At 38.5% G+C, this 144,179-nt stretch overlaps 11 protein-coding genes across 22 annotated transcripts in view; 1 reads left to right on the forward strand and 10 right to left on the reverse strand.

Annotated features, from left to right (window-relative positions):
• Positions 1 to 3,115, reverse strand: part of LOC133663627 (gastrula zinc finger protein XlCGF57.1-like) — a 27,607-nt gene extending 24,492 nt beyond the window's left edge. For 2 of the 3 annotated variants that reach the window (XM_062068238.1, XM_062068241.1), the window contains exon 1: positions 2,655 to 3,104. The gene's annotated coding sequence lies outside the window, so the exon portion shown is untranslated. Of the gene's footprint in view, positions 1 to 2,654 lie in introns of all 3 variants that reach the window. The other variant, XM_062068239.1, reaches the window with a different exon arrangement.
• Positions 3,116 to 8,832: 5,717 nt separating this feature from the next.
• Positions 8,833 to 14,337, reverse strand: LOC133663628 (oocyte zinc finger protein XlCOF6.1-like). 2 transcript variants are annotated; one of them, XM_062068242.1, is made up of 2 exons: positions 14,217 to 14,337; positions 8,833 to 10,897 (listed from the first exon to the last, which is right to left on the reverse strand). In XM_062068242.1, exon 2 carries the CDS (start codon positions 10,845 to 10,847, stop codon positions 9,564 to 9,566), a length of 1,284 nt encoding a protein of 427 aa, XP_061924226.1. In that variant the 5' UTR covers positions 10,848 to 10,897; positions 14,217 to 14,337; the 3' UTR covers positions 8,833 to 9,563. The 2 variants fall into 2 exon arrangements, with proteins under 2 accessions (XP_061924226.1, XP_061924227.1); XM_062068243.1 differs by having other exon boundaries at positions 14,221 to 14,293.
• Positions 14,338 to 14,770: 433 nt separating this feature from the next.
• Positions 14,771 to 21,875, reverse strand: LOC133663629 (oocyte zinc finger protein XlCOF6.1-like). Of its 2 annotated transcripts, none has more exons than XM_062068245.1 (2): positions 21,803 to 21,875; positions 14,771 to 16,818 (listed from the first exon to the last, which is right to left on the reverse strand). In XM_062068245.1, exon 2 carries the CDS (start codon positions 16,766 to 16,768, stop codon positions 15,569 to 15,571), a length of 1,200 nt encoding a protein of 399 aa, XP_061924229.1. In that variant the 5' UTR covers positions 16,769 to 16,818; positions 21,803 to 21,875; the 3' UTR covers positions 14,771 to 15,568. The 2 variants fall into 2 exon arrangements, with proteins under 2 accessions (XP_061924229.1, XP_061924228.1); XM_062068244.1 differs by having other exon boundaries at positions 14,773 to 16,818; positions 21,799 to 21,875.
• Positions 21,876 to 22,303: 428 nt separating this feature from the next.
• On the reverse strand, positions 22,304 to 37,009 carry LOC133663631 (gastrula zinc finger protein xLCGF3.1-like). Of its 3 annotated transcripts, none has more exons than XM_062068248.1 (2): positions 36,991 to 37,009; positions 22,304 to 24,295 (listed from the first exon to the last, which is right to left on the reverse strand). In XM_062068248.1, the coding sequence occupies exon 2, from the start codon at positions 24,243 to 24,245 to the stop codon at positions 23,133 to 23,135; it is 1,113 nt and encodes a 370-aa protein (XP_061924232.1). In that variant the 5' UTR covers positions 24,246 to 24,295; positions 36,991 to 37,009; the 3' UTR covers positions 22,304 to 23,132. The 3 variants fall into 3 exon arrangements, with proteins under 3 accessions (XP_061924232.1, XP_061924231.1, XP_061924230.1); XM_062068247.1 differs by lacking the exon at positions 36,991 to 37,009 and adding an exon at positions 36,422 to 36,536; XM_062068246.1 differs by lacking the exon at positions 36,991 to 37,009 and adding an exon at positions 27,586 to 27,691.
• Positions 29,216 to 37,144, reverse strand: LOC133663632 (gastrula zinc finger protein xLCGF3.1-like). 2 transcript variants are annotated; one of them, XM_062068251.1, is made up of 2 exons: positions 37,021 to 37,144; positions 29,216 to 30,589 (listed from the first exon to the last, which is right to left on the reverse strand). In XM_062068251.1, exon 2 carries the CDS (start codon positions 30,537 to 30,539, stop codon positions 29,508 to 29,510), a length of 1,032 nt encoding a protein of 343 aa, XP_061924235.1. In that variant the 5' UTR covers positions 30,540 to 30,589; positions 37,021 to 37,144; the 3' UTR covers positions 29,216 to 29,507. The 2 variants fall into 2 exon arrangements, with proteins under 2 accessions (XP_061924235.1, XP_061924234.1); XM_062068250.1 differs by having other exon boundaries at positions 37,025 to 37,113.
• Positions 37,145 to 37,391: 247 nt separating this feature from the next.
• LOC133663640 (uncharacterized) lies at positions 37,392 to 58,871 on the reverse strand. Of its 2 annotated transcripts, none has more exons than XM_062068266.1 (8): positions 58,787 to 58,871; positions 48,801 to 49,349; positions 48,014 to 48,118; positions 47,598 to 47,818; positions 47,211 to 47,370; positions 44,118 to 44,257; positions 41,990 to 42,108; positions 37,392 to 39,587 (listed from the first exon to the last, which is right to left on the reverse strand). In XM_062068266.1, exons 2-8 carry the CDS (start codon positions 49,297 to 49,299, stop codon positions 39,578 to 39,580), a joined length of 1,254 nt encoding a protein of 417 aa, XP_061924250.1. In that variant the 5' UTR covers positions 49,300 to 49,349; positions 58,787 to 58,871; the 3' UTR covers positions 37,392 to 39,577. The 2 variants fall into 2 exon arrangements, with proteins under 2 accessions (XP_061924250.1, XP_061924249.1); XM_062068265.1 differs by having other exon boundaries at positions 41,986 to 42,108.
• Positions 58,872 to 62,304: 3,433 nt separating this feature from the next.
• On the reverse strand, positions 62,305 to 67,188 carry LOC133663642 (gastrula zinc finger protein XlCGF8.2DB-like). Of its 2 annotated transcripts, none has more exons than XM_062068269.1 (2): positions 66,933 to 67,188; positions 62,305 to 64,561 (listed from the first exon to the last, which is right to left on the reverse strand). In XM_062068269.1, the coding sequence occupies exon 2, from the start codon at positions 64,509 to 64,511 to the stop codon at positions 63,396 to 63,398; it is 1,116 nt and encodes a 371-aa protein (XP_061924253.1). In that variant the 5' UTR covers positions 64,512 to 64,561; positions 66,933 to 67,188; the 3' UTR covers positions 62,305 to 63,395. The 2 variants fall into 2 exon arrangements, with proteins under 2 accessions (XP_061924253.1, XP_061924254.1); XM_062068270.1 differs by lacking the exon at positions 66,933 to 67,188 and adding an exon at positions 66,410 to 66,807.
• Positions 67,189 to 70,557: 3,369 nt separating this feature from the next.
• On the reverse strand, positions 70,558 to 74,948 carry LOC133663643 (gastrula zinc finger protein XlCGF8.2DB-like). Its single transcript, XM_062068271.1, has 2 exons — positions 74,902 to 74,948; positions 70,558 to 71,802 (listed from the first exon to the last, which is right to left on the reverse strand). Exon 2 carries the CDS (start codon positions 71,753 to 71,755, stop codon positions 70,670 to 70,672), a length of 1,086 nt encoding a protein of 361 aa, XP_061924255.1. The 5' UTR covers positions 71,756 to 71,802; positions 74,902 to 74,948; the 3' UTR covers positions 70,558 to 70,669.
• A 3,057-nt stretch (positions 74,949 to 78,005) lies between these two features.
• LOC133663639 (gastrula zinc finger protein XlCGF57.1-like) lies at positions 78,006 to 85,899 on the reverse strand. 2 transcript variants are annotated; one of them, XM_062068263.1, is made up of 3 exons: positions 85,617 to 85,899; positions 85,288 to 85,421; positions 78,006 to 80,060 (listed from the first exon to the last, which is right to left on the reverse strand). In XM_062068263.1, exons 2-3 carry the CDS (start codon positions 85,406 to 85,408, stop codon positions 78,616 to 78,618), a joined length of 1,566 nt encoding a protein of 521 aa, XP_061924247.1. In that variant the 5' UTR covers positions 85,409 to 85,421; positions 85,617 to 85,899; the 3' UTR covers positions 78,006 to 78,615. The 2 variants fall into 2 exon arrangements, with proteins under 2 accessions (XP_061924247.1, XP_061924248.1); XM_062068264.1 differs by lacking the exon at positions 85,288 to 85,421 and having other exon boundaries at positions 78,007 to 80,060.
• Positions 85,900 to 88,603: 2,704 nt separating this feature from the next.
• On the reverse strand, positions 88,604 to 92,142 carry LOC133663641 (gastrula zinc finger protein XlCGF8.2DB-like). Of its 2 annotated transcripts, XM_062068268.1 has the most exons (3): positions 91,646 to 92,142; positions 91,176 to 91,219; positions 88,604 to 90,097 (listed from the first exon to the last, which is right to left on the reverse strand). In XM_062068268.1, the coding sequence occupies exon 3, from the start codon at positions 90,045 to 90,047 to the stop codon at positions 88,899 to 88,901; it is 1,149 nt and encodes a 382-aa protein (XP_061924252.1). In that variant the 5' UTR covers positions 90,048 to 90,097; positions 91,176 to 91,219; positions 91,646 to 92,142; the 3' UTR covers positions 88,604 to 88,898. The 2 variants fall into 2 exon arrangements, with proteins under 2 accessions (XP_061924252.1, XP_061924251.1); XM_062068267.1 differs by lacking the exon at positions 91,176 to 91,219.
• A 15,455-nt stretch (positions 92,143 to 107,597) lies between these two features.
• Positions 107,598 to 143,727, forward strand: LOC133663646 (protein yippee-like 2). The gene is made up of 5 exons (XM_062068277.1): positions 107,598 to 107,839; positions 132,586 to 132,817; positions 133,172 to 133,215; positions 133,544 to 133,652; positions 140,227 to 143,727. The coding sequence occupies exons 2-5, from the start codon at positions 132,701 to 132,703 to the stop codon at positions 140,314 to 140,316; spliced, it is 360 nt and encodes a 119-aa protein (XP_061924261.1). The 5' UTR covers positions 107,598 to 107,839; positions 132,586 to 132,700; the 3' UTR covers positions 140,317 to 143,727.
• Positions 143,728 to 144,179: the final 452 nt, after the last annotated feature.

Here is a 144,179-nt window from a genome sequence, read left to right on the forward strand (position 1 = left end):
AGTAATAATATTTTTGACTGACAAAAATTGCCAATAGGGCAGCACGGTGGAAGAGGGGTTAGTGCGTCTGCCTCACAATACTAAGGTCCTGAGTAGTCGTGAGTTCAATCCCGGCCTCGGGATCTTTCTGTGTGGAGTTTGCATGTCCTCCCCGTGACTGCGTGGGTTCCCTCCGGGTACTCCGGCTTCCTCCCACCTCCAAAGACATGCACCTGGGGATAGGTTGATTGACAACACTAAATTGGCCCTAGTGTGTGAATGTGAGTGTGAATGTTGTCTGTCTATCTGTGTTGGCCCTGCGATGAGGTGGCGACTTGTCCAGGGTGTACCCCGCCTTCCGCCCGATTGTAGCTGAGATAGGCTCCAGCGCCCCCCGCGACCCCAAAGGGATTAAGCGGTAGAAAATGGATGGAAAAATTGCCAATAAGAAATTAATGGTATCGGTATCGGTATCAGTATCGATGAAAATGCAAGGAAAGGGTATCGGTATCGTATCGAATCCTAAAAGTGTGGTATCGCCCATCCCTACTTCTCATCTGTCACCAACACGCATACCACTAAACCACTGGTGCGTTTATGGCCACACAAAATGTCGGACAACTCAAACACCACACAAAGTTACACTATGACTCCTCAGTCATACGTGTGCTTATTTTACTGTCATTTATTATTAATGTTAATTTATTTATATTAGTCATGGAATGCTGTTACACACACTATGTTGAAGTATTACTATTATTATTAATTATTATTATTATTTATCTTACGGTATATATCAAAAATAATATTGAGCAAAATTTAATTGAAATATCGTCGATGTGGCCCTCCAGCAGTGCTCGGGTTGCTCATGCGGCCCCCGGTAAAAATTAATTGCCCACCCCTGCATTAGAAATGGGCTGAGTCAATTAAACATTGTGAATAGATAGTATTTTAAACCTTGTTAGATGTTTAAAATGGGTACAATAGATATAAAGTAATGTATAAAGTGTCAGGCAGATAAAATAACTCTAATTTACTGTGGGAATGTCAGAGATTAAGAGTTGTGGTCTGTGGTCTTTGTTGTCTATCCTAGGCCACCGTAGGTCACGTGAGGTGCCTGTGTCACCAGCCAAGTTAGCTCATGTGTGTTGAACCGGAGAAGACTGAAATAAAGGAGTCGTGTATGACACAAGCTCAGCTTCCTCAGTAACATGACATGGTGCCAGAGATAAGGACTACACGCCAACACTCACCAAAGAATGGCAAAGCCGTTTGATTATGCCATCCAACAGAGAGGCCGCTAGGAGGCAGCGCTTTTCACGCTTTCAGCCCTTATTAGACCTCTTGTACCAAGTTTGAAAGCCAGAGACGAGGAAAAGAAACACACAGACAAACGTAGCAATTTATCGAATACTGCAACGTTAAGTTATTTTTTAAATGTATATATCGTTTGATTGATTGACATACTGTATTGACTAATGGGGGAGTCCTACCGTTGAATTTTTTTTAATGCCCCTGGACATCGTATCTAATGCATTTCAATTACATTTAAGGCCTTCATTTTCACAAATTCAATTTAATGACATGGAATGCTTTTTAATGCGCTGCGAAAACGCTGGTATATTCAAGATCAAAAATATGATGTTCTGGATAATCATTTATCCCAAAAGTAGTCTTTGTTGGCTGTCATAAAGTCCTTCATGATTAGTGGTAGCTGGTATTGATGGAAATAACGAAAGCTGTTATGTCAAAGACATACATAAACCGTTGCCTCTGTCGGGTCCTAGGAGTCTACTGGCCAGACACCATCATCAATGCCAACCTGTGGGAACTCACCAAACAAGAACCAGTGGAACTGCAAATCAGAAGGAAGTGGAGCTGGATAGGCCACACACTCAGAAAACCCAATAAATCCATTACCAAACAGGCACTAACGTGGAACCCACAGGGAAAAAGAAACAGAGGGAGACCAAGAACAACCTGGAGAGGAAGCATGGAACAGGAGATGAGGGCTGAGGGGCTGTCATGGGAACAACTCGACCGAAGGGCACAAGACCGGAATGGATGGAAGGCTTTCGTCTGCGGCCTAGGGTTCCTCAGGGAATACTAAGGCCTAAGTAAGTAAGTAAGTTATGTCAAAGCACCACCAAAAAAGTTCAAGCAACGCTTAAAATGACCAACATACTTGAATATTAAATGTTAATATGAATGTGCCTTTTACGGTGCTACATTAAATACATACAGCATGTATATAAAACACTTTGGAAGTTTTTAGAGCGCTTTGTATGCAGAATACATCAAATCCCCATTACCTCTACTATTAGCTGCCTCTTGCTAGAGTTTTTTCCCTCCCAACTTAGAATGTACAAAAAGAGAATGATGAGTGTGCTTGTCGCACATAGGGCTTGTGAAAGATAGGTAAAATAAATTATAAAAAGTCCTGTTCCCCTTAACCATTGCGCTGCTGTCATGAAAATATTGCAGTTCAGTGGGAGACAATACATTTGTATTTATTATATGGTTTATTTTATTTTTGTCTGCATTTCCATAACCAACTATAATACCCTACTTTCACTACAATGCTCCTCCACTCAGTAAAGTTATTCCAAGTGTTCTTTCATGTCAATGATGAAACATAAAGTTAGTAGAGATGTGAGAGTAAGAAGTAAACAAACCTGTTCTGTGCAACACAACTCGATGCTTCTAGAAAACAGCGTCCAGTAGTTGACGTTGTCGCTCCTTCTCCTCTTTTGTTGGAGAAAGTTCCCCCTTGTACTCTGCTATCTTTCTTTATAACATTACAAATATTTCTTCCACAGCCGCAGTTAGTCGCTAATTAACCAACACTCTCAGCATTTTGCTTAGCGATGTGTTGATAACTTGTATTTTGTTAGCAGCTAACAAGCTAAGCTAAGTAGCAGGCGAAGACTATAAGTCCGCCTAAGAAGCTTCAAAGTTCCTTGAGTAGAGTTCATCCTGACACAAAGAATGAATAAAGTTTAGTTTGTCACACGAATAGGTACACACGTAAAAATGAAGGAATTAAGGCACATTTAAAAACCACAATGTTCCGCTGCCTTTTACGAGACGATCCGTGACAGAATGCATCAGTCCGCGCATGTGCAGTTGATAGCTTTCGTCACTTCCTGTTGACTTGTGTCCTTCTTTTTACAGAACTGTAAACACGACAAAAAAAATCAACGAACGACTCGTCCAGGCTGTACCCAGCCTTTAGCCAGAATGCAGCTAGGATAGGCTCCAGCCACCCCCGCGACCCCGATGGACAAGCAGTAAAAAAAAAAAATGGATGGTTACATTTTGATATCATACAATTGATGCCAGAAAGAGACAATGCTTTTTTTTGTGGGGGGGGGATCCCTAATATCAGGTATTACATCACTTAGAAATAAAGTTGTTAAAGGGATGCGCAAATCCAGGGCAAAGTTCTTCATAGATGTAATCAATAGTGGTAAAGGAAATGGCAAATTGCTATGGAAACGTCGAAATTGCCTATTTAAACGTAACAAAATATTGTAATTCCAGAGATATGCAGCTACACACAAATGGAACTCTAACTGACAATTTAGATGATATAGTGAACAGTTTTAATAATTATTTTATCAGCTCAATAAAGTGCCATACATCCATTTTGCTACAGCTTGTCCCTCTCGGGGCTTGGGGGGGTTAATATTGGTTAATATTACATACACAGATGTTAAAGTAAAAATGATTGTCTCACACACACACTAGGTGTGGTGAAATTTGTCCTCTGCATTTGACCCATCCCCATGTTCCCTTGTGAGGGGAGCAGTGAGCAGCAGCGGTGGCCACGCCCGGGAATCATTTTTGGTGATTTAACCCCCAATTTCAACCCTCGATGCTGAGTGTCAAGCAGGGAGGTGATGGGTCTTTGGTATGACTCTGCCGGGGTTTGAAATCACGACCTACCAATCTCAGAGCGGACTCAAGGCCACTGAGTAGGTGAAACTAGTAGGTGAAACTGAGCAGTGAAACTACAACAGCTAAAAAGACCAGCTTTGGAAAAGAAAGAGAAAAAACATGCCAATAAGCACAAGGTAAAAATATATGCGCAAGTATAGAAATATCTCAGGAAAAAAATGTTGTTCTTCTGTAGCCAGGTGGGAAAAAAAGGAATTTTACATTGTAGTTCAGAGAGGCCACTAGAGGTCAGTGTGGCATCTGTGGTGTGTTTGCAACGTTGCAAATGGGTAAAACTGCAAAGAAGCCAGAGTTGGATGAGAGCCAAGAAAATTGATTTTGCGTGTTTGAGTGAACTGTCTATCTGTGTTGGCCCTGCGATGAGGTGGCGACTTGTCCAGGGTGTACCCCGCCTTCCGCCCGATTGTAGATGAGATAGGCTCCAGCGCCCCCCGCGACCCCGAAGGGAATAAGCGGTAGAAAATGGATGGATGGATGGAGTGAACTCATAGCTTTGGGAGAAACTTCAAGGGTCATTCAGGAGATATTGGACAATTAAGGGAAAAAAAGCCACTGCAGTTATTTCATTTATCTATTTTCTCTAAATTACTGCCACTATTTGACTTCTTTACCATGAATTGATTAACGTGGACCCCGACTTAAACAAGTTGAAAAACTTATTCAGGTGTTATCATTTAGTGGTCAATTGTACGGAATATGTACTGTACTGTGCAATCTACTAATAAAAGTCTCAATCAATCAATTTAAGATCAACCAAATTACCAAATAAGCAGAACCCCACTCCTGGTACCAAAATGTGTTGCCCGGCAAAATCGCACAGGACGCAGAACTACTTGTGGGGTTCTTTATTCTGAAAGGTAAATATTGGTAGTTGAACCCTAAATAAATAAAATAATAAAGGTTTGGGTCAGGGTATTCTCACAAGTTAAAAATGAGGTGTTTCCTTTAAACAAAACACCTTATGTTCTGAAACTAGCAGAAGTAAATTCTATTTAACTTTGTATGACACAATCAAATCAAATAACTGCAGTGGCTTTTTTTCCCTTACTCGTCCAAAATCTCCTGAATGACCTTTGAAGTAGCAACAAAAGTACACACTCGTTTCTCCCAAAGCTACCATGAATTGATTAACGTGGACCCCGACTTAAACTAGTTGAAAAACTTATTCGGGTGTTACCATTTAGTGGTCAATTGTACGAATATGTACTGAACAATGTGCAATCTACTAATAAAAGTTTCAATCAATCAATCAAAAAAGCTACGAGTTCTCTCAAACACGCAACTTCAATTTTCTTGGATCTCATTGTTAAATTCCTTTCTTTCCACCTGGCTACACTCCTTTCAAACATAATCAATTGCAGAGCGAGCAAAAATAAGATTTTTATCGAAGCTGCCGCCAAACCATAACCCTAAATATTGGGTGAAATACCTGTGTGAAGTTGACCCCCCACCTTGTCAAAATCTCCCCGACTTGTCCCAATCATTTGTGCTGCAAAAATGTTTTTTTTTGTTATAGTTTTTTTATGTTAACATTTAATGGAGCTGGTTATTAATCATACAACGTTAATAACATAAACACTGTAACAGATAGACAACTTTTGCAGCACAAACAATTGGGATAAGTTGGGGAGATTTTGACAATGTTGGGGTAGGCAACTTTACACAGGTCACATGTACAGCTAACACAGCAGCCATTGTTTTATCAAACACCAGTCAAATTAATAAACTGTCACTTTTCACTTTATTAGTCTGAAGCAGTGGCGGATGCTGGTCTCTCAAGGAGGGGAAGCTCAATTTCGGCCTACATCATAAAATGTGTTGGTTTATTTTTACGTAAATTCTACCCTCCGTTCCTTTTTAAGAAAGTGATCTGTGACCCTGTCGTACCAAGAAAGCGTCTTTTCCAGGGATTTGACAAGTGTCCTCTCAATGGCCAGCAGAGCTAGGCTGCTTAAACGGCCTTGGCCCATGGTGTTGCGGGTGTAGGACTTGAGCCGCTTTAAACAGGAGAAGCTCCTCTATACAACTGCAGATGTAGCTCCGATCGTTGCCACTAATGACAATAGTTTGTACACCTGAGGCATTGAACTGTCCAACTCCATGCCTTTCAGAAATAGCAAGAAGTCACATAGCTTTCCCCTGTTGCCCTGCAAATCCTGGTTTGAATATAGGACTTGAAGTTCAGACCTCGGTCTCCCTGAATCGAGGAACTGGCCAAAACTTTTCAGGACACTCTGAAATGCCTCCTCCGGAAACACTTGTCTCATCTCATCAAATTTCCCTGGATTGACTAATTCCAAGAAGCGCAGATTTTCCAGATTTGAAAAACGCCGAGGTATCTGCTCTGTGAGATTGTCTAGGATGGCCATGTACAGATTTCTGTAGCGCTCCTTGGGATCCTGTAGTTGTGACAGACGGCGTTTTCTCATTGGCTCAGTTTGTGGGTCTGACGTGAGATCTGCTGCTTTGGCATAAACAGCTTGGAAAGCCCCCCTCGGACCTCTTCTCTTTGACAAAAGCAAGAAGAGACTCAATTATTTTCTTGCAGTACATAGCATCCATAGCTCTATACTGGACAATGGCAAACACCACATCAGTCTCAGAGAAGATTTGTTCATATGTGTACAACATGAACACAAACTCAAAATCCTCCAGTTTCATCAGAGAGCCTTTGGCACAGTCTAATGTGTCATCATCCATGGACTTATCTGCAAGGATTATCTCAAAAGTTGCTCACTACCGTGACGTGAAATTCCATCTAGTAGGATCATTTCTGGGCAACCTTGAGCAGCCTGCAGACTCAAGAAAACACATCCTCTTTGTGGATTTTGAGAAAAAGGTGGCAAACCCAGAGAGTGATACAAAAAATATTCTGCACTCAGATAAGCTTTTAGCCCCCTGAGACAGAACCAGGTTCAGTCTGTGTGCATAGAAATGCACAAACATTGCACTGGGGGCTATTGCTTTAACTTTGGCCTGCAAACCTTTGAGAGCTGAAGGCATGACAGCAGCCCCATCCTAGGTTTGCGCCACAAGTTTCTCCCTGAAATTGTATCCCTGCATGTTCTCATTCAAGACTTCAAAAACAGACTGAGCATCTCTTCCCACAGAAACATAAAACAAATCCAATAAAGCACTCCTGAATTTTACCAGCCCTATCCACATAGCGAACACTGACAAGAGAGTTGAGCATGGCAAGCTATATCAGTTGATTCATCCACCTGCCATGCAAAAAAGGGAGCAGCCTGAATTTCATCCTTGATCTAATCAGAAACAGCGGCTGAAAGAGCAGAGTTTAAGTCATTTTGTATTGCATGGGACATACCAGAAAACACAGCTGATGACTGGAATTGTGTGGCCAGAACAGTCATATTTAGCGAATTTCTCTGTAAACTCCGTGTAATTCCCCTTGTTGGATGATTCAACATTCTCATCATGCCCCCTAAATGACAGCTCCTGACAGCCAAGCAAGGAAGTCACATCAATAAGGCGGTTTAGGAAAGATCTGTTTTGTTTGACCGTTTCATTATGTTTTGCCACTTGAACGCGAGCACCTTCATTGATTGCATGCTCAACCCTGACTCTGCCCAGGCAACTTAACCTTGTACATGCACTCACATGTTCATAACTTTTTTCATGCCTTTTGTATGCCCTGTCAAAGTTAGAAAGATCACCAAAATCCCACTTTTGACAAGACAACACATCCCTGATGGGTTTCATCAAGAGGCATGGCCAACAGTACATTTGTTACACTTCCAGTCAGCCAGCTCACTTTGTCATACCAGGTCAGCTGAAAAGACCTGTTACTTTTCCCTACCTTTTGCACCAAATTAATCTGAGGAGTTGATCTGCCCTCCTGTTTAATTCTAAGTTTTTCTTCGTAAGGAAGACCATCAAATGGCTTCGCCAAAATCCAGTCCACAACTTTCAAATGATCTGCCATTATGTGCAGCTTGCTAGCTCACTAGCTGGGACTGGCACGAGGCTAGTGCAAAGTGAGTCCGCCTGTGAATGCTTTGAGACGGTGGAGGGGCTCAGCAGCACCCGCTGCTCGGTAGGGACAGAAACTACAGAGTGAAAAAAGTCAGTCTCCAGACACAAAAAACACCAGAAATAGAATCTCTATTTGTCACTAGTCGTTTATAACAAAGAAAATGTCGCTAAGAGGATCAGGAAAGTCTTTGCTTCAACTCAGAACAACAGAATGAATATTGAAAAATGCTCCCACGGGCGTTTTCAACACAAGATCGCTGATTCGCTCATTTTGCTGTCAATGAAAAAGGGAATCAGACAGATCTTCCAATCATCATGCAGAAGTTGAGCGTCCGGGCCAGCCCACTGCCCCATAGACCCCTAGAGACGCTGAGCGTCCGATGAGCGGGACAAAGCCCAGCATTTATCCAATGACTCGTCTCGTTTCACTGCAGTGTATATGCTTCTCCACTGAACACTGTGGACGGCCAGTGTCTATACTGTTTAAAGCACCGTGAAGCTGCGGGAATGAGAGAGGAAAGGCGCGTTGTTACCAGTGATAAGAAGCTGATTCTGAACAAAAGAGCGCGTTGTAGCGCATATTTAGTCAAGTACACATGTACATGTACACACAACACTATATATTTAATCACTTATTTTTTGGCATTTTAGGGCTGAGCTTCCCTTGCAGTCTCAGAGCAATCGCCTCTGGTCCGAAGTATTTTAACGATTATTATTTTCTCACAGTTTCTCTTTTTTCCACTTCATCCATTGACATTTCTAGAGATACATTTTAAATTACTCCTCTTAATGCTGCTGCTCTGAACATGTGTTTTAGAATGACCTCCATCAAGATAGCTCAGCTTCACATTGTAACATTGTATGAATATTAAATAGTACAAAACACATACTCCACAAATATTTACCACATATAATGTGCCCAACTTTACTTAAAGCATACATTGCTTGTTGCATAGAGGCCTGGGGACAAACATCTAAAACAATCACAAACCCAATAGTCATAATACATAAGAGAGTAATAAGGATAATTCATAAAATTGATGATCAAGACTCGACAAATGATTCATAAAAGTCACACATGGAATAGTACTTTGTCATTGCACTTAAAAAGTGCAACTAAATTACATTTTCAGTACAAACCTGCTCAAAATCAGACATACATCATACAGAGTAGACAGAACAGGAACATGCATGGGTCACAACAAGGGCTGCGCCCCGTAAAGGTGCACTGGGAAAAGGGTCAAACAACTAATCTTGTAGAATACAAGACTGCTCAAATTATGTATAAAGTAAATAATAAAATGCTTCCAGACGTGATCCAGAAGATGTTTCAGATATGAACCAATAGATATGAACTAAGAGGGATTTATGTGCACTCAAAAGCAAAAGTATGAAACAATGTGAAACAAATATGTATATCATATAAAGGACATCATCAATGAAATTATTTTTGAATTAGAAATGAAAATATGCAACACTTGAATTAAAAAACGATACAAATAAGTCCGTAAAATATATTTGATTTGTTCTGAAACATCTAATCTACCAATGGTAGAAACCCACTAACAAGATTGTGTTACATTTCTTACACTGGAATTTTTATGAGAATCTTTCATCACACACACTGCAACTCACACTTCCTCACCTTTGTGTGTTCTCATGTGTCTTTTCAAAGTATATTTTTGTACAAAACCTTTAGCACAGATTGAGCAGGAAAAAGGTTTTTCACCAGTGTGTGTTCTCATGTGTCCTGTCAAATGATGATTATGTGTAAAACATTTACCACAAATTGAACAAGTAAAAGGTTTTTTACCATCATGTGTTCTCATGTGTCTTGTCAAATGATGATTATGTGTAAAACATTTACCACAAATTGAACAAGTAAAAGGTTTTTTACCAGCATGTGTTCTCATGTGTGCCTTCAAATTATGATTTTGTGTAAAACTTTTACCACATAATGAACAAGTAAAAGGTTTTTCACCAGTGTGTTTTCTCATGTGTGTTTTCAAATGGTTCACTTGTGTAAAACCTTTACCACAAAATGAACAAGAAAAAGGTTTTTCACCAGTATGTACTCTCATGTGTGCCTTCAAACTATGACTTTGTGTAAAACCTTTGCCACATAATGAACAAGAAAAAGGGTCTTCACCAGTGTGTGTTGTCATGTGTGTTTTCAAACTAATATGGTGTGTAAAACCTTTAGCACAGATTGAACAGGAAAAATGTTTTTCACCAGTGTGTGTTCTCATGTGTCCTGTCAAATGATGATTATGTGTAAAACCTTTACCACATAATGAACAAGAAAAAGGTTTTTCACCAGTGTGTATTCTCATGTGTGTTTTCAAATTATGATTTTGCGTAAAACTTTTACCACATCTTACACAGGAAAAAGGTTTTTCACCAGTGTGTGTTCTCATGTGTGTTTTCAGATTACAAGAGTAATTAAAAGTTTTGCCACATTGAGAACATTCAAAGTGTGTGTTGTCAGTGTGACATGTTGTATCAGCTTCAGAGTCTTCATCATCAGTGTCAGAAGAGCGTGACGTCATGTCATCACTATCTGATAGTGGAGCTAAGAGCTTGTCTGCTTGTGATCTTCCACAGTGGTCTCCATCAGCTTCTGTTGTCAAGTGTTGAGTTGAGCTGCTGCTTGGAAACTCCACCACACTTTTCTCCTCACTTTCACTTTTGACCTCATGATCTTCAATCTTCACAATGACAACATTCAATGGAATCTTGGAGATATCAACCTCCATTCCTTCAAGATGCTCTCCATTCTGACTGATACTGTATTCCTCTTCTTCCTCCTTTATGTGTGGGCGATGTAGCTCCTCAACTTCTTCTTTAATGTGGGTAAGATGTGGCTCCTCTTCTTCTTTTTTAATATGGGGGGGCTGTGGTTTCTCCTGCTTCATCCTGGAGGTTTACACCTGCTGCTCAGGGAAAAGATGTTCTTCACAGACGTCTGCAGGATACAAGAAGACAAACACATGCTTTAGAAGAGTCCAGCATTGCTCAGTCATATGAGACATTGTCCTGTACCATTGTCCCGATAAGGTTGTTTACCTTAATTAACAACAGAACATGAAGTTATTTACTAACAAGTAGAGATGTCCGATAATATCGGACTGCCGATATTATCAGCCGATAAATGCGACATCGGAAATTATCGGCATCGGTTTCAAAAAGTAAAATGTATTACTTTTTAAAACGCCGCTGTACGGAGTGGTACACGTACGTAGGGAGAAGTACAGAGCGGCAATAAACCTTAAAGGCACTGCCTTTGCGTGACGGCCCAATCACATAATATCTACGGCTTTTCACACACACAAGTGAATGCCACGCATACTTGGTCAACAGCCATACAGGTCACACTGAGGGTTGCCGTATAAACAACTTTAACACTGTTACAAACATGCGCCACACTGTAAACCCACACCAAACAAGAATGACAAGCACATTTCGGGAGAACATCCGCACCGTAACACAACATAAACACAACAGAACAAATACCCAGAACCCCTTGCAGCACTAACTCATCCGGGATGCTACAATATACACCCCCTGCTACCCCTACCCCCCGCCCCCAACCCCGCCCACCTCAACCTCCTCATGCTCTCTCAGGGAGAGCATGTCCCAAATTCCAAGCTGCTGTTTTGAGGCATGTTAAAAAAAATAATGCACTTTGTGACTTCAATAATAAATATGGCAGTGCCATGTTGGCATTTTTTATTTTGATTTATTTTGGAAAACCTTGTTACATTGTTTAATGCATCCAGAGTGGCATCACAACAAAATTAGGCACAATAATGTGTTAATTCCACGACTGTATATATCGGTATCGGTTGATATCGGAATCGGTAATTAAGAGTTGGACAATATCGGAATATCGGCAAAAAAGCCATTATCGGACATCTCTACTAACAAGTGTTGCTTTCATTTTATCGTCATACACCTTCAACAAGTCGCCACTTCATGGCAGGGCCAACATAGACAGACAAGCATCCAGCAAAAAAGGACAAGACAAAGAGGGAAGTCAAACTACAGTAAATGTTGGAGGTTCTTTTGAGCAGTGGAGAGATGTTAAGAAGGAACTTGTTTGCACTTTATTATCGCACTCTGCAATGGCATATTTATTTTTAGTTAGCTCTTTGTCTTTTGTATATTTTATAACTTGGGAATTATTTTCTGTTTGTTTGATTTTGAAAGGAAAGCCCAGTGCACATACTCTTTGTTTAAAAAAGACAGGACATAAAAATGTTTTACATAACATAGTAATTAATCATGATTTTAATATTGATAAAAATAATTGTGATTATTATTTTGGCTATAATCGTGCAGCCCTACTTAATTGTCTTTCATAGTATCCATTAAGCGATATCCAATTGTATTTACAATCCGCAAAGTATGTAAAAACACAGTTGAAACATCACAAAATACCACAAATTCAGTTAGTCTTTGTAAATATTCTTGCAAAGTTATTCGGGTTATTCAAGTCATGCAACCACGTGCTACTTGGATAGCTTGCACTTGCACTATAGTCTTTGTAGAATGTTAGAGTTCCAAGTCCTTGTTCACAGTGGTAGCTCTTGTGTGCCAAATTCCTGTGAGCCATATTGGTTCTGAATATGAAGTTGCACATTTCAAATGCAGTTTTAAAGGCACTACCTAATCCACTTTTTAAGTTTGATATAATGAAAACTGTTCTTGTTTTATTTTTAATAATAAGAATATATTTTTATATTAACTTTCTCAACGAATATTAATTTTGAACTAATTTTATATATATATATATATATATATATATATATATATATATATATATAAATATAAATATATATATATATATATATATATATATATATATATATATATATATACACACACAGTATATATATACAGTATATATATATATATGTGTGTTTTCATCTCCAACATGTTATGATGGCAAAATGAACATTGATTACTATTTTGCATGTAAAACTGTTGTCATTATTAAGTGGTTTGTCTTTTTATATTGTTTATGTATTGTTGGCAGGTTGAAAACAGCTCAGCAGATTTGCGTGGAGAAACCAACGTTTAAACGGCACCGTATAATATAATCATCAAAAACGCACGAGAGACAAGAACTTCGTTTAGGCGGTCATATCACACAGCACATAGGGCTGTGAGCGCAACTGTTTTTATTAGCACACACAAATTGGCACAATCAGCCAGTGACGCATTTTAGCTGTGCATGTCAGCCTTCAATAATGAAAACAGGCATGTAGGAAATAAAAGACAATTAGGCCAAATGCAAAAATTGAGGGCACATCTTAACATGTATAATTAAACCTTAATTAAGAAAAAATATGATTTATTGGATCACTCGATTAATCGATCGTGATATTCGATAGAATACTCGATTACTAAAATATTCGATGGCTGCAGCTTTAATCTGCTTAAAACTCAGCACTGCCCTGCTGCCATGAATAGATTGCAGTTGTGTGGGAACCAATGTAGTTATTTTATAGTTTATTTTTATTGTTTGTGCCCAGAAATCGTTCATATTTTCATAAACAACTATACTATCCTATTTTCAATTCTTCACAATGCTCCTCCGTCCAGTAAAGTTATTCCAGGTATAAGGTTAGTAAAGATGTAAGTGAAATAATGAAACGGAACTGTTTTGTGTAACAAAAATTGATCCATCCATCATCCTTTTTCTACCGCTTGTCCCTTATGGGGTCGCGGGGGGTGCTGGAGCCTATCGATGCTGCACATGGGCGGAAGGCGGGGTACACCCTGGACAAGTCGCCACCTCATTGCAGGGCCAACACAGATAGACATACAATGTTCACACTCACATTCACACACTAGGGCCAATTTTAGTGTTGCCAATCGTGATGCTTCTTAAAAAACAGCGTCCAGTAGTCGACGTTGTCGCTAGTTCTCCTCGTTTGTTGGAGAACGTTCCTTTTCGTACTCTGTTATTTTTCTAACACTACAAATATTTCTCCCAAAACCAGAGTTAGTCACGTATTCACCAACACTCTTAGCATTTGTATTTTACATATTTTCACAACACTTTAAAGTCACACTGGTGGCTTAGCGATGTGTTCGGGTCTATTTGTTAGCAGCTAGCAAGCTAAGCTAACAAGCATGCTAAGTTAGCTTTAGGTTTAGAAGCTTCACAGTTCACGGAGTCTACTTCATCCTGACACGAAGAATAGATAAAGTTTAATTATCCACACCTTTGAAGAATAGGTACTCGCGTTAAAATGAAGGAATTAACGCATACTTACAGACCGCACTGCTCTGTTGTCTTCTCCGAGACGATTGGTGCCAAAACACACGATCAGTCTGCGCATGTGCAAGTGGTGGAAGACGTCACTTCCCGTGGACTTTCTCCTTTTTTAACGGAACTGTATTTGCAGGCAAAGGCGAAATTACAGTTTACAATAAACCAGAGGCGATAACAGTATATGAGAATAAACAATGGGAAAGAAAAGTAAAAAAAAAAAATGTTTAAGCATTTCCACCAAACAGAGAGGAAAGCAGCGTCGTTACCAGTGATAAGAAGCTAATTCCGAACAAAAGAGCGCGTTCTAGCGCATATTTAGTCAATAACATGTAAACACAACACTAAATATTTAATCACTTGTTTTTTGACATTTTAGGGGAAGCTGAGCTTCCCTTGCAGTCTCAGAGCAATCGCCTCTGGTCCGAAGTATTTTAACGACTATTATTTTCTCACAGTTTCTCTTTTTTCCACTTCATCCATTGACATTTCAAGACATACATTTTAAATGACTCCTCTTAATGCTGCTGCTCTGAACATGTGTTTTAGAATGGCCTCCATCAAGATAGCTCAGCTTCATATTGTATGAATATTAAATAGAACAAAACACATACTCCACAAATATTTACCACATATAACGTGCCCAACTTTACTTAAAGCATACATTCTTTGTTGCATCGAGGCCTGGGGACATACATCTAAAACAATCACAAACCCAATAGTCATAACACATAAGAGAGTAATAAGGATAATTCATAGAATTGATTATCAAGACTCGACAAATGATTCATAAAAGTCACACATGGAATAGTACTTTGTCATTGCACTTAAAAAGTGCAACTAAATTACATTTTCAGTACAAATTTGCTCAAAATCAGACATACATCATACAGAGTAGACAGAACAGGAACATGCATGGGTCGTAACAAGGGCTGCACCCCGTAAAGGTGCACTGGGAAAAGGGTCAAACAACTAATCTTGTAGAATACAAGACTGCTCAAATTATGTATAAAGTAAATAATAAAATGCTTCCAAACGTGATCCAGAAGATGTTTCAGATATGAACCAATAGATATGAACTAAGAGGGATTTATGTGCACTCAAAAGCAAAAGTATGAAACAATGTGAAACAAATATGTATATTATATAAAGGACATCATCAATGAAATTATTTTAGAATTAGAAATGAAAATATGCAACACATCAATTAAAAAAACGATATAAATAAGTCCGTAAAATATATTTGATTTGTTCTGAAACATCTAATCTACCAATGGTAGAAACCCACTAACAAGATTGTGTTACATTTGTTACACTAGAATTTTTATGATAATCTTTCATCACACACACTGCAACTCACACTTCCTTACCAGTGTGTGTTCTCATGTGTCTTTTCAAAGTATATTTTTGTACAAAACCTTTAGCACAGATTGAGCAGGAAAAAGGTTTTTCACCAGTGTGTGTTCTCATGTGTCCTGTCAAATGATGATTATGTGTAAAACATTTACCACAAATTGAACAAGTAAAAGGTTTTTTACCAGCATGTGTTCTCATGTGTGCCTTCAAATTATGATTTTGTCTAAAACTTCTACCACATAATGAACAAGAAAAAGGTTTTTCACCATTGTGTATTCTCATGTGTGTTTTCAAATGGTTCACTTGTGTAAAACCTTTAGCACATAATGAACAAGAAAAAGGTTTTTCACCAGCATGTACTCTCATGTGTGCCTTCAAACTATGACTTTGTGTAAAACCTTTGCCACATAATGAACAAGAAAAAGGGTCTTCACCAGTGTGTGTTGTCATGTGTGTTTTCAAACTAATATGGTGTGTAAAACCTTTAGCACAGATTGAACAGGAAAAATGTTTTTCACCAGTGTGTGTTCTCATGTGTCCTGTCAAATGATGATTATGTGAAAAACCTTTACCACATAATGAACAAGAAAAAGGTTTTTCACCAGTGTGTATTCTCATGTGTGTTTTCAAACTATGATTTTGCGTAAAACTTTTACCACATCTTACACAAGAAAAAGGTTTTTCACCAGTGTGTGTTCTCATGTGTGTTTTCAGATTACAACAGTAATTAAAAGTTTTGCCACAGTGAGAACATTCGAAGAGTGTGTTGTCAGTGTGACATGTTGTATCAGCTTCAGAGTCTTCATCATCAGTGTCAGAAGAGTGTGACGTCATGTCATCACTATCTGATAGTGGAGCTAAGAGCTTGTCTGCTTGTGATCCTCCACAGTGGTCTCCATCAGCTTCTGTTGTCATGTGTTGAGTTGAGCTGCTGCTTGGAAACTCCACCACACTCTTCTCCTCACTTTCACTTTTGACCTCATGATCTTCAATCTTCACAATGACACCATTCAATGGAATCTTGGAGATATCAACCTCCATTCCTTCAAGATGCTCTCCATTCTGACTGATACTGTATTCCTCTTCTTCCTCCTTTATGTGTGGGCGATGTAGCTCCTCAACTTCCTCTTTAATGTGGGTAAGATGTGGCTCCTCCTCTTCTTTTTTAATATGGGGGGGCTGTGGTTTCTCCTGCTTCATCCTGGAGGTTTACACCTGCTGCTCAGGGAAAAGATGTTCTTCACAGACGTCTGCAGGATACAAGAAGACAAACACATGCTTTAGAAGAGTCCAGCATTGCTCAGTCATATGAGACATTGTCCTGTACCATTGTCCCGATAAGGTTGTTTACCTTAATTAACAACAGAACATGAAGTTATTTACTAACAAGTAGAGATGTCCGATAATATCGGACTGCCGATATTATCGGCCGATAAATGAGACATCGGAAATTATCGGTATCGGTTTCAAAAAGTAAAATGTATTACTTTTTAAAACGCCGCTGTACGGAGTGGTACACGTACGTAGGGAGAAGTACAGAGCGCCAATAAACCTTAAAGGCACTGCCTTTGCGTGACGGCCCAATCACATAATATCTACGGCTTTCCACACACACAAGTGAATGCCAAGCATACTTGGTCAACAGCCATACAGGTCACACTGAGGGTGACCGTATAAACAACTTTAAAACTGTTACAAATATGCGCCACTGTCATGTCTGTTCATGTTTTTGTTTTGGTCATGCGTCATGTCTGTTCATGTTTTTGTTTTGGCCATGTGTTTGTTTTTTGGACTCTTTTTAGTTCCTGGTTGCACTTCCTTGTTTGGTTTGGTTTCCATGGTCACCCATTAGTTTTCACCTGTCATGTCACGCACCTGTTCACCTGTCTTGTCACGCACCTGTTTTCACTGATCACGTCACTATTTAAATCTGTCTGTTTCTGTTGTTCGTCCTGGCGTCCTCACACTATTTCATCACTCTGCTTCATGTCGTGTCACAGGTCTTTGCCAAGTAAGTTTTGTTCATTTATGCCACAGTTAGTGTTTTTGTTTATTGTTCATAGTTTTTGTGCCCACGTGCATGTCTTTTGTTTCATAGTCAAGTTTGTATTTCCGCCTTTGTGCGCGCCTTTTGTTTGCTTCCCTTTTTTTTGTAGTTTTTTTATTTGTTAAAATTAAATCATGTATTTAAATTCATGTCTTGCACGCGCCAATTTTCCTTTGCCTTCCGGAGAAGCAAAACCCAAGAACCCAGTCATGACAGTAGGACGCCAACAGAAGAGTTTCTCCGCAAAAAAATTGGACGGTTTTGACGAGGCAGCGAGGGAGGTCCTCCGCGCCATGGAGGAGGAATCGCTGCGCTACTCCTCTATGGAGTGCAGAGACTCCATTTGGTCCGAGGACTGCGCTGCGTCACCGCAATCCCGGAAGCGCCGCTCCCGACGAAGGACGTCAGGGAGGGCTACCCCTCCCACCTCAACCTCCTCATGCTCTCTCAGGGAGAGCATGTCCCAAATTCCAAGCTGCTGTTTTGAGGCATGTTAAAAAAAAATAATGCACTTTGTGACTTCAATAATAAATATGGCAGTGCCATGTTGGCATTTTTTATTTTGATTTATTTTGGAAAACCTTGTTACATTGTTTAATGCATCCAGAGTGGCATCACAACAAAATTAGGCACAATAATGTGTTAATTCCACGACTGTATATATCGGTATCGGTTGATATCGGAATCGGTAATTAAGAGTTGGACAATATCGGCAAAAAAGCCATTATCGGACACCTCTACTAACAAGTGTTGCTTTCATTTTATCGTCATACACCTTCAACAAGTCGCCACTTCATGGCAGGGCCAACATAGACAGACAAGCATCCAGCAAAAAAGGACAAGACAAAGAGGGAAGTCAAACTACAGTAAATGTTGGAGGTTCTTTTGAGCAGTGGAGAGATGTTAAGAAGGAACTTGTTTGCACTTTATGATCGCACTCTGCAATGGCATATTTATTTTTAGTTAGCTCTTTGTCTTTTGTATATTTTATAACTTGGAAATTATTTTCTGTTTGTTTGATTTTGAAAGGAAAGCCCAGTTCACATACTATTTGTTTAAAAAAGACAGGACATAAAAATGTTTCACATAACATAGTAATTAATCGTGATTATTAATCGTGATTTTAATATTGATAAAAATAATTGTGATTATTATTTTGGCTATAATCGTGCAGCCCTACTTAATTGTCTTTCATAGTATCCATTAAGCGATATCCAATCGTATTTACAATCCGCAAAGTATGTAAAAACACGGTTGAAATATCACAAAATGCCACAAATTCAGTTAGTCTTTGTAAATATTCTTGCAAAGTTATTCGGGTTATTCAAGTCATGCAACCACGTGCTACTTGGATAGCTTGCACTTGCACTATAGTCTTTGTAGAATGTTAGAGTTCCAAGTCCTTGTTCACAGTGGTAGCTCTTGTGTGCCAAATTCCTGTGAGCCATATTGGTTCTGAATATGAAGTTGCACATTTCAAATGCAGTTTTAAAGGCACTCCCTAATCCACTTTTTAAGTTTGATATAATGAAAACGGTTCTTGTTTTATTTTTAATAATAACAATATATTTTTATATTAACTTTCTCAACGAATATTAATTTTGAACTAATTTTATATATATATATATATATATATATATATATATATATATATATATATATATATATATATATATATATATATATATATATATGTGTTTTCATCTCCAACATGTTATGATGGCAAAATGAACATTGATTACTATTTTGCATGCAATGAATGCAGTGAACGGTATTGCATTCTTAAGGTGTGAATGAATGATGGTTTCTACATGTAAAGCGACTTTGGGTACTTAGAAAAGCGCTATATAAATCCCAGGTATTATTATTATTATTATTAAAATGTAAATCTGTTGTCATTATTAAGTGGTTTGTCTTTTTATATTGTTTATGTATTGTTGGCAGGTTGAAAACAGCTCAGCAGATTTACGTGGAGAAACCAACGTTTAAACGGCACCGTATAATATAATAATCAAAAACGCACGAGAGACAAGAACTTCGTTTAGGCGGTCATATCACACAGCACATAGGGCTGTGAGCGCAACTGTTTTTATTAGCACACACAAATTGGCACAATCAGCCAGTGACGCATTTTAGCTGTGCATGTCAGCCTTCAATAATGAAAACAGGCATTTAGGAAATAAAAGACAATTAGGCCAAACGCAAAAATTGAGGGCACATCTTAACATGTATAATTAAACCTTAATTAAGCAAAAATATGATTTATTGGATCACTCAATTAATCGATCGTGATATTCGATAGAATACTCGATTACTAAAATATTCGATAGCTGCAGCTTTAATCTGCTTAAAACACAGCACTGCCCTGCTGCCATGAATAGATTGCAGTTGTGTGGGAACCAATGTAGTTATTTTATAGTTTATTTTAATTGTTTGTGCCCGGAAACCGTTCATATTTTCATAAACAACTATACTATCCTATTTTCAATTCTTCACAATGCTCCTCCGTCCAGTAAAGTTATTCCAGGTATAAGGTTAGTAAAGATGTAAGTGAAATAATGAAACGGAACTGTTTTGTGTAACAAAACTTGATCCATCCATCATCCATTTTCTACCGCTTGTCCCTTATGGGGTCGCGGGGGGTGCTGGAGCCTATCGATGCTGCACATGGGCGGAAGACGGGGTACACCCTGGACAAGCCGCCACCTCATAGCAGGGCCAACACAGATAGACAGACAATGTTCACACTCACATTCACACACTAGGGCCAATTTTAGTGTTGCCAATCATGATGCTTCTTAAAAAACAGCGTCCAGTAGTTGACGTTGTCGCTAGTTTTCCTCGTTTGTTGGAGAACGTTCCTTTTCGTACTCTGTTATTTTTCTAATACTACAAATATTTCTCCCAAAACCAGAGTTAGTCACTTATTCACCAACACTCTTAGCATTTGTATTTTAGATATTTTCACAACACTTTAAAGTCACACTGGTGGCTTAGCGATGTGTTCGGGTCTATTTGTTAGCAGCTAGTAGTGATGGGTCCGGCAACACCGATGCATCGGCGCATGCGTCGAGCTCATAGAGCGATACCCTGTGTCGGTGCGCGTATCGCTTTTAGAAAGTCACGTGCCCGGTCATGAGCTGTTCTGGTCACGTGACCGCTCATGAACTGTATCGCACTGACGCCTGCGCGCCAAACTGTGTTTATTAGGAAGCGGCGCAATGCGTGTTGTTGACGAACACCGTTAGGGCCGCTTGTTGTCACTGTCACTCAAAGTTGCATTTCAAAATTACACAGAATAAATGTGTTTATTTTGTTTAGAATTCAGATGGGTTTGATTTGGTGCGCGGCATATATTGGCTGTGCGGCGCACGGTGTGCGCGGAGGACGCTTGAGCACTGCGCAATTGCGCAGGCGCGCATCTAGAGGGAACGTTGCTCACAGGGCACAGAGGATGCGTCAGTGCGATACAGTTCGCGTATCGGTCACGTGACCAAAGCAGCTCACGATCGGTCACGTGACTTTCTAAAAGGGGTACGTGCACCGACACAGGGTTTCGCTCTATGAGCTCGACGCATGCGCCGATGCATCTGTGTTGCCGGACCCATCACTACTGTTACTAGAGAAGGTACAGGAATGACGGCGTGGCGAAGTTGGTAGAGTGGCCGTGCCAGCAATCGGAGGGTTGCTGGTTACTGGGGTTCAATCCCCACCTTCTACCATCCTAGTCACGATACATGTTCACATTATTTGACTGTATCTAAAAAAGATAAAAATATATTTTTATTTAAATGAAGATATGAAATAATCCTAAATGAAATACAATGACTTGGTTTATATTATTGTATATACTAGGTCATAAAATCAGTGTCAGTTGAGTCGGTCCTTAGGTTGCCTGTAGGGATTTTTAATGTCCAGCAGATGTCAGTATTTAGTGACACAGTATCGACACAGTATCAATACAGTTTTGCAATGTGTCGAAACGCTTCATGAGGCCTCATCAACCCATCACTAGCAGCTAGCAAGCTAAGCTAACAAGCATGCTAATTTAGCTTTAGGTTTACAAGCTTCACAGTTCACGGAGTCGCGTTCATCCTGACACGAAGAATGTATACATTTTAATTAACCACACCTTTGAAGAATAGGTACACACGTTAAAATGAAGGAATTAACGCATACTTACAGACCGCACTGCTCTGTTGTCTTCTCCGAGACGATTGGTGCCAAAACACACGATCAGTCTGCGCATGTGCAAGTGGTGGAAGACGTCACTTCCCGTGGACTTTCCTTTTTAACGGAACTCTATTTGCAGGCAAAGGCGAAATTACAGTTTACAATGAATCAGAGGCGATAACAGTATATGAGAATAAACAATGGGAAAGAAAAGTAAAACAAAAGTTTAAGCATTTCCACCAAACAGAGAGGAAAACAGCGTCGTTACCAGTGATAAGAAGCTAATTCCGAACAAAAGAGCGCGTTCTAGCGCATATGTAGTCAATAACATGTACACACAACACTAACTATTTAATCACTTGTTTCTTGACATTTTAGGGGAAGCTGAGCTTCCCCTGCAGTCTCAGAGCAATCGCCTCTGGTCCGAAGTATTTTAACGATTATTATTTTCTCACAGTTTCTCTTTTTTCCACTTCACCCATTGACATTTCTAGAGATACATTTTAAATGACTCCTCTTAAAGCTGCTGCTCTGAACATGTGTTTTAGAATGGCCTCCATCAAGATAGCTCAGCTTCATATTGTATGAATATTAAATAGAACAAAACACATACTCCACAAATATTTACCACATATAACATGCCCAACTTTACTTAAAGCATACATTGCTTGTTGCATCAAAGCCTGGGGACATACATCTAAAACAATTACAAACCCAATAGTCATAACACATAGAATAATAAGGATAATTCATAGAATTGATTATCAAGACTCGACAAATGATTCATAAGTCACACATGGAATAGTACTTTGTCATTGCACTTAAAAAGTGCAACTAAATTACATTTTCAGTACAAACCTGTTCAAAATCAGACATACATCATACAGAGTAGACAGAACAGGAACATGCATGGGTCGCAACAAGGGCTGCACCCCGTAAAGGTGCACTGGGAAAAGGGTCAAACATGGAGTGAGGATACAAGACTGCTCAAATTATGTATAAAGTAAATAATAAAATGCTTCCAGACGTGTTCCAGAAGATGTTTCAGATATGAACCAATAGATATGAACTAAGAGGGATTTATGTGCACTCAAAAGCAAAAGTATGAAACAATGTGAAACAAATATGTATATCATATAAAGGACATCATCAATGAAATTATTTTGAATTAGAAATGAAAATATGCAATACTTCAATTAAAAAACGATATAAATAAGTGCGTAAAATATATTTGATTTGTTCTGTAACATCTAATCTACCAATGGTAGAAACCCACTAACAAGATTGTGTTACATTTCTTACACTGGTACTTTTATGAGAATCTTTCATCACACACACTGCAACTCACACTTCCTCACTAGTGTGTGATCTCATGTGTCTTTTCAAGGTATCTTTTCGTACAAAACCTTTAGCACAGATTGAGCAGGAAAAAGGTTTTTCACCAGTGTGTATTGTCATGTGTGCTTGCAAATGATGATTTTGTGTAAAACCTTTAGCACAGATTGAACAGCTAAAAAGTTTTTCACCGGTGTGTTTTCTCATGTGTGTTTCCAAATGGCTATTTTGTGTAAAACCTTTAGCACAGATTGAACAGGACAAAGGTTGTACACCAGTGTGTGTTGTCATGTGTGATTCCAAATCAATATTATGTGTAAAACCTTTAGCACAGATTGAACAGGAAAAAAGGTTTTCACCAGCGTGTGTTCTCATGTGTCCTGTCAAATGATGATTATGTGTAAAACCTTTACCACAAAATGAACAAGTAAAAGGTTTTTTACCAGCATGTATTCTCATGTGTGCCTTCAAATTATGATTTTGTGTAAAACCTTTACCACATAATGAACAAGAAAAAGGTTTTTCACCAGTGTGTATTCTCATGTGTGTTTTCAAATGATGATTTTGTGTAAAACTTTTACCACAGCTTACACAGGAAAAAGGTTTCTCACCAGTGTGTGTTCTCATGTGTGTTTTCAGATTACAACAGTAATTAAAAGTTTTGCCACAGTGAGAACATTCAAAGTATGTGTTGTCAGTGTGACATGTTGTATCAGCTTCAGAGTCGTCATCATCAGTGTCAGAAGAGTGTGACGTCATGTCATCACTATCTGATAGTGGAGCTAAGAGCTTGTCCGGTTGTGATCCTCCACAGTGGTCTCCATCAGCTTCTGTTGTCATGTGTTGAGTTGAGCTGCTGCTTGGAGGCTCCACCTCTCTCTCCTCACTTTCACTTTTGACCTCATCCTCTTCAATCTTCACAATGACAACATTCAATGGAATGTTGGAGATATCAACCTCCATTCCTTCAAGATGCTCTACATTCTGACTGATACTGTATTCCTCTTCTTCCTCCTTTATGTGTGGGCGATGTAGCTCCTCAACTTCCTCTTTAATGTGGGTATGATGTGGCTCCTCCTCTTCTTTCTTAATATGGTTGGGCTGTGGTTTCTCCTGCTTCATCCTGGAGGTTTACACCTGCTGCTCAGGGAAAAGATGTTCTTCACAGACGTCTGCAGGATACAAAAAGACAAACACATGCTTTAGAAGAGTCCAGCTTTGCTCAGTCACATGAGACATTGTCCTGTACCATTGTCCGGATAAGGCTGTTTACCTTAACAACAGAACATGAAGTTATTTACTAACAAGTGTTGCTTTAATTTTGTCGTCATACACCTTCAACAAGTCGCCACTTCATGGCAGGGCCAACATAGACAGACAAGCATCCAGCAAAAAAGGATGAGACAAAGAGGGAAGTCAAACTACACTAAATGTTGGAGGTTCTTTTGAGCAGTGGAGAGATGTTAAGAAGGAACTTGTTTGCACTTTATGATCACACTCTACAATGGCATATTTATTTTTAGTTAGCTCTTTGTCTTTTGTTATTTTTATAAATTAGGAATTATTTAATTATTATTATTATTATTATTATCATAAAATGCCACAAATTCAGTTAGTCTTTGTGAATATTCTTCAGAGTTATTCTGGTTATTCAAGTCATGCAACCACATGCCACTTGGAGAGCTTGCACTTGCACCCACTATAGTCTTTGTAGACTGTTAGAGTTCCAAGTCTTTGTTCACAGTGGTAGCACTTGTGTGCCAAATTCCTGTGAGCCATATTGGTTCTGAATATGAAGTTGCACATTTCAAATGCAGTATTAAAGGCACTACCTAATCTACTTTTTAAATTTGACATAATCAAATCTGTTCTTGTTCTATTTTTAATACTAAGAATATATTTTTATATTAACTTTCTCAATGAATATTAATTTTGAACTATTTTTATATTTATATGTGTTTTCATCTCAAACATGTTATGATGGCAAAATGAACATTGATTACTATTTTGCATGCAATGAATGCAGTGAACTGTATTGCATTCTTAAAATGTAAAACTGTCGAGATTATTAAGTGGTTTGTCTTTTTAAATTGTTTATGTATTGTTGGCAGGTTGAAAACAGCTCAGCAGATTTGCGTGGAGAAACCAACGTTTAAATGGCACCGTATAATAATCATCAAAAACGCACAAGAGACAAGAACTTTGTTTATGCGGTCACACCACTCAGCACATAGGGCTGTGAACGCAGCTGTTTTTATTAGCACACACAAATTGGCACAATCAGCCACAAACGCATTTTAGCTGTGCGTGTCAGCCTTCAATAATGAAAACAGGCGTTTAGGAAATAAAATACAATTTGGCCAAACGCAAAAATTGAGGGCACATCTTAACTACTCAGTGGCCTTGTGGTTAGAGTGTCCGCTAGTGATGGGTCCGGCAACACCGATGCATCGGCGCATGCGTCGAGCTCATAGAGCGATACCCTGTGTCGGTGCGCGTATCGCTTTTAGAAAGTCACGTGACCGAACACGAGCTGTTTTGGTCACGTGACCGCTCATGAACTGTATCGCACTGACGCCTGCGCGCCAAACTGTGTTTATTAGGAAGCGGCGCAATGCGTGTTGTTGACGAACACCATTAGGGCCGCTTGTTGTCACTGTCACTCAAAGTTGCATTTCAAAATTACACAGAATAAATGTGTTTATTTTGTTTAGAATTCAGATGGGTTTGATTTGGTGCGCGGCATATATTGGCTGTGCGGCGCACGGTGTGCGCGGAGGACGCTTGAGCACTGCGCAATTGCGCAGGCGCGCACCGTAGAGGGAAGGTTGCTCACAGGGCACAGAGGAGGCGTCAGTGCGATACAGTTCGCGTATCGGTCACGTGACCAAAGCAGCTCATGATCGGTCACGTGACTTTCTAAAAGCGGTATGCGCACCGACACAGGGTTTCGCTCTATGAGCTCGACGCATGCGCCGATGCATCTGTGTGGACCCATCACTACTGTTACTAGAGAAGGTACAGGAATGACGGCGTGGCGAAGTTGGTAGCGTGGCTGTGCCAGCAATTGGTTACTGGGGTTCAATCCCCACCTTCTACCATCCTAGTCATGATACATGTTCACATTATTTGACTGTATCTAAAAAATATATTTTTATTTAAATGAAGGTATGAAATAATCCTAAATGAAATACAATGACTTGGTTTATATTATTGTATATACTAGGTCATAATATCAGTGTCAGTTGAGTCGGTCCATAAGTTGCCTGTAGGGATTTTTAATGTCCAGCAGATGTCAGTATTTAGTGACACAGTATCGACACAGTATCAATACAGTTTTGCAATGTGTCGAAACGCTTCATGAGGCCTCATCAACCCATCACTAGTGTCCGCTCTGAGATCGGTAGGTTGTGAGCTCAAACCCCGACCGAGTCATACCAAAGACTATAAAAATGGGACCCATTACCTCCCTGCTTGGCACTCAGCATCAAGGGTTGGAATTGGGGGTTAAATCCCCAAAAAATGATTTCCGGGCACGGCACCACTGCTGCCCACTGCTCCCCTCCCCTCCCAGGGGCTGACCAAGGGTATGGGTCAAATGCAGAGGACAAATTTCACCACACCTAGTGTAAAAACATGACTTTTTGAATTACTCGATCAGATACTAAAATATTCGATAGTGGCAGCTCTAATCTGCTTAAAACTCAGCACTGCCCTGCTGCCATGAATAGATTGCAGTTGATTGGGAACCAATGTAGTTATTTTATAGTTTATTTCAATTGTTTGTGCCCGGAAATCTTTCATATTTTCAACTCTTCACAATGCTCCTAAGTCCAGTAAAGTTATTCCAAGTATAAGGTTAGTAAAGATGTGAGTGAAATAATGAAACGGACCTGTTTTGGGGGGGACAAGCGGTAGAGCCTATCTATGCTGCACATGGGCGGAAGGGGGGTGGGTACACCCTGGACACGTCGCCAACACAACCACATCACAGATATACAGACAATGTTCACACTCACATTCACACACTAGGACCAATTTTAGTGTTGCCAATCGTGATGCTTCTTAAAAACAGCGTCCAGTAGTTGACGTTGTCGCTAGTTCTCCTCGTTTGTTGGAGAACGTTCCTTTTCGTACTCTGTTATCTTTCTAACACTACAATTATTTCTTCCAAAACTACAGTTAGTCACGTATTCACCAACACTCTTAACATTTGTATTTTACATATTTTCACAACACTTTACAGTCACACTGGTGTCTGCTTAGCGATGTGTACAAAACTTCCGAGTCTATTTGTTAGCAGCTAGCAAGCTAAGCTAACAAGCAGGCTAAGTTAGCTTTAGAAGCTTCAGAGTTCACTGAGTCGAGTTCATCCTGACACGAAGAATAGATACATTTTAATTAATCACACATTTGAAGAATAGGTACACACGTTAAAATGAGGGAATTAACGCATACTTACAGACCGCACTGCTCTGTCGTTCGGTACTGTCACGCCAAATTTCTGCGCATGTGCAAGTGGTAGATGACGTCACTTCCCGTGGACTTTGTCCTTTTTTAACGGAACTCTATTTGCAGGCAAATAGTACAATTTACAATAAATCAGAGGCGATTACAGTACATGACAATAAACAATGGGAAAGAAAAGTAAAAAAAAGTTTAAGAATTTTCACCAAACAGATTCACAAAGCTTAATGAAAGACACCACTCACACGAACACTTTCAACCCCTCCCCTCAGGCAAGCGGCTGGGAGCTTCTTCCCTGAAGGTGATGAACGTTAGCTGGGCTCCAAAGTCTCCTCCTGCTCTTCTTTCTGCCCCCCTGCACTATTTCCTATTTATTTATCTATCTCATTCCACACTGCGTTCTAAATCAGCTAATCTCGGTCATTTTTCTTGTTAAGGGCCTTGTATGTTATTTTCTATCTATTTTATTACTGTTCTCCTTTATTGCATATATATTACTGTTAGAGTATGACAAATAAAGCTAATTTAATCCTAAAGGAATTTCAATTCAATTTAAAAAATATTTTTAAATTATTTTTGCTAAAGTTTTTAGGTATTAACATTTATTGACAAGTAATTTTGCAAGACACGTTACATATACATACACTAAAATTGGAATGATACTGTCATAGACCCACTGGCTGCTTCAAGCTAGCTTTCCAATCAGTTAAGCAGACTAAAAAAAACTTTGATGACGTTGTCATGAAATTACTGAGGAGTTTGTGCAATAAAGTTGCTTGGAGAAACCATTGAAGAAGCCATGTGAGAAGAAAAGCTATCAAAGTCAAGGGACGGCGTGGCTCGGCTGGTAGAGCCGTCCCAACAACTTTGACGGTTCCAGGTTCGATTTTAGCTTCCGCCATCCTAGTCATGTCTGTTGTGTCCTGAGTCAAGACACCTGACCCTTGCTCCGTATGAGTAGTGGTTAATGCTCCCACCATCTGTGTGTGAATGTGTGAATCTTCAATGTTTATCAATCAATGTTTATTTATATAGCCCTAAATCACAAGTGTCTCAAAGGGCTGCACAAGCCACAACGACATCCCCGGTTCAGATCCCACACAAGGGCAAGAAAAACCTCACAAGTGGGATGTCAATGAGAATGACTATGAGAAACCTTGGAGAGGACCGCCTCCCTCTAGGGGAGACCGGATGCAATGGACGTCGAGTGGGTCTAGCATAATATTGTGAAAGTCCAGTCCATGGTGGATCTAACATAATAGTGAGAGTCCAGTCCATAGTGGGGCCAGCAGGAAACCATCCAGAGCGGAGACGGGTCAGCAGCGCAGAGATGTCCCCAACCGATGCACAGGTGATTGGTCCACCCCGGGTCCCGACTCTGGACAGCCAGCGCCTTATCCATGGCCACCGGACCTGTCCCCCACCTTCCACATGGGAGAGGGGGGCAGAGCAGAAAAGAAAAGGCAGATCAACTGGTCTAAAAAGGGGGTCTATTTAAAGGCTAGAGTATACAAATGAGTTTTAAGATGGGACTTAAATGCTTCTACTGAGGTAGCATCTCTAGAATCTTCACATTGTATGAATATTAAATAGAACAAAGCACATACTCAATAAATATTTACCACATTTATTGTACTCAACTGTATTTGAAGCATACAATGCTTGTTGCATAAAGGCCCAGGGACATACATATAAAACAGTCACAATAAGCTGATGCTTCAGTCACCTTTTTCAATCAATTAACATTTGATTTTTAAAATGAATGTACACAAAGTTATAAACTAATGCATTCTTCTAACATATATAAAACCAATCTTAAAAATGTAATCTATCAATGGTAGAAACCCACTGACAAGACTGTGTTACATTTCTTACACTGGTACTTTTATGAGACTCTTTCATCACACCCACTGCAACTCACACTGCCTCACCAGTGTGTGTTCTCATGTGTCTTTTCAAGGTATATTTTCGTACAAAACCTTTAGCGCAGATTGAGCAGGAAAAATGTTTTTCACCGGTGTGTGTTGTCATGTGTGCTTTCAAATGGTTCACTTGTGTAAAACCTTTACCACAAAATGAACAAGAAAAAGGTTTTTCACCAGCGTGTACTCTCATGTGTGCCTTCAAACTATGACTTTGTGTAAAACCTTTGCCACATAATGAACAAGAAAAAGGGTCTTCACCAGTGTGTGTTGTCATGTGGGTTTTCAAACTAATATTGTGTGTAAAACCTTTAGCACAGATTGAACAGGAAAAATGTTTTTCACCAGTGTGTGTTCTCATGTGTCCTGTCAAATGATGATTATGTGTAAAACCTTTACCACATAATGAACAAGAAAAAGGTTTTTCACCAGTGTGTATTCTCATGTGTGTTTTCAAATGATGATTTTGCGTAAAACTTTTACCACAGCTTACACAGGAAAAAGGTTTCTCACCAGCGTGTATTCTCATGTGTGTTTTCAGATTACAACGGTAATTAAAAGTTTTGCCACAGTGAGAACATTCAAAGTGTGTGTTGTCAGTGTGACATGTTGTATCAGCTTCAGAGTCTTCATCATCAGTTTCAGGAGAGTGTGACGTCATGTCATCACTATCTGATAGTGGAGCTAAGAGCTTGTCTGCTTGTGATCCTCCACAGTGGTCTCCATTATCTTCTGTTGTCATGTGTTGAGTTGAGCTGCTGCTTGGAGGCTCCACCTCTCTCTTCTCCCCACTTTCACTTTTGACCTCATGATCTTCAATCTTCACAATGACAACATTCAATGGAATCTTGGAGACATCAACCTCCATTCCTTCTAAATGCTCTCCATTCTGACTGATACTGTATTCCTCTTCTTCCTCCTTTATGTGTGGGCAATGTAGCTCCTCAACTTCTTCTTTAATGTGGGTAAGATGTGGCTCCTCCTCTTCTTTTTTAATATGGGGGGGCTGTGGATTCTCCTGCTTCATCCTGGAGGTTTACACCTACTGCTCAGGGAAAATATGTTCTTCACAGACGTCTGCAGGGTACAAGAAAACAAACACATGCTTGAGAAGAGTCCAGCTTTGCTCAGTCACATGAGACATTGTCCTGTACCATTGTCCCGATAAGGTTGTTTACCTCATTTAACAACAGAACATTAAGTTATTTACTAGGTGGCGACTTATCCAGGGTGCAGCTGAGATAGGCTCCAGCAACCCCAGAGTGTCCGCCCTGAGCTTGGTAGGTTGTGAGTTCAAACCCCGGCCGAGTCATACCAAAGACTATAAAAATGGGACCCATTACCTCCCTGCTTGGCACTCTGTATCAAGGGTTGGAATTGGGGGTTAAATCACCAAAAATGATTCCCGGGCGCGGCACCGCTGCTGCCCACTGCTCCCCTCACCTCTCAGGGGGTGAACAAGGGGATGGGTCAAATGCAGAGGACAAATTTCACCACACCCAGTGTGTGTGTGCCAATCATTGGTACTTTAACTTAACTTTCATTTTGTCATCATACACCTTGGACAAGTCGCCACTTCATGGCAGGGCCAACATAGAGAGACAAGCATCCAGCAAAAAAAGGACAAGACAAAGAGGAAAGTCAAACTACAGTAAATGTTGGAGGTTCTTTTGAGCAGTGGAGAGATGTTAAGAAGGAACTTGTTCGTGCTTTATGATCGCACTCTGCAATGGCATATCTATTTTTAGTTAGCTCTTTGTCTTATGTATATTTTTATAACTGAGGAATTATTTTTTGTTTTTTTGACTTTGAAACAAAAGCCCAGTTCACACACTCTTTGTTTAAAAAAGACAGGGCATAAAAATATTTTACATAACGTACTAAATAATCGTGATTAATAATTGTGAAACAATCATGCCAAATTTAATTTCGTTCGGGTATTAAAACTACGACTTGGTCAACAAAAAACGAATTACCGTATGCAAATCACGCAGTTCGAATATTACAGACGGAGACGCAACAACTTCCAACTTCGTTCGACATTTGAAGTTGCACAAAGAAGGGTAAGTTTTGAATGTAAGATAACGTTTATTGGCTAAGTAACGTAACTTTTATTTGCTGTGTAGTTAAATCAGTGAGGCTGTAAACTCACTGCTAACGTTATAACCATAGACATCTTCTAAGGGTACGCAGCATCAAGCGCTACTGCCTACAGGTGCAGACGAGACGCGGGGCCGCCATCTTGGAGTGGTGATCCGCTCCACTCGGTGGCATTCATTTGGCAGGAGCAATAAACTGTCAGCGCATTTAATTCATTTTACCTCATTGAATACCACTCATTTTCACGCGTTTTTTTGTTATATATGTAGCTATGATAAAGGACACATGTTTTGGCGTGTTTTATTATTCATAGTTTGCTTAACAGTAATATAATATTCTTATACGCTATAAGTGACCAGACGTCCCAGATCAAAACTGGGAATATATTCCCAGAGAAAGGGGAAAAAAACGGTCAGCTATTTTTAAATTGAAGAAACAATATGATTAGGTTATATATACATGCATATATCCTACATAAACAATGTATGAATACATTAGATATCTATATATCTTACAGACTGTATCTCTGTTGCTGCAGCAGCAGAGAGTTTATTCTGTCTTGACACTTTGTATTGATATTTTGTATTACATTCTTCCCTTAAATGATCATGTTTACAGTGATTGTTTTATATGTATTTTTGATGTATGTCGCTTTGGATAAAAGCGTCTGCCAAAAACTTAATCATAAACATATATAAACACCTGAAAATCTTTATATCAGCTAAAACCACCAATTTGTTTCACTAGATTCAGAATAAAACCAAATTCTGTCTTATCCAACAATGTTAGTATTTGAATATTGTTACTTGAAGATTTATTCCTGGTTACAATTATACTGTTAAGAAAGTATTGTCTTATATTTTGCCTAAAATGAGAATGCATCATAATCAGTGGCGGCTGGTGAATTGTGTTTTAGGTGGGGCTAAAAGTTTGTAAACCAAACCCTTGTAGGGGGGTCATCCTCCCCCAGAAGATTTCTTTGTGATTTTCACATAAATATATTGAAGATCTTTGCTCCTTCTCAACTCTGTGATAATATTATTTTCATAAATTACAACCAATAGTACATTAAAGGCCTACTGAAATGAATTTTTTTTATTTAAACGGGGATAGCAGATCTATTCTATGTGTCATACTTGATCATTTCGCGATATTGCCATATTTTTGCTGAAAGGATTTAGTATAGAACAACGACGATAAAGATTGCAACTTTTGGTATCTGATAAAAAAAAGGCTTGCCCCTACCGGAAGTAGCGTGACGTAGTCAGTTGAACATATACGCAAAGTTCCCTATTGTTTACAATGATGGCCGCATGAAGTGAGAGAGATTCGGATCGAGAAAGCGACAATTTCCCCATTAATTTGAGCGAGGATGAAAGATTTGTGGATGAGTAAAGTGCAAGTGAAGGACTAGTGGGGAGTTGAAGCTATTCAGATAGGGAAGATGCTGTGAGAGCCGGGGGTGACCTGATATTCAGCTGGGAATGACTACAACAGTAAATAAACACAAGACATATATATACTCTATTAGCCACAACACAACCAGGCTTATATTTAATATGCCACAAATTAATCCTGCATAAAAACACCTGCGTGTTTGTTATGCTAGCTCCTAGCTCCTCTGCTAGCTCCTAGCTCCATAGAACACGCCAATACAATTCAAACACCTGATCAACACACACAATCACTCAGCCCAAAAGACCGTTTACCTAACCCAAGGTTCATAAAGCTTATATATTTTTAAAAAGTTACGTACGTGACGCGCACATACGGTCAAGTTATCGAATGTTTAGCAGCCAAGGCTGCATACTCACGGTAGCTGATATTCAGCTGGGAATGACTACAACAGTAAATAAACACAAGACATATATATACTCTATTAGCCACAACACAACCAGGCTTATATTTAATATGCCACAAATTAATCCTGCATAATAACACCTGCGTGTTTGTTATGCTAGCTCCTCTGCTAGCTCCTAGCTCCATAGAACACGCCAATACAATTCAAACACCTGATCAACACACACAATCACTCAGCCCAAAAGACCGTTCACCTAACCCAAGGTTCATAAAGCTTATATATTTTTAAAAAGTTACGTACGTGACGCGCACGTACGGTACGGTACGTGTTATGCTAGCTCCTAGCTCCTCTGCTAGCTCCTAGCTCCATAGAACAGGCCAATACAATTCAAACACATGATCAACACACACAATCACTCAGCCCAAAAGACCATTCACCTAACCCAAGGTTCATAAAGCTTATATATTTAAAAAAAGTTACGTACATTGGCATGTGTTATAATGTTAAGATTTCATCATTGATATATAAACTATCAGACTGCGTGGTCGGTAGTAGTGGGTTTCAGTAGGCCTTTAATGTTAAATCTTACTTGTGAAAAGTAATCCCCCGATTCCTATTTTCAACAGTCCGCTCATTTGAGTAGGAAAACGCTGAACACCATCTTTGTTTTCTACCTGTCAACTGTCAGTTTAGGCTGCTCGCCGGCTCCTCATCACCACTTCAAGATGGCGGCCAAATTGCTCGCGTCACAGCAACCAATGCTGCGTCTACTTATAAGATGTCTGTGGTTATAACATAATTTCAAACACAGCAATCTGTTGCGTCCACTGCAGTTCGCTACCTTATTCATACTTTTTGTCAAGTGATTTTTTTTTAAGCAGGGTTGCATGAGGTACCTATACTAAACGTTACGTTAGTCAATGTATCACACACAGTAACGTAACATTAGACGGCAGTCAGCAGCACCGCATATTTTAGCCACCTACACAAAGACAAACATAGTCAAATAAAGGTCAGTTAAAATGTATACTATATTAACAATATGTGTACATATTGCATAGGGCCCTGACATCTAAAAAGTACAACTCTGTTCATTGTTTTGTTCATATTTTTGTTATGTTTTTCATGTGTATGCACACATAAACACACATACAGTATGAGATGAGATCAATGAGATAAGGTAAGAACAGGATAGAAACTGCTGTGGAACTAGTTACAATGCAATATGCCATAGAAATACAATGTTAACACGTCTGTGCAAATAAGTACAGTTGCACTTGTTTTTTCAAATGTGTTTATTCTGTAAAGGAATGAGTTAAATGTTTAAAATGACTGGTTAATAGTGCTATTATGAAGTGCAATGTCAGCACTATTTTTTTCCCGCAATTTCAAATGCACTTGTTTTAATAAATAAATACAGCGTTTTAAAAGCATACACAATCTGTGTAAATATATTAGTCTGTGGTTAAAAGGACTTGAAATGACTCGAAATTCAAAATGCAGGACTTGGGACTTGACTTGAGACTTTCCAGTCTTGACTTTGGACTTGACTCGGGACTTGCCTGTCTTGACTCGGGACTTGACTCGAGACTTGAGGGCAAAGACTTGAGACTTACTTGTGACTTGCAAAGCAATGACTTGGTCCCACCTCTGACAATCTCTATATAAGACATGAACATGTTTTCCTTTTTTTTCTCAATGCATTCTAAGTCGTAAATAAATAAATACATAAAAAGTCAGCTCTCTATTTCGCCCACTAAACCCTCTAAATAACCATCCAAAACCTGCCAACAATACTCTTTATACATATCCTGACCTGAATATTTACCAAATATCAGTCACGTTGCTTTTATAAGCGCAAAACAAAGCAACTAATTCTTATCGGCGCAATGATACAGACGACAAAGGAGTCCTCTGCTGCCTTTTACTGTGAGCCGGCAGCGATGTTCTGCTGCTCCCGCATCATGGTGTCTCGGCTCATCAATTATGTAGCACTTAGCAAAACTGCTACATAATGCTTGTGTTTCCTTAAAGCCAGATCTGCTTATCACTCAGCACTGCTGCCATGAATAGATTGCAGTTGTTGGAAACAATGTAGTTATTTTATAGTTTATTTTAATTGTTTGTGCCCAAAAATAGTTTAAATTTTTATAAACAACTATACTATCCTATGTTCAATTCTTTACAAGGCTCTTCCGTCCAGAAATTTTATTCCAAGTATAAGGTTAGTAAAGATGTGAGTGAAAGAATGAAACAGACCTGTTTTGTGTAACAAAACTTGATCCATCCATTTTTCTACCGCTTGTCCCTTATGGGGTCGCGTGGGGTGCTGGAGCCTATCTCAGTTGCACATGGCATACTTGCCAAGCCTCCCGATTTTCCCGGGAGACTCACGAATTTCAGTGCCCCTCCCGAAAATCTTCCAGGGCAACCTTTCTCCCGATTTCCACCCGGACAACAATATTGGGGGCGTGCCTTAAAGGCACTGCCTTTAGTGTCCTCTCTCACCTGAAAAGGAGATTATTACATATGTCTCCATTATCCATAGGTTTATCTATAACCCATAAATATGGCAGGCACGGAGCTATTTCTCAGCATGTGTTTATTCCAGCCGGCGCGTTAATACACTGACACACAACATCCGGATTCCCATCATGCATTGCTTCAAAACTACGGCAAGTAGTAATGTCCAAAAACATAACAGAGACGAAGCAGAAGAACGAAGAAGAGACATGGCGACGACGAGTAAGAAGAAGTACGCTTGCAAGTTCCAAAATGATAGGAAAAAAGGATTTCAGTTCATCCAGGACAGCTCGAAGGGGAATGCTGCCTGCACATTTTGTAGATCAGACTTCTCCATCGAACGGATATACTCATTCATGAACAGATTTATATATATATATATATATATATATATATATATATATATATATATATATATATATATATATATATATATATATATATATATATATATATATATGTATATATATATAAGAAATACTTACTAAAATATATGCACCCCCGCTACCCCCCCATCTCCCAAATTCGGAGGTCTCAAGGTTGGCAAGTATGGCACATGGGTGGAAGGCGGTGTACACCCTGGACAAGTCGCCACCACGTCGCAGGGCCAACACTGATAGACAGACAACATTCACACTCACATTCACACACTAGGACCAATTTTAGTGTTGCCAATCATGATGCTTCTTAAAAACAGCGTCCAGTAGTTGACGTTGTCGCTAGTATTCCTCGTTTGTTGGAGAACGTTCCTTTTCGTACTCTGTTATCTTTCTAACACTGCAAATATTTCTTCCAAAACCACAGTTAGTCACTTATTCACCAACGCTCTTAGCATTTGTATTTTACATATTGTCACAACACTTTACAGTCACACTGGTGTCTGCTGAGCGAGGTGTTCAAAACTTCCGGCTCTATTTGTTAGCAGCTAACAAGCTAAGCTAACAAACAGGCTAAGTTAGCTTTAGAAGCTTCACAGTTCACTGAGTCGAGTTCATCCTGACACGAAGAATATATAAAGTTTAATTAATCACACATTTGAAGAATAGGTACACACGTTAAAATGAAGGAATTAACGCATTCTTACAGACCGCACTGCTCTGTTGCCTTCTCCGAGACGATTGGTGCCAAAATACACGATCAGTCTGCGCATGTGCAAGTGGTAGACGACGTCACTTCCCGTTGACTTTCTCCCTTTTTTAACGGAACTCTATTTGCAGGCAAAGGCAAAATTACAGTTTACAATAAATCAGAGGCGATAACAGTATACGAGAATAAACAATGGGGGGAAAAAAAGTTTAAGCATTTTATCCAAACACGTTCACAAAGCATCATGAAAGACCCCACTCACCCTGAACACTTTCAACCCCTCCACTCAGGCAAGCGGCTGTGAGATTTGTCGACGCAATCTTTTAATCTGGAGCTAGGAGATACAGTATTTAAAGAGGACACGATGTGTAAACTTAAAATCAGAACTTTACTTGAAGCATACATTGCTTGTTGCATAGAGGCCTGGGGACATACATATAAAACAAACACAAACCCAATAGTCATATCACATAAGAGAATAATAAGGATAATTCATAGAATTGATTATCAAGACTGGACAAATGATTTATAAAAGTCACATCATGGAATAGTACTTTGTCATTGAACTTAAAAAGTGCAACACAATTACATTTTCAGTCCAAACCCGTTCAAAATCAGACATACATCATACGGAGTAGACAGAACAGGAACATGCATGGGTCGCAACAAGGGCTGCACCCCGTAAAGGTGCACTGGGAAAAGGGTCAAACATGGAGTGAGGAGGACATGTTAAAAGTAATTGATCTTGTAGAATACAAGACTGCTCAAATAATGTATAAAGTAAATAATAAAATGCTTCCAGACGTGATCCATAAGACGTTTCAGATGTGAACCAATACATATGAACTAAGAGGGATTTATGTGCATTCAAAAGCAAAAGTATGAAACAATGTGAAACAAATATGTATATCATATAAAGGACACCATCAATGGAATTATTTAGAATTAGAAATGAAAATATGCAACACTTTAATTAAAAACCTAAATGAATAAGTGCGTAAAATATATTTCATTTATTCTGTACACACAATCCATGTTTTTTAATGCAACATAAATTTTGTTCTGTTTATAGTTTTAAAGGGAATGTTAAAAAACGTTAATATGGTTAGTCAAAATAAGCTGATGCTTCAGTCCCCTTTTCAATCAATGAAAATGTGTTATTTAAAATGAATGTACACAATGTTGTAAACTAATGCATTCTTCTAACATACATAAAACCAATCTTAAAAATCGAATCTATCAATGGTAGAAACCCACTAACAAGAGTGTTACACTTCTTACACTGGTACTTTTGAGACTCTTTCATCACACACACTGCAACTCACACTTCCCCACCAGTGTGTGTTGTCATGTGTCTTTTCAAGGTATCTTTTCGTACAAAACCTTTAGCACAGATTGAGCAGGAAAAAGGTATTTCACCAGTGTGTATTGTCATGTGTGCTTTCAAATGATGATTTTGCGTAAAACCTTTAGCACAGATTGAGCATGAAAAAGGTTTTTTACCAGTGTGTATTGTCATGTGTGTTTTCAAATAATTTTTGTGTGTAAAACTTTTAGCACAGATTGAACAGCTAAAAAGTTTTTCACCAGCGTGTACTCTCATGTGTGCCTTCAAACTATGACTTTGTGTAAAACCTTTTGCACAGATTGAACAGGAAAAATGTTTTTCACCAGTGTGTGTTGTCATGTGTGATTTCAAATGAATTTTGTGTGCAAAATCTTCAGCACAGATTGAACAGGAAAAAGGTTTTACACCAGCGTGTGTTCTCATATGTCCTGTCAAATGATGATTATGTGTAAAACCTTTACCACAAAATGAACAAGTAAAAGGTTTTTTACCAGCATGTATTCTCATGTGTGCCTTCAAATTATGATTTTGTGTAAAACCTTTACCACATAACGAACAAAAAAAAGGTTTTTCACCAGTGTGTATTCTCATGTGTGTTTTCAAATGATGATTTTGCGTAAAACTTTTACCACAGCTTACACAGGAAAAAGGTTTCTCACCAGTGTGTGTTCTCATGTGCGTTTTCAGATTACAAGAGTAATTAAAAGTTTTGCCACATTGAGAACATTCAAAGTGTGTGTTGTCAGTGTGACATGTATCAGCTTCAGAGTCTTCATCATCAGTTTCAGGAGAGTGTGACGTCATGTCATCACTATCTGATAGTGGAGCTAAGAGCTTGTCGGCTTGTGATCCTCCACAGTGGTCTCCATCAGCTTCTGTTGTCATGTGTTGAGTTGAGCTGCTGCTTGGAGACACCGCCTCTCTCTCCTCACTTTCACTTTTGACGTCATCATCTTCAATCTTCACAATGACAACATTTAATGGAATGTTGGAGATATCAACCTCCATTCCTTCAAGATGCTCTCCATTCTGACTGATACTGTATTCCTCTTCTTCCTCCTTTATGTGTGGGCGATGTAGCTCCTCAACTTCCTCTTTAATGTGGGTAAGATGTGGCTCCTCCTCTTCTTTTTTAATATGGGGGGGCTGTGGTTTCTCCTGCTTCATCCTGGAGGTTTACACCTGCTGCTCAGGGAAAAGATGTTCTTCACAGACGTCTGCAGGATACAAGAAGACAAACACATGCTTTAGAAGAGTCCAGCTTTGCTCAGTCACATGAGACATTGTCCTGTACCATTGTCCCGATAAGGTTGTTTACCTTAATTAACAACAGAACATGAAGTTTTTTTTACTAACAAGTGTTGCTTTCTTTTTGTCGTCATACACCTTGGACAAGTCGCCACTTCATCGCAGGGCCAACATAGACAGACAAGCATCCAGCAAAAAAGGACGAGACAAAGAGGGAAGTCAAACTACAGTCAATGTTGGAGGTTCTTTTGAGCAGTGGAGAGATGTTAAGAACGAACTTGTTTGCACTTTATGATCGCACTCTGCAATGGCATATTTATTTTTAGTTAGCTCTTTGTCTTTTGTATATTTTAAAACTGAGGAATTATTTTTTGTTTGTTTGATTTTGAAGTTCACATACTCTTTGTTTAAAAAAGACAGGGCATAAAAATGTGTTACATAACATAGTAATTAATCGTGATGAATAATCGTGATTTTAATATTGATAAAAATAATCGTGATTATTATTTTGGCTATAATCGTGCAGCTCTACTTAATTGTCTGTCATAGTATCCATTAAGCGATATCCAATCGTATTTACAATCTGCAAAGTATGTAAAAGCACAGTTGAAACATCACAAAATGCCACAAATTCAGTTAGTCTTTGTGAATATCTTGCAGTTATTCGGGTTATTCAAGTCATGCAACCACGTGCTACTTGGAGAGCTTGCACTTGCACCCACTATAGTCTTTGTAGAATGTTAGAGTTCCAAGTCCTTGTTCACAGTGGTAGCTCTTGTGTGCCAAATTCCTGTGAGCCATATTGGTTCTGAATATGAAGTTGCACATTTCAAATGCAGTTTTAAAGGCACTCTCTAATCCACTTTTTAAGTTTGATATAATGAAAACTGTTCTTGTTTTATTTTTAATACCAAGAATATATTTTTATTTTAACTCTCTCAACGAATATTCATATTGAACTAATTTTATATATATGTGTTTTCATCTCAAACATGTTATGGTGGCAAAATGAACATTGATTACTATTTTGCATGCAATGAATGCAGTGAACTGTATTGCATTCTTAAAATTTAAAACTGTGGTTTGTCTTTTTATATTGTTTATGTATTGTTGGCAGGTTGAAAACAGCTCAGCAGATTTGCGTGGAGAAAGCAACATTTAAACTGCCCCGTATAATAATCATCAAAAACGCACGAGAGACAAGAACTTTGTTTAGGCGGTCATATCACACAGCACATAAGGCTGTGAACGCACCTGTTTTTATTAGCACACACAAATTGGCACAATCAGCCTTGGACGCATTTTAGCTCTGCGTGTCAGCCTTCAATAATGAAAACAGGCGTTTAGGAAATAAGACAATTAGGCCAAACACAAAAATTGAGGGCACATCTTAACATGTATAATTAAACCTTAATTAAGCAAAAATATGATTTATTGGATTACTCGATTAATCGATCGTGATATTCAATAGAATACTCGATCACTAAAATATTCGACAGCTGCAGCTCTAATCTGCTTATAACTCAGCACTGCCCTGCTGCCATAAATAAATTGCAGTTGTGTGGGAACCAATGTAGTTATTTTATAGTTTATTTTTATTGTTTGTGCCCGGAAATCTTTCATATTTCCATAAATAACTATACTATCCTATTTTCAATTCTTCACAATGCTCCTCCATCCAGTAAAGTTATTCCAAGTATAAGGTTAGTAAAGATGTGAGTGAAATAATGAAACAGATCTGTTTTGTGTAACAGAACTTGATCCATCCATCATCCATTTTCTATCGATTGTCCCTTATGAGGTCGCGGGGGGGGGGGGGGGGGGGGGGGGGGGGCTATCTATGCTGCACATGGGCGGAAGGGGGGTACACCCTGGACAAGTCGCCACCTCATAGCAGGGCCAACACAGATATACAGACAATGTTCACATTCACACACTAGGGCCAATTTTAGTGTTGCCAATCATGATACTTCTTAAAAACAGCGTCCAGTAGTCGACGTTGTCGCTAGTTCTCGTTTGTTGGAGAACGTTCCTTTTCGTAGTCTGTTATCTTTCTAACACTACAAATATTTCTTCCAAAACCACAGTTAGTCACGTATTCACCAACACTATAAGCATTTGTATTTTACATATTTTCACAACACTTTACAGTCACACTGGTGTCTGCTTAGCGATGCGTTCAAAACTTCCGGGTCTATTTGTTAGCAGCTGGCAAGCTAAGCTAACAAGCATGCTAAGTTAGCTTTAGAAGCTTCAGAGTTCACTGAGTCGAGTTCACCCTGACACGAAGAATAGATAAAGTTTAATTAATCACACCTTTGAAGAATAGGTACACAAGTAAAAATGAAAGAATTAACGCATACTTACAGACCGCACTGCTCTGTTGCCTTCTCCGAGACGATTGGTACCAAAACGCACGATCAGTCTGCGCATGTGCAAGTGGTAGACGACGTCACTTCCCGTGGACTTTCTCCCTTTTTTAACGGAACTCTGTGAGAAGAAAAGCTATCAAAGTCAAGGGACGGCGTGGCTCAGCTGGTAGAGCCATCCCAACAACTTGATGGTTCCAGGTTCGATCCCAGCTTCCGCCATCCTAGTCATGTCTGTTGTGTCCTGAGGCATAAGACACTTGGACCCTTGCTTCTGATGTAGTGGTTAATGCTCCCGCCATCAGTGTGTGAATGTGTGTATGAATGGGTGAAACTTCACATTGTATGAATATTAAATAGAACAAGGCACACACTCAATAAATATTTACCACATTTATTGTGCCCAACTTTACAAATTCCAATCCGGCTTCAGAACTAACCACTCCACTGACACATGCCTTCTCTATCTGACCGACCACATCAAACATGAGGTGGACGCGGGCAAATACTGCGGCATGGTCATGCTGGACCTTCAGAAGGCCTTTGACACCGTTAACCACGCTATACTGTTGGATAAGCTCAGAGCAATCGGATTTAACAAAACCTCATGGAGCTGGATGCAATCTTACTTGGAGGGGAGGGAGCAGGTGGTAGAGGTGAACAGCACCGTGCCCCCCCCCTCTGGGTGAGCTGTGGAGTCCCCCAAGGCAGTGTATTGGGACCTTTACTGTTCCTAATATACATAAACGACTTGTCATCGGCATGCGACTGTGAATTGTTTTTGTTTGCGGATGACTCTGCCCTGCTGGTATCCGACAAGGACAAGTCACAGGTGGAAAAAATCCTCAGTGCTGAGCTCTGTAGAACTTGCACCTGGCTCGCTGACAACAAGCTATCCATACACTTGGGTTAAAACGGAATCCATCCTGTTTGGGTCCCACATTAACCTTAAGAAAGTCAATGACTTCACTGTAAAAGTGGGTGACATTGTTATCACCAGGAAAGATGAGGTCTCCTACCTAGGTTCCATTCTAGAGATTTCTCTACAGAATCTCCTCTCTGGTCAACAAAAGCACCATGAGTATTCTGGCGGGAACTCTCGTTCAACCCTTTTTCGATTACCCATGCACCTCCTGGTACCCTAGCACCTCCAAAACCCTCAAATCTAGACTCCAAACATCCCAGAACAAGCTAGTCAGGTTACTTCTAGACCTCCACCCCAGATCCCACCTCACTCCTACCCACTTCTCCAAAGTGGGCTGGCTCAAGGTGGAGGACAGGGTTAAACAACTTGCACTGAGCCTAGTCTATAAAATCCACTACACCTCCCTGATACCGAAGTACATGTCAAACTACTTCCTTAACGTAAATGACCGCCATAACCACAACACCAGGGGGAGCTCCACTAACCACGTTAAACCCAGATTCCGAACTAACAAAAGGTCTTTACTAATTTTCTTTCTATGCCACATCAATGTGGAATGCGCTCCCAACAGTTATAAAAGAAAGGGCATCTCTATCCTCCTTCAAAACCGCAATAAAAGTTCACCTCCAGGCAGCTACAACCCTAAACTAACACCCTCCCCGGATTGCTAATAATCAAATGTAAACAATCAAATGCAGATACTTTTTCTTATGCTTTCTGATATCTCTCTCTCTCTCTCTCTCTCTCTGTCCACTACTTGCTGTCCATATCCTACCCCTCCTCCCCCTCCACACCCCTGATTGTAAATAATGTAAATAATTCAATGTGATTATCTTGTGTGATGACTGTGTGATGACTGTATTATGATGATAGTATATATGATAGTATATATCTGTATCATGAATCAATTTAAGTGGACCCCGACTTAAACAAGTTGAAAAACTTATTCTGGTGTTACCATTTAGTGGTCAATCGTACGGAATATGTACTTCACTGTGCAACCTACTAATAAAAGTCTCAATCAATCCGTATTGGACCCGTTTATCTTATAAATACATATATCAATAGTAAATATAAATATTTAATCTATTAGGCTACAACTTCAACGAAATGCAGCTCCATGCACAGCTAACATATCAGAAAATGAATAACTGGTGAATGACAAGAAGTTCAACAAAAGGTTGTTTATTGATAAATTTCTATACCTCCTGATCTGTCTGTGGAGGTGGAGGCGGGACTCGTCTCCTCGCCGCCCGATCCGCCGCAAGGTTGAACCACCTGATCGCGTGTTTGGTGACCTCAGCATCCGTGGCTGACCCTGTCAGCACATTTTTTCTCACAGCACCTGTAATCAAACAAGATTACAAGACAGATACGTTTATGTTTATGGTATGTAGCATCCAAAGCCAAGTATGCTTACACAATACAAAATATGAGATAGGTATTAAGGAGATTACATTTGAAAAAGAAACATGACTTAAAGTTACAGGAGGTGGTTAAAATAAGAGGTGCGTAAACTATGAATTTGTGATCAGGGTATAGGTGTGCAAGACATCCAAAATGTTCAAACAATATCGTTATTTGGTTCCTTGATCAGAGTACTGTATGTGATTATTTGTTTGGCTCTGTTGGATGACGGCGGCGGCGGCGGGATGGGGGTAGGGGGGGGGGGGGGGGGGGGCTGTACCTCACATCATATAAATAGCCGAGTGCGGACCTGAACAAACGTCACTGAACTTATAACCAATAGGAACCATTCCGCTGTGAAGGGGCGTTGGCGAGCCGGTTGCAGTCGCAGACCGCGCTGTCTTGCACTACAAGGAAGCATAGACAAGGAACGCCTCCTGAAAACTTGCTCCCGCGATGTTATGGGTCACGTGATATGGTCGCGACACTGTGACGTCGGCTTAGAAGTCAGACATGATATTTCAACTCCGAACGTATCACGTTAAGTAGCCAGCGGCAGCGCACAAGGCAACGTGAACAAGTCCAATTAACTACTCAATTAGAGGCGGAGAGAATCGCAGCCATTGTCAACGCCGTTTACAGTGCCAGCGACAAAAGGAATCAAAAGGAGGGAGTCTCACAGCAAAGTGCATGTTGTCAGAAAGGTAGGATTTTTGTTATTATTATTATTCAGATAGTTAACAGGAATGTTTTCACTAACCTATTGTCCCTACTTGTGACCGTGTCAGGTTTTCACTGTTAGCTATTGCATTGTGTTAAACATAACATCACACATACCTGATTGAACATTTACGTAGGCAAAGAAGCCATCAGCTGCTCAGGGAGTCTTGGTCATATTATGTTTGATTTTAGGTTAAAAAAAAAAATCAAACTTAAAAGTATGTTGTAGTAGGCAAGTCTAGTATAGTAGCCTGCAGTCTAAAAAAGGCTACACGGTCATATTGGTATTGTAGCTGTCGCTGAAGACATGCATGCACATTTTTCTTTCTTTTCTTTAATTTCACTTAAGATTGATGAAGAAAAGTGGCAGTCATACTGACCCCTACCGGCTCAACTGTTGCGTTGCATTTAATTTAAGATTGTCATGTGATCAGCCTAATTAGCGTTAAAGGCCTACTGAAACCCACTACTACGACCACGCAGTCTGATAGTTTATATATCAATGATGAAATCTTAACATTGCAACACATACCAATACGGCCGGGTTAACTTATAAAGTGCAATTTTAAATGTCCCGCTAAACTTCCGGTTGAAAACGTCTATGTATGATGACGTATGCGCGTGACGTCAATAGTTAAACGGAAGTATTCGGACACCATTGAATCCAATACAAAAAAGCTCTGTTTTCATCTCAAAATTCCACAATATTCTGGACATCTGTGTTGGTCAATCTTTTGCAATTTGTTTAATGAACAATGAAGACTGCAAAGAAGAAAGTTGTAGGTGGGATCGGTGTATTAGCGGCTGGCTGTAGCAACACAACCAGGAGGACTTTGACTTGGATATCAGACGCGCTATCCGACACTAGCCGCCGACCGCACGGATGATCGGGTGAAGTCCTTCGTCCTTCCGTCGATCGCTGGAACACAGGTGAGCACGGGTGTTGATGAGCAGATGAGTGCTGGCTGGCGTAGGTGGAGCGCTAATGTTTTTATCATAGCTCTGTGAGGTCCCGTTGCTAAGTTAGCTTCAATGGCGTCGTTAGCAACAGCATTGTTAAGCTTCGCCAAGCTGGAAAGCATTAACCGTATATTTACAGGTCCATGGTTTAATAGTATTGTTAATTTTCTGTCTATCCTTCCAGTCAGGGGTTTATTTATTTTGTTTCTATCTGCATTTAAGCACGATGCTATCACGTTAGCTCCGTAGCTAAAGAGCTTCGCCGATGTATTGTCGTGGAGATAAAAGTCACTGTGAATGTCCATTTCGCGTTCTCGACTCTCATTTTCAAGAGGATATAGCCGTGATCCACAATAGAAAAAGGAGAAAGTGTGGAATCCAATGAACCCGTGTACCTAAGTTACGGTCAGAGCGAAAAAAGATACATCCTGCACTGCACTTTAGTCCTTCACTGTCACATTCCTCATCCACAAATCTTTCATCCTGGCTCAAATTAATGGGGTAATCGTCGCTTTCTCGGTCCGAATCGCTCTCGCTGCTGGTGTAAACAATGGGGAAATGTGAGGAGCCTTTCAACCTGCAACGTCACGCTACTTCCGGTACAGGCAAGGCTTTTTTTATCAGCGACCAAAAGTTGCGAACTTTATCGTCGATGTTCTCTACTAAATCCTTTCAGCAAAAATATGGCAATATCGCGAAATGATCAAGTATGACACATAGAATGGATCTGCTATCCCCGTTCAAATAAAAAAAAAATCATTTCAGTAGGCCTTTAAGTTTGTCATGTGATCAGCCTAATTAGCGTTAAAGGTGGTCATACAAGCCTCTGGGGCTAAGCTGCAGGTGTGCTAGAGCAGCGAATAGGTAGCGAAATGTAACAGCAACTCCTAAATTCCTGGTTGGAAGGCTCACACGGTATGTTTGGTTGTAATGATTTGTTTCATGTTTGTCATATAATGGCAGATGCTCATGTGATTTTGTATTACTTTATTTCAGTTTTTTATGGTGTTTGACGGTGTTTGATGGTGTTGAACATGCGAAGAAACGCAATAGGAAGTCGACAAAAATCAGTTGAAGCGTTACGTTAATCTGACCAAGAGAATAAGTTTGGGAGCAGCTACAGGTATGATGGTTGCTACGATTTTTAAGGCTGCCCCCACTATTGACTTTGAACGTACTGTATGTAATATTACTTTGAATTATATACTTACTGAAAAGCAAGGTCTTTGTTGCCATCCTGCTAAAGGCCTTTTTGTTGTTGACACCCTTCCAATTTATCTGATGTGCAACCTTATCTGTGAAGATCCTGCCCAGGATGTTCCAGGTCACCCGCTTCACATCCTGGCCTCCAATGGTGGCCAAAGAAGAAATCTAAAAGGCAAAGACATCTCTTTAGACAAACAGGTAAACATTTTTAAGCTTAAGTTGCATTTAAAATGTTTTTGTTCCTGTTGAAAGCGTCCAGAAATGTAGAAAAACAGAATCTGTTCTCTTGGCTCATGGACCTATACTACCTTTACACACAAATAGAATATTTGCATAATCATGGACAATCAATAAACCTAATGGCATAATTCATATTAAGTAAGAAACCTCACCACTCTTTGCCGAGCTGGGCCATTTGATGGTTCCTTCAAAAATGCCTCAAATGCCTCCACTTCCTCCAACTGTTCCAGTGGAAACTGGATATTGGCCAGCATTTCAACTTCTGGCCCCGGGGTACTGGTCAACCTGCTGGTTAAGAAGTTGACCTTCGCCACCAGCTGGTCTTGGGTGTGTTTAATCGTTTCCAGCAGGGTAAGGATCTGGACCTGAGCCGCTGTTGACAAACAGCAGTATAAAATATATCATGTTTCAGTGTTTATCTTCATTACTCAATCCTGACATTAGCTATTGACCTTAGTTAATGACAAAAGTTATTGACAAAGAAAATATGTGATTGGTTGTGAATTTGAATTTTTTCCAAAATCTGTGGCACAGAATGACCATCCGTTATTTGTCAGTTATTGCTCACCAGAGCAGGAAATGTCGGCCATTCTTCCCCCTTGCCATGTTGGCCTGTAGGCCAGGCTGGATCCAGGCTCCTCTGTCTGCCACATATTGCTTGTTGCATAAAGGCCTGGGGACACACATATAAAACAGTCGCAATAAGCTGAAGCTTCAGCCACCTTTTCAATCATTTAAAATTTCATCCATCCATCCATTTTCTACCGCTTGTCCCTTTTTGGGGTCACGGGGGGTGCTGGAGCCTATCTCAGCTGCATTCGGGCGGAAGGCGGGGTACATCCTGGACAAGTCGCCACCTCACAAAGTTGTAAACTAATGCATTCTTCTAACATACATAAAACCAATCTTAAAAATTGAATCTATCAAATGTAGAAACCCACTAAGAAGAGTGTGTTACACTTCTTACACTGGTACTTTTATGAGAATCTTTCATCACACACACTGCAACTCACACTTCCTCACCAGTGTGTGTTCTCATGTGCCTTTTCAAGGTATATTTTCGTACAAAACTTTAGCACAGATTGAGCAGGAAAAATGTTTTTCACCAGTGTGTGTTGTCATGTGTGCTTTTAAATGATTAATTTGTGCAAAACCTTTGCCACATTATGAACAAGAAAAAGGGTCTTCACCAGTGTGTTGTCATGTGTGTTTTCAAACTAATATTGTGTGTAAAAACTTTAGCACAGATTGAACAGGAAAAATGTTTTTCACCAGTGTGTATTCTCATGTGTGTTTTCAAATGATGATTTTGCGTAAAACTTTTACCACAGCTTACACAGGAAAACGGTTCTCACCAGTGTGTGTTTTCAGATTACAACGGTAATTAAAAGTTTTGCCAAAGTGAGGACATTCAAAGTGTGTGTTGTCAGTGTGACATGTTGTATCAGCTTCAGAGTCTTTATCATCAGTTTCAGGAGAGTGTGACGTCATGTCATCACTATCTGATAGTGGAGCTAAGAGCTTGTCTGCTTGTGATCCTCCACAGTGGTCTCCATCATCTTCTGTTGTCATGTGTTGAGTTGAGCTGCTGCTTGGAGGCTCCACCTCTCTCTTCTCACTTTCACTTTTGACCTCATCATCTTCAATCTTCACAATGACACCATTCAATGGAATCTTGGAGATATCAACCTCCATTCCTTCAAGATGCTCTCCATTCTGACTGTTACTGTATTCCTTTTCTTCCTCCTTTATGTGTGGGCGATGTAGCTCCTCAACTTCCTCTTTAATGTGGGTAAGATGTGGCTCCTCCTCTTTTTTATTAATATGGGGGGGCTGTGGTTTCTCCTGCTTCATCCTGGAGGTTTACACCTGCTGCTCAGGGAAAAGATGTTCTTCACAGACGTCTGCAGGATACAAGAAGACAAACACGTGCTTTAGAAGAGTCCAGCTTTGCTCAGTCACATGAGACATTGTCCTGATAAGGTTGTTTACCTCATTTAACAACAGAACATTAAGTTATTTACTAGGTGGCGACTTGTCCAAGGTATATCCTGCCTTCCGCCCGTGTGCAGCTGAGATAGGCTCCAGCAACCCCCGCGACCCCGAAAGGGACAAGCGGCAGAAAATGGATGGATAGACTAACAAGTGTTGCTTTAATTTTGTCGTCATACATCTTGGACAAGTCGCCACTTCATCGCAGGGCCAACATAGACAGAGGAGCATCCAGCAAAAAAGGACGAGACAAAGAGGGAAGTCAAACTACAGTAAATGTTGGAGGTTCTTTTGAGCAGTGGAGAGATGTTAAGAAGGAACTTGTTTGCACTTTATGATCGCGCTGTGCAATGGCATATTTATTTTTAGTTAGCTCTTTGTCTTTTGTATATTTTATAACTGAGGAACTACTTTTTGTTTGACTTTGAAACAAAAGCCCAGTTCACATACTCTTTGTTTAAAAAGACAGGGCATAAAAATGTTTTACATAACATAGTAAATAATCGTAATTAATAATCGGGATTTCAATATTGATAAAAAATAATTGTGATTGTTATTTTGGCCATAATTGTGCAGCCCTACTTAATTGTGTATCATAGTATCCATTAAGTGAAGTGAAGTGAAGTGAATTATATTTATATAGCGCTTTTCTCTAGTGACTCAAAGCGCTTTACATAGTGAAATTAAGCGATATCCAATCGTATTTACAATCCGCAATGTATGTAAAAACACAGTTGAAACATCACAAAATGCCACAAATTCAGTTAGTCTTTGTGAATATTCTGCTCCACATATCTTCAGCTATTTATGGAGATTGACGCTTCTGCACTCTGACCATAGTATCAGACCAGTCATACTGGAAATACGCAAACATTAGACAGATGTGTGCTATATACCATTCACAATCTCTATATAAGACATGAACATGTTTTCCTTTTTTTCTAATGCATCCTAAGTCGTAAATAAATAAATACCGGTACATAAAAAGTCAGCTCTCTATTTCGCCCACAAAACACTCTAAATAACCATCCAAAACCTGCCAACAATACTCTTTATACATACCCTGACCTGAATATTGACAAAATATCAGTTATGTTGTTATTATAAGCGCAAAACAAACCAACTATTTCTTAGCGGCGCAATGATACAGACGACAAAGGAGTCCTCTGCTGCCTTTTACTGTGAGCCGCAGCGATGTTCTGCTGCTCTCGCATCATGGCGTCTCGGCTCATCAATTATTCTATATTATGAATCATGCTACTTAACTGGATAATAGGAGGATTTAGCCTTGAATCTACAAGTTGTTCATCAGTGACATTCAATGTATACACAGAGATGGAGACAAACACACACAACCGAAGACAGTGTCTGAAGGGAGACTTCCTTCTTAACCCTTTGTGTGCATCATGAGTAATTGTTCATCTAAACGGGAAGATATGGACATCCTATCAGTCGTCATCAAAGTAAAAGAAGACATTGTAGGGTAAGCTATTATTGTATTAGGTTTGGTTTCTTGTTTAGCACTTCAATAGTGCTACTGTGTTTCAATAAAGCTGGATTTTTAGCAGAGCTTCTAAAACTTGAAGCTCATCCTCCTTATATTTAGGATCAACAATATAAGGTTCTGCATCATAATTTTGCCCAAAGTAATCGTTGTTGGCTCTCACAAATTCTGCATGATTTGCATTGCTTTTGGTGGGGAAGGGATCTGCAGTCCATACCTCTGCTTCCTCATTGTCTCTCAAAATGGTTCGGGAATATCCGTTTGATTGAAAATTCGCAAACTTTGGAAGTCTTTAGGTGTCATAAATCAGATATATATGTAATAATTCAATAGAAAGGCAACTTTGTGCGCTACATTCGTCAACCGTGTTACAGAAAAGATCAATTAGACTGATACATAATGTTGGATATAGAGAACATACAAACCTTTATTTATTGAGTCAAAATATTAAAGTTCGATGATTTGGTAAAATTGCAAACAGCTAAAATGATGTACAAAGCAAACTATAACCTGCTACCAAATAATGTACAACAATTCTTCTCAACTAAAGGAGGAATAGTATAACCTTAAAGGAAAATCTAATTTAAAACATTTGTATGCACGTACAACACTTAGAACCTTTAGCATATCAGTATGTGGAATTAAATTATGAAATGGATTAGGTAAAGAAGTTAAACATTGTACTGATATGATCCAGTTTAAGAGGTTGTTCAAATTAATAGTGCTTACAAAGTACAAAGAAAAGAACTATGAGAAATACTTTCAACCTTATTAAAAATAAGATATTCTTCATCTCAGTATGTTTATAATGACTGACTTAACTAATTACATATTACAAACTGTTGTATTACTCATTCACGGATGTCATTTACTATAAAAAGGTCAGTAAATTAATGTATATATATTGTAAACGCTCTGAAGTGGGAAAGGGGTAGGATTAAATAAGCTTTGCTTCTTCCTACTGCTTTTCGGACATGATGTAAACAGAAATGATATGAAATTGAGTGATGTATTATGCTGTAAGTGTGTTCATGTTCGAATAAACTAAAAGAACGAAAGAAAAATAACTTGTTTTTCCACTCTACGGGTACCTTAAATTTTACCTATCCAATTTTTGTATGATATAAAAGATAAAAGAGCTAGTCATACAGTAGGTTGCTAACAATGAAGCTAATGGAAATAATTTATTTGGCCAATAACAACATCCAAAAAATGCCAACAATACTCCATTTACATGTGGTACCCTGCACATTAACTAAGTATTAGCAACATTGTTATTGTAAGAGTTAACACATAGGAAGTACTTGACATACTGAGCTGCTGCATCGCCTGTGAGTTGGTTCAAGTTTGTGCTAGATGTATAGTAGAAGGTTGTGGCCATAAACCAATAAGTTGGTCAACTTTGAAATTCAACTTGGAAAAAAAAAAAGGAAAACTTGACGTTTGCGCCCAGCAATTTTTTTAACGTGAGGATTATGAGGAATTCATCATTAAATAGGGAACACAAGTCTTATGATGAAAGATATAAGCACACCATCAGTCTGCATCCCAGTGAAATATGACATTGTACAGTAAGTTATTATGTTAGTAGTTGACATTTCTTGTTTAGCACTTACAAAACTGCTACATAATGCCTGTGTTTCCTTAAAGCTAGATCTGTTTATCACTCAGCACAAACATGCCGTTCCCTTGACTATTGCACTGCTGCATGAATAGATTGCAGTTGTGTGGGAACCAATGTTATTTTATAGTTTATTATGATTGTTTGTGCCCAAAAATCGTTTCATTTTTTATAACCAACTATACAATCCTATTTTAAATTATTCACAACGCTCCCCCGTCCAGTAAAGTTATTCCAAGTATAACGTTAGTAAAAATGTGAGTAAAAGAATGAACAAAAACTGTTTTGTGTAACAGAACTTAACGCTTCTTAAAAACAGCGTCCAGTAGTTGACGTTGTCGCTACCCACACAGCAGAAGACTCTTATACGGATCCGCCTTCAAGTCGCCCAAACCCGCGTTACTGTCACGTTCGTTTTGGCTCGCCTAGAGGATACAGCTCCGCCTCTGAAAATTGTACGGTCAGACAGCTGATCCTGAGCGGACCCGTGTCTGATTCGCATACAGACGCGACAACTAAACCGGCGCACGCCGCCTAGAGTTATAGGCTCCGCCTACGCGCGCTGAGCCGACCAATGTCTGCACCGCAGACGTGGACGCGCCTATTAGCTTGTACGCGCATGAGCCAAGATCATCTTTCTGGACTTTCTTTGCTGGAACACGAACGTAAGTATAGATTTATTGATTTATTGCTACATTCGCAGTAAAGATCGCCTTTGTGTTTCCATCATCATTTATGTATGATTGTAATGACGTTGTTTGATATTAGGACTAGCAGTAAAACTTTATATTCAGTAAAAAAAGCTATTTCCAGCGCCGCCTCCCAGAATGCTTTGCATGGGGACGTGCGTCTGACATCACGTATCCAGAAAATTCGAAATGGCTGCACACGGTAGGTGAGGTCAGAGCGAAGAAAAGTGGAAAAGAGTGTTATTTGTCAAAAAACCCACACTACGACGGTCATTTTTTCGCCGTGCTATTGTAAAATTGTCTTTTATCTGTGTTTTGTGTTCCGGGGGACCCCGACTCCAGAGTTGAAAGTTTCCCGCGTGAAGCCGGTGAGTATAAAAGTTCAATACAGTTAACTTAGGGCTATCTTTTGTTAGACGCTGTGAATGTGTGTAGGTTACATGCTACGATATTCCACATTTTTCCAACTGCTTGAAACGAAAGCGTATTACTTTATTGTCAGTGTTGTTTAGGCCCAGGTCGCTAACGTTACTTCGTTCAACAACGTAACGTTAACGGAGTGGAAACAGCCGTTCTTTGCTATTATTATGAGTGTGTATTATTTATTCTTTGTTCTTTAGTGGAGCTCGAGATCCTGTTTACTGTGGACTAGCTGTGTGTGACGCACTGTTGTTTTTGTTTCATTCCAAAAAAAAGGTATGTCTATCATGTGTTTTTTGGCATAGTTAATTGTAGAAAAAAATATAAAATGAGGTGATGTGAGTGGGAAAAATCTCTCTAAGATTATTTTTTCTCCTCTTTTTTTGAGAAGAATTGTTGTATATTCTTGGGTAGCAGGTTATAGTTTGCTTTGTTAATAATTTTAGCTGTTTGGCAAATTCACTATTCGTGGAATTTCAGTATCTTTGATTCAATAAATAAAGGATTTGTGTGTTGTCTATATCCAACATTATATATTATTCTAACTGATCTTTTTTGTAACACTGTTAATGAATGAAGTGTACTTTTGTAATTATTTCCCCATATTTCTACACAATAACTCAGATATTGTAACACTAGTGAACAGTAGAGAATATGAAGTGATTTTTTGTCTAGAACATGTTTTGCTTTATTCATTATTGACGTGTTTCTTGCTACTTTATGTTGTATATTTTTTACTTGAGATTTCCAGTTCAATTTATCATCAATCATTATACCTAGAAATTTGGTTTCATTTACTCTTTCAATTTCTATTCCGTCTATTTGTATTTGTGTTTGACTTTCTCTTCTACTGTTACCAAATAGCATTGTTTTAGTTTTACTGAGATTCAAAGATAGTCTGTTTTTGTCAAACCATCTTTTTAATTTGTTAATTTCTTCTGTTATTATTTGTATTATCTTCTGTGTGTTCTCTCCTGAACAAAACGCTGTTGCATCATCCGCAAATAATACTAACTTTAAATCTTTTGTAACTTTACAAATGTCATTTATCTAGACATTGAATAATTTAGGTCCTATATTGATCCCTGAGGTACACCACAGGATATATTTAGCGTTGTAGACGAAACCACCACATTAATATTAAAGATATGGTTAACATTCTTAGTGCTAAAGATATTCCCCTCTCCTTGTATCCCTTCTCCCAGCTCCACCGTCTCGCCGAGTGCCAGCAAGAGTCATGAGTACTTGTCAACTCGACTCCTCAACTGGAGATAACTTTCTAGGTAAAGACTGATCTCCAAAATAATATCTCAACATCCAGTAACCATGGTTAACAGATCACAACCATTTAATACCAATTTATCTCCCTTAGCACCTCACCATGGGGAAGGATGTATTCATATGCCTTCACCAGCACCTGCATTAAACATGCAGAGAGTTACATAAGGTAAGGACTGATCTCTGTATACACTACACCCATAATTTCAAACCCTACTTTACGATTGAGCTGAAGTTCTGACTATTATGACCTGTACTTTTACCTTTCTTATAGTTCTTACCACCTTGGGGCACCATTCAGGTAAAATCTCAGCTCATCTTACTTGCTTATTTGTATACACTAACACCCGTGCATGCTTTTGTCCACGTTGTTCCTTTGACGATGAATAAATACCCCTTTTCTTTCTTTCTACATTAAGGGTGCCTTTTCATATGATTAAATTTATAATGAACAGGGACATTGCAGTTGTCCCAAGTGGATGGTATGATGATAGGATGGTTTTCTGGCCCAGCTATAAAAACAGACAGAATTGAAAGGGCCACTTTAAATGAGGAGCAGCATGAGCCAAACTGGCCAAGATTTGACGTTTCTGTTGTCCGAACTTGTGGTATGCAAATTCATAATCTTCTTCTTTAAAAATAACGTCATAGTTGCTTCTCTTTATGCTTGGAATAACCTATTGTGTCTATGTTCTGACCAGGTCTCTTGTAAGAGAGAGACCTGATTTATCATCATCAATAATAATAATATTCTGTTCAGCTCTACAGCTAATTTGAAACTCATGTTCATTTTAACATATTCTATTTTAGACAACTACAAAGACGCATTAAAAATAATGCAACAATATGGAAAGGGCTGCGACACCTCAGACCTGCAATCTGAGGCAGAGAACGAGGAGCTGCCAGAAAAAAGGAACAGGAAGCCAGTGTAAGTGTGTTCCGTCTTGTTTTTGTCATGTTTCTACAGTAATAGGAAGATTATTTCCGGTAGCATTCAAAAATAGACCAGAGATGCTTGTACTATATGTATATTTGGCAATTTTGGTGTTGCAATAATCCTAATGATATGGTTACCCAACAGCCATCGTCTTGGGGACTCAGATGATAGCGAAGAAGACCCGGGAAATAGTGACCTCACATCTCTGGGGTTGGCAAGCCAATTGCACAGGCAGAGTAAGGAATAATCTCTTAACATTGAAAAAAACAAAACCACCACATTAATATTAAAGATATGGTTAACATTCTTAGTGCTAAAGATATTCCCCTCTCCTTGTATCCCTTCTCCCAGCTCCACCGTCTCACCGAGTGCCAGCAAGAGTCATGAGTACTTGTCAACTCGACTCCTCAACTGGAGATAACTTTCTAGGTAAAGACTGAAATAATATCTCAGCATCCAGTAACCATGGTTAACAGATCACAATCATTTAATACCAATTTATCTCCCTTAGCACCTCACCATGGGGAAGGACGCATTCATATGCCTTCACCAGCACTTGCATTAAACATGCAGAGAGTTACACAAGGTAGGGACTGATCTATGAAATATTAGTGTATAGATAGGCCCTTTGGGTATTACCAGTCATGGTAACTGATGGCTCTCTCACAATGCCCACCTCACTAGGAACGGCAGTCCCTCCTCGACTCCCTCCACCCCCCTCACCAGCAGCCCTCAACATGTGGCAGACAGAGGAGCCTGGATCCAGCCTGGCCTACAGACCAACATGGCGAGGGGTAAGAATGGCCGACAACATTTCCTGCTCTGGTGAGCAATAACTGACAAATACCGGATGGTCATTCTGTGCCACAAATTTTGGAAAAAATTCAAATTCACAAGCAATCACATATTTTCTTCAAACTTTGTCAATAACTTTTGTCATTAACTAAGGTCAATAGCTAATGTCAGGATTATGAGTAATGAGGATAAACACTGAAACATGTTAATTTTATACTGCTGTTTGTCAACAGCGCCTGAGGTAATCCACATCCTTAGCCTGCTGGAACATATGAAGCACAACCAAGACCAGCTGATTGCGAATGTAAACTTCTTAAGCCTTGAATAGGTCAATAATTCATAATGACATTGATTTTGATTCATTATTATTTTTTAAAGAAAGAAACAGCCTACATGGCAGCTTTGTGTGACTAGAGTAAACATTGCTACATTTTCTTGTTACATTTCACCTGTTTGCTCTTTAAATACCACTTTTAATGTTTTTTATTTATTTCGATCGTATTTTTTAAAAATGTGCCCTGGGGCCGTTAAAAAATGACCTGCAGGCCGCAAATGGCTCCCGGGCCGAACTTTGGACACCCCTGGCCTACACGAATACAAACATAGAATGATAGTGCAAATATAATTAGAAAACAATGTCAACCTCCCAAATTTGGGTTATGGATATTTATTTATGCCCCCCGCCGCCGTCATCCAACAGAGCCAAACAAGTACTCTGATCAAGGAACCAAATAACGATATTGTTTGAACATTTTGGATGTCTTGCACACCTATACCCTGATCACAAATTCATAGTTTACGCACCTTATTTTAACCACCTCCAGTAACTTTAAGTCATGTTTTTTTTTCTCAAATGTAATCTCCTTAATACCTATCACATATTTTGTATTGTGTAAGCATACTTGGCTTTGGATGCTACATACCATAAACAAACGTATCTGTCTTGTAATCTTGTTTGATTACAGGTGCTGTGAGTAAAAATGTGTTGACAAGGTCAGCCACGGACGCTGAGGTCACCAAACACGCCATCAGGTGGTTCAACTTGGCGGGGGATCGGGCAACGAGGAGACGAGTCCCTCTTCCACCTCCTCAGGAGGAATAGAGATGTATATGTATAAATAAACAACCTTTTATTGGACTTCTCGTCATTCACCAGTTATTCATTTTCTGATATGTTAGCTGTGCATGGAGCAGCGTTTCCTTGAAGTTGTAGCCTAATAGATTAAATACGTATATTTACTTTTTATATATATATATTTATATATTATATATTTACTTTATAGAGTGAATTGACCATTTTCTGTTTCTGCCTATTGACAATATTGTTAGTTTAAAAATACAAGGCAATGCATATGTAAGCCTATATTGCTGTAGTAGGGCTGAGTGAATTTTTTAGTTTCCTATTTTATCCTACAGCAAGAACAGAAGGGATTTTGAAAATAAGATAAAGGGGTCCAAAACGGCCAGATGAGCCAGGGTTTTTATGAGTCCGTTGCTGGTCCGCGGCGGGAGGTTAGGCTTTGATCATGGGTGCGGAGCGGATGCAGCGCGCCGTCACGGCGCACCCCCCGCGGAAATAAGGCTTTGATCATGGGTGCGGAGCGGATTCAGCGTGCCGCCGCCTTGGCGGATACATTCCTGAGAGCAAGTGGACGCCGATACAGGTCCGTTTCGCGGTTCCGTTCCGGAAAGCGCGATACCTCCGCGGGGAATCCGCCGCGGAGTGTTTTTACTGTGTGGGTAGTTATCCTCGTTTGTTGGAGAACGTTCCTATTCGTACTCTGTTATTTTTATAACACTGCAAATATTTCTCCCAAAACCACAGTTAGTCACTTATTCACCAACACTCTTAGCATTTGTATTTTACATATTCTCACAACACTTTACAGTCACACTGGTGTCTGCTTAGCGATGTGTTCAAAATGTTCGGGTCTATTTGTTAGCAGCTAGCAAGCTAAGCTAGCAAGCATGCTAAATTAGCTTTACAAGCTTCAGAGTTCACTGAGTCGAGTTCATCCTGACACGAAGAATAGATAAAGTTTAATTAATCACACCTTTGAAGAATAGGAACACACGTAAAAATGAAGGAATTAACGCATACTTACAGACCGCACTGCTCTGTTGTCTTCTTCAGACGATTGGTACCAAAACACACGATCAGTCTGCGCATGTGCAAGTGGTAGACGACGTCACTTCCCGTTGACTTTGTCCCTTTTTTAACGCAACTCTATTTACAGGCAAAGGCGAAATTACAATTTCCAATAAATCAGAGGCGATAACAGTATATGAGAATAAACAATGGCAAAGAAAGGTAAAACAATTTGTTTTAAGATTTTTCACCAAACACATTCACAAAGCATCATGAAAGACCCACTCACCCTGAATTGATTGATTGATTGATTGAGACTTTTATTAGTAGGTTGCACAGTGAAGTACATAACACCCGAATACGTTTTTCAACTTGTTTAAGTCGGGGTCCACTTAAATTGATTCATGATACAGATATATACTATCATTTTACTATCATCATAATACAGTCATCACACAATTAAATTATTTACATTATTTACAATAAGGGGTGTGGAGGGGAGGGGGGGGGTAGGATATGGACAGGATATGGACAGCAAGTAGTGAACATAGAGAAAGAGAGAGAGAGAGAGAGAGAGAGAGAGAGAGAGAGAGAAAGAGAGAGAGAGAGAGAGAGAGAGAGAGAGAGAGAGAGAGAGGGAGAGAGAGAGAGAGAGATCAGAAGGCATAAGAAAAAGTATCTGCATTTGATTGTTTACATTTGATTATTAGCATTTGATTATTAGCAATCCGGGGAGGGTGTTAGTTAAGGGTTGTAGCTGCCTGGAGGTGAACTTTTATTGCGGTTTTGAAGGAGGATATGATGCCCTTTCTTTTATACCTGTTGGGAGCGCATTCCACATTGATGTGGCATAGAAAGAGAACACCAGCACTTTCAACCCGATCCTTTGTCGAGGTATTCGTTTAATCTGGAGCTAGAATATGTTTAAAGAGGACACGATGCGTAAACTTAAAGTAGTTTAGTTTATTATTTCTTCGGTCAGTGGTCAACAAAATAAACAAACAGTTTGACTGTACTTAGAGGGGGGGTTACCCACATAAGCGGTCCCCTCCAAGGTTTCTCATAGTCATTCACATCGACGTCCCTTGTATGGGCTCTGTGCCGAGGATGTCGTTGTGGCTTGTGCAGCCCTTTGAGACTTTTGTGATTTAGGGCTATATAAATAAACATTGATTGATTGATTGATTGATTGATTTTACATAAACAAACAGTTGTACTTCCTAAATTGAAAATGTTGCAGACTGATTTAGGCTGAAGTTGAACACTTATTGCGCCTAACCTATAAACAATGTCAAATACAAGATGAGCTTCCCAAAAGTATGAAATTTCCTTTGCACAACATCCTACACCTCCTGTGGTAAAATGGCAACCGGTAATCAAAAAGGTCAACCAACGAACGAGATTTCTCTACATAATCTCATCTCTTGTTTTTTGATTGATTGATTGATTGATTGAAACTTTTATTAGTAGATTGCACAGTGAAGTACATATTTCGTACAATTGACCACTAAATGTAACACCCGAATAAGTTTTTCAACTTGAGTCGGGGTCCACTTAATGGTTATGGCGGTCATTTACGTTATGGAAGTAGTTTGACAAAAGTACTTCGGTATCAGGGAGGTGTATAGCGGATTTTATAGACTATAGGCTCAGTGCAAGTTGTTTAACTGTCCTCCACCCTGAGCCAGCCCACTTTGGAGAAGTGGGTAGGAGTGAGGTGTGATCTGGGGTGGAGGTCTAGAAGTAATCTGACTAGCTTGTTCTGGGATGTTTGGAGTTTAGATTTGAGCACCATGAAGATTCTAGCGGGAACTCTCATTCAACCCTTTTTCGATTACGCTTGCACCTCCTGGTGCCCCGGCCAGCACCTCCAAAACTCAAATCTAGACTCCAAACATCCCAGAACAAGCTAGTCAGATTACTTTTAGACCTCCACCCCAGATCACACACTCCTACCCACTTCTCCAAAGTGGGCTGGCTCAGGGTGGAGGACAGAGTAAAACAACTTGCACTGAGCCTAGTCTATAAAATCCGCTACACCTCCCTGATACCGAAGTACATGTCAAACTACATGTAAATGACCGCCATAACCACAACACCAGGGGGAGCTCCACTAACCACGTTAAACACAGATTCCGATCTAACAAAGGTCTTAACTCATTCTCCTTCTATGCCACATCAATGTGGAATGCACTCCCAACAGGTGTAAAAGAAAGGGCATCTCTATCCTCCTTCAAAACCGCACTAAAACAACCTCCAGGCAACTTCTACCCTAAACTAACACCCTCCCCCTTCCACATCCCACCTCCCCGGATTGTAAATAATCAAATGTAAATACTTATTCTTATGCTTTCCGATCTCTCTCTCTCTCTATGTCCACTACTTGCTGTACATATCCTACCAAGTCAGACCTACACTGTTTCGATGTCCATTTCTCTGATGATGCAATTGTTGATGACTGAAGTGTTGATATCAACCAAACCTAACACCCCAAATCCCACACCCCGGATTGTAAATAATTCAATGTATATACTCTGATGATTATCTTGTGTGATGACTGTATTATGATAGTATATATCTGTATCATGAATCAATTTAAGTGGACCCCGACTTAAACAAGTGGAAAAACGTATTCGGGTGTTACCATTAGTGGTCAATTGTACGGAATAAGTACTGTATTGTGCAATCTACTAATAAAAGTTTCAATCAATCGTACACAACATGAACACTGTTCAATTATACACACAGTAAAGACATGTGTAATATCCTTGTACATGTGTTAGTTAAACCTTTGTACCAATTATATACTATATACAAACAATTATACTTCCATTATTATTCATATCCCACATTTAGTTTGTAATTAACATTGATCATAGTATTAACTACTGTGTTGATTCAAGAGTGATATATTTTTCCAAGACATTGGTCTTAAAGTGTTTTTTAAATGGGTGAATGGAACTGGAACATTTTAAGGAATCATCCAAGCTGTTCCACAGATGAACCCCCCTGACAGAAAAATCAGATGTATTCCCTATTGGATACAATTTGTTTGAGCGCTGTCTGACCCTATAGTAGCATTCAACACAGCAGCTTACACAGGATGGTCCGGACGCGCTCTTACAATATATATAACACAAAGTATCAATATAAATGATAATGATAAATGGGTTATACTTGTATAGCGCTTTTCTACCTTCAAGGTACTCAAAGCACTTTGACAGTATTTCCACATTCACACACTGATGGTGGGAGCTGCCATGCAAGGCGCTAACCAGCAGCCATCAGGAGCAAGGGTGAAGTGTCTTGCCCAAGGACACAACGGACATGATTAGGATGGTAGAAGGCGGGGATTGAACCCCAGTAACCAGCAACCCTCCGATTGCTGGCACGGCCACTCTACCAACTTCGCCACGCCATCCCCCAATATGAGGTTGCGTCCTCCAGGTGTGGAATCTTCCTCTGCTTTCTCCTTCCTGGACGCCGACCCCACATCTGGTATAACAAAACACACGTTCCACAAATATTTACCACATTTAATGTGCCCAACTTTACTTGAAGCATACATTGCTTGTTGCATAGAGGCCTGGGGACATATATATAAAACAAACACAAACCCAATAGTCCTATCACATAAGAGAGTAATAAGGATCATTCATAGAATTGATTATCAAGACTGGACAAATGATTCATAAAAGTCACACATAGAGTAGTACTTTGTCATTGCACTTAAAAAGTGCAACGAAATTACATTTTCAGTCCAAACCCGTTCAAAATCAGACATACATCATACAGAGTAGACAGAACAGGAGCATGCGTGGGTCACAACAAGGGCTGTGCCCCGTAAAGGTGCACTGGGAAAAGGGTCAAACATGGAGTGAGGAGGACAATTCATTTACCATGAATTTATTAACGTGGATCCCAACTTAAACAAGTTGAAAAAAGTTATTCGGGTGTTACCATTTAGTGGTCAATTGTACGGAATATGTACTGTACTGTGCAATCTACTAATCAAAGTTTCAATCAATCAATCAAACATGTTTAAGTAATTGATCTTGTAGAATACAAGACTGCTCAAATAATGTATAAAGTAAATAATAAAATGCTTCCAGACGTGATCCAGAAGATATTTCAGATGGGAACCAACAGATATGAACTAGGAGGGATTTATGTGCACTCAAAAGCAAAAGTATGAATGTGAAACAAATATGTATATCATATAAAGGACATCATCGATGAAATGATTTAGAATTAGAAATGAAAATATGCAACACTTTAATTAAAAACCTAAATAAATAAGTGTGTAAAATATATTTCATTTATTCTGTACACACAATCCATGTTTTTAACGCAACATAAGTTTTGTTTATAGTTTTAAAAGGAATGTTAAAAAACGTTAATATGGTTAGTCAAAATAAACTGATGCTTCAGTCCCCTTTTCAATCAGTGAAAATGTGTTTTTTAAAATGAATGTACACAATGTTGTAAACTAATGCATTCCTCTAACATACATAAAACCAATCTTAAAACTCTACTATATCAATGGTAGAAACCCACTAACAAGATTGTGTTACATTTCTTACACTGGTACTTTTATGAGAATCTTTCATCACACCCACTGCAACTCACACTTCCTCACCAGTGTGTGTTCTCATGTGTTTTTTCAAGGTATCTTTTCGTACAAAACCTTTAGCACAGATTGAGCAGGAAAAAGGTTTTTTACCAGTGTGTATTGTCATGTGTGCTTTCAAATAATTATTGTGTGTAAAACTTTTAGCACAGATTGAACAGCTAAAAAGTTTTTCACCAGTGTGTATTCTCATGTGTGTTTTCAAATGGGTATTTTGTGTAAAACCTTTAGCACAGATTGAACAGGAAAAAGGTTTTTCACCAGTGTGTGTTGTCATGTGTGATTTCAAATTAATATTGTGTGTAAAACCTTTAGCACAGATTGAACAGGAAAAAGGTTTTTCACCAGTGTGTGTTCTCATGTGTCCTGTTAAATGATGATTTTGTGTAAAACCTTTACCACAAAATGAACAAGAAAAAGGCTTTTCACCAGCATGTATTCTCATGTGTGCCTTCAAATTATGATTTTGTGTAAAACCTTTACCACAAAACGAGCAAGAAAAAGGTTTTTCACCAGTGTGTATTCTCATGTGTGTTTTCAAATGATGATTTTGTGTAAAACTTTTACCACAGCTTACACAGGAAAAAGGTTTTTCACCAGTGTGTGTTCTTGTGTGTGTTTTGAGATTACTATAGTAATTAAAAGTTTTGCCACAGTGAGCATATTCAAAGTGTGTGTTGTCAGTGTGACATGTTGTATCAGCTTCAGAGTCTTCATCATCTGTGTCAGGAGAGTGTGACGTCATGTCATCACTATCTGATAGTGGAGCTAAGAGCTTGTCTGCTTGTGATCCTCCACAGTGGTCTCCATCATATTCTGTTGTCATGTGTTGAGTTGAGCTGCTGCTTGGAGACCCCGCGTCTCTCTTCTCCTCACTTTCACTTTTGACCTCATCATCTTCACTCTTCACAATGACACCATTCAATGGAATCTTGGAGATATCAACCTCCATTCCTTCAAGATGCTCTCCATTCTGACTGATACTGTATTCCTCTTCTTCCTCCTTTATGTGTGGGCGATGTAGCTCCTCAACTTCCTCTTTAATGTGGGTAAGATGTGGCTCCTCCTCTTCTTTTTTAATATGGGGGGGCTGTGGTTTCTCCTGCTTCATCCTGGAGGTTTACACCTGCTGCTCAGGGAAAAGATGTTCTTCACAGACGTCTGCAGGATACAAGAAGACAAACACATGCTTTAGAAGAGTCCAGCTTTGCTCAGTCACATGAGACATTGTCCTGTCCTGATCAAGTCGTTAAACTTATTTAACAACAGAACATGAATTTATTTACTAACAACTGTTGCTTTCATTTTGTCCAGCAGCAGACGTGTATGTGGCGCCTTATAACACACTCTCCTTTCAAGCCCACATAAACAACATTACCCGGTCTGCTTACTTTCATCTACGAAACATAAATCGTCTTCGCCCATCCCTTACCCCACATACTGCTGCCATACTAGTCCATAGCCTGGTCACCTCTCGCCTGGACTATTGCAACTCTCTCCTGTTTGGTCTCCCTCACAAGTCACTTCACAAACTTCAGCTTCTCCAGAACTCTGCAGCCCGGATAATCATCAGAACCCCTTCAATCCAGCGCATCACCCCTGTTCTGCAGCAACTCCACTGGCTACCCATCAAACATCGTATCCACTTTAAAATAATTATCCTCACTTTCAAAGCCATCCATAACCTCTCTCCGTCATATCTCTCTGACCTGCTCCATGTTGCCATGCCCTCATGTTCCCTAAGATCTTCTTCATCCATCCATCTCACTGTCCCCTTATTTAAACTGTCCACCATGGGTGCCCGAGCTTTCAGCCGCTCTGCCCCACATCTTTGGAACGCTTTACCACCAGACCTTTGTAACTTGAACTCAATATCCCTCTTCAAATCAAGACTCAAAACACACCTATTCCTGACTGCTTTTTCATTATAATCATCTTATCTCCTCTATCTTTGTTCCTGTTGTTTTTATCCAATTTGATTTTATTGTTTTGATTTTGTATGGTGTCCTTGAGTGCCCAGAAAGGCGCCTTATAAATTTATTATTATTATTATTATAACACACACAGGTGGTTAAAACACTGTCCTCAATGTAAGTGTGCTGTGATTTTCATTGAAGATAAAAGAGTTAGTCTCTAGGTAATTCCAACCCCTGATGCTGAGTGCCAAGCAGGGAGGTAATGTGTCCCATTTTGATAGTCTTTGTTATGACTCAGCCGGGGTTTGAACTTACATTCTACAGATCTCAGGGCGGACATAAATCACCAAAATGATTCCCGAGCGCGGCCACCGCTGCTGCACACTGCTCCCCTCACCTCCCAGGGGGTGGAACAAGGGGATGGGTCAAATGCAGAGGTTAATTTCACCACACCTAGTGTGTGTGTGACTATCAACAATGTAGATAATGGAATTAATTTATTTCCCCAATAACTCCCTCTATAAAAACATCTAAAAAAACACACCATAAATTAAGCCTCACACCTCTATAGTAGAAGGTTGTGGCCATTAACCAAGAAGTTGGTCAACTTTCAAATTAAACTTAGAACCAAAGACAAAGGAAAACTTGACAAGGTCGTTTGCTCCCAGCAATTTGTTTAACATGAAGATTATGACGAATTCGTCATTAAATAGGGAACACAATTCTTATGCTGAAAGATACAAACACCCCATCAGTCTGCATCCCAGTGAAAGCTGACTTTGTACAGTAAGTTATTATGTTAGTAGTTGACATTTCTTGTTTAGCACTTAGCAAAACTGCTACGTAATGCTTGTGTTTCCTTAAAGCTAGATCTGCTCATCACTCAGCACTGCTGCCATGAATAGATTGCAGTTGTGTGGGAACCAATGTAGTTATTTCATAGTTTATTTTAATCGTTTGTGCCCAAAAATCGTTTACATTTTCATAACCAACTATACAATCCTATTTTAAATTCTTCACAATGCTCCTTCACCCAGTAAAGTTATTCCATGCATAAAGTTAGTAAACATGTGAGTGAAAGAAGTAAACAGACCTGTTTTGTGTAACAGAACGTAATGCTTTTTGAAAACAGCGTCCAGTAGTTGACGTTGTCGCTCGTTCTCCTCGTTTGTTGGAGAACGTTCCTTTTCGTACTCTGCTATCTTTCTAACGCTACAAATATGTATTCCAAAACCACAGCTAGTCACTTATTCACCAACACTCTTTGCATTTGTATTTTACATATTTTCACAACACTTTACAGTCACACTGGTGTCTGCTTAGCGATGTGCTCAAAACTTCCGAGTCTATTATGTAACGAAATTTCGTTCTTATCTGTGCTGTAAAGTTCAAATTTGAATGACAATAAAAAGGAAGTCGAAAAAAAGTCTATTCTAGTCTAGTCTATTTGTTAGCAGCTAGCAAGCTAAGCTAACAAGCATGCTAAGTTAGCTTTAGAAGCTTCAGAGTTCACTGAGTCGAGTTCATCCTGACACGAAGAATAGATAAAGTTGAATTAATCACACATTTGAAGAATAGGTACACACGTAAAAATGAAGGAATTAACGCATACTTACAGACCGCACTGCTCTGTCGTTTGGTAACAAGACACGCGATCAGTCTGGCAGTCTGCGCATGTGCAAGTGGTGGACGACGTCACTTCCCGTTGACTTTCTCCCTTTTTTTTAACGGAACTCTATTTGCAGGCAAAGGCGAAATTACAATTTACAATAAATCAGAGGCGATAACAGTATATGAGAATAAACAATGGGAAATAAAAGTAAAAAAAAGTTTAAGCATTTTCTCCAAACAGATTCACAAAGCATCATGAAAGACCCCACTCACCCTGAACACGAACACTTTCAACCCCTCCCCTCAGGCAAGCGGCTGCGAGCTTCCTCTCTGAAGCTGATGAAGTTTATCAGATGAACGTTAGCTGGGCTCCAAAGTTTCCTCCTGCTCTTCTTTCTGCCCCCCCACTATTTCCTATGTATTTATTTATCTATCTCATTCTACACTGCGTTTTAAGTAAGCTAATCTCGGTCCTTTTTCTTATAAGTTGAGTTGAGTTGAGTTTGAGTTTATTTCGAACATGCAAGCATACAACATGATACATCACAATTTCCAGTTTCTTTTCAACATGTTCGAAAAGGAGTAGGAAGAAGCGGAGCTTATTTAATCCTACCCCTTTTCTTTACATAACAGTTGCAAAACTTTTTGTTCACTTCCTGTTCACAATTTTTTCACAATAAACTCCATAGGTAATCACAATAAAAATAAATAAATAAATAATAGTAAGAATTTAATAATAATAATTGGTGAAGTAAGTCATATTTCATATGATGAGATAAGTAAGATTACTTTAAGAATGAATGAATGGATGGATGAAATAAATTGAGAAGGTTTGTCATGGTTCTTCTTCTTTGTACTTTGTAAACACTTTAAGTTTGAAGAGTTTCTAGAAGTGTATCATATTAGAAGGGCCTTGTATGTTATTTTATATCTATTTATTAATGTTCTCCTTTATTTTGTGTCTATTACTGCTACAAGTATGACAAATAAATATCATCTAATCCTAATTTCAATACAATTTAAAGTATAGCTTTTTAAACTATCTTTGCTAAAGTGGGTTAATTCACTCCGGCTTCCGCCCATCTCCAAAGACATCCACCTGGGGATAGGTTGATTGGCAACACTAAATTGGCCCTTGTGTGTGAATGTGAGTGTGAATGTTGGTGTTGGCCCTGTGATGAGGTGGCGACTTGTCCAGGGTGTACCCCGCCTTCCGCCCAAATGCAGCTGAGATAGGCTCCAGCACCCCATTCTATATACAAACCCCGTTTCCATATGAGTTGGGAAATTGTGTTGGATGTAAATATAAACGGAATACAATGATTTGCAAATCCTTTTCAACCTATATTCAATTGAATGCACTACAAAGACAAGATATTTGATGTTCAAACGCAAACTTTATTTTTTTTTTGCAAATAATAATTAACTTAGAATTTCATGGCTGCAACACATGCCAAAGTAGTTGGGAAAGGGCATGTTCACCATTGTGTTACATGGCATTTCCTTTTAACAACACTCAGTAAACGTTTGGGAACTGAGGAGACACATTTTTTAAGCTTCTCAGGTGGAATTCTTTCCCATTCTTGCTTGATGTACAGCTTAAGTTGTTCAACAGTCCGGGGGTCTCCGTTGTGGTATCTTAGGTTTCATAATGTGCCACACATATTCAATGGGAGACAGGTCTGGACTACAGGCAGGCCAGTCTAGTACCTGCACTCTTTTACTATGAAGCCACATTGATGTAACATGTGGCTTGGCATTGTCTTGCTGAAATAAGCAGGGGCGTCCATGGTAACGTTGCTTGGATGGCAGTATATGTTGCTCCAAAACCTGTATGTACCTTTCAGCATTAATGGCGCCTTCACAGATGTGTACGTTACCCATGTCTTGGGCACTAATACACCCCCATACTGCTGCTTTTCAACTTTGCGCCTAAAACAATCCGGATGGTTCTTTTCCTCTTTGGTCCTGAGGACACGACGTCCACAGTTTCCAAAAACAATTTGAAATGTGGACTCGTCAGACCACAGAACACTTTTCCACTTTGTATCAGTCCATCTTAGATGAGCTCAGGCCCAGCGAAGCCGATGACGTTTCTGGGTGTTGTTGATAAACGATTTTCGCCTTGCATAGGAGAGTTTTAACTTGCGCTTACAGATGTAGCGACCAATTATAGTTACTGACAGTGGGTTTCTGAAGTGTTCCTGAGCCCATGTGGTGATATCCTTTACACAGTGATGTCGCTTGTTGATGCAGTACAGCCTGAGGGATTGAAGGTCACGGGCTTAGCTGCTTACGTGCAGTGATTTCTCCAGATTCTCTGAACCCTTTGATGATATTAAGGACCATAGATCAGTGGTCCCCAAACACCGGGCAAGAAATTAAAAAAAATATTAAAACATTTTTTTTTTAATTAAATCAACATAAAAAACACAATATATACATATTGTGTATGTGTATGTCAATATAGATCAATACAGTCTGCAGGGATACAGTCCGTAAGCACACATGATTGTATTTCTCACACATTTGTTGACAAAGTGGTGACCCTCGCCCCATCCTTCTTTGTGAATGACTGAGCATTTCATTGAAGCTACTTTTATACCCAATCATGGCACCCACCTGTTCCCAATTTGCCTGTTCACCTGTGGGATGTTCCAAATAAGTGTTTCAGTATTTATTGCCAGCTTTCCCAACTTCTTTGTCACGTGTTGCTGGCATCAAATTCTAAAGTTAATGATTATTTGCACAAAAAAAAAAAGTTTATCAGTTTGAACATCAAATATGTTGTCTTTGTAGCATATTCAACTGTATATGGGTTGAAAAGGATTTGCAAATCATTGTATTCCGTTTATATTTACATCTAACACAATTTCCCAACTCATATGGAAATGGGGTTTGTATATAGAATTATCAATGGACAAAATAGTAGCTTTCGTTGAATACATAATCAATTGCAGAGCAAGAAAAAATTAGACAGTGCAAAAGTCAATGAGATAATTATCAAAGCTGCCACCAAACCATAACCCTAAATATTAGGTGAAATACATGTCAAGTTGGCCCTCCCATTTTGTCTTGTGCCTATTGTTTGTGCTATGTAGGTGCTGCAAAAATGTTTTGTCGATTATAGTTTTGATGTTAACATTTAGAGATCTATAACCAGCTCCATAAACCGTTGATAAAATAAAAACTATTAATAGACAAAACATTTTTGCAGCAAAAACAAATGTGGGCAAGTTTGTTGACAAGGTGTGTGTTTATATGATACATGTAACTTATAAAGGATTTCATTGATGTATTAAGCACAAAACAAAGTGTTATTTATTCTGTAAACGCATACAATGTTTATTTTATGCAACATGTTTTGTTCTGTTCTTAATACGAATAAAAAAGTGAATATAAGCGTAGTCAAAATAAGCTGATGCTTCAGTCAATGTAAACCTTTTGAATCAAGAAAATTTAGTTTTTTTAATAACTGTACACAATGTTGTATACTATTGCACGTAATTAAAACATACATAAACATTCAATCTACAATCTATGAACGGCAGAAAGGTGTTAACAAGGTTGTGTTACACACAATTATGTCGAATGTTATATGTGGTGATGTTGTAGAAAGTCAAAGTAAACAAAGTTTTGACAGTTTATTTAAAATCCTGCAGATTCATTTTCTGTTGAAGATCTCACTTGTGTTTCTTACACTGGTACTTTGAAGAGAATCTTTCGTCATTGACACAGCAACTCACGTTTCCTCACCAGTGTGTGTTTTCATGTGTCTTTCCAAGGTATCTTTTCGTACAAAACCTTTAGAACAGTTTGAACAGGAAAAAGTGTTTTTACCAGCGTGTGTTCTCATGTGTAATTTCAATTTATCTTTTTGTACAAAGCCTTTAGCGCAGTTTGGACATGAAAAAGGTTTTTTACCAGCGTGCATTGCCATGTGTGCTTTCAAATCACTATTTCGTACAAAACCTTTACCACAGATTAAACAGATAAAAGGTTTTTCACCAGTGTGTGTTCTCATGTGTGTTTTCAAATTAATATTGTGTGTAAAACATTTAGCGCAGCTTGAACAGGAAAAAGGTTTTTCACCAGTGTGTGTTCTCATGTGTCCTTTCAAATGATGATTAAGTGTATAACTTTTTCCACAGACTGAACAAGAAAAAGGTTTTTCACCAGCATGAGTTCTCATGTGTGTTTTCAAATTATGACTGCTTGTAAAACCTTTACCACAGATTGAACAAGAAAAAGGTTTTTCTCCAGTGTGTGTTCTCATGTGTATTTTCAAATGATGCTTTTGTGTAAATCTTTTACCACAGCTTAAACAGGAAAAAGGTTTTTCACCAGCGTGTATTCTCATGTGTGTTTTAAGATTACGACGATAATTAAAAGGTTTGCCACAGTGAGAACATTCAAAGTGTGTGTTGTCAGTGTGACATGTTGTATCAGCTTCAGAGTCTTCATCATCAGTGTCAGAAGATAGTGACGTCATGTCGTCACTATCTGATAGTGGAGCTAAGAGCTTGTCTGCTTGTGATCCTCCACAGTGGTCTCCATCATCTTCTGTTGTCATGTGTTGAGTTGAGCTGCTGCTTGGAGGCTCCACCTCTCTCTTCTCCTCACTTTCACTTTTGACCTCATCATCTTCACTCTTCACAATGACTACAGTCAATGGCATCTTGAGGACATCAACCTCCTCCAGTCCTTCATGATGCTCTCCATTCTGACTGATGCTGTGTTCCTCGTCTTCCTCTTTAATGTTGGTGGCATGTGGCGCCTCCTCTTCCTGTTTCATATGTGTGGGCTGTGGGTTGTCCTGCTTCATCATGAAGGCCCACTCCTGCTGCTCAGGGAAAAAACGGGCTTCCTGGACGTCTGCAGGGCACGAAAAGACAAACACATGATTTGAGAAACAAGATTGTGGAAAAGCACGGACAATCTCCAGGCTACAAGTCCATCTCCAGAGATCTAAATGTCCCTGTGTCTACTGTGCGCAATGTCATCAGGAAGTTTAAAGCCCATGGCACTGTAGCTAAGCAAAAGCAAAAAAACATATCACTCAACTTATCGTACTCAGTGGCCTAGTGGTTAGTGTCCGCCCTGAGATCGGTGGGTTGTGAGTTCAAACCCCGGCCGAGTCATACTAAAGACTATACAAATGGGACCCATTACCTCCCTGCTTGGCACTCAGCATCAAGGGTTGGAATTGGGGGTTGAATCACAAAAGGGTGGGTCTACACTGATAACGATTTTAAAGGCCTACTGAAAGCCACTACTACCAACCACTCAGTCTGATAGTTTATATATCAATGATGAAATCTTAACATTGCAACACATGCCAATACGGCCTGGTTAGATTAGTAAAGTGCAATTTTAAATTTCCCGCAAAATATCCTGCTGAAAACGTCTCGGTATGATGACGTTTGCGCGTGACGTCACGGATTGTAGCGGACATTTTGGGACACCATTGTGGCCAGCTATTAAGTCGTCTGTTTTCATCGCAAAATCTTCGTTCGATGAATGTTCTGCAATTTGTCGTCCCCAAAGTAAGAACTGAACTGGGCAAGAAAGCATTTAGGTTTTCAGCAGCGAAGGCTTGGAATAACCTACAATCGAATATTAAACTTCAAACCCTTGTTACGTTGAATGAGTTTAAAGCTTCTGCGAAAGGACTGCAGTCTACCTTGTCTGTATGCACATGTGTTATGTGAGCAGGTTTTAATGTCGTAAATGTGATGTTTTATGTATTTGTTTACTGTTTTTAATGTAACCTTGCTGCTGCCCTCTTGGCCAGGTCTCCCTTGGAAAAGAGATCTTTGATCTCAATGGGATTTTACCTGGTTAAATAAAGGCTAATAATAATAATAATAAAATTCCACAGTATTCTGGACATCTGTGTTGGTGAATCTTTTGCAATTTGTTTAATGAACAATGAAGACAGCAAAGAAGTAAGCTGTAGGTGGGAAGCGGTGTATTAGCGGCCGGCTGCAGCAACACAAACACGTAGCCGGTGTTTCATTGTTTACATCCCGAAATATGACAGTCAAGCTTTACCATTGGCCTGTGGAGAACTGGGACAACAGAGACTCTTACCAGGAGGACTTTGAGTTGGATACACATTGGCCTGTGGAGAACTGGGACAACAGAGACTCTTACCAGGAGGACTTTGAGTTGGATACGCGCTACCGTGAGTACGCAGCTGCGGCTTCCAAACAATTAATTGCTTGCCCGTACGTGCGTGCCGCTATGTGCATGTCACGTGCGTAACTTCGGGGAAATATATGTGCTGTATGAACTTTGCAGAGGCGGACGGTACTTTGGGCTGTGGGATTGAGTGTGTTGTGCGGGTGTTTGATTTGTATTGGCGGGTTATATGGACGGGAGGGGGGACGTGTTTGTTATGCGGGATTAATTTGTGGCATATTAAATATAAGCCTGGTTGTGTTGTGGCTAATAGAGTATATATATGTCTTGTGTTTATTTACTGTTTTAGTCATTCCCAGCTGAATATCAGGTCCCACCCGCCTCTCACAGCATCTTCCCTATCTGAATCGCTTCCACTGCCCTCTAATCCTTCACTCTCACTTTCCTCATCCACAAATCTTTCATCCTTGCTCAAATTAATGGGGTAATCGTCGCTTTCTCGGTCCGAATCGCTCTCTCTGCTGGTGGCCATGATTGTAAACAATGTGCAGATGTGAGGCGCTCCACAACCTGTGACGTCACGCTACTTCCGGTACAGGCAAGGCTTTTTTATCAGCGACCAAAAGTTGCGAACTTTATCGGCGATGTTCTCTACTAAATCCTTTCAGCAAAAATATGGCGAAATGATCAAGCCATCCCGTTTAAATAAGAAAATCTCATTTTAGTAGGCCTTTAACAATGTCAAGTACAAGAGCCATACCAAGTCGCTACTATAATGATTACACTGAGATATTTTTATCAACACAAAGTATGTTATTCTATTTTAATTTTTTACTATGTTTTTAACCTCAGGACATAGAACCCTGGACACATTTGGACTTTAAATGACCATGTAACTACTTAGTATCGTTTTGATATCCAAATTTGTGGTATCCCCAAAACTTAAGTAAAATATCAAACAGAAGAATAAGTGTTTCTTACATTGTAACAGAAGTGTAGATAGAACACGTTAAAACAGAGAGTAAGCAGATGCTAACAATAAAAAAACAACAAGTAGATTAATAATCCATTTTCTACCGCTTGTCCCTCAAAATCCTGGAATGGGAAATGACAATATGTTACTGCATACATCAGCAGCCAAATTAGGTGTTCACTATATTATTTACCGCCATTGATTGCAATAAGAAGCCTATGTATTATAAGATTTTTTTTTTGAGGAGCCAAAAATGCCATTTCTTTGTGGTCGCTTTAATTCGGAAAAGTTTTGAAAGTATGGAAATACATTTTGGTACAGGTACCAAATTATTGGTATGGGACAACGGTAAATGGGTTATACTTGTATAGCACTTTTTTTTACCTTCAAGGTATTCAAAGCACTTTGACACTATTTCCAAATTCACACACTGATGGCGGGAGCTGCCATGCAAGGCCCTAACCACGACCCATCAGGAGCAAGGGTGAAGTGTCTTGCTCAGGGACACAACGGACGTGACACGGTTGGAAGAAGGTGGGGATCGAACCAGGAACTCTCAGGTTGCTGGCACGGCCACTCTCCCAACTCCGCCATGCCGTCCCAATCCTAATAGGCAACATTTAAAATAAAAGTGCAGTTCCTCTTTACTACTGCCATGAATAGATTGCAGTTCTGTAGGAAACAATGCAGTTGTTATGATATAGTTTGTTTTATTTTTAAGTGTGCAAATAAAAACGCCATAATAATTTCTCATACTATCTTAATTTTACTTCTTGACCACTCAGTGAAGTTATTCAAATTGTTATTTTATGTCAAAAAATAAGCAAAGTCAATAAAGAGTAAGAAGTAAACAAAACCTGTTCTGTGTAACACATCTCGATGATTCTTGAAAAACAGCGTCCAGTAGTTGGACGTTGTCGCTAGTTCTCCTCTTTTGTTCGAGAAAGTTCCTTGTCGTACTCTTCTATCTTTACGCATTCTCACACGATCGCAAACACTTTTAAACTCAAACGTGACGCCTTCCGGGTGTCCTTTTTTTAAGCAGCTAGGCTAAGCTAACTAGCAGGCTAAGTTAAGTCAGCCTCAGAAGCTTCAAAATTCACGGAGTCGAGTTCACCCCAGACACGAATAATGAATAAAAAGTTTAGGTTGCCACACCTAAAACGAATAGGTACAAAGGTAAAAATGAAGGAATTAACGCAGACTCAAAGACCACACTGCTATTTTTGCCTTTTTAAGAGACGATCCGTACCAGCGTCACAATCAGTTTTGCGCATGTGCGAGAGGACATTTAAGCGTCTTCCTGTCGACGTTTTGTCTTTTTTTCTTTTTTTTTTTTTTACAGAACTTTATTGTGTGGTAATGGAAGAGAAAAAATACAAACTAATAATCTGAATCAAATTGTTCAATCGAAATTGGACAATCCCCGAATGTTTCAAATCATCTTTTAATTTAGGAGGAATACCTTGAAGTTATGATCATTGGCAAATATTTTTTTCAGATATATACCCTTTGGTAAAAGTTCTAAGTAGAGAAAGCCAAATGGCTCAGCTTTGGGAGTTTATAGTGTTAAGGGGAAGTAGCCTACAACAGTGGTCCCCAACCTTTTTTGTAGCTGGGGACCGGTCAACGCTTGAAAATTTGTCCCACGACCGGGGGGGGGGGGGGGGGGGGGGGGGCGGGGGGGGGGGGGGGGGGGACTGTATACCTGCAGACTGTATTGATCTATATTGACATACACATACACAATATGTTATATATAGTTTTTTTATGTTGATTTAATTTATTTTTTTAAATAAATTTAAAAAAAATAATTTTTTTTTTTTTTAAATTTCCACCCAACTACCGTGGCCCCGGTGGTTTGGGGGACCACTGACCTACAAGATGGACATACGTAAGTTTTTCAAGAAAGTACGTTTTTTACAGCCACCGGAAGAAAACAATTAGCTAAATGCTAACAATTCCCATGTAATTACAAACACTTATTTGGAAACATCCCACAGGTGAAACAGGCTAATTGGGAAACATATGGGTGCCATTATTGGGTATAAAAAGCAGCTTCCATGAAATGCTCAGTATTTCACAAACAAGGATGGGGCGAAGCTCACCACTTTGTGAACAAATGCGTGAGCAAATTGTCCAACAGTTTTAAGAAACAACATTTTCTCAATGAGCTATTGCAAGGGAATTTAGGGATTTCACCATCTACGGTCCGTAGTATCATCAAAAGGTTCAGAGAATCTGGAGAAAATACACGTAAATAGCAAGGCTGAAAAACCAACATTGAATGCCCGTGACCTTTCGATCCCTCAGGCGGTTTCTGCATCAAAAACCGACATCTGTGTGTAAAGGATATCACCACATGGGGCTCAGGAAACACTTCAGAAAATCCACTGTCAAAAAACTACAGTTCGTTGCTACATCGGTTAAGTGCAAGTTAAAAACTCTACTATGCAAAAGCGAAAGCCATTTATCAACAACACCCAGAAAACGCCGCCGGCTTCGCTGGGCCCGAGCTCATCTAAGATGGACTTATGCAAAGTGGAAAAGTATTTTGTGGTCTGACGAGTCCACATTTCAAATTGTTTTTTGGGAAACTGTGGGACCGTCGTGTCCCTCCGGAACAAAGAGGAAAAGAAACCATCTGGATTGTTTCTAGGCGCAAAGTTGAAAAGCCAGCATCTGTGATGGTATGGGGGTGTATTAGTGGCCCCAAGGGCATGGGGTAACTTACACATCTATGATCGTACCATTAATGCTGAAAGGTACATACAGGTTTTTGGAGCAACAGATGTTTGCCATCCAAGCAACATTATCATGAACGCCCCTGCTTATTTCACCAAGACAATGCCAAGCCACGTGTTTACAACAGCGTGGCTTCATAGTAAAAGAGTGCAGGTACTAGGACTGGCCTGCCCTGTAGTCCAGTCCCTGTCCTCCCATTGAATATGTGTGGCGCATTATGAAGCCTAAAAATACCACAACGGAGACCCCGGACTGTTGAACAACTTAAGCTGTACATCAAGCAAGAATGGGAAATAATTCCACCTGAAAAGCTTCAAAAATTGGTCTACTCAGTTCCCAAAAGTTTACTGAGTGTTGTTAAAAGGAAAGGCCATGTAACACAGTGGTAAAAATGCCCCTGTACCAACTTTTTTGCAATGTGTTGCTGCCATTAAATACTGAGTTAATGATTTTTTGCACACAAAAAAAATCGGTTTCTCAGTTCGAACATTAAATATCTTGTCTTTGCAGTCTATTCAATTGAATATAAGTTGAAAAGGATAGGAAAATCATTAAATTATGTTTTTATTTAAAAATCACACAACGTGCCAACTTCACTGGTTTTTTGGTTTTGTATTACATAAGGTGGCAAAAACATTTCCATAATGAATAAAGCTAAATGTTACCTAAGAATTTTCAACAAGTCTCAACAAAAGAGAAGAAATATAACCTGAGGGGAAAATGTACCCTAAAACATTTGCATGCGTGTACAACACTTAAGACTTCTAGTATATCCGTGTGTGGAATTAAATCCTAAAATGGATTAAGTAAAGAAGTGAAACAATGTACTTATATGATGCAGTTTAAGAAACTGTTCAAACTGCAAGTGTTGGCAAAGTATGAGGAAAAATATTATTGGCAATAATGACTTGAACTTGAGGAAAATAACGTTTTGTTCATCTCATGTTCAATGAGTTACCTAGTTATGAAGAAAACTCTTGTATTTACACTACCGGTACATTGGTTTGAAATGTTTCTAATGTGTACAAACCGAAGATAGGGAGTGAACATATATGTTAGTAATTGATTTGAAATGGAAAAGGGGTAGCTTTGCTTTTTCGTACTCCTTTTTGGAAACTGTAAAAATGTGATGCTTCATTTGAAATCTGTATAAATGTTAAAAGGAAAAAAAAGAACTGAAAACAAATACGAGTGAATATAAGGGTATTCAAAATAAGATGATGCTTCAGTCAGTGTAGACATTTTAATCAAAGAAAATGTCCCTTTAAATAAATGTACACAATGTTGTTTATTAATGCATACAATTTATACATTTATAAAGCACAAATATTAAGTATCTAATCTATATACGGGAGACACATATTTACAAGATTGTGTTACACTCACAATATTGATGTCACACATGCAATATGTGGTGATGTTATTAAGCAGTCCTAGTGACCGTGGTCTGATGACCTCCTGGCACAGACGGCTCATGATAGTGTTTTTTCACCTGGCTCCTCTGTACTCCATCCATGAATTCATCTGTTTGTGTGTATGTGATTGATGGGGGATGTGAGATCTGGGCTTTTCTGAACAATAAAATATATAATTTAAGTTTGATTTTATAAATTATTGTTATGTGGCGATGTTAAAAAGCCAACGTCAACAAAGTTTTGACAGTTTATTTACAATCCTGCAGCTTCATTTGCTGTTGATGTTTTCTCACTTGTGTTTCTCACATGGTACCTTTAAGAGAATTTGTCATCACTCATACTGCAACTCGCACTTCCCCATCAGCGTGTGTTCTCATGTGTACATTTAATTTGTCTTTCCGTACAAAACATTTAGATTGAACAGGACAAGGGTTTTTCACCAGTGTGTATTGTCATGTGTTCTTTCAAATCCTTGCTTTGTGTAAAACCTTTTCCACATATTGAACACATAAAACGTTTTTCTGCCGTGTGTGTGGCCATGTGTTTTTTCATAACACTATTTCGTACAAAACCTCTACTACAAATTGAACAGATAAACGGTTTTTCACCAGTGTGTGTTGTCATGTGTGTTTTCAAATGAGTATTTTGGGTAAAACCTTTAGAACAGATTGAACAGGAAAAAGGTTTTTCACCGTTGTGGGCTCTCATGTGTGCTTTCAAATCCCTATTTTGTGTAAAACCTTTAGCACAAATTGAACAGGTAAGCGGCTTTACACCAGTATGCGTTGTCATGTGTGTTTTCAAATGAGTTCTTTGTGTAAATCCTTTACTACAGATTGAACAGATAAATGGTTTTTCACCAGTGTGTGTTGTCATGTGGGATTTCAAAATACAATTGTGTGTAAAACCTTTACCACAGATTGAACAGGAAAAAGGTTTTTCACCAGTGTGTATTCTCATGTGTCCTTTCAGATGATGATTTAGTGTAAAAACTTTAGCACAGATTGAACAGGAAAAAGGTTTTTCACCAGTGTGTGTTCTCATGTGTCCTTTCAAATCCTGATTTTGTGTAAAACATTGACCACAGCTTGAACAGGAAAAAGGTTTTTCACCCGCATGTATTAGCATGTGTCTTTTCAAACTATGATTTTGTGTAAAACGTTTGGCACAGATTGAACAAGAAAAAGGTTTTTCACCAGTGTGTGTTCTCATGTGTGTTTTCAAATGATGATTTTGTGTAAAATGTTTACCGCAGCTTGAACAGGAAAAAGGTTTTTCACCTGCGTGCATTCTCATGTGTCTTTTAAGATTACAACTGTGATTAAAAGTTTTGCCACAGTGAGAACATTCAAAGAGTGCGTTGTCAGTGTGACATGTTGTATCAGCTTCAGAGTCTTCATCATCAGTGTCAGGATCTGATAGTGGCGCTAAGAGCTTGTCTGCTGGTGACCCTCCACAGTGGTCTCCATCAGCTTCTGTTATGTGTTGAGCTGAGCTGCTGCTGCTTGGAGGCTCCACCTCTGTCCTCTCCTCACTTTCACTTTTGATATCATAATCTTCACTCTTCAGAATGACACAAATCAACGGCATATTGGGGACATCGGCCTCCTCCAGTCCTTCATGATGCTCTCCATACTGACTGATGCTGTGTTCCTCCTCTTCCTCTTTAAAGTGTGGGGTGTGTAGCTCCTCGTCTTCTTTAAAGAGGCGGATATGTAGCTCTTCATCTTCCTCTTTAACGTGGGGGGAATGTGGCTCCTCCTCTTCTTTTTTAATATGGAGGAGCTGTGGTTTCTCCTGCTCCATCCTGGTGGTCCACTCCTGCTGCTTAGGGAGAAATTGTTCTTTACGGACGTCTGCAGGACACAAGAGGACAAACACATGATTTAGAAAAGTCCAGCTTTGCTTAGTCATATGATACATTGTCCTATGTCAATGTATGTTCTGATAAGGTCTGATAAAAGTGTTGCTTTCGCTTTGTCCAGCAGCAGATGTGTGTGTGTGTGCCTTATAACACACACACGGGCGATTAAAACAACATAGTCTTCCATTTAAGTGTGCTGTCATTTTAAATTAAATGTACACATGATTGTACATGTAATATATCACAATATTGATGCACAGTTGTGTTAAAATGCCATCAAGTTAGTTCTGCTTGGACAAAAAAAGAATAACAGCCGGTTAATGTTTAAATGTGTACACAGATTGTTTTCAAATTACACTTGAGATCGTTTTATCAGCGGCAAGATGCTTTAAAGTACCAGTAGAGTGGAAAAAACAGTTGACTTTATATGCTTAATTGTGTTTCATTGTATCCATTAAACCATATCCAATCGTATTTACAATCCGCAAAAGTATGTAAAAACACAGTTTAATTTAGTCAACCATTTTGAATATTCCGCTCCGAATACCTTTGGCTATTTCTGGACATTGACGGCACAATGGGAACGCTTCTGCACTCTGACATAGTATCAGATCAGTCATACTGGAAATATGCAAAAGTTAGAGGGAGATGTGCTGTCTATAGGGATGGGCACCGTTCACATTTTAAGCAAAAGCCGGTACCTCTGAATCGATTTTCGGCTCTTTTTTATTTGACGTTTAAAAATAAGCTGAAAATAACTGTGTTGTGTAGTTCTAAAATCTTTATTTAATTTTTTTTCCCTTTTTGCAAATATTTTTTATTGAATTTTACAGTTAAAATCACATTTAACAGTCATACTTTGCTCACGCAAACCCTTCATACAAGCACACATCCACTCACACACACACTCACATGCACACTTGAGGAAATAAGTGCACTTAAACTTTAACAACTCAAGGTTTACAGTATTAACATTATTAAAAAAAATACCCAGATATTGTATATATATCCATCAATCCCGCTCTGGCTCAGGATCAGCAGGCTATCCAGACCATAGCAAGATGGATGAACATTCCCCGGCATCAAGGATCCTCAGGAAGTGATCCCAAGATCACCTCCCGAGGACCTCTCCATCGTTCACAATTAAAAAAGAAAAGGAAAGTCACAGAAATTGATCAGATGCAAAACAATACAAAATAAAAAGTCACAAAAAATAAAATAAAATAAATAAGCAAGTAAACCGTGGCAAAACCATATCAAAAGTAACAAAAAACAAAAAAATAATAGTGTAGGATCAATACAAAAAAATAATAAAGATAATAAAAAAGGAATACAACTACAAAAAAGATGGCAGTTTTTTTTCTTTTTCTTTAAATGTCTATAAGTTTTGATTCTATATATGTCAGTAAAGGATTCCAGGTTAGTTCCCATTTATTCATATTTGTAGAGTTTATACATCTTATTTTTTCAAGAGTCATTACATTCACAAGTTCAGTTATTTTTTTTTCTTCTGAGTCTCATTTATAGTAATAATTAAAAAGTAGACTTTGCATGCATTTGCAATATCAATAAGTTAAATGCCGATCAGGGTTTTATGCTACCGATTCCGATATTGATAATCTATGGGTGAGATTGGCTGATACCAATGCCGATCACACAAAAAACATGCAAAAAAAAAAAGTATTATTTTATAGTGGGTGTTTTTGGCTGGCCACATTAGAAAAATTAACCATATATTCACCCTAGATAAGAAAAACATATTTTACTTCCTTTTTCAAGTGACTAAATACAAAACAATTGCAGGCACAATGCAGCATTTATTCAGTCAAAAAGACAACAATCTTTAACAGATAATAATCTGGACTCTAAACAAGCTAAATAGTGCAAAAGTAAAATAAATACAGAGATCACATATTTAAAAACATTGCCTGGATCAAATACTGTAACTATTGTAAAGTAAAAAAGAATGTGTCAAATGCAGGCTTCATTTGCATAAACTATCAAATAGGTTGCTACACTGAAAAGACCTTGTGCAAACTATATTGTGCAATGTCAACAGAAAAAACAACTCACTAAACGTTATGATTTGTAAAATAAATAATATATGTATGTTGCCTATTTTCCCCGTTTCCACCTTGTGCTTACATCTTGTTGTAGTCTTTTGGTGGGCTGGCTGAGTTGTTTCTGTATGCTCTGAAGTCTTGCATAGGCTAAAGGAGAATGTCAAAAATTCCCCACAATGCGTCTCCATGTGGCAATAATGTCACCTATAGTGCGCTGTGTCAGCACTGCTTCGTGGATGGCCAGCTGCAGTGTGTGGAGTTAAAACTAGTCCACTTCTCTCTCTTTCTCTTTCGTCTTTTGCAGCATGTAGCTCAGCTAACCGCTACAAGGGTCTAAAAATAGCCAAACTACGGAAATCCCTACTTGTTTAAAAAGTAGCGAAGCTACTGGGAAAATGTAGTTAAGCTACATAGCTTAGATTTTTAAGTTAATCATTTTTAATGGAAAACCGTACGTTTTTACCACTGCAGCCGTAAACCGGAATGGATGATCAAAAACGTACTAATTACGGAAAAACTGTAGTTGTTGGCAGGTATGGCAAAGAGAAGGATAAAGACTTTAACACACATTGTAGGTCTGAAAAAACAAAGAAAAACGGAAACTTTTTTAAAATATTGTTACAGAGATAAAAAAAAAAAAAGACGGATTGCAGACTATAGACGGCAAAATCACATGCCTGGGACAAGAGAAAGCATCCAGCAAAAAAGAACGAAACCAAGAGATCAATCAAACGAGAGTAAATATTGGAGTTCCTTTTGGACAGTGGAGAGATGTTCAAGAAGGAAATAATTTAAAAACAGATTAACATGATTTTTCCATATTTTCATGTGTATATTAATGTCGTTCCTTGGTGTGCTTAGTTTTACAGTAACTTCCTTGTAATATCAATAAACAACCTCAAGTTGGACATTTGTTCATCTGTAATTTAACCAACTGTTTATTTCACAAACAAAATTTTAAAAATATATTATAAAGATATCACGTAACTAGAAAAATATACATTGCTACCGATAAACAGCCTCTTAGTCAATTATGTAAATTAGATGACAGTAGTTAAATAGCGAACTGCACTTGTCTATTAAATTTTCAAGGATAGTGCGAGCACAAAACGATAGATACATGTGTGTGCTATTCAAATTTTTGTATTTTTTGTATTTAGTGTATTTGATTCAGCAACTAGTGTTTGGATCCCACTGTACGCAATATCTGAAGAGCATGGAAAAAAGCATTTCACTGTGGTGTACTCTGCATGTGACGAATAAAACCTTGAACCTTGAGCTTGTCTCACATAGGGATTGTAAATTGTTAGTGAGAATGCAAAATGTCCCCAAAAATGTGCAGTTCCTCTTTATTACTACTGCCCTGCTGCCTTTAATAGATTGGTGGGAGACACTGCAAATGTTTTATGGATTTTTTTTTTGGTGTGCACATAAAAATCGTTTAAATGTATTAAAGTTATACTGTCTTACTTTCACCCTCTTGACAATGCTCCTCCACTCAGTAAAGTTATCCTACGTGTTATTTCATGTTAATGTTGAAACAGTTTGTAAAGATGTTGTATTCCACAAATATATTCTACAGTAGTGATGACTATAATGAGCTCATAAATACAGTAAACACAGAACTAAACATAGTAAAAAAATAATATAGATGGACACAAATAAATCATCCTTGAATATAAATAAAACTAAGACAGTGATGTTTGGAAATCGCAACATAATGTCTGAACAGAAAATAAGTATTGATGGTACCCAAATTGAAATCGTAAATGAGAATACATTTTTGGGAGTAATAATTGATAGTATACTATCATGGAAACCCCATGTCAGACACATAAAACAAAAATCTCCAAAAGCCTCTCAATTATAAACAAAACAAAACCTATACCTTAATGAAAATGCACTCTGTACTCTATACTGCAGCTTGGTACTCCCATACCTTACATATTGTGTCGAAGTATGGGGGAATACTTACCATAACACAATTCATCCTCTGATCATATTACAGAAAAGAGCAGTGCGGATCATTCACAACATTGGTTTTTTAGAACATACTCATAATCTGTTTACGCAATCAAAGTTGCTTGAAATTTGATGATCTTGTTAAATGTAATACATCAATAATCTTATATAAAGCATTTAACAAATTGTTGCCGCGTAATCTACAAAGTTTTTTTCATAACACGAGTGCATGCTCATAACTTGAGAGGCTTTTTGGTTATTGGCTGCAAACCAGGAGGTGTGTGGGTCGGATCACAGCTGACTCTTCTCACCCTGGACACAAACTATTCTCCCCTCAGGCAGGAGACTACTGTCCATCCAGACCCACACCTCCCGCCACCTGAACAGTTTTTTCCCCTCGGCCATCAGGCACATAAACAATAACAAGATCTGATAGCTCAGTTACAGCTCATGTTGTTCTATTCTGAGATATATGTGTTTTATGTTGCACGATTACACCAAGTAAAACTCCTATTTTGTGAACCTGTTCTCAAACAATGGCAATAAAAACTATTCTGATTCTGATTCTTTGGATATTTCTCAATGCAGAGGGCTCAAACCACTCGTAAACGTTTTTGTGTGCCTGTATGTGGAGTAAAATACTGGAACAAACTGGACTTACAACACAAGCAATGCCAAACTATTAATCGATTTAAACTACTATACAAACACCGGGTCTGGTTAAAATATAGAGATGAGGGTCTTTAAATTGACCTGCTGTTGTACTCTGTCTCAAAGTGTTAACATGTGCTCAATGTTTCATTACCATTGTTGGTATTTTGTCCCTTACCATTATTGGTATGTTCATTCTTCCTACATTGTTGCTACAAATTATTGTTACAGTTTAATAATTATTGTTACCTGTCCTGTAGTAATGCCACCGTGATACAACATTTGTATTATAAAGTAAAAGTGAAACTCCATGTATTAATCACTGAATTGAGAACTGGGGGTGGGAGGATTTAATAAATTATCTTCTTCCCACTCCCTTTCAGGCAAAACTGGATCATCATGCTTACATACTATACAGTACATTTTGCAATATATTAGTTTATTTTATTATGTGTTGTCTACCTTGTACTTTTTTTTTTTATTTATATGTCATTGCCTGAAATAAATGAATGAATGAAAAAATGATGTAAGAAGTAAACAAACCTGTTCTGTGTAACAACTTGATGCTTCTTGAAAACCGCCCAGTAAATTCGTTTTTTTCCTTGCCCTGATGTGGGATCAGAGCCGAGGATGTCGTTGTGGTTTGTGCAGCCCCTTGAGACATTTGTGATTAATGGCTGCATAAATAAATAAACGTTGATTGATTAGTAATTCTCCTCTTTTGTTGTAGACAGTTATTCGTCGTACTCTGCTATTTTTATTTCTAATATTACAAATATTTCTTCCACAGCCACAGTTAGTCGCTGATTCGCCAACACTTTCAGCATTTGTATTTTACACATTTCCACACAATCACAACAGTTTATACTCACAATTGTGTCTGCTTAGCGACGTGTTGATGACATCTGACTCTCTTTGTTAGCCGCTAGCAAGCTAAGCTAACTAGCAGGCTAGATTAGCCTCAGAAGCTTCAATGTTCACTGAGTCGAGTCACGTTCATCCTGACACAAATAATGAATACATTTTAGTTTGTCACGCCATAGACAAATACGTACAAACATAAAAATAAAGGAATAAACGCAGACTTAAAGACCACACCGCTCTGTTGCCTTTCAAGAGACGATTGCTAGCACAATACAATGTAAGACCTGCCCGCGCATGCGCAAAGTGTAGCTGCGTTTTTGCCTGTCGAATTTTTTCATCTTTTTTTCCCAGAACATTTTTTTTTGCATGCGAACACGGCGTTGCAATTTACAATAAAACAACCCAATCACTGCATAAATGTATATAACAGAGAATATAACAATATATGAGAATAAATAAAGGTAATACAAAGAACTCTAAAAATGTGAAAGCATTTTCACCAGTTTCACAACAAAAAAAAATCTTAAAATGTGTGCATTTTAGGTGGTCAACTTTTAAAGAAATTTTTATTCAACTTAAAGTGTTTTTTTTTTAATTAATTATTTTTGGTGGGATTTTTAGGTATTTACATTTAAATACAAGTAATTCTGCAAGGCGCGTAAGTGTCGTCATCGTCAGGAATTCCTTCGAAAAATAATCGTTTTGTCCACAACTAAAGTGCAACGCGGGAACTACAGACAGACAAATGAAGATGGCTCTTTTGCAAGATTAACGAACAAACCATACTAGAAGAAAAGCTATCGACGACGAGTGGACAGAACGGAACTTGTACTTTTAGTTCAAGAAACGAAGTAAAGAGAACTACACTACCAACCTGCAACACCTGTAGCGGGCAATATTGACCACAAGATGGAGCCATAGTACAAACTGAAAGAGTCCTTCAAAGCAGAACAAAATATGACATACACAAACGCATAGGCGCCGATCCCATGGGTGCTTCGGGGCCATGCCAGGTCATGCAGGGTCCACGACCGCTGACATCCCTGGTGGTTGATGTAGGCACCTATAGGGTTGAATTGTCCCTCTGAACCAACACATGCTTTCCCTGAATCACGGTACAGAAAAACATCAAGGCCCGGTACACTGCCTCCAGCTCAAGCAGGACGATGTAAGACCCCCTCCAAAAAGGACTCCACCGGCCCCAGGCCGGATAGTGGTCCCATAGAGCCCCTCGGTCTGCTTCTGAGGCGTCCATAATGACAGTACCCCCATAAGCACACTGGGCCCGGTGGAACTTCTTCCTTGAGGCCAAGGGCCGTGGTCCACAGGAATAGCCCTCAGGCCACCCTCGTGCCTGGCAAGCCAAAGCAGCGGCAACCCCAGGGGCACGACCTGGGATGCTTCAGTCATGAGAGCCCAACAGCCAGGCTTTACAATTATGTGTTTTCCGACATTTAAATGTATCAAGGTGCCTCTTCTTCCTCGCGGTATCTTTCCCCGAGCGGCGTCATGTCCAGCTCATCCTCTGCCTGCTGACCACCACGGCCAGGGCGCATTGAGGGAGTGGAAAAATGTCGCCATTGCTGTCCTGTGACATGGTCTGGCATGTCAAGACAATCACTCTGCAGAAAAAAAAAACCGTGGATAAAGCCTCGCGGTTGCAGCAGCTCTTCTCTGCTCAAAAAGTATGTTCTTCAAGAACAAGAGGTACTTCCTGTGGTCAGTGTACAGAAATGTGGAAGTATGCGTCTCGCATATCCACTCTAGTGAACCAGTCCATAAAAGTGTATGCAGTATCGTTCCAGTAAACTCCTTATAGGTTATTCCAGTCTTTTTTAACAGGTCCTACTGATCGTAAGATAAGTAAATCATCCCAGGTTCATACCAAGAGCAACAACAATAAGCTATAAAGGGTGCAGCTCCTTGTGCGATACTAACTGGGTTACACTGTTCACATTTGTACTGAATGTAGCGGGACGGCCTTGACACAGTAGGCCGTGAATACCTGGGTGAGTCTCCCTCTACCCTGACTAAGTTTTGTCCTCAACGCAACGAGAATAACCCTTTAAACGGGATAGTCAGGTTGAGAGGTGTGTGCGCCACTGAGTAACTAGGGTTCCACCTAGTATTCAATAATTTTATTGAAATCACTTGTACTTTTTTATTTGTGCTATATTTTATTTATTTGGATTTATTATGCCTATTGCATACACTACCGTTCAAAAGTTTGGGATCACATTGAAATGTCCTTATTTTTGAAGGAAAAGCACTGTACTTTTCAATGAAGATAACTTTAAACTAGTCTTAACTTTAAAGAAATACACTCTATACATTGCTAATGTGGTAAATGACTATTCTAGCTGCAAATGTCTGTTTTTTGGTGCAATATCTACATAGGTGTATAGAGGCCCATTTCCAGCAACTATCACTCCAGTGTTCTAATGGTACAATGTGTTTGCTCATTGGCTCAGAAGGCTAATTGATGATTAGAAAACCCTTGTGCAATCATGTTCACACATCTGAAAACAATTTAGCTCGTTACAGAAGCTACAAAACTGATCTTCCTTTGAGCAGATTGAGTTTCTGGAGCATCACATTTGTGGGGTCAATTAAACGCTCAAAATGGCCAGAAAAAGAGAACTTTCATCTGAAACTCGAGAGTCTATTCTTGTTCCTAGAAATGAAGGCTATTCCACAAAATTGTTTGGGTGACCCCAAACTTTTGAACGGTAGTGTATATATTTTTGTATCTTCATAAATAGGTTTTACTCACATTCTTACTCATATTTCTTACTATTTGTACCCATTTTATTTTTACAGCGTCCCCCAGAAAGTGCCCTCTGCAAAAGGGATTATACGGGCCATGACTGTCAGCATCCTGGTGGCCGTGGTCTTATAACCTCCTAGCGCAGAGGGCTCGTGATAGTGTTTTTTCACCTGGCTCCTCTTTTCTTTAGCCATGTGTTTGTGCGTGTGTGCTTGATAGGGGAGGTGGTTCATCGGGGCTTTGAATGTATGAAAAAAGCTTCACAACTCAAGTTTGATTAGATAAACAAAGATTGATATGTGGTGTTGTCAAAAAGTCAGAGTTAACAATATTTTGACAGTTTATTTAAAATCTTGCAGCGTCATTTGCTGCTGATGGTTTCACTTGTGCTTCTTACACTGGTACTTTTAAGAACGCATTTTCTCACAAGTGTGTGTTCTCATGTGTAATTTCAACTATCTTTTCGTACAAAACCTTCAGCACAGATTTAGCAGACTGTATTGGCAAGTGTTCTTTCAAAACACTATGTACAAACAAAAAGTTTTTCTTCAGTGTGTGTTCGCATGTGTCTTTTCAAATGAGTATTTTGTGCAAAACCTTTACCGCAGCTTGTACAGACAAAGCGTTTTTCTCCAGTGTGTGTTCTCATGTGTCTTTTCAAATCGCTATTTTGTACAAAACCTTTACCACAGTTTGAACACATTAATTTTTTTTCACCAGTGTGTGTCGTCATGTGTTTTTTCAAATGATGATTTTGTGTAAAACTTTTACCACAGTTTGAACAGATAAAAGTTTTTTCACCAGTGTGTATTCTCATGTGTAATTTCAACGTATCATTTCGTACAAACCCTTTACCACAGATCGAACAAATGAAATATTTTTCACCAGTGTGTGTTCTTGTGTGTGTATTCAAAAAACTATTTCGTGTAAAACCTTTACCACAGATTGAACAGGAAAAAGGTTTTTCTCCGGTGTGTGTTCTCATGTGTGTTTTCAAATCACCATTTTGTCTAAAACTTTTGCCACACCTTGAACAGGAAAATGGTTTCTCACCAGTGTGTATTCTCATGTGTGGTTTCAGATTACGACGGTGATTAAACGTTTTGCCACAGTGAGAACATTCAAAGTGTGTGTTGTCAGTGTGACATGTTGTATCAGCTTCAGAGTCTTCATCATCAGTGTCAGGAGAGTGTGACGTCATTTCATCACTATCTGATAGTGGAGCTAAGAGCTTGTCCGCTTGTGATCCTCCACAGTGGTCTCCATCAGCTTCTGTTGTCATGTGTTGAGTTGAGCTGCTGCTTGGAGGCTCCACCTCTCTCTCCTCACTTTCACTTTTGACCTCATCATCGTCACTCTTCACAATGACACCAGTCAATGGCATCTTGGGGACATCAACCTCCCCCAGTCCTTCATGTTGCTCTCCATTCTGACTGATGCTGTGTTCTTCTTCTTCCTCTTTAACGTGTGGGGTCTGTAGCTCCTCCTCTTCTTCATTAAAGTGGGTGGGCTTTGGCTCTTTTTCCTCTTTACCATGTGGGGTCTGTAGCTCATTAATTTCCTCTTTAATGTGGGGGGGCTGTATCTCCTCATTTTCCTCTTTAACGTGGGTGGGCTGTAGCTTCTCAACTTCCCTTTTAATATGGGGGGGCTGTGGTTTCTCCTGCTCCATCCTGGAGGTCCACTCCTGCCGCTCAGGGAGAAGATGTTTCTCACAGACGTCTGCAGGACACAATAAGACAAACACATGATTTAGAAAAGTCCTGCTCAGTCACATGGTACATTGCTGCACCAGCATATGTTCCCATAAGAAAAAAGAAAAAGAAAAATGTTCTCCTCTTGCTCCAGCTTAGTTTTTTCCCCAGGAGCTTCTAAGTATATTGTGTGGCTATTTATTTTAGTTATTAAAAGAAAAAAAAACTTGGTTAAAAGATTTTAGTGTGCATGTAAGTGTTTTTGAGCACATTCAACAATATTGCGATAATAATGGTAATTCTGATCATTTTAGTCACAATAACTTTATTTAGCTATTTTATATATTGTTTTGGTTGTGTATATTTAAGGGTCCCCCTCTCACTCCTTAACATTATACACATACAAATTTTGCTAGGAGTAAAAAGCAGTCTCATTTGAATTGTCATTTTTAGGCCATTACGCCAGGCCTAGTATGTCCTATATTAAATGTTCATCTATAAAAACACCAATGTTAAAAGTCAATTATTTTCATGTTGCTGCTGAGACTTAAACAAGCCAGGGGACTTTATTTTACATTTTTTTTCTTTTGTGTTTTTGTTAGCTAATAAAGTGAGCATAGCGAAATGTTTTTTTAAAAGAAAATTGGGAAATATTTTTGACTTTTCTTATATTATTTTCCAAGGCTTTTTCTTTTTTCTTATCTCAAAACACCTCTAAAGTTGTGATCTTATTATGCGAGACCTACTTTTTGTACTTGTTGGTACCTGTTTTTGGTGTATTTGGGAAAGTCTCGAAAATTTTAAATCAAGGCATGGTGAGAAATTTTCATGTATGGGTTAGTTAATGGGCCAAACTATATCGGGATCTGATTTTTTATCCTTATCATACAGCTCTACACTAATGTTATCAATCGTGCTGTGTTTAATTGAGCTTTACAGTAGGTCTTATAATTGCATTGTGTTATATGTAAGGGTCCACATGTGTACGTTGTTTGAGTCTTAATAATGAAATTGTAATAAATAAGACATTGAGTGTGAATGTTGTCTGTCTATCTGTGTTCGCCCTGTAATGAGGTGGTGACTTGTCCTGGGTGTACCCCGCCTACCGCCCGAATGCAGCTGAGATAGGCGCCAGCACCCCCCGCGACCCCTGAAAGGGACAAATGGTAGAAAATGGATGGATATTGCTTCTAGTTTATTCCTGGGCTCCAAAAAATGTATGTGCTACACATTATTTTTCATTTAGTAGCACATGCGCTACTAGTGGAAAAAGCCCAGGGTACAGCCCTGAACCGTGATTCCAATATTGATGAAAAATAACCGTGATTATTGTATTGGCCATTATCGTGCAGCCCTTGGCAAAAAAGAAAAGTGATCAATAGATTGCAGTTATGTGGGAAACAATGAAGTTTAATTATGATATTTTCGTTTGCAGATTAAAACTCGTTTATTAACTATACTGTCTTACTTTTAGTTGACAATGCTTCTCCACTCAGCAAAGTTATTCCAAGTATTCTTTCATGTCAATGACGAAACATGAAGTTAGTAAAGATGTGAGAGTAAGAAGTAAACAAACCTGTTCTGTGTAACACAACTTGATGCCTTGTGAAAACAGCGTCCAGTAGTTGACGTTGTCGCTAGTTCTCCTCTTTTGGTAGACAAAGTTCCTTCTCGTGCTGTACTATCTTTCTAACACTACACATATTTCTTCCACAGCCGCACTTAGTCGCTAATTCACCAACACTCAGCATTCGTATTTTACACATTATCACAACACTTTACACTCACACTTGTGTCTGCTTAGCGATGTGTTGCTAACTTGTTAGCAGCTAGCAAGCTAAGCTAACTAGCAGGCTAGATTAGCCTCAGAAGCTTCAAAGTTCACAGAGTCAAGTTCATCCTGACACAAAGAATAAATAAGGTTTAGTTTGTCACACCTTAGACGAATAGCTGCAAACGTAAAATAATTAAGGAACTAACGCGGACTTAATGACCACATTGCTCTGTTGGCGTTTACGAGACGATAGGTACCAGAGCCAAATTTCATTAACAGTGCGCATGTGCAAAGGTGCAGCCAACGTCACTTCCTGTCCCCTCTTCTTTTTGCAGAACAGTATTTGCAAGCAAATACACGACATTACAATTTACAATTAATAAGTGCAGTCATTGCACAAAAATGGGAGCAATATAAAAGTATATACAGAGAAAGGGAACACTATGTGAGAATTAACAATTACTTAGGCTTAGACTTTCATTGATTGATTGAGACTTTTATTAGTAGATTGCACAGTACAGTACATATTCCGTACAATTGACCACTAAATGGTAACACCCGAATACGTTTTTCAACTTGTTTAAGTCGGGGTCCACGTTAATCAATTCATCAATTCAACTTTAATGATCCACAAGGGAAATTGTTCCACACAGTAGCTCAGTTACAAATGATGGAAAGGATAAGGATGGAAAGGATGGTGCACACAAGGGCACAAAAAGAGGACGAAAACAAAATGTATAAAGTAGACTAAGAATGTACCATAGTAGCACTATAAAATATAACATAGCACGGTGGGACAGGGGTTAGTGCATGTGCCTAAGAATACGAAGGTCCTGAGTTCAATCCCGGGCTCTGGATCTTTCCGTGTGGAGTTTGCATGTTCTCCCCGTGACTGCGTGGGTTCCCTCCGGGTACTCCGGCTTCCTCCCACCTCCAAAGACATGCACCTGGGGATAGGTTGATTGGCAACACTAAATTGGCCCTAGTGTGTGAATGTGAGTGTGAATGTTGTCTGTCTACCTGTGTTGGCCCTGTGATGAGGTGGCGGCTTGTCCAGGGTGTACCCCGCCTTCCGCCCGAATGCAGCTGAGATAGGCTCCAGCGCCCCCCACGACCCCGAAGGGAATAAGCAGTAGAAAATGGATGGATGGATGATTTATTATATTATATTATTATATAGTATAATGTATACAATATATAACAAATCTCAATTACCATGTACAATATTACAGTATATGTAACAGCTGCTGCAAAAAAAGGGCAGCATAAAATAAAAAGTAAATCCAACAGAATGGGAGGACACAGAAAAATAAAAAAGTTTTTCACAAAACAGATTCACAATTGTTTTTTTTAAAAAGGTATACACTTGTGGTTGTCATCACTCTAAAGCAATTCATCCATCCATCCATCCATTTTCTACCGCTTATTCCCTTTGGGGTCGCGGGGGGCGCTGGAGCCTATCTCAGCTACAATCGGGCGGAAGGCGGGGTACACCCTGGACAAGTCGCCACCTCATCACAGGGCCAACACAGATAGACAGACAACATTCACACTCACATTCACACACTAGGGCCAGTTCAAATAACATTTAAAATATTTTTTTAAATGACTTATTTTTGGTGCCGTTTTAGATATTAACATTAATGGACAAGTCATTTTACAAGACACACGTTACTGTCATAGACCCACTGGCTGCTGAAGCTAGCTCTCCAATGTTGTCTGTCTATCTGTATTGGCCCTGCGATGAGGTGGCGACTTGTCCAGGGTGTACCCCGCCTTCCGCCCGAATGCAGCTGAGATAGGCTCCAGCACCCAACCCCCCCCCCACCCCCCCCCCCACCCCACCCCGCGACCCCGAACGGGACAAGCGGTAGAAAATGTATGGATTGATGGATATATACAGCATACAGTACAGGCCAAAAGTTTGGACACACCTTCTCCTTATTAAATGTGTTTTCTTTATTTTCATGACTATTTACATTGTAGGCATCAAAACTATGAATGAACACATGTGGAGTTATGTACTTAACAAAAAAAGGTGAAATAACTGAAAACATGTTTTATATTCTAGTTTCTTCAAAATAGTCACTCTTTGCTCTGATTACTGCTTTGCACACTCTTGGCATTCTCTCGATGAGCTTCAAGCACACTTGTGAAGTGAAAACCATGTCAGGTGACTACCTCTTGAAGCTACCATCTCGTAGAGATTGTGTCCAGTTGAACATTGTTTATAATAGTAAAAACACATACCAGAAGCAGATAGCAGCAGTCAACAAATACTTATTGGATTGTAATAGGTCAAAGAGTAGGCTATTTTTTTACTCACAAGGATCCTTTGGTTCATTGTGCACATGAGTGAGTGAGGACACTTTCCATTTTGCTCTACTTGTCTGGGTTCGTCCACACATGTACCTTTATCATGTCCTAATTCTACCTCAAGATCTTCTCTCGGATGGACATGCTCAGAACATGGCACTCCTATCCATATACCGATTTTCTACCGCTTGTTCCTTTTGGGGTCGCAGGGGGTGCTGGAGCCTATCTCAGCCGCATTCGAGCTGACAAGTGGACAAGTCGCCACCTCATCGCAGGGCCAACACAGATAGACAGACAACATTCACACTCACGTTCACACACTAGGCCCAATTTAGTGTTGCCAATCAACCCACTTCCCTGTCTTTTGAGGTGGGAGGAAGCTGGAGTACCCGGAGGGAACCCACGCAGTCACGGGGAGAACATGCAAACTCCAACACAGAAAGACCCCGAGCCCGGGGATCAAACCCAGGGCCTTCGTATTGTGAGGCACATGCTGCCCATGTACAATGTTCTATAGAACTGAATGGGGTGTATTTCCAAAACTATCCATTAGATGGTATTGTTACTCCACTAGTCAGTGCACTTGAACTGCTGTCAACAACTTGATTGATAGCCCCCCATCAATCCATTTCCTTTTTCTTAACAAAAAATGTGCATTATTCATTCCCTCCAGGATTCCGCAGGCTTGTTTTCTGATTGTTGCATCATAAAATGCCTGAATTTGCTGCAAAGGTTGCGATTTTTTGAGGCCACTCTTTAATCGATAAAATTGAATCAGCTTGTGATTTTATGAATTTGTTATCAATGATTTCAGTGTTCCGTGTAAATTCAATCTTTTAAAAAAAGCACAGGTTTTCAACAAAAATTGGAAACTGAATACAGTATTGATGTTTTACTCGATTTATACCACACAAACATGAACATACATGCTAGATGGCAATAAAAGCACATACTCGGAGCTCATTTTCAAATTACTGCACTGTTGCAATTCATTATAACTAATACTTACCTTACCTTAGACGAGGGGTCAGCAACCCGCGGCTCTTTAGCGCTGTCCTAGTGGCTCCCTTGAGCTTTTTAAAACATTTATGAAAATGAAACAATATGGGTTAAAAAATATATTTTTTGTTTTAATATTGTTTCTGTAGGAGGATAAATATGACACAAACCTTCCTAATTGTTAGACAGCCCACTGTTTAATATGTGTGTGTTTATGCCTCACGAATGAGAGTATTTGTTAAGCGCCGTTTTGATTTACTAATTTCGGCTGTCCTTGAACTCACCGTGGTTGTGTGGACTGTGACGCAACTGTTTGTAAGACGTGTTTTATGCCACTCCTTCTTTGTCTCATTTTGTCTACCAAACCTTTTATGCTGTGCGTGAATGTACAAAGGTGAGCTTTGTTGATGTTATTGACTTGTGTGGGGTGCTAATCCGGCATATTAGGTCAGTGCATGACTGCAAGCTAATCGATGCTAACAGGCTATTTGACTAGCTGTATGTACACATTGCATCATTATGCCTCGTTTGTAGGTATATTTGAGCTCATTTAATTTCTTTTACTTATGTCCTCTGTGTATTTAATTTATATTTGCAAGCCTCATGACACATTATCTCTATGTAATATTGGCTGCATTTCTGATAGTTGTTAGTGTGCCATGTTGTTCCAGACCACAGCAAACGTTACCAAAGATTGTAATACATCCATTAGAAGAGGACAGCCTGCGGTTTCCTTTAACTTAGACACACACATTTATACCTTTGGCCTTTCTAAGCCAGTAATTTCCAGGAGTTACCTCAACCTCTGAGAAGCCTCCATTTTGCTAATGTTTTCCTAGGTTGTAAAAATGTGTAGAATAAATATTACATTTCCGTCAATGAAGATTTGCGTCAGCCTGCGACACATAGTCATTTTGATATTGGGTTAACATAGCTAATATAGACATTTTCATCATGTGTTGCCTTCATTATAAGACTTATTTAAGGCTGATCATTTTTTGCTGCTCCAGACAGATTAGTTTTTTGTATTTTTGGTCCAATATGGCTCTTTCAACATTTTGGGTTGCCGACCACTGTTCCATTCCGTCCTCTAGAGCAGTGTTTTTCAACCTTTTATGAGCCAAGGCACATTTTTTGCGTTGAAAAAATCCGGAGGCACACCACCAGCAGAAATCATTAAAAAACAAAACTCAGTTGACAATAAAAAGTCGTTGTCGCAATTGTTGAATATGACTTTAAACCATAACCAAGCATGCATCACTATAGTTAAAGTACCAATGATTGTCACACACACACACTAGGTGTGGTGAAATTTGTCCTCTGCATTTGACCCATCCCCTTGTTCACCCCCTGGGAGGTGAGGGGAGCAGTGGGCTATAGCTCTTGTCTCAAAGTAGGTGTACTGTGTACTACGCTGTGATTTATTTTGAGTTTTATGAAAAGTGTTTGTCCGTCTTAAACATTAATTAATTTTCCAACACATTTACCCCCGCACTTTAGTGAACTGTTGAGAGCAAGCTATAGAGCTACTTTGTGTTTGTAAATGAGAGACTATGAGAGATTATCATCATACTTCAACATCTCTGTCATGTACAGTAAATGCGGACTCTTTGTTAGGTCAACATTGCAAATGAAAATGCATTCTTAATTGTCTAACACTGGATAAGTAAAGGTAAAATAAATATATAAATACATGTAAAAAAGGAAGTGAGGACCCCTGTGTGTTGCTAAATGTTCATATCACCTCCCAGGGTGTGATCAAGGGTGATGGGTCAAATGCAGAGAATAATTTCGCCACACCTAGTGTGTGTGTGACAATCAATCAATCAATCAATCAATCAATCAATGTTTATTTATATAGCTCTAAATCACAAGTGTCTCAAAGGGCTGCACAAGCCACAACGACATCCTCGGTACAGAGCCCACATACAGAATCAGAATAGTTTTATCAGAATAGTTTTATTGCCATTGTTTGAGAACGGGTTCACAAACTAGGACTTTTTCTTGGTGCAATTGTGCAACATAAAACACATATAACACATATTTGGTAATAAAAAGAGCTGTAACTGAGCTATCAGATCTTGTTATAGACTTAGAAGGAATTCAAGGAATTCAAGGAGCTGCTGTTAGGAGTTATTGTTCATGTGCCTGATGGCCGAGGGGAAAAAACTGTTCAGGTGGCGGGAGGTGTGGGTCTGGATGGAGCGTAGTCTCCTGCCTGAGGGGAGAGGGGAGAATAGTGTGTGTCCAGGGTGAGAAGAGTCAGCTTGGATCCGACCCACACGCCTCCTGGTCCTGGAGGAGAACAAGTCCTGGAGGGATGGGAGCTTGCAGCCAATCACCTTCTCAGCAGCACGTACGATGCGCTGCAGTCTATTCTTATCCTGGACTGTGGCGCCAGGGAACCACACTGTGATGGAGGAGGTCAGGATGGACTCTATGATGGCTGAGTAAAACTGCACCAGCATCTCGGTCAGCACCTTAAGTTTCCTCAGCTGCCTCAGGAAGTACATCCTCTGCTGGGCCTTCTTGATGAGGGAGCTGATGGTCAGCTCCCACTTGAGGTCTTGGGTTATGGTGGTGCCCAAGAAACGGAAGGAGTCCACAATGGGGACGGGGGTGGGAGAGTCAATCAGGGTGAGGGGGGATGGTGGGGCTGTGACTTTCCTGAAGTCCATGATCATCTCCACTGTTTTCTGGGCGTTCAGCTCCAGGTTGTTGAGGCTGCACCAGGACGTCAGCCGGTCCACCTCTCTCCTGTAGGCGGACTCATCGCCATCCGAGATGAGCCCGATGAGGGTGGTGTCATCCGCAAACTTGAGCAGTTTTACGGACTGGTGACTGGAGGTGCAGCAGTTTGTATACAGGGAGAAGAGCCAGGGGGAGAGTACACAGCCCTGAGGAGCACCAGTGTTTGTGGTTCGACTGTCCGAGACAATCTTCCCCAGCCGCACGTGCTGTCATTGGTCTGTCAGGAAGTCATTGATCCAACTGCAGAGGGAGTCGGGCACGCTGAATTGGTAGAGCTTGACTCGTAGCAGTCCAGGGATGATGGTGTTGAAGGCAGAGCTGAAGTCCACAAACAGGATCCTAGCGTAGGTTCCTGGGGAGTCCAGATGCTCCAGGATGAAGTGGAGGGCCAGGTTCACTGCATCATCCACAGACCTGTTGGCTCTATAGGCGAACTCCAGTGGGTCCAGGAGGGGGGCGGTGATGTCCTTGAGGTGGGGCAGGACCAAGCGCTCAAAGGACTTCATGACCACAGACGTCAGCGCAACCGGCCTGTAGTAATTTAGTCCTGTGATCCGTGCTTTCTTGGGGACAGGGACAATGGTGGAGGTCAATCATTGGTACTTTAACTTTAACTTGATATACTACATTACCAAGAAGGCTTAGCACTGTAAACAGGAACAGGGAGTAGGTCTGAGCTACGTGAGAGGACAACAATTGTGAGGTTTGAGCATTAAAGAGTTGATATGTTGTTACACATTTTGAGCGCTGCTCACAGACAAATTCAATTGGCAAAGTTGATTGGCAAAAATGTTTAAAAAAATTGCGGATTGGTTGAATTTGCATGACATGGCGCGGTCGTGACATCGCTAAGAATTGGTGAAACTGATTAATGAGTTTTAAATATCTGTTTATTTTTTCTCTTTATAGACTATGTCAGTGATTCTCAAACTGTGGTACTGAGCTCCATCTAGTGGTTTGTCAAATAATCACTTAATTAACTATATTTAAGTACAGTGTTTAATGTCCCTCCAGTATATTCAAACACAGTGGTACTGTTCAAAAGGTGTGTAATGTTACCATGGCCAAAAATGATAAACATAGTTGTTAAATAATCTGCCTTGTTTTTAGTGAATACTTAGACTTATTACGCTACTGTACTTTAATGTTGGTCATTATGGTGGTACTTGGAGAGCCAAGTGTTTTCTGAGGTGGGACTTGGTAAAAAAAAGTTTGAGAACCACTGGACTACGTGATCCAAACAGTTTAACCAAAAGCCAGCCCTTTGTCACCTGGTTTGCAGGCAGGTGAGGCGCTCTTCACTTTTCAGAGACACAGGCAGCAATAGAATTTGCACCTCCATTGTCCCCCCACACTACCCTGCCCAGAAAAAAAACATGTACACTACCGTTCAAAAGTTTGGGGTCACATTGAAATGTCCTTATTTTTGAAGGAAAAGCACTGTACTTTACAACGAAGATAACTTTAAACTAGTCTTAACTTTAAAGAAATACACTCTATACATAGCTAATGTGGTAAATGACTATTCTAGCTGCAAATGTCTGTTTTTTGGCGCAATATCTACATAGGTGTATAGAGGCCCATTTCCAGCAACTATCACTCCAGTGTTCTAATGGTACAATGTGTTTGCTCATTGGCTCAGAAGGCTAATTGATGATTAGAAAACCCTTGTGCAATCATGTTCACACATCCGAAAACAGTTTAGCTCGTTACAGAAGCTACAAAACTGACCTTCCTTTGAGCAGATTGAGTTTCTGGAGCATCACATTTGTGGGGTCAATTAAACGCTCAAAATGGCCAGAAAAAGAGAACTTTCATCTGAAACTCGACAGTCTATTCTTGTTCTTAGAAATGAAGGCTATTCCACAAAATTGTTTGGGTGACCCCAAACTTTTGAACGGTAGTGTATGTAGCAATACAGAGTTATTTATTATCATTTAAATTGCCAACACCATACATTTGCAGCAACATTCAATAGAAAATATAAGCTAATTATATAATTACCCTGGGAAAATAATAAGTAAAACCTCTAAATGTAGGGCAATTTAACATTGGCTGTTAGAAACTACCATGAGAGCTGCATATTAATCATTCAGGTTTTTTTCTGCCCATGAGTATCACTGATCTCAGCACTTTTACTGTATTTGACAGGAACTGTAATCATTTGATGAAGTGCAACCATTTTTCAGAGACCATTTTTTTAATTAGCACAGTTGGACCAGATGTGACATATTGAAGGCAGGAAGTGTTGGTGTGTAAAATAGAGCTCTTGACAGTGGCCGCGGAGGAACAAGACTCCTCTAGTCGAGGCGGTTGAAAACAAAAAAAAAGTGCTTCTCGAGTTTTCGCCTGCTTGCATTTTTACTTTGTTTGCACACGGTTAGAATATTTTCTTTGGAGGGCTTTAATACTTACTTATTTGCAGTGTTAGTAAAAACGGCATTACATAATAATGCCGTTACTATTTTTACTAGTAACAAGCAATCTCATTTTAATTACTTTTATGTATGTTCCTGATGCATTTATTGTGGTTGTATGTCAACAGGACGGCATCAGAAGTTAAAAAAGTTAAAGTACCAATGATTGTCACACACACTAGGTGTGGCAAAATTATTCTCTGCATTTGACCTATCACCCTTGATCACCCCCTGGGAGGTGAGGGGAGCAGTGAGCAGCAGCGGTGGCCGCGCCCGGGAATCATTTTGGGTGATTTAACCCCCAATTCCAAGAAAAAGAAACAACATCACACAGCAAACAACATGTAAGTACACACTCACACACACACACACACACTCTTTTATTTGTTACCTTCTTGAGACCTCCGAAAAATGCCTACCTCTTTGGGACCATCCTTTCTAGATATCTAAAGATTTGTATTTACAACATTAATAATATATACATACTATGTAAATATAAAAAGATAAACTTTTTTTTTTTTTTTTAATTGTTTGTTTGTAATTGGTTGTTAATCTTTATTATTTACTTCAAGTTATTACAGTATGTCTCTATATAAAAACATTTTTTTAAATTAATTTTGGCCAAAGGGGGCGCATTTCAATTTCTTACACACACTTGTTATTTCATATGTTGACGACAGGAGCACTTTTAAAACCGAAACACAGTCAGTTTGAAAAAGCCCTCCTTTTTGGGACCACCCTAAATTTGATAGATTTCACCACCAGGGGTGAAAATGAGACATTCTCTATTAGATGCAATGGTTTTCCGTATTGGGACCATGATTTATGTCCTAACTTGTTCACATCTCCTCATATGGAAGGTACTTTTCCTTGTTGATGTCTCAAGAAGGGTAGAAATACAAACACACACACACACACACACACACACACACATATTTATACCCACGCTCCTACTACTATAAGGGAATAATGAACAACAAATGAATGAAGCTTGCAATCCAAACAATACCCAATTTGTGGACAAGGAACCTACAGCCTTTGAAGCACCATCGATCTCTTAATTAACTTGCGCTAACACAATCCAGTAAAAAGATTCAAAGTGCTGCTGCTAAGCTAACAAACACAGCTGAGGTAAAATGCTACTCTGAGCGCTGAAGGATTTGAATGTTTTTAATGCTAACTACATATATTGCTAGCATACACATACACCTAATACAATGAGTGTATTAATCTTACCATCATATTTTTGCTCGCTAACTGTCATATAGTATTATAGTATATCATTAGGTGTTATTTTAAATGGTGAGTTTTAAAGTCGCACATACAAAGGGACACACAATAGAGCCCTGACATGACAGTGCGAGGTATTTGCGAGCGGCAATCATCGTCAAGATAAACCTGCAGAGGAGCAGTAACCATGGAAGTCAGAGGGGACAAAGACAACCCAACCCCCCCTTTGAAAAAGGACATATCAGTCCCTGGGAAGAAGGAGCCAGAACCAGAGGAAGCAGGATGTCTCCCTTTCCCTGCTTGTGGCCATGAGGGAATTATATTTCTTTGCTTCAAACAATCATACTGTAAAAGAAAAAATCTAAGATGGTGAATCTGAAAATTGACAACGACATGGTAAGCTTTGTTATAGATTAAACGAACACGCTCTCGCTGACGTCACACGACACTTGGCCACAGGCGCTTGCTACCTTTTAAAGGTACAGTACATACACACTCTGCTCTCATGAAACATCTCAATGCATATGCCAGATATTTGAAGGTTGTTGTTTGTTTGTTTTTTACAGTAAGTAACACATTAACTACTTTCCCGAGTAATTAATTACATTTATTAAAAGTAATTCACTTATTAATTCAATTAATTTTTTGGTAAACTAATGAGTAACTATAATGATTTTGGCATGGGTAATTTGCCGAACACCTTGGGTAGTTTTGATTAAAAAAAAGTTTTATTGTGGCCATCTCCTCTTTTGTGCTTTATTTTTATACGAAACTCTCAAAACCGCACCAGTAAGTGTTGAGGAACGTCTTCCGCAATCAGGTCTGCACATGCGCAGTAACACGAGAAGGGAGGGGGATCTGTCGGAACAATCGTGATTCATTGAGTATTTTGATGTATTTTTCAGATCACAAATCAAGGCAAAAATAAATGAATAAGTGTTTTAAATGTAATTCATCTTTATTAACCGTTTTTTTGAGGCGTTTTGAGGCCACAGGTAACTGTCTGTGTTAACCTAATGGTAGGTTTGCCGCTGACTACAGTCTTTTACAAATAAATACTCACCTGGATCTAAAGATTTAAAATACAGTATTGAAGTTGTATTGTTATTCATTTTAATGTAAACTTCCCTAATAAGTGTACAGAGAGTGTATCATTATGCATTTATCTTTATTTATGTTGTTTTTTTTTATAATGTATTTTTTTTTTGTAGATTCTGCAATTAGCACCCCCTCCAACAAATTGTTATTCTTGCTAATCGAATGTTTTCTCCAAACAGCTCATTGATGAGGAAAGCTCTCCTCCAGCATCTCACTACCAGAGGAATATAGGTAAAAAGTTATCACTTTGTTTTCCCAAAGACTTTTATGCATTGTTTATTCTCTTTTGCTGTTTGTTGGACATAATAGTACACGTACTATCTTTAGAAATACCATTAGTGTATTGTTTTACCTTCCAAGTATACATTTTGGGTGCTCAACAGTGATGAAGATTTCCAGAGGGCATGTCATTTTGGATCTGCAGGGGTTATGACAGGTTTTCCCACCAAGCTGAAACACTTCTTGGATCCAAACGGCCTTCCCAAGCCTAAGTCCTTTATAGCACACATTGTTGCAGCCCTAAAAATGTAAACCTAACAGTGAGCAAAAAAACATTTGAAATGATTTATTTGCAAATATTTTATCAATTCACCCATTGATATCAATTTTTTTTTTTAAAGCTAAATTGTTTTACTCAAATGTAACATTATTTGTGTACAAGTTTGCAGTTTTCTTTCTCCTCAAATAAGCACCAGCAGGAGCAGTTGTAAATAGGAGTTTTGCCATTTGCATTATTTGTTCCCCTTTTTGAAAATGGGTATCTAAGCTGTGTGCACTGATAGAATAGTTGTCTTAACAGGCTCCATACCTGCAGAAAAAAACCCTGTCTGCCATGAAGAGAAAGGTGACATAGCGATAAAAACTAATTTAATGAAAGGGGTATTTATTTATGAGCTGTTTTTAAATTTGATGAGTGTTCCTATCTGTCTTAGTGACTGTAAAGTGAATAACAATAAGCGGTGATATGATAAATGAGTGTGCTGAGTTTATGCAAAAAATATATATTTCATGGATAATAAAAGCAAAAATGTTCGATTCACTCTGAAGTCAGAGCTAATTTTTTTTCTATGCGCTCCCAAGTTTCGTCAATTGGTTTGCTTTGAATCAATATTGCAAGAAAGTGTTAAGATCTTCAAGTATTACAGCTCTAACAACAATTTGCAATCCGCTGTATTTCAGGTTCTTTTTGCATGCTTGTGCACTTGCCAATTATACTGTTGAAATAAAAAGTACATGTTGATCTATTCCTGACAAATTCACATTTTGTTTTTATCTTGCAGTGAAATGCAATAAATGAGATATCCAATGTATGGATAGTAAGTGTTGTGGTAAATTACTTGTAAAATTGTCTAAACAAAGCTCACTTTGTCTTCCAGAAACTACAGTAACTCGCCACTAGATGGTATGCGCTGAAACCAAATATGCTTGTAGAAACAATGCTCGGTGTATAGTTGTATTGACCAGGATGTCCAAACTTTTTCCACCAAGGGTCACATGCTGAAAAGTCAAAGTATGCAGGCGCCATTTGGATATGTTTTTGTATTTAAGAAAAATGATAAAAACAAATATTACATATATATAAAGCCACAACTTTATGTCAGTCTTGTGTTGTCTGAGTACAACATTATTATTATTATTTAGAACATTTCAGCTTTTTCTCATTAAATACTGTTTTTTTTGCTCTTTTTTCTTACATTTTTTTACTCTTGTTTTTCCTATGTAGGAATACAATACAAATAACTGAAATCATATCAGGATTGGGTAATTGCATAACCTAGTGTGACAAAAATTCTGCCTGTACGAATATATTAATGTTCAGTTACACATCTTACAGTGTTTTTTTTTTTTAAATCAATTAATCCATAAATTTGTATTTTTTTGACGAACTAACTAAAATTTGTTTGTACTTTAATTTATTTAATTTCATTTTATTTGACTATATATTAATTTTATATCATTATGTTTATTATTATATTTATTTTCAGAGCTTCTAATATTTTAGATCATGTGTGTCCAAACTTTTTCACCAAGGGACAAATGGCCGCATACTGATTGTATGTTTTTTTTTATTTTTTTTTATTTTTTAAATGCTAAAAACAAAATATATATATTCAAAGACAAACCATTGTGTTACAGGTGACTAAGTATATTGTTGTTTATTATTTTAAAATGTCAGCTTTTTCTCATTACATACTGATTTTTTTGCTCTTTTTTCTTAAATTTTTTTACTCTTGTTTTTTCCTATGTAGGAATACAATACACATAACTGAAATCATATCAGGATTGGGTAATTGCATAACCTTGTGTGTCAAAAATTCTGCCTGTACGAAAATATTAATGTTCAGTTACACATCTAAGAGTGTTTTTTTTTTAAAATCAATTAATCCATAAATTCGTTTTGTTTTTTTTGATTGACAAACTAACTAAACTTTGTTTGTACTTTAATGTATTTAGTTTCATTTTATTTTACTATATATTTATTTTATATTATTATTTTATTATTGTATTTATTTTCAGAGCTTCTAATATTTTAGATCATGGGTGTCCAAACCTTTTTCACCAAGGGACCAATGGACCTGATTGTATGTTTTTTATTTATTTTTATTTTTTTAAATGCTAAAAACAAAATATATATATTCAAAGACAAACCATTGTGTTACAGGTGACTAAGTATATTGTTGTTTATTATTTTAAAAAGTCAGCTTTTTCTCATTACATACTGATTTTTTTGCTCTTTTTTCTTACATTTTTTTACTCTTGTTTTTTCCTATGTAGGAATACAATACAAATAACTGAAATCATATCAGGATTGGGTAATTGCATAACCTAGTGCAGGGGTCACCAACCTTTTTGAAACCAAGAGCTACTTCTTGGGTACTGATTAATGCGAAGGGCTACCAGTTTGATACACACTTAAATAAATTGCCAGAAATAGCCAATTTGCTCAATTTACCTTTAACTCTATGTTATTATTAATAATTAATGATATTTATCTTTGTGGAAACACTGATCATCTTAATGATTTCTCACAATAAATATATGTAGAAACAGATAAATATCAATATGCAACACTTTATTTTTGTATTTTCTCTAAGTGCACATTTTTCAAATTGAACATTTTCAAATGATCACTTCTAAGACAGTCTTGTGAAATCACAATATCCCATTTTAACTAGCTAGCCACTAACATTTTTTTAACAAATCATGAATTACTTTGCACCATGTTTGTACAAATAATAACTCATGTAAAATACAAAAGTCAACTCTCAAATTTTTAAATAAATCATGTCACACTTTGAACTGGACACCAAATCTGTTATCTGTTTCTTTGTCAGTTAGTGAAGACCAAGTCTTTAAAATATTTTCTTGGATTTTCAAATTCTATTTGAGTTTTGTCTCTCTTAGAATTAAAAATGTCGAGCAAAGCGAGACCAGCTTGCTAGTAAATAAATACAATTTAAAAAATAGAGGCAGCTCACTGCTAAGTGCTGCTATTTGAGCTATTTTTAGAACAGGCCAGCGGGCTACTCATCTGGTCCTTACGGGCTACCTAGTGCCCGCGGGCACCGCGTTGGTGACCCCTGACCTAGTGTGTCAAAAATTCTGGCTGTACAAAAATATTAATGTTCAGTTACACATCTAACAATGTTTTTTTTTTAAATCAATTAATCCATAAATTAGTTTTTTTTTTTTGATTGACGAACTAACTAAACTTTGTTTGTACTTTAATTGATTTATTTTCATTGTATTTTACTATATTTTATTTTATATTATTATTTTATTATTATATTTATTTTCAGAGCTTCTAATATTTTAGCTCATGGGTTATTTTAGCTCATGGGTGTCCAAACCCTGCGATGAGGTGGCGACTTGTCCAAGGTGTACCCGCCTTCAACCCGATTGTAGCTGAGATAGGCTCCAGCGCCCGCGACCCGGAAGGGAATAAGCGGTAGAAAATGGATGGATGGATGGAGGGTGTCCAAACCTTTTTCACCAAGGGACCAATGGCCGCATAAAAATGGTATGTTTTTTTTTTTAAATGCTAAATATATATATATATATATATATATATATATATATATATATATATATATATATATATATATATATATATATATATATATATATATATATATATATATATATATATATATATATATATATATATATATATATTTAAAGACAAACCAATGTGTTACAGGTGACTAAGTAAATTGTTGTTTATTATTTTAAAATGTCAGCTACTATGGGCTGCATGCCCGGACCACACGTTGGACACCACTGATGTCGACGTTTAGGTATTATTTTTTTTCTAATACGTTGTGTTTTTGTTGTTTTTAGGAACATCTACGTGCATTCCTTGATCGTATTAGTTAATGGGCTGTTGCTGAAATATCAACCAATGAGCGCATTGTTGCTATGCTGTATCATTTATGTGATTGGCCAATAGTTCGATCACTCATTTCACAAGCCGCCTTTGTCCCGAAGAGCAAACAATCAGGCTGGGGGAAAATGATACTCGTCCCTCGAATGTGGCACAGACAAAGTTGTGACTTTTACACTTCATATTACATACCACAGTAGTGTCCTGTAAAGTAGGAGTAGGACGTTAACATTAGTAAAATGTCGTAGTCTGTTGACGTAATGGCTTTCATTGGACGAGAAAGACATAGACTATTTAAACTATCGAGAAGCTTCGTGAAGCTTTGCGCATGCGCGATCGATTGTGTTTACGTTCACAAGCAAGCACAAACTAGAGTATACGTCGAATGATGATTCATGTACATCATAAATATGGAGCAATATTTAATAATGTATACTAGATAGGAAGGACATGAACGGATAATGTGAAGTACAGTCTGGACGTAGAACCGCGTTAACCCGGAAACAACGCCGGAAGTAGAAGGGAGACAACTGTCTCGCTCCGGCTGGTCGTGTCCGTACTCTTTACCCTCCTCCCCCTGCAAACCGTGCTAGGCATCGTTGCGCGTCAAAACATTGCGTCTGTGCACGACTTATTACCAGGGCCCAGAAGACTCGGAGACAAGGCACACAAAGACGACAAGACGTTTGTTCCGACCGGAGCTTCACGCAGATTTTTAGGATTGGCACTGCCACACGGAAAACGAGGAGGTGCGACATTTTTGGAAGGCAACGCGGAGGTGCCCTTTTCTCCCCCTCAAAGGTACAACTATTCACTGTGTTGTTGTTGGCGTCACTTTCCTGCGTTGATTTTGAGTCAAACAATATTCCCAGTATTTCAAAGATGTTTGTTTATTGACTCCCAAAAAAGTAACATATACGTGTTTTGCGTCATACTTGACGGTATTTTAGACTGGTGTGTTGAAACAGACGATTGGATGGCAGCCTGACTTTATATATATATATATATTTATATATTTGCATGATACATACACTTTATCATTGCGTGTTGTTTATATTGCGTCTCTCCTGGGCGCGTGCAACATGGTCCACGTGCACGCGCGTGGCCGTCGCGAACGACATTACATAGTGATCGATCCAGGTTATCCTATAACCCTCTCACGTCACCACTCATGAGGACAGGTCACTGCAGATGCTCAAACCTGTCAGTCGGACGGTGTGTGTGTGAGTGTGTGTGTGTGCATGTGCGTGTGCGTGTGTGTGTGTGTGTGCGTGGGATTGCTGAGCTCAGGCATCCCTGCCATCTGGGCTCCGTGTGGTGGCTGAAGTTCTGGCCCAGATAAAGTGTGCCACTGCCTGTGACCTGATTCATACAGTAGACAACACACACACACACACACACACACACACACACACACACACACACACACACACCCTCACCTTGCTGCACCCCAATTCACAATTGTGTGTGTTATTGATCTTGTGCAAGTTTTGGCCCGGCTGATGAGCGTTAACGCCGCTACTTTGCAATAATTATGTTTCCTCTGTGTACAAATATCTTTATTTTGATCATGTGACGTTGCAATACGTTGAAATTGCGATCAGACCTTATAATGGAGTCATTGTCTTGCTTGAATAATCAAACGTTATTCTAGTCTGGTCGGAATGGGCCGCAGCGGTACTCGGTTGTAATACACTTTTCCACCACTCGTGGCAGTAATGACAGTAGCAAACAAAACAGAGCAAGTGAAGTGAACTATATTTAGATGGCGCTTTTTCTCTACTGACGCCAAAGCGCTCAACATGCGTCTGCCATCTGAGCCACGCCGCCCCAAGAGAAGTCTCGAGAAGTTTTTTTAAGCACAAAAAATATGACTAAAGTGGTCAGGCTGTATTTACATTTGCACTAATTTTATTGGCAGTTTAGTTAATAAACGTTCTAATTAGAGATGATAAATGCTTTAAAATGTAATATCGGAAATTATCGGTGTCGTTTTTTTATTATCGTTATCGTTTTTTTTGTATTTTTTTATTAAATCAACATAAAAAACACAAGATATACTTACAATTAGTGCACCAACCCAAAAAACCTCCCTCCCCCCATTTCTTTCTGTTATCAATATTCTGGTTCCTACATTATATATCAATATATATCAATAAAGTCTGCAAGGGATACAGTCCGTAAGCACACATGATTGTGCGTGCTGCTGGTCCACAAATAGTACTAACTTTAACAGTTAATTTTCCTCATTTTCATTAATTACTAGTTTCTATGTAACTGTTTTTATATTGTTTTACTTTCTTTTTTTATTTTATTATTATTTTTCAAAAGGATCTTATCTTCACCATACCTGGTTGTCCAAATTAGGCATAATAATGTGTTAATTCCACGACTGTATATATCGGTATCGGTTGACATCGGTATCTGTAATTAAAGAGTTGGACAATATCGGATATCGGCAAAAAGCCATTATCGGACATCCCTAGTTCTAATTAATAATTTTGTTTATTAATTTTAGCACAACATAAGTGTACGTTAGGGTTGTACGGTATAACGGTATTGGTATACTACCGCGATACTAATGAATCATATTCGGTACTATACCGCCCGGACCCCCACCCAAGTCATTTCATTGTTGGTTTTACGAGCAGAGGAGCAGGTTTGGCAGCGCACAATCACAAAGTACTTACAATTTTTAGTGGTCCCCTTTATGTAGAAAAGTATCGAAAAGTACCAAAAAGTATCGAAATACCGGTAGCAAAATATTGGTATCGGGACAACACTAGTGTACGTCAATTTATTTTTTTGTCAGTTATTTATGAGTCCCTTCTTATGCAGTACATTTTGATAGTATTTATCTTTCTAATCAGCCTGACCTAAGCCTAAGGTTTATGTGTAAAATAAATATATATATATTTTTAAGTGTGGGCCCCTATCTGGTCCTCGGGGTCAAAAAGGTTAAGAACCCCTGCCCTAGAGGGCCACCAAAAATATCCGTTTCTCAGCTGTGGTCCGTATGGGCTTTAGCGGTACTCAGTTTTAACACACTTTTCCACCACTTGTGGCAGTAATAACAAAATCAAACAAACAGAAGAAGTCTGGAGCTAAAGTCATAGAGAAGTTTCTTAAGCGCAAAAATTATGACTATAGTGGTGAAGCTGTATTATCATTTGCACTTTAATTTAATTGACATTTAGTTAAGAAACATTTATCTTATGTATTATTAATTTAGTTAGAATGTATTTATATTGCACTGCTTAATTATATGTAAACATATCATCTTAAATCAGTTTCTATAAGTCCCTTCTTTTTCAATATATTTGTATTTATTTTTGTAATCAGCCTGACCTAAGCCTTGATGATAATCTTAACACATGCTCACATATCATTCTATAAGGTTTCTCCTGTTAAACTTTAAGTAGGTTAGATGTAATTATTGAATACAATTGAAATAACAAGTAAGATGACTAATTCAGTGTTAATATTTGACTGGGCTCTGAGGCCCCTCTGTAGTATGAAAAGGTGGCCCCCAAGGTCAAAAAGATTAAGAACCTCTGGTTTAGGATACATTACACATTGGGATGGGCCATATCACAATATATTATTTGGCTTAAATAATAATAGAACATTTCAAAAACGGGTTACAAAAGCTCTAAAATATCTGCTGATGTATGAAGTAATATATTGCATCATTATCTTTCTCAAAGCTATTATTAATCTACTTGCCAAATTACTGTTGATACCTGGGTAATTTCATGTTGTAACATGTTCTATCTACACTTCTGTTAAAATGTAATACACACTTATTTTTCTGTTGTTTCAATACTTGACATTAGTTTTGGGTGACACTACAAATTTGGGTATCGATCCAATACCAAGTAGTTCCAGAAGCAGTATTGGTCATACCAATGCTGATACTTCAAATCTTCAAGATCATTGAGTGATTAAATTTATGATCACACTTATAATCAAACAAAAACACAGGCTGGCGATGTAACAATGTCAATCAAAGTTATTGTATTATGTCCTCATTTCATTTTTTTACATACAAAATGTATAATAAAGTCAAAAATACAAAATAACTAAACACATGTAAAAACTACTGTTTGCACTTATTTCTAGGGTTTGTTAACAATAACAAAAAATGACAAAAAAGATTTTGTGATAACAAAAAAGTTTTGATCTAATCACTGTAGTAGTGACTATTATCTGATACTACTATACTTGGTATCGTTACTGTCAATATTTGTATTGGTCTCCTCACGCTTGTTTACATTCTAGCTTAGCGGTTGGCTATGTATCCTCCTGCGGTGTGTAGGGTAGCATGTTTATCTATGCCTTCCCTTCTAGTCCTGTTTATAAACAGTAACAAAAATGACTAAAAACATTTTTTTTAATAATAAAAAATGCCGATCTATTCACTGTAGCATCGACCATATACGGATACTATATCGTTACTGCTAATATTTGTATTGATACGCCCACCTCTGTTTACATTTAAGAGCTCTAGCTTAGCGGTTAGCTCTGCTTTTTTGTATCCTCCTACAGTGTGTTTAGCAATACCTTGTGTACTATAGTCCTCCAGTGATAATAATACTTGTAAAGAAAATTAGCCGCTAACTCACTAGCGAGGGCGCTACATTGTTTTGAGGAGTCATTTGTTCATTTGTCGCTGTCAAGTTTGCGGGACACAGCTAGAATGTGTCATCAACATGCATTATCACAAAATAACGATAGTGTTAAAAGCTCTATTGTCGGCCAAATGTGAATCATTTATATCGTATACTGTCCCTAATTACACCGGCACAGCGGCACCTCACTTTTCGTTATTAATCCATTTAAAAATGTTTACCTTTTAAACATTTACCTTTTATTGCAGATTTTTTGACAGTGATGATAGGCAAAATAAAGTAAAGGGGCTGTGAACGCCACCTTAATATTTTGCTATGACTTCTTTCTTGAATTCAATAGTGTGTCTCACCTTATTTATCAAATTGTTGGCACTCTTGTTGTATCTAGGAACACAGGGACACACGACTGTGTGCTCACAATACTTTGTTTACATCCACTGACGCAATCACACGCATCTCTTCCCAACAATCTAATAAAAACAATTAAATGTGCTAATTAGCAACACAAGCGTAAATGTGGGACTATAACAACTAATTAAATAAATGCTACATAGTTAATTGATAATGAAACAAAAAAATAAAATACCTTTTGGAACAATTTCAAGGAGATTCTGGAGCCAAGCCGTTATCAAATATTGCCACTGTGTGAATGCTGAAAAGCTAAAGTCGAACTGAAATGCTAACAGGTAGCATGCTAACCAGATAGTGCCAGGTAACAAAAAATACAACTCTTAAGCGTATACCTGCAAAATGAGATTCAAAAGCTAGCATGAAACATGACATTTAAACAGTTAACATGTGTCAAGTACAAAAATATATCGCTTTGAGGTGTATACCTAAAAAAGATAACATGCTAACCAATGTTACCATGCTAACAGTAAACGTGTCAAGTACCAATATATATATATATATATATATATATATATATATATATATATATATATATATATATATATATATATATATATATATATGTCAAGTACCAAAATATATATATATATATATATATATATATATATATATATATATATATATGTCAAGTACCAAAATATATATATATATATATATATATATATATATATATATATATATATATATATATATATATATATATATATATATATATATGTCAAGTACCAAAATATATATATATATATATATATATATATATATATATATATATATATATATATATATATATATATATATATATATATATATATATATATATATATATATATATATATATATATATATATATACGCGTATACCTGCAAATATATATATATATATATATATATATATATATTTTGGTACTTGACATATATATATATATATATATATATATATATATATATATATTAGGGGTGTGGGAAAAAATCGATTCGAATTCGAATCACGATTCTCACGTTGTGCGATTCAGAATTGATTCTCATTTTTAAAAAATCGATTTTTTTATTTTTATTTCTTTCTTTATTTTTTTAAAATTAATCAATCCAACAAAACAATACACAGCAACACCATAACAATGGAATCCAATTCCAGAACCAAACTCGACCCAGCAACACTCAGAACTGCAATAAACAGAGCAATTGAGAGGAGACAAACACGACACAGAACAAACCAAAAGTAGTGAAACAAAAATTAATATTATCAACAACAGTATCAATATTAGTTACAATTTTAACATAGCAGTGATTAAAAATCCCTCATTGACATTATCATTAGACATTTATAAAAAATGAAAACAATGAACAATAGTGTCACAGTGGCTTACACTTGCATCACATCTCATAAGCTTGACAACACACTGTGTCCAATATTTTCACAAAGATAAAATAAGTCATATTTTTGGTTCATTTAATAGTTAAAACAAATGTACATTATTGCAATCAGTTGATAAAACATTGTCCTTTACAATTATAAAAGCTTTTTACAAAAATCTACTACTCTGCTTGCATGTCAGCAGACTGGGGTAGATCCTGCTGAAATCCTATGTATTGAATGAATAGAGAATCGTTTTGAATCGGGAAAATATCGTTTTTGAATCGAGAATCGCGTTGAATCGAAAAAAATCGAATCGCGACCTCAAGAATCGATATTGAATCGAATCGTGGGACACCCAAAGATTCGCAGCCCTAATATACATATATACATATACAAAATTAGTCAAAGGAGCTAGCATGCTAATGGTACCATGTTTACATGCTAACTCTGGAATGCTAACAGATAGCATAACCACCAAAATATATGGCTCTGAGGTGTAAACATGCTTATTTGCTAAGAAATGTGCAGAGTTTGAAAAAATATTTTTAAAAGGGGAAAACATCTCCTCGGAAATGTGTAATTCCTGGAAATGTGGGAATTTTTGAAGAAAACAAAATGGTGGCACAGGTGCCATGAATGAGACAAACTTTTTTGAAAGTGGAATGGTCTGAATAGGATGAAAAATGTCTGAGGTTATGCGTTAACGTTAGCATGTCAACAGCTAACATGCATCAATCACCAAAATATATGTGCATGCAAAGACAGCATGTACATGTGCTAACGTGAAGTGAACACCATTTGGACACACCTTCTCATTCAATGCGTTTTCTTTATTTTCATGACTATTTACATTGTAGATTGTCACTGAAGGCATCAAAACTTTGAATGAACACATGTGGAGTTATGTACTTAACAAAAAAAAGGTGAAATATCTGAAAACATGTTTTTTATTATAATTTCTTCAAAATAGCCACCCTTTGCTCTGATTACTGCTTTGCACACTCTTGGCATTCTCTCGATGAGCTTCAAACACACATGTGAAGTGAAAACCATTTCAAGTGACTACCTCTTCAAGCTCATCGAGAGAATGCCAAGAGTGTGCAAAGCAGTAATCAGAGCAAAGGGTGGCTATTTTGAAGAAATTAGAATATAAAACATGTTTTCAGTTATTTCACCTTTTTTTGTTGAGTACATAACTCCACATGTGTTCATTCATAGTTTTGATGCCTTCAGTGACAATCTACAATGTAAATAGTCATGATGAGCATTTTGAAAGTGGAATGGTTTGAATCGGATGAAAAAATGTGGAAAAAGAAGGCAGACGAAAATAGGCTGAATAATGATTTCAATATACCGTGCGAATGCTGGAAAGCACAATGCTCATTTGTGTCTTCTCTGTGAGAAAATAAGCATTCTTTTGCATAAAATGAAGACACAACATGACGCACACACGTGTAGGATTCAGCAGCCTTGCTTTATCAGTGAGATTTGATAAGTGATGTCATGCCGCTGAACGCTGGCGGTGGTAACACTGATTGTGGAAGAAGATGAAAGTAGGATTAGTGCTGATTTGGCGTTGTGTGCAGCGTTAGACGCACACCGCCACGTCCCCCTATCTTGCCGTCCCCGTCTGACTCGCCTCCCTCGCGTTGCCCTTGATCGCCGTCCACAAACGGCAGCGACGACGGCGGCAGCATCAGTGGGTTACATAACAAAGGTTTTTTTGTTGGGGGTATACAAGGGGCTTTTTCGGCTGGTGAGGCTCGTGGCACGTAGCCCTTTGTGATGACACTCCGAAATGACCAGAACGGGCAGCTCGGTGACCTCAAACGACGTGCGACAGGACTGATGAATAGACAGTGGCAGCGGGGGGGAAAAAAAAAATGCATAGAATTGTGCGGCGAGGCCTTTAGGCACAGATGAGGAGACGTCACAGGCAGGCAGAGCAAAAGAGAAAGTGGTAAAATAGATAAACACTGATAACGCACACAGTGTGCTTGTGTTTGTTAGCCGTGCCACCTTTGATTACGTCTACTGCTGCTCATCAATCATCTAATCTCTTCTTCCGTGTCATGTCAAGCAGCATCGTACCTTTTTAAAAGCTCCTCTACAATTTCATTTGCCGCTGAGGCTGGGAAACTGTCCTAACTTAATCATTCTTGAACTGGAGCCTATGGCCGAGAGGCGGGCTATACCCTGGACAGATCACCTGTCAATCTCAGGCCCCCCAATTCCTTCACATTCCTGCAAATGTTTTCTAATAACCAGTACAGGCCAAAAAATTGGACACACCTTCTCATTCAATGCGTTTTCTTTATTTTTATGACTATTAGATTGTCACTGAAGGCATCAAAACTTTGAATGAACACATGTGGAATTATGTACTTAACAAAAAAAAGGTGAAATAACTGAAAACATGTTTTTTTATTCTAATTTCTTCAAAATAGCCACCCTTTGCTCTGATTACTGCTTTGCACACTCTTGGCATTCTCTCGATGAGCTTCAAACACACCTGTGAAGTGAACACCATTTCAGGTGACTACCTCTTCAAGCTCATCGAGAGAATGCCAAGAGTGTGCAAAGCAGTAATCAGAGCAAAGGGTGGCTATTTTGAAGAAATTAGAATATAAAACATGTTTTCAGTTATTTCACCTTTTTTTGTTAAGTACATAACTCTCCACATTCATAGTTTTAATGCCTTCAGTGACAATCTACAATGTAAATAGTCATGAAAATAAATAAAAATGCATTGAATGAGAAGGTGTGTCCAAACTTTTGGCCTGTACTGTATGTTCTGGTGGTCTAACGATTCGTTTTAACGATGATTCGATTCGATTCATGATTTGGGGTTACTGATAAATTTCAGGAGCGATAGTAGTTTTTTAGAACGATACAGTGAGTTAAAATCGAATCAGTAACTTTTGTCCAGTATTATTATGTATTTCACAATGTACTGCTTTTATATTTCTTGTATTTTATATTATTACTTTGAACTGTTTTATATTTAAATTTTTTATCCTGTAAAGCGTATTTGATACTCTGAAAAGCGTTATACCAAATAAAATGTATTATTATTATTATTATTAAAATAAGTCAACCGGTATGACTGTGAAATAAATACTGAATTTTGAACACTGCCGGTGAAGTTTCTTATATTCTTGTTATTTCTTGTTGGGGAATTACCGTATTTTCTGGACCATAAGGCACACTGCTGATGAGCGGGTCTATTCAGGTCTTTTTTCATACAAAGGCTCATTAAAGGGCTCACACTATGATTTTTTTCTAAATTTAAAACACTTCCTTGTGGTCTACATAACATGTAATGGTGGTTCCTTGGTCAAAATGCTGCATAGATTATGTTTTACAGACCATCTTCTAGTTGCTTTCTGACAGTCGCTTCAGGATGCGCCGTTTTGTGGGCGGTCTTATTTACGTGGCTCACCTTTGGCAGCGTCTTTTCCCCGTCATCTCTGTTGTAGCGGTGTAGCGTGCAAGGACGGGAGTGGAAGAAGTGTCAAAAGATGGAGCTAACTGTTTAAATGACATTCAGACTTTGCTTAAATCAACAACGGAGCAGCATCTTCTCATCCGTGGCTCACTAGTGCAACAACAACGCCGGAAATGTGTCCTGTGAAAAACCATCCCACCGGAACTCTCTAATAACTAAAGTTCCGTGGGTGAGTTATGTAAACCCACTACACTGGTAGTTTTTAGCGCTTCCATAGTGAGGTATAAGTTAGAGCCTTACGCTATTTTATATTAGAAATGGCAATAGCAGAGGGTGAATGCCCCATTACAAGAAGATAGTGAAATAGAAGAAGCTTATCGACTTCGGCATCGGCACGGACTACAGTGCGCAAATTTTCAGGACTTATGCAGATCTCAAATACACATCAGCAGGTACCAGAAGGTAAGAAAAGTTGGTTATGCATAATACTGTGAAACAAAACGCCAAATAATATGTCTGCCAATGGGTGCCATTTTGCGGTCCTTATACACACGCCATAGTAATACTTGTACCTCTGACTACAGTACCTGTAATGGGCCGACAATCCATCAAGGCTTCAAAGTCGTACTAAAACATTTTGACAGATTTTTGAGTGCCGTGTGTAATGTTCTTTATTTTCAATGGAACATTTAAAGTTTGTGTGTTGTTTGCTGGCGTCATATTGCATTCTACATGTATCTCTTATGTGTGACTACCATATACTGGTCACACTTATCATTAAATCATGTACCAAATAAAATTGCTTCGAGGTCGGTAAGCACAACCTGAATGATTCCGTACATTAGGCGCACCGGGTTATAAGGCGCACTGTCGATTTTTGAAAAAATGAAAGGATTTTAAGTGCACCATATCGTCTGAAAAATTACGGTAGGTATTAATTAATTATGGATACAAACAAGCAAGTAAACAACAATTAATGGGTAAAACATTCACATCCTATTTGAATAAAATGCAGCCAACACTTGAGGTTGAATTAACAAGAGGAATATTTTCTGCTGTCCTTTTCAACATTCAAGCAATGTTAAATAAAAGTACAGTAACCAACATTTTAAGAGTAGATTTACCTGCTACCTTTGCTTTTGTTTTTCAACATGAATAACACAATATTAATATCAAAAATAAAGTGCAACCAACGTCTTTTTAGGTTGAATTAAAGTAGGTTTACCTGCTACTTTTGACATAAAAATAATACAAATACAAATTAAATTCATGTAAAACATTAAGTGCAACCAAATCTCTTCGAGTTAAATGAGAAGTGGTTTCACCTGCTATTTCAGTAATTTAATTTTAATAAACAGCTACGATTGCAGAGAAAAGTCACAACAAATACAAACGCCACAACACAATAACATAACACAGCAAGTATAAGCCAAAACACAACAATTCAAAGACAGAACGAAAGTTTCCGCGATTTACCGACTTCCTGAGACGGAAAGTTGAAAACCAATTTGGAAAAGTGAAGTGTGACCACTTTTTCAGTCACAAATAACTTTTTCAAATGTTTTTAATAATACTAATATTCTATGTTCAGGAAGGCGATCTGTGACCGTAGCTTGCTCCGCTGTCACTTCCGTCGAGTCCGTCGCGTCCTTTGTGGCTTAAAGTTGTGTATTGTTGCTTTATATTATTGTGTTGTGTCATTTGTATTTGTTGTGGCTTTTGCAATAGTGCTGTAGCTGAAAGTTTTTGTGTTGTAGTTCATGATATTGTCTTGTAGCGTTTGCATTTGTTGTGACCTTTATCGGCCACCGTAGGTATTCGCCATTGTTGTTTTGCCTACTGATGGCAATGATGAAGTGTGTTACAGTAAATGTGTCCTTAAATCTAATGTTTTATTTTCTCTCGTGTCAAAAAAAATCGAATGATTTCCTTTTAAAACAATGTTGGATCGATAGCTATCTTCTTGAAGGCAAACTTGCCGAGCACAGATTGATGGGGTTGAATGTATGAATATAAATCGATATATCAATTAATCGTTACATCCCTAATATTTCCACTTTGATACAATGTAAAGTAGTCAGTCAGTGTACTGCTTGTAAGTTATCTTACTTTGGTTGATAGCGGTTTAGAATAAAATAGAATGCCTTTTTTGTCACTATACGCATGTACTGTGCACTGCCATTAAAAACAACAGCTCTTTCTCTGGTGCAGACATGCAATTGAAAACAGAGTAATGGAAATAAATAAAAATAGTGCAAATGAGGAATAACAGGTGCTATAGCTGAAAACTGTATCACAATATACAGTAAGAGTTTTATGTTGGTCGATAACGATAATTATTGATAGGTCATAAAAAATATCAAAAATAAAGACAAGGATAGAAAAAATATGAAATGTAAACATTTTTATTTAAAATGTAACCTTCCTCTGATAATAATTCCGTCAGGTATCAAGACAGAAAGGAAAGGAAATGTTAACACAACCATGGAAAACAGTAAAATATCAAAGTAAACAAAATTTGAAAATCACTATCACCATTTAACAATAACCTCTTAAAATGAAGGTGCAGAAATAAGGAATATGTAAGAAATGCTTAATGAAGTGTAAAAAAAATAGTGCAAAATGTGAAAATGTAAACTTCAAGAAACCTGAGAAGAACTAAGGTGGTTTGGTATTACTGATTACGAGCGCCTTAGTCTGACTACGGTCCGTTGTACAAAAATCCCCAAAACTGCTGAAACTTGAGGAGGCTTTTGCTGTTTTATCGATAATTTATTTGCTCTCTGCAGCAATAATTTTTAGTTTCTCTTCTCGCTCCATGCCAAGAACCAACCGTGGGACAACAAGACGGCACAACCAAACTTCATAATTTATACTTTTACCTGATTGGCTGTTAGCGTGTCACTATCAGCTTTGCTCAGTTAGCGAGTGCCTTTGTTCATGCAACCAACATTGCTTCGCCATTTCCTGTTCCTTGTGACAAAGAAAAAAATATATCCAACACGTTTTTTTTATATTGATTACGTGTCTTTAGGGATACCGTAATTTCCGGACTATAAGCCGCACCTGACTATAAGCCGCACCAGCTAAATTTAGGGGAAAATACAGATTGCTCCATATATAAGCCGCACCCGACTATAAGCCGCAGGGTTTTGATGTGTAATCACCGTAGTATATAGGGGTTCCTGCTACCACGGAGGGGATTGTCGGGACAGAGATGACTGTTTGGGAACGCAAAGCGTCCCATTTATTAACAATAAATCTTTCAATCATTCAATCAAACTTTCACATCTTTGACATGGCGAACAGCATTCGTGCAGAGTACAAATAATACAACGGTGCAAAGTAATACAAAGTGCTTGCCTGTGCGTTATCAAAATAACCAACCTACCGGTATATGAAAAGTCAGTCTTTAATCATTGTGTCATCGTCTTCCTCCTGCATACTAAAACCACCGAAATCCTCTTTGTCTGTGTCGGAGAAGAACAGGCCGTAAATAAGCCGCACCCTTGTATAAGCCGCAGGAACCAGAACGAGGGGAAAAAGTAGCGGCTTATAGTCCGGAAATTACGGTATATATTAAAATTGTTTTATCGCCCAGTACTAACCGGTGCATTGTTTTGACTATAGGTTGGATTTCAGGTTATGCTTCATTTGTGTTGACATATTCCAGGGGCATAGTACAGTTTTGCACCGTTATACAAGCTATACATGGACTACTTTGCATTAGGGTTGCCCGATATAGACAATACACGATATAAATGATATAAATTTGGCCGACGATAGAGCTTTTGATACTATCATATCGTGATATTGCATGTTGATGGCACATTCTAGCTATGTCTGGCTTTTTGACAGGAACGAGCGAACCAAATGTAGCGTCCTCAATGCAACGTAGCATCCTGTAAATCAATAATCCTCACCTCCTTTGCAGCAAATAAAATGTGTTTCTTACACGTATTTCTATCACTGGAGGACTATAGTTGACAAGAGATAGCTAAACACACCATTGGAGGATACAAAAAGGTGGGCGTATCAAAGGAAATATCAACAGTAATGATACCAAGTATAGTATCAATATATGGTCGATGCTACAGTAATTAGATCGATATTCTTTATTATAAAAACATGTTTTTGTCGCTTTTGTTAATGTTTACAAACTCAGGAAATAAAAGCCAATGGTAGTTTTTGCTTTTGTTTAGTTATTCTGCACTATTGACTTTATATAAATGTTGTATGTCACTTAAAGGAAACAATACAATAATGATATTAATTCATAATGTTACACCACCATCCTGTGTTTTTGTCCGATTACAACTGTGACCTAAAATGTAGTCATTCTAGGCCAGGTGAGCAAAATGATCTTAAAAGAAACGTAAATAATATTGAATGAAGCTCAAGTACTTAGAGCAGACTTAACCTGGACCTTTCTGACAATAGGGGCTCAAACATGGGCAAAATTTGATATTTATTGTTATTTTATAATTAATGTGTTTTTTTTACAGTATTGATGGTTACTAATGCCGCAAACTAGACTAAATCCATAGCACCTGTGCTGGTTGCAGCCAAGTAGTACACTCCAATTTGCTGTAATTGGGTACAAACAGACAATAAATTATCATAAATCCAAAATACCTGTAGTGCATTAATAAAAAGTGCAGTTATTTTTAATTAAAATAATGAAATCAAATATTGAATGTTGACTCCCACAAACTGAAGAATTTAGTCGGGGTGTTTTAATCAGGATTTCAGGAGGAAAGAACAAGCTATGCTAGCCATGACACTAAGCTAGCTTGAATGTGAAGTAGTGGAACAAGAAAATAATAATTGCTTTGTACATTTCAACAGGAGGCTAATAGGAACTGTGTTACAGCAGAAAGTAACCAGCTAAGAAGAGGAAATTTCAAGTATATTAATATGTCAGGAGAACCAATAATATACATACAGTGCGGACGCCGGCCTGGGAACACTTTCAGCCATAGATATGAATGTGCAGATAGATAGTAGATAGTACTTTATTGATTCCTTCAGGAGGGTTCCCTCAGGAAAATAGATAGACGACACAGCCGCAAGTTTATGGCGACTGGTGCCAAAGTGTCTGAACATTTTGTGCTTTTAGAAGGCAAGAAAATTAAATTAAGTATGTCCAGGGTTTCCCGCCACGCTTTGTTGTTAAGGCGGCCGCCTTAACAACAAAGAGCCACCGCCTAAACTAAATTCTTAACAAGCTGCTACGCTTCGTACTACCTCTGCCTCTGTCAGTACGTCTCTGCAGCACCCAGCATTGTCCCACCCACAGAACAATCTGATTGGTTACACGCAGAGTAGTAACAGCCAATCAGCAGTGCGTATTCAGAGCGCATGTAACAGCCAATCAGCAGTGCGTATTCAGAGCGCATGGAGTCAGTGCTCAGGCAGGCAGAGACGAGAGACGGTGGGTTGAGCAGAAAGGTGTTTAGCAGGTGAGCATAATGCAGCGGACTCTCCCCAAATTATAATAAACACTTCCAAGTCAACTACTAGTAACATCACTATGAGGCAGTTGACGTCCTAAAAACATAAGCGGCAGCTCAGCTCCCCCGCAGTCCTTGAGGTGAAGGCTAATTAGCTTTTAGCGTAACGTTAGCTCACTGTGCGGTGTGTGTGTGTGTGCGTGCGTGCGTGTGTTATGGACAGCAAAGCCCTGTCTGTCTGAGAGAAAGACAAGCATTATTGACCTACAGTTAACAACAAAGTTATTTCACGTTACCTTTTTCTGTGTTGATTGAGCTGTGTTGAAGCAGCAAAAAACGACCGTATGTTAAATGAAGAGTTTCCTAAAGCTGTCTCTGATAGTTTACATAATAATGTAACTGCATCATAAAGCCTACATGAACTCCATGGTGTTCAGGCAGGAATAGTCTCTCCTATTGCTGATGTACTATTTTTTCAGCTATAGTTACATTAATCATTAGTAATGTAGCAGCTTAGTTTTGAATGGCAGGATCCCTGCTATCACATGTTGAAATGCTGTAACAAATTAAGCATGATGAGTTGAACATATGTCAGCATGTGGCCCCACTTTTAACTCTTTTTTCAAACGCTTATTGCAAACGCTGACTTACAGTAAGTCATTAATTTGACTTTGTAAGTCATTATTTTGACTTAGTAAGCCATTATTTTGTCATTATTTTGACTTAGTAAATTAGTAAGTCATAATAATGACGTACTTAGTATCTCAGGTAACTAGGACTGTTTTGTTTTTACTTTACGGAAAAAATATTGAGATATATATCGTATATCGGCGTTCAGCAAATGGAGCGGAAAACACAACCAAAAGTTGTCGGCTTCTTTACGCGACGAAGCCGGCCTACTTCACCGCAGTCTGTAGTCTATTGCCCCCCAGGCTGTGGTGGCAGCGACGAGGTGGAGATGTGATGGCGACAGGCCGAGTTACACCGATCCTTACATCCACCCAGCCCCTTCCCCGGTCCCCTCCCCCTGGAGAGTCACCACCTTAACCAACAAATTTTCTGGGGGAAACACTGATGTCTGTTTGCAAAGCATGTACATTTATTTATTGTTTGACTTAGCAGGCAGCTACAGTTCTCACCTATTTAGTTTTTCCTATAAATTTATATATGCTGTGTGCACTAATATCCAAAAACGTGAATCACGCAATACTGCATACGCCAGTAGCCAAATAAGAAGCCTTGTAGACAGTATTAATATTATTAATAATTAAATGTCATACATTTACAATATATAATAATTATATACAATATATTAACAATGTACAATATAATAGTTAAAGGTTAGTGGCTTGCTTAGTGATTAGTATGCCTTGTTTTCTGCTTCTGCTTGTTCCTACTCTGTGTGTAACATGTTTAGCATCGTCCTTTAGTGATAATGGGACTTTAAGAATTGTAGTTTATTTGAGGATACTATTAACTTAGCTCCACACTGTATATGGTAATGCACAGTTTGCAGTTAGCTACCTACATCTGTCAGCTCAGGGACCAAAAATAGATAAAGTATCAGCTTTTGTGACCAGCATCGAAAGGCGTAAATCGCTATTACGTACTTTTTCACGGAAATCAGCCAATATCAAATTGCCGCATCTCTAAAAGTCTTTATAGGAGATCAGACGTTCTTCAAAATGGCTTGGCTCCAATAAGTTGCCATGCAACTCAAATTCTGTATGGAGTAAGGCTGCAGCTAACGATTATTTTTCTATCGATTAATCTATAGATAATTTTTTTCGATTAATCGGTTAATCTATAGATTATTTTTTTCGATTCATTTATAGATTATTTTTCCTTTTACCGATTATTTTTTATTTTATTTTATTTAAAATGAAGATGAAAAAATAAAAGTAGGCCAGTTTTTTCAAAAGGCATGGCTTTTATTTACATTAAAAAAAAGTATGGCCACTCAGTCAACATTGACAACAACATGACAAAATATTCTGTAACAATGTAAACATTTATAACTTTTAACGTTTAACAAAATTAAAAGTAGCTTATTTGCTTTTTAATGTGCAAATATAAAAGTAAACATCCAGTGCAAATCTTAATATTCTGCAATAGTATAAGCATTTCAAAAGTAAAAGTATTGCTTATTTTGCTTTAAAATGTGCAAAAATAAAGATAAACATCCAATACAAAAAAGTGCAAAACGAAATATTGTGTAACAACAGTGTAAACATTTCAACAAAAGTGAAAGTATTGCTTATTTGCTAAAATGTGCAAAAATAAAGATAAACATCCAATACAAAAAAGTGCCAATCTAAATATTCTGGAGCACTGTAAACATTAAGTATTGCTTTTAAAATGTGCAAAATAAACATCCAGTCCAACACAGTACACAATAACCAATTCTACTCATTCCAGTGAGTGTCTAACAGTTGTAATAGAAGAAAGGTTAGCATGTCTACTTGCTTTGCTTCTTTTCTTGTTTACAATATTCCCAGCAGCTGAAAATAGGCGCTCAGAAGGGGTCGATGTGGCTGGAACTGAGAGGTAATTAGCCTTCACCTCAAACCAGGACTGCGAGCGAGCTGAGCTGCAGTTTAAGTTTCTAGTAGGTCAACGGGCTCATAGTGATGTTACTAGTAGTTGACTGGGAGGTGTTTATTATCATTTGGGGAGAGTCCGCTGCCTGATGCTCACCTGCTAAACACCTATCTGCTAGACGCTGAAGCGCTGACTACATGCGCTCTGAATACACACTGCTGATTGGCTGATAATGCTTCGTGTGTACCAATCAGATGGTTGTGTGGGTGGGACAATGCTGCGTGCTGAGACAGAGGCAGAAGGAGCAAAGCAACTTGTTAAGACTTTAGCAGCTAAAGTTAGCTTTAGCTTAGAAACTCGTTCGGTACACCCCCGTACCGAACCGAAAGCCCCGTACCGAAACGGTTCAATACAAAACACGTACCGTTACACCCCTAGCAGATACAAATGACACATTCATGTTTTTGTGTAATGATGACAACGTATGCTAACGCGGACGATTGACTAGTTGATGGTTTTCTTTTCAAATGTTCGTTCATAGCTGTTGTGCTGCTATGATAGGCCATTTCCGCTCGACACAGTGTGCATACAACAACATTATTAGGCTGTGTATTGAAATACTCCCACACTTTTGACCACTTTTGGCGTGCGTTTTCCCCCTCGCTCGCACAGTCTGCTTTGCGCTCCGCCATGACGGTAGTGTGACGTAAATATGCGACGCGTCGACGCACAAAAACGGCGTCGACGTATTTACGTAACCGATGACGTCGACTACGTCGACGCGTCGTTTCAGCCTTAGTATGGAGTAGCTTTTTCGTTGTGAAAAAGTTTGATGAGAGACATTATTGCCACCTGTAGGACACAGATGTTTTCGATGCATCTAAGGTCTCCGGGAAACTGTTTTTGGCATAAGGTGAATACCACCAATGACTGTTCAACTGTCAGTCACAGATGGGACATTGAGAGGGGAATCAATTACACTACCATTTTGGTAAGCATGTATTTTTAGAAGTCAGGTCACATTGTTGTCAGGACACTGGTTAAGCTTGCCCAGGTGTCCGTCTCTTCAGCAATATTCTTCCTTAGACCTTCTGAAACCACATGAGCATAAAGTAGCAGTGATCGATACTGTCGAAAACTAGTATGGTATCAGTATATAAACAATGCCAAAGTGATTAGATCAATATTTTTCATTTAATTTTTTTTTTTTAGGGTTTTTGTCAGGGAGTAAGTCTCTGGATACAAGAGGGCTTTGAAGGCAACACCCAAATGATTTCAGTTCTATAATCTATTGTCAAAGTATCGGATTGGGACTTCAAATCGGATCGGATCCAAGGCCAAAAATGTTGTTCGAGACATGTCTAGTATATTCACACGTTTATTCAGGCATTATTCACTGAGAAATTAAGTAAAAAGTGGGAAAACGCATTCTGAACACCACTTTTGTATATTCATATTAACAAATGCAATGGTTACCGTTGGGTTAGTTTTTTTTCTATGAAAATTAGTAGTATTTAAATATTGACTTGAGCTTGTACAATGCAAAAAAGAGCTGACAAAATATAAGATAAAAAGACTAGATTTTAGGAAAAAAAATACTAAAAACTACAGAAATTATTTGTCCATGCAGCTAATTAATTTTACTTGATAAGACATCCTGAATTAAAAATTGTAAACATAGTAATTATCAGGACTTTTAAGATAGAAATTTATTTCATTCTGAAAACAAGCATTATTCATCTTGCAATACTTAAGTTAAGCATCCTCGTGAAATTGCAGAATCTTTAAACAAGACTTTTTTTACGTGGAGGAAACCAAAATATCTTATTTGAATAGTTATTTTCTCAATTTTAACATTTTTAAACTAGATTAAACAACATATAATTATCCATGCTAAAATTAAGATTATGATGTAAAGCCAATGGCTAAAAATAACTAAACAGCTCTTAAAACTAGGGACATTTCTAGAAATACAATTTTACATTTTAGCAAGTGGCAAATAATTTGCAATGTAACCCAAATCATATCTCAAATCAATGATCCCAATTGAAATTAATTGAAATTCCATATAGCGAGTGAGACACCAGATGTATTGGTTGGCGCTTATAGGGTTCACTGTGACATTTACTACACCAACTAGTGGTGAGGAGGCTGGTAACCCGATTTTTTGCTCTCAACTCAAACATAACAATAAGGCCAAGAGACAGCTCGTATCCCAAAATCGAGTTACCACTATTACATACACTACTATCATTAATGGAAGCTTTACTTTTTACTGTTCATTAGAAACAATCATAATGCAGACCAGTAAAAATATCCTTCTTGTGTTCCTTGGAATGACAGCTCTTGTTCCATTCCGAGCTATTTAATAGCTTTTTCAGATGGCTACCTAAAGACTGACAGGAAGGAGACAAGAAAGCAAATAGTGCTGCATGTTGTTACTCTCTTTAGTGGAGTTCAATTTAAATATCCTACTTCATTTACATTCACATTTCAGCCTCACTACACTTACAATACATTACTATTATGGATGTAACAATAAATGGTATTATTGATAACCGAGGTAAAACCCCCAACGGTTAGTAATACTGTTTTAAATTAAAGTGATGGGAAACCGTGATTGATAACTGCACATTAAAAACTCACGGACTGACTGGTGCCAGCTCGCTAGCTTAAATGCTAACATGAAAACAAGAGCTATTCATGTTTTTCCTTGTTAAAAACAACATACCCCAATCTAAAATTATATAAACGCATTGCTGTCTGAGCAACTAGGATATTTAATTGTGCACATTGAACCTACAAGCACTGCTCTCTTACAACAGAGTGATTGTTCTATACTCAGAGGAATACGAGACTGAGGTGTTTTTACAGTGCGTTTGAGGACCATCGAACAGAGTAGGACGCCACGTCAGCCAGAAATAATAGATGATAATAATAGATTTTATTTGATATGCACTTTTTATTTAAATACATTTTAAAGTGCTACAGCACAAACCAATATTTAAAAAATTGGGTTTTATAAGAGTGGGTCTATTTATTTTTGTTATTTAAAAAAAATACATTGGTAAAAAAAAAAACATAAGGGTGAACTAACAGGTGCCTGAATGGTAAGTTTGGAAATATTACAGCTGAGATTTAATAGCCACAAAAACACTTGTTTAGTTCAACAGAGCTATCAGTGTAGTTTTTGACATGTGGCCAGAACTTACTTCCATCCACTGAAATAGTCCAGGCCAGCTCACTAATCTTCTAAGTCAACCATGTGCAGCAACACACGTATTTGAAGGGCTCTGTCTGTTTGGTATCATGGAGCGAGTGCAGCACGAGGCTCACAGTAGAGTTAGGTTAAGGAGATTAACTCAACAGCCTCGGACTGTAGACTTCCATGCATGCTAGCGCTGCAGCCTGCCTGCGTCCGGTTGGGTAAAGACAAAGAGTGCCTGCAACTGAGGACAAACGCCCCAATGCAGCTGTTTCAGTAGTCCTGTGTGATCCCATCTGGCTCCACCACTCTGGTGGGAGCTGATGGTCTGAAAGTGAGTTGAGCCTTCAGGATTTCCTCAATGTTTTCATCTTAAAACCTAGAGTAGGGTATGCATAATTTTTAAGACATGCGTTTGGCCAGCAGTTGGCAATGTTACTGAGTAAAGAAACACAGTACGTGTGTCATCCTTCATTGAAAACCATTTGAATTGCTGTTGTCTGTGTTTACATGGGTGATTGTACATATGTCAAATTGTAAACCTGCATTTACTCTGATCGAGAGTTTTGCAGAAGACTAACAGAGTTTCTAAACAAAGTTCAATTTGGAGATGTTTTTCAGCTTTTAAATATAATCTTCCATCTTGGTGGTCACATTCATTCATTCAGCAAAACATTAATATTCATTAAATTGTTTTTGTTTGTGTAAACTATATTTTTTACACAAAAGCTACTGGCTTCCTATGTGAAAAAGGATGGTAGAACAAGCGCCTGCTAGCTCACGTACGCCACCCAAATTTATACTGACTCAGTGTGTGTGGCGACTGAGGGTACTACAGCACCTCTCAGTATGATTTTTCTGTATTTATAGTCCTATTAGCAATAATATTGATGTCACACTTAAATTAAATGCATTACACAGGCTGTAGATTCTACATTGTATAAAGTCATGGTGTAAAATTGTTTCAAGAAATGTTATATTGGAGACATTGCTGACAAACACAAATAGCCACTCCCTTAGCCAGCAGCGCGTTTAAGCAAACAGGAAATACTCGCTTACTCACTGAATGAGAAAAGGAATACTCCACACTCCCTCGTCTGGTTTCTTTGATAATTCATTCGGTGCACTCAGGTCATGGCACATTACACAAAAATATTCATATTTAGTTCAGTTCAGTTCAGTTCAGTTTCAGTTTATTTCGAACATGCATTCGATACAATGTAATGCATCACATATTTCCAGTTGTTTCATTACAGCAGCACGTCCGAAAAGGAGTAGGAAGAAGCAGAGCTTATTTAATCCTACCCCCTTTCTAATCATAGCAATTGTATCCAACAATTATGTGAACCAACAATTACATCCAAATATAACGAAAACAAAACAAAACAAAACAAAACAAAAAAAACACAAGTGCAAAACTTCATGAAGTACAAACCGAACAAAAATACAAAAGAAGTAATATACAGGTACACCTCACAGGATGATACAAAACAGATACAAAACCAGGCAAAAAACAAGTAAATTAATAAATATAAAGCAAAATGTAAACACTTATGGCTGTCCATATGATTTTATTGTTCTGTCTTTATATATTTTTTTCAATTTGAATATATTTTTACAATCTTTTATCTCATTATAAAGAGAATTCCATAGTTTAACCCCCACCACTGATATACACATTTGTTTTAAAGTTGTCCTTGAATACTGATGTTGGAAATGACCTTTTCTTCTATGCTCTTCATTCTCAGAAGTGATGACAAACATTTTTTGTAAATTTGCTGGTAATGTTTTGCTTTTAGCCTTAAACATGACACATAATGTCTGTAACTTTACTAGCTCCTGTAATTTCAATAAACCTGAATTAATGAATAATATGTTAGTGTGTTCTAAGTAATCTACTTTATGAATAATCCTTATAGCTCTTTTCTGTAGTTGATACAATGCCTTTATGTTACTCTTATATGTGTTCCCCCACACTTCCACACAGTAGTTGATATATGGCAATATAAGTGCACAATACAATATACGCATTGCCCTATAATCTAACACATATTTTACCTTATTTAATATAAAAATACTCTTAGACATCTTTTTCCGCAGATGTGCAATATGAGATTTCCATGTCAGACCGTCATCCAGTATCACTCCTAAAAATCTAAGTTCAGAAACCCTTTCAATATCTATTCCATTTATTGACAATTTGATCGTTTCCTCCCTTTTCCTCTTACAAAAAATCATGAACTTTGTTTTTTCTACATTTAATGATAATTTATTGGCATCAAACCATCTCTTAAGTTTAATCATTTCCTGTTCAATAATTTTTGATAATGCTTTTAAGTCGTGTCCCGAACTATAAAAGTTGGTGTCGTCCGCAAATAATACAAATTTCAATAACTTTGATACCTCACATATATCATTAATATATAAAATAAACAATTTTGGTCCCAAAACCGAACCTTGTGGAATTCCACATTCAATCCTCATTTGTTCAGATGTATTACCCATAAAATCCACAAACTCTTGTCTATTATCTAAATAACTTCTTAGCCAGTCTAAAACTACTCCTCTCACACCAAATGAATACAACTTGGACAATAATATAGAATGATCTATAGTATCAAATGCTTTTTTAAGATCGATAAATACCCCTATAGTGTATTTCTTATTATCAGTTGCTGTTGCTATATCCTCAATTATATTCATTACAGCTGAAGCAGTGGATCTATTGGTCCGGAATCCATACTGGCTCTCACTCAACAGCATGTTCTTTTCAATAAAACTATCTAATTTTTTTACAAATATTTTTTCAATTATTTTAGAAAATTGTGACAGTAGTGACACTGGTCTGTAATTAGTGAATCTATGTTTATCTCCCGTTTTAAAGAGTGGAATTACCTTTGCTACCTTCATTTTATTTGGAAAGGTCCCTGTTTGAAAAGAAAGATTAAAAATATAACAAAGAGGTTTGATGATACAGTCAATAGTCTTTTTTACAATTATCATGTCTATACCATCACTGTCTGTTGATGTCTTATTTTTCAGTTTTGTTACCACCGATACAATTTCATTTTCACTAACATCTCCTAGAAGCATGGACTGTAGCACTTTGCTTCCCCCTCTCCATCCACTCTGTATATCTTTATGTTCTCCAATACTCTCTGCCAATTTGGGTCCAACATTCACAAAAAAAGAATTGAATCCGTTTGCCACTTCATTCATATTTGTTATCATCTTATTATCCTCATTGATAAAATGGCTTGGTGGGTTTGTAGGCCCAGATGTTTTTCCTATTACCTTGTTCAGAATATTCCAAGTTCCTTTGATATTGTTTTTATTTTTTTCTAGTAAATTATTATAATATTCTCTTTTTGCTTGTCTCATTATTGTTATCAATTTGTTTTTGTAAACCTTATATTTTGTTTCAGCATCCTTTGTTTTTACTTTTATGAAATCTCTATAAAGTTTGTTTTTCTTTTTACAAGCATTCTGTAGTCCCTTTATAATCCAAGGCTTTTTATTGTAGCTGTCTCTTTGTTTCCATACATTCGGACAATGCTTTTCATACAATGATAAATATATATTAAGAAAAGCCTCATATGCAGCATTTGCTTCTCCCCCATACACCTCATTCCAGTCTGTTTCAAATAAGTCCTTCCTAAACCTATTTATTGCCTCTTCAGTTCTTTTCCTTACATATCTATGAGTTTTTTCCTCCCTCTTTTTATCAATTGGACAGTCATAAGTAAGAAACACAGGTAAGTGGTCACTTATATCATTAATTACTAGTCCACTTTTTATATTATTTTTTATGTCATTTATAAAGATGTGATCAATTAACGTTGCACAATTTGTCGTTATTCTACTGGGTTTGGTGATCAATGGATAAAGCCCTCTACTATATACCACATCCAAGAAGTCTCTTGTTGATTTATTTCTGGGTGAGCTTAGCAGGTCTATGTTATAGTCGCCACACATTTACTTCCTGCACTCTAATCAAAACAAGTGAGGCTCTGCCTTACCTGCCTACCCGGACCATACTTCCCTGCTACAATCTATTTGTGGTGGTGGGTTGCGGAAGGTGGGCCTCATTGTATTGCAAGCACGCATGTATTTTTTTAAAAGGCTGGAAAAAAAGATTGCCGGTTACGCCATGTGTTTTTGCTCTATTTTTTAATTTTCTACATAAAATAACACGCGTAAAATAATCTGCAAATGGCCCCCGGGCCGCCCTTTGAACACCCTTTGTTTACGTGCGTCTTCTTCCGTGTTGAATTTTCCGGCATCAAAACAACACAAGTTTTGTTGTCAGTTTTAGAAACAGTGTTGCATAAACTGTCCTTTAAATGTTAAAAACACATCCCAGAGCCTCAGTAAAATGCCAAATGCTTTAAGCTGCCCTCGGCTGCTCCGTCAACAGTTCCAGAGTTTACAAACTCACTCTAAGGAGGCGACTGTTATGCAACCACGGAACCATGAGCTCTTTCACTTCTGCCTGTGCTCAGGTGTTTACCTCCCGACCCACCGCCCATCACGGCCCTCACCTGTGTGTTGCGGTGCTTCCCTTGTGAGCCGACCTGGGCCGGCAGTCCCTTTTTGCACCGCCCGCCTACTCCGCCCATGGTCAGAATGACGCGCTCCAAGACTTTTCAGGCTTACCTGCCGAGCTGCCACCGGACCTACAGCTGCATCCACTGCCGGGCCCACCTGGCAAACCACGACGAGCTCATATCCAAGGTAACGGGCAGGCCACAGCGGCACCTGGGTTGCATTTTGTGGACACTTAGAGAAGAAAGAGGAAAATGTAGAGTCAACAGATGTGCTTCATGTGTTCCAACTTCACTTTTTCACAGGCTTTTATTAGACACAATAAACACAGTAGACCGAGGATGACTGTTATATGTCTGTCAGTTACTCTCCTTATACTCTAAGACAGTTACAAGAGTAGGAATTAATCACTTTGTCCGCGTGCAATAAAAACAACACTCACCGAGCGCACATTTGTAGATAAATGACCTAAACTAAACTGCTCCTTCATTCATATAAAAGTGTTGCAGCCCTCGTCATGTTGCTTTCTTCTTGCCTCTGCAGTCGTTCCAGGGCAGCCAGGGCAGAGCCTACCTGTTCAACTCAGTGTGAGTGTCCCATCTTTTGTCCTTTGTTCCCTCCACCTGTTTTCAATTTGGCTGGTCGGAAACAAGCTTCCCATGCACGCTACCCTCAGGAGACGAGGATTTTCCATACAGTGTTGTTGCATATTGTTTCTCTCTGTTGGTACGTAGTTCTTTTAGTAGACTGAGCCAGTGAATGCCTGTGGGGGGGGCTCTTAGAGTCAATGCTTGCCAGTTCTGTATGGTCTGAGAGTGAGTAGGTGGGATTCAGTGACTCACTCTGAGCATGTTGTACAGAAAATCAAGCATGTTCAAGTCTCATGTTTCTCTGTACCCATTCTTGCTCTTTCAGGGTGAATGTAGGGTGTGGTCCTGCAGAGGAGAGAGTTCTGCTCACAGGCCTCCACGCCGTAGCAGATATCTACTGTGAGAACTGCAAGACCACGCTGGGCTGGAAATATGTAAGTGTCCTTGAGTGATTTGCAGCACCGCACACAAACGGCTTCAAAAGGTTGCTGGATGATTAACAGCCCCGTCCTAATTTTATTTGCACCTCCTATTAAATTTGGACCTCAGTGCAGCTGTAGGCAGCTTTCAGTAATAGAAATGATGCAGCTTTATTTAACTTAAAGGGTGGGGGAAAAAAGTATGACATTTCACTTAAATGAAACATGTGGCCTTTAACGACAACAAAATGAAAAGGCCTTCTTCCTAGTGAACTTTAGTACTTTCTCACTAAATCAAACACTTCTTTTTATAGTCACACATCAAAACAAGGCCATTTGAACGAATCAGTAAATGTGTAAGTTTGGTAAAATTTCAGCCAATTCATGTTGCCAAAATAATTGTTTTTGTCTATGTTTAATCTACAATTAATTTTTGTTGACTCACTGCAATGTGCTGAAAGGGCCCATAGATTCCAGATACCGAAATTACACTGACACATTTTTTTATTTATTTTTTACCACTGAAAATTAATCTGGAAGTAATTTCCCATAGTATCATTTAGTTCATGAGTAATAGGTAGATAAATACCTGTACTTGGAATGCCCCTCTGCCAGACTCGATACGGCACCCCCTCTTGGTGTGACGTCATCTGCAGGACTGGAGCCCATTTCCCAGCATAGACAGTATGGATAAAATAATGTCAAACTATTATTTTGATCATTTGGTCCATGATAACTTAAAAACTAACATGGCTAAAATTATGAGCAAAAAATAATTATAAAAGAATCGTCATTTACGGACTTCCCTGCCCTTCCATCTCCTCATAGACACCGTAGCCTGTGTTTCCTCAAGGTTTTTCAGCAATTCCTCAAGCATCTTGAGGAACATATCAGTAGAAGAGGACGCAAAATAGAATACTACCGGCTTAACCTCCCTCATTTTTATCTTGTTTCTGACCGCTGAGTCTGCTCTTCTTTCTCGCCTTAAGGGTGCTCTTGATTTTTGGATTGCAATTGACTTAAGTCTTAATTTTTTTCCCATCCAAATTCTGACCAAAACTGTTCTTCTTCGAAGGCGGAATCAATAAAATGATTTCACAAATTACACTCCTCTTACTTGGTCCGTCCCATTTTTCCCAAGTCAGTTTGACTAGAGAGGTCCATTCTTTCCTCATATTCCCATAATTTGGAAATATATACAGGCAGATCCCTTTATTAGTTGTATTGCTACAACTTGCAACAATATTTGCTAAATCTGCAAATTCTGCGTGAAAAGAAAAGGATTTGGGATGAAGATGCTACCAAAACACATACTACGCAATATTAAGTTGCCTCCAGAATTCTGTATGGGATATCAGTAGTCTGATGCAGGGATCGTCCACGTTTTGGAGCTGAAAGTGCTGAAACTTCTTACAAAACAAGCCTAAAATCACTGCTGTGTCTTATTTGGGGGTAATTTCACCTGTAGACATCATTTTTAGGAACTATGAAATAAGTGCCAATATTGTCAGCATGAGAGGGGCCCTGTAATGTCCAAATGTTATTAGCATAAGTACCATATTTATACATTTTTAGCAACATTTTTGCCGGTATGTTTTAGCGCTTTTATGGCGAGTTTACTGACAGATATAAGTAAGAACTTTACACTACTTTATATTAGAAATGGCAACAGCGGAGGATGAATGTCCCATAACAAGAAGTTGGACAAAAAAAAGAAGCTTATCTACTATGGTCTCATCACGGACTACAAAGGCGAACGCGCGCAAATTTTCAGGACTTATGCAGATCCCAAATACAGCTCAGCAGGTACCAGACGGTAAGAAAAATTCCTTTTGCATAATATTGCGAAACAAAACGCCAGATAATATGTCTTACCTTATACACACACCATAATAATACTCGTATGTTGAAGCACAGTACAATCCATCAAGCGATGCGGCTTCATAGCTTACCAAAGACGTATTAAAACATTTTGATAGATTTTTGAGCGTCGTGTGTAATATTCTATATTTTCCATGGAACATATAACATTTTGGTCTTGTTTAATTAAGTCATATTGCAGTCTACACGTATCTCTTATGTGTGACTGCCATCATATTGCGGTCTACACGTATCTCTTATGTGTGACTGCCATCTACTGGTCACACTTATCATTTCACCATGTACCAAATAAAATAGATTTGAGGTCGGTAAGCACAACCAAAATCAGTGTTTCCCATAAACTGCCAAGATACCTGTGGCGGTGGGGGCGTGGCTATGGGCGTGGTCACCATGACATCATCGAGTGATTTGCATAATTTACTACAATGATTTGATTTTCTCTAAAAAGGCTCAAAAAATGTATACTTACTAATTAATAATAACAGTTTTGTTTTAAACATCCATCCATCCATCCATCCATTTTACAATATAATTACAACACTTTATGTACATATTTATATACAGATTTGAACAATAAGTTATTCACTGAAATATATTTATTAATTGTGGTTCTTACAAAAAATATATCTTATAAAATATAAAAGCTAAAATGTCTCAAAGCTCTGCCCCTTTAATTAGTGCATACTAAATAATTTAACTTTAGCCTACTACTACAACCATATTATTTACCAGCAACATAAAGTGAAACAGAGGCAGAGGTGTCCTGCCACAGTCAGTAACAAATAAACAGAAAACAGTAGTGGTGGTAGATAGACACAGAGCTTCATCAAACATCTGATCCACTGAACAAAGAGCTCCAAAAATCTTGAACTTTAGACTGCCATCAGTTTTACTCCCTACACTTAACCATGTGTTTCCTACTGCCTGCAGACTTTGCACCCTTTGTTATATACACATGTTGTGTTTCTAATATAAATACATTTAATAAAGTCAAATACAAATAAGGCAACAAGAGAAGTATCCTACACTTCTCTTTTGTAAAGTAAATCTGAACAGCCGATATGGGCATCTACATCAACTATATGATTTGCCTGAGAAGCTGGAGAGGACAAAAAAAATATATATATATATATATATATTTTATATATATATATATATATATATATATATATATATATATATATATATATATATATATATATATATAAATTTAATTATTTTTTTTTTTTATTATTTTAATTTTTAAATTATTTTTTTAAATTTATTTGTGGCGGACGTAATTCTTTCGTGGCGGGCCGCCACAAATAAATGAATGTGTGGGAAACCCTGCAAAATGATTGCGTACATTAGGCGCACCAGGTTATAAGGCGCACTGTCGAGTTTTAAAAGGATTTTAAGTGTGCCTTATAGTCTGAAAAATACGGTACATAGTCGTTTTTCGTATTCAATTTTTTGGATTTCTGTATGCTATGTGCAAAACAAGAAAACTGCTGCGTTTACATTTAGACCATCCAATGACTGCATGCATAGGGAATGGCTGATGGTTAATGCAGCCTCCTGCCGGTTGTTATGGCTGTTATTACTCGTAGATATAAACTTGGCTGCACTCCAAAAACACTAAGAAACATTCTCCTATTGTCATGTAGGCCTTTATTGTGTAATGTTGTAGATTAAAGCTATAATCACATGGTCAAAAACACACGAGTGATATTTAGAGACGTTAATAGGACGTTATCTTCCTCATATATCAGCGGAGCTGACCGTGCGCAGCTGTCTGAGGTGAGCCTTGTCAGCATGGAGGTGTGAGTTTACACTAGAAGGCACGTGACTGTATCCCTTAGCGGTGGACACACACAAGCGCATAATATCCTTGTTGTTTAGCGCCTGAGTGGGCTCCATTGACCGCCTGTCTGGGCCTCACCTCCGACTGTAACATTCCCAGGATAAACATTTTTCTTAACCAATCTCACGGGTGGTTATTATCTTTAGAGGAGTTTTTATTCCTGTCCCAACCCCACAAGGTAGAGAACACATAGCGAGCACAAGCACACACACGCTGAATAGTACTTAATGGAGGCGGGGTGGTTGCCTTTCATATCAGTTGCAGCTGTGTCGATTTTCTGCCGTCGTCAAAGTTCTAGGGGGAGGCTTGACCTGTTGGCCTTATAAAGCAGAAATTTGATCATGTGCTTCATGTTGTTCTAAAGCCACACAGACAAAGACAAAACAACATGGAGAGACTCCACAGTGAAAGGCATTTGATTCTGCAAGCATGAAAGCTTGTTTGTGCCCTGGGGACCAGTCCAGGCTGTACCCGCCTCTCGCCACGAAGTCAGTTGGCATTAGGCTTATGTATCGTTCACATATTACTCAAAAGCTGTGCTCTTGAAACGAGATTTCAGACAAAATTAGCATATCTTTCCTTCCCGAAGCTGAAGCGCTTTTCGCAGCGATCACTTCAGAGGGTAACATTGGTTCACGAAATTTGTGTTTCGGAATGCGGAAATTGCAATGTGCATGTCGATGCAAAAGGCTGGCGTTCAATGCAGGAAAATCACATAGACTACACATTCAAATACAGCAGGAAAAAATTTACAATTCCTAATGCTATTATTGCTACTAAACCACTTTTTGTTTACCTTTAATGAAAAAAACTATTTGTTTTTTCTCCAGGACTGTAGCAACACACATACGAGTTGTTAGCAATCAAAACAACTACTAGAAGAAATTAATTGTCTAATTCTTTGTATTCATGGACATAATGCTGTAACTATGGAATTTACTGGATATACATTTTCCTTCAATTACTGAGACAACTTTCGAACAAACTTTCGATGTCCTTGACGTTCAATTGAAAATGAACAAAATACAATTCTCTTAGTTTGCCTTCAGTTTTGGAAATGGAAAGTTTTGCTCATTTCCCTCTCCAGATATTGTATGTCACACCTAGAAACAATTTTTTCCTGAAATGAATGGCAATTCTACAAAATTACATGTCTGTCTCAATCCTCAAGCCTGATTGTTTGAGGGACAATATGGCGACTTGGTTGTAGTAGGAGGGCATTGTGAATTCCTCGCAATCCGATTGGTTAAAATACTCAGAATGATTGACAGGCCGGAAGCATTAATTGGAACGGGACTCGAAATCGTATTGGGATCAAAGGCAAAAAATGTTGATCGGGACATCCATAATACAGGGTTTGCCCCAGATTGCTATTATAACAGTGGCAGTGGTAGTGTGGTCAATATGACGTCATCATATAATTTACATAATCAACATTGATTCCTATATGTTCTTTCAAAAGGCTTAAAAAATGGTATACACACATTTAAAAACAAATCTGTGTTATTAATATTTAGTGTTGACGTATATTTTTTCTTACATCATTTTGCGCTGTTCCTGCTTTTAGTACAATGTACCTTTCGAGCAATGTAGTCATTCTACAATGCATTTTTCAAGTTTTTACAGTTTTCTCCAATCCTTTTAGTGACTTTTTCTTTATAAACTTTACAAACAACAAATCGAAAAAAAAAATTCTGGTGCTATTGGAGACTGCACTCGTGTTTAGAGACTCGACTTCTGTCGTTCAATGTTGGTGACTAACAGCTTCGCGCTGCTGTTCCAGCTGCATTTTTACTCTCCTTAAAAGACCCGACTGTCCTCCTAATATTTGCACATTTTGCACATCCCTGTATATATCGCGGCTATATCTTGGTATATCTCGGATGTTATAAAGTACGTCCACATCCCAACCATGCAGCCTCTGCTCCAGAGCGTATTGCTTACGTCATCACAACATCCTGTTGCAGCTGTGCTGTTTCAGTGATCAAAGCTTTTTTATGGTGGCCAAATCTTCAGTGCATCATGAGTCAATGTTTTCTTGTTATGGGACATTTATCCTCTGCTGTTGCCATTTCTAATATACAGTAAAGTTCTTACTTATATCTGTCAGTAAACACGCCATGAAAGCGCTAAAACTTACCGGTGTAGTGAGTTTTCATTATTCACCCAAGGAACTATAGTCTTTAGAGAGTTCTGGTCGGACGGTCTTTCACGGGACACATTTCCGGCGTTGTTATTGCACTAGTGAGCCACGGATGAGGAGATGCTGCTCCGTTATTGATTTAAGTAAAGTCTGAATGTCATTAAAACCGCTAGCTCCATCTTTTGGCACTTCTTCCACTGCCGTCCTTGCATGCTACAACCAAGATGACAGAGAAAAGACTCTGTCGAAGGTGAGCCACGTAAATAAAACCGCCCACAAAACGGCGCATCCTGAAGCGACTGTTGGAAAGCGGCCTGAAGATGACCTGTGAAACATAATCCATGCAACATTTTGACCAAAGAACCACCATATATATATTTATTTTTAATGTGTGGCGGCTTTTATTTTGCCACGGCAGGTCGCCACTATCAAATAAATGTAGGGGAAACCCCGCTAATATACATTAGTGTGAAAAGTTACAAATGTAGGAAAGACCACTGTAGGAGCAATATGCTTTAAAGTTCACACTCGTAACCTTTAAGATGGGCCAAAATATTTGCGTACGGGGACACGAGGCACACCAGATAGAATTTTGGTGTGACTGTCTGTTACTATATGACTAACGCCCCATAGCACAGGTTGCAGATGGAGACCTCCTTGGGGATGTTGTGTGCTCACTGTCTTTAACTGGCGCCTCTCCTGTTCTTTGCCGCACCCTCCAGGAACATGCCTTTGAGAGCAGTCAGAAGTACAAAGAGGGCAAGTTCATCATCGAGCTGGCCCACATGATCAAGGACAACGGCTGGGACTGAGCGACAAGGACACGACCGCAGTGGAAGGGGACGGGCTTGGGTGAATGGATGGGGAGGGTGGGAGGGTGTTGGGGGTCTAGTGGGTGAGTGTGTGACTTTGGTTTGGCTGATTTACCATTAACCTCTCTGTAAGTCCCTGCCCATCCCTCCCTACAGCGCCTCTTAAACACACCAACACTCACACGTGACTTGCGTCAGGTCGCAGACATCCGAGCCAGGCGGGCTGGCCAATGACCGCGTGAGACAAGACCAGTCTCTTTTCCTTACTGAAACCTGATTCGCTATCTTTAAAGGTTTGCACACACAAGTAGAGTGTGCGGTAAAAAGCATCCAGCAGTCGACCTTGCTCGACTATTCTTCCTCCCCCCTATAGATAGCGATGACCTAAGGTGATTATAGCAAATCGACTTGATTGGGGCGGTGCCAGCTGGGCCAGTCATGAGGTTTGGCACGAAGGCCCGAGCACATGGGTCACAGCGGGTGGGTGCGGGGATTGATGCTTACCAGGCTAGGTTCACTAAACACAAAACGGGAGGGGGCATAGATCCTGTTCCAGTTCTCCAGGGGCTTTGATGGCTTCTGGCTGGGAGCCGGTCCAGCTCGGGGCGGCTTCTTTGAAAGAGATACAGCAGGACCGCCTCATAAACCTCCCTGCTGCACCCAAGAAGTTTGGTTTGAAATTAGCCGTTTAAAGTGATCTGCAGAGTCTCAAGTGGTCCCCAAAAGGCTTGAAAGACACGAGAGCCATCGGAAACTATGATCGTTAACTACTTTTAATTCAAAGAAACGGTCAAAGCATGGCTCGTTTTCATAGTTCTACATTGAAACTAACGTTTCACATAGTGGTGTGCATTCTCACTTACAGGAAAAACTTTGTTTACGTGACCTTGTCTTCATCGTCGTCCGTTTTTTTTGCCAGTCACACACAAACACGTCCCTGCAGTGAATTCCCAGAACAATGACCTACTCTTGCTGGTGGCTAAACAATAGTGTAATATCCGACTACATTGTAATAGCACACTGTTTTTTCTGTTCACACAAACTGCTCCAGTGGTGATTGTTTTAACTGCTCTTAACATAAACTTTCTCACTGGTGTCCTCTGCAGTAGACGTTTGTTTTTGATTTCTTCCTTTCAGTAAATGTTTGCTGTATTTTGGCCATAATTTTAGTTGTGTAACTCCATTTTACATGATTTTTCCTAAGAGGGTTATTATTAGGCCTCTTACTGGATCAAATATTGTCCCACAAATTATTGCTGATGATTGATATTGTCAGCATTATTTCGAGACCAAAGTAAGCACTAATGTAATCATAATGTATAATAGTTTAAGTATTCCTTTCAAACACAGACTTTGAAGTTATCATTAGTTTTTAAACCATTGTAACGGGAAGGTAAAAAGCTTTTTTTTTAATGTAACCTTAAGAAATAGAAATTAAATAGACTCTCAATCTGTGTTAGCAAAAATTGCACTTAGTTGCAAAGATGCAGTTTTTCAACAATTGGTAAACTGTGTCAGGTGGTTTGTTTTGTTGTCTTTTTTTGTTACCATCACTTTCCAACAAATTTGGCATACTTGCTTGTTTGTCCTTGCTCACTTGTTTGAAGCCAAAATATTCACACACTGGAACCATTTGATTTGAGATCACCTTTTTCCTCATAATGTTTGTTACCTTGCGGTGCTTCTCGGGCGAAACTCTCTGTCAATGCATCCTGAGTGTGTGTAAGCTAGTGGTCCCGCCTCCGCCCACAGAGTCAAAGATTGCGAATGACTGACAAGAGGGTTCTTGTCGTCCACTTAATTTTGCTATTGAATAAAGGCGCAAATGTGCTGCGAGTGAAGCATAGAGCGAACCCTTTCGTAGTCTGTTTGAAAGCGAGAAACGAAGAAAACACACACACGTGGTAATTTATTAATGACGGCTAAGTTATCGAGTTCATTTTCATTTACCGTTCAAATAATTGATTTATCGGCCCATTTTGATCTATTTTAATGTCCAATTATTTCACAGGTGTCCAATACACTGGCAGTTATTTGATAATACCACAAAACCAAACAGGACAAATAAGTCCTTTTTTTTTTTTTAAAAAAGCATTAAACATTTTAGATACATTTTTTTTCACTCAAATCTTTTAATCAATTTCAGCCTTAAATATATTTTTTTTACTTTAAACTTTTTAATGCCTTTTGATAAATATGATGTCATATAAATTTGCAAAACATGAGCTATTTTACTAATTTAAACCTCTGACATCATTTGATCAAAAGGCCTTCAAAATGGTCAAATAAAAAAAACAAAAAACATTACGTTTGATATTTTTGTTTAAGACTGAAGTTTATTGAGACAAAACAATAAGAGTTAAAAGAAATATGAATCCAACATATTTGTACACCATACAAAAACGTAAGGACTTTTTATTCCTGTTTGGCTTTGAAAATAATTAAAATCTAATGTCCCCGGAAGGTTACATTTGGAGAAAAAAAACACACACACACAGACAAAGGTCCACTGCAGAAGACACTGTTTCCCAGGAGGGTTTGAAATGTGTAAGAAGGATCCACCTGTTGATCTCCATAATGTAGTAACATAAAAAAAACATTTGTAGGTCATATTACTTTGACTCCTTGTGCATTAGAGGAGCTTTTTTTCCCCTCCCTCTGCGATTCGAGTGCTACTCTGGTGGAAATGTTTCAAATGAGAGAATCCATTTCATTTTCCGTCTCGTAAATCGCACCACAAATATACAGTCTGCATGAGCTAAAGTGCAGGGTAGTCTTCCTCAGAGAGGAGAAGCGGGTACTGAAAGTGGCGCCATTTCTGTGCAATCCAGTCATAACAGATGTAAAATTTTTCAGGAAGTAGAACGCCTGTCCCCTCAGGATTCCTGTCATCGTCTTGTTGTTTCTGAGATTTTCAAAACAGGAACATTGCTGTAAAAAGACCCCCATGTTGGAATCTGGTCCACAACCAAAGAAAGCACCTGTCAACACTAACCTGACCAAACAAAATGTTCCCTATTTTGCTCGGGCAACGTTGTGCAAAACGATGGTGTGTATTAATAGCTGAACGCCAAGGTTGTGCGTAGACTTCTCTGTATGTATCTTTTATTTTGTAAACAACAGATCTTAATATATGAATATATTGTATTTACTGCATTCACCATTTATGTCAACCACCGTGTTACTGAATGTAAATAGTGTTCATGTTGTCATGTTTTATCTACAAGCCCTACGATGATGAATGAATTTGATTTGGGTCATGTCACACTTTCTCTCTGGTTGGCTCTACAAAATGACTTTATTTTTTTTTTACCCAAAATGTTTTGATTTAAAAGTCTTTTGTAAAGAGAGATGTTGATGTTGACTTCATATTTTTGGATCATCATCTAATAAAATGGACCTTGACAAGTATGTATGTAAAAATGTGTGTATCCTTTTTAGGGGTTATTATATTTGATTTGTTTGCTCCAGTTCTCCCCTTTCAGTTGCAAAATGGAATTTACATGGATCACATTTAGGAACATGCATTTCATCTATGCCAGTGTTTTGTCAAAATGAGCTGCTTCGTCGAAAAAAGTTGCATGATTCGCTAGCGGTGTCTATTTGTTTATGCTACTGGGTCAAATTTTTTTACCTTAAGCTCCAAAACGGCAATTAAAATATCAAATAACGCTCCCAATGTAGAATGGCTACTACCTAGTTAGTAATATGTTATAGAGGTAGCACATTCTGACAGGCATATGTAGCCATCAAATAATGCTCCCACTACGTATCGCTTTTGTTTTTACTAAAATAGTTTTCACTGAAATTGCTATTACTGTTTAAACGGTGATGAAAACGAAAATGTAGTCTACTATTATTGT

The sequence above is a fragment of the Entelurus aequoreus genome, linkage group LG13, assembly GCF_033978785.1.
Source record: "Entelurus aequoreus isolate RoL-2023_Sb linkage group LG13, RoL_Eaeq_v1.1, whole genome shotgun sequence".
Classification (NCBI taxonomy): Eukaryota; Metazoa; Chordata; class Actinopteri; order Syngnathiformes; family Syngnathidae; genus Entelurus; species Entelurus aequoreus.

Coding starts and splice junctions, on each gene's coding strand:
- LOC133663628 (XM_062068242.1), bottom strand. CDS start 10,847: ATGAAGCAGGAGAAACCACAGCCCCCCCATATTAAAAAAGAAGAAGAG.
- LOC133663629 (XM_062068245.1), bottom strand. CDS start 16,768: ATGAAGCAGGAGAAACCACAGCCCCCCCATATTAAAAAAGAAGAGGAG.
- LOC133663631 (XM_062068248.1), bottom strand. CDS start 24,245: ATGAAGCAGGAGAAACCACAGCCCAACCATATTAAGAAAGAAGAGGAG.
- LOC133663632 (XM_062068251.1), bottom strand. CDS start 30,539: ATGAAGCAGGAGAATCCACAGCCCCCCCATATTAAAAAAGAAGAGGAG.
- LOC133663640 (XM_062068265.1), bottom strand. CDS start 49,299: ATGAAGCAGGAGAAACCACAGCCCCCCCATATTAATAAAAAAGAGGAG. Junction 47,819..48,013: donor GGCCGACATTTCCTGCTCTG/GTGAGCAATAAC, acceptor GTTTGTCAACAG/CGGCTCAGGTCCAGATCCTT. Junction 47,371..47,597: donor GCCCAGCTCGGCAAAGAGTG/GTGAGGTTTCTT, acceptor TTTGCCTTTTAG/ATTTCTTCTTTGGCCACCAT.
- LOC133663642 (XM_062068269.1), bottom strand. CDS start 64,511: ATGAAGCAGGAGAAACCACAGCCCCCCCATATTAAAAAAGAAGAGGAG.
- LOC133663643 (XM_062068271.1), bottom strand. CDS start 71,755: ATGATGAAGCAGGACAACCCACAGCCCACACATATGAAACAGGAAGAG.
- LOC133663639 (XM_062068263.1), bottom strand. CDS start 85,408: ATGTCTCAAGGGGCTGCACAAACCACAACGACATCCTCGGCTCTGATC. Junction 80,061..85,287: donor CAAGTTGTTACACAGAACAG/GTTTGTTTACTT, acceptor TGTGTCCTGCAG/ACGTCCGTAAAGAACAATTT.
- LOC133663641 (XM_062068267.1), bottom strand. CDS start 90,047: ATGGAGCAGGAGAAACCACAGCCCCCCCATATTAAAAGGGAAGTTGAG.
- LOC133663646 (XM_062068277.1), top strand. CDS start 132,701: ATGGTCAGAATGACGCGCTCCAAGACTTTTCAGGCTTACCTGCCGAGC. Junction 132,818..133,171: donor ACGACGAGCTCATATCCAAG/GTAACGGGCAGG, acceptor TTGCCTCTGCAG/TCGTTCCAGGGCAGCCAGGG. Junction 133,653..140,226: donor CCACGCTGGGCTGGAAATAT/GTAAGTGTCCTT, acceptor CGCACCCTCCAG/GAACATGCCTTTGAGAGCAG.